This window comes from Typopeltis vanoorti, chromosome 21 (genome assembly GCF_054136105.1).
Source record: "Typopeltis vanoorti isolate ZY-2024b chromosome 21, IOZ_Tvanoo_1.0, whole genome shotgun sequence".
Lineage (NCBI taxonomy): Eukaryota > Metazoa > Arthropoda > Arachnida > Uropygi > Thelyphonidae > Typopeltis > Typopeltis vanoorti.
The window spans coordinates 54,745,200-54,889,378 of record NC_143569.1 but is presented as its reverse complement, the minus strand read 5'-3'; the positions used below and the strand labels follow the sequence as shown (position 1 = coordinate 54,889,378).

The window sequence follows — 144,179 nt, the reverse complement described above, 5'->3', positions numbered from 1 at the left end:
GAATGCTCGTAAAATGCTATCATGTATGTTACTCTTTTTTTTTCTCAGAGTGATTTCTTGAAGAGATCAGAGGCCTTCGTCTCTGATCTATGACAAATGTGAGATTTGAACTAAAAGCATCCAGTCTAAATATTTTCTCTCTTCTCTAAATGATACTTGTGCCAACGAAGTGCAAGTGAAGACATTTAGAGAAATAAAGAGAATTATAATCTTAGCCTACCTCTAAGATGATTCCAAAAGAATAGGACCAGTTATGTTCCTAGTCCTATATTTTATGTATGAACAAGTTGCATAAAAAAGCATGGATATGCATCGTACATTACCAAACAGAGAGAAATCTCGCTAACAAAATGTCTTGCATTAAAGCTTATGAGATCTTAGCTAATAAGTAGCACAGTAGGTTCTCGTGTGTGATGTGACCCGTTTATTGCAATAAAATGCGAAATTCCGAAACGAAATAAGGGATAAGACATAACTTATTTCCTCCGTAATGCGATCAATCCGTCGTTTATTATTATCATCGAAATTGTATTTTAACAACGCGATTCTGTATGATTATTCGTTTTTATATTGTAGCTAAAGATCACACTGCTTTTCAACAATTCATGGAAAGAAATTTCTACAAATATTAGAGAATGTTTTAAAACTCAAGGGTTGTAACAGTGCGACTATGCAATAGGAGTTTGAGATTTGGACTTTAATATTCCTGAAAAATTCCACGATGGGAAAATTCTAGAAGCACAAATAAAAGACTATTGGATTTAGAGTAAGGGTCCTTAATTTTTTAGATCCTATTTTATTCCAAAAAATATTTTATTTGTGCATGGAGGATTTATCCAACACTTGGTGAATGAAACTCTTCTAAACATTTTTTAAAAAAATATATATATATATAATATGATATTAATATACATATGACATTCATATACGTAACACATTACCGTCTAAAAATTACCGCATCAGAAGTACACCCTGTCTTGAGTATAGCTCATGAGAAGATTCAGTTTCCCTGAAGAGTGAGTTTATTTTATTTTGGTCAGCTTCCTTCTGAAGTTCTTTACGAACATCCCCGTGTAGTTCTGTAAGCATATTTGAATCTTTCCCCTACGCTTTCAGTTTCTTAGTAGCCTAAATACATATCTTGAATTTTATTTCCTTCCATCAAGTGGCTGCAATAAATAAAGAAATAAATAATCTAGCATTGTACTGCTTGAGTTGTGATCTGAGGCTGTACTTTGTCATTCTCACTTTCATTTGACTTTGCCAGGAGAGGCATAATTTTCTTCAGTCAACTCAGCAGAGTGCAATTCTGTCGAGTTTCGTGTCATACGAAATCATATTCTTATTTCAATCTATATTTCCAAACAAAAACTGAGCATGAAGTATCTCCATAATTCTATTTATATAAAGAAAGCGATTGACTTCACATAGAGTAATTTTTTGTATCACATAATGCACAGTACACCTTCTTCTCGGGGGTGTATATTATTCTCTAACATGTATATATTAGATACATTTACTATCGTGTATTATGTCGAAATGACTACCATGCATTATAGGAAGAATTACTACAAACACTGGTTACATTTGTCTGTAAATCTAGCGTATTATAATAATATGGTGATACATAATTATACTTCTTTCTGGGTAACATGATTTCAGTAACTCTACAACCAAGTTTCACAAATAGCTCTCAATTAAGGACTAAACCGCTCTGGGTAGTAACTCTCGCCAGCATGTGCACAAGAATAGGAAGTAAGTGTGCTGTACGTTATAGATAAGGTGATCATACGTCGCAGTTTAACCGGGACAATACCGGTTTGGGATCATTTGTTCCAGTGTCCCGAAAGATACCAGTTTAGTTCCAGATTGGAAATTTACAGTGCATATACAAATCTCGAATACATTTTAGAATAATGAAATCGCATTAAATACAATATATTAATAATAAACAGGAAAATAATAATATTTACATGTCACTCCCATACAAGTCACTGAAACGTCAATTTATTTACTTCTTTTTTATTTCAATTTATTTGCTAATTTATTTACTTCTTTTTTATTTCAATTTATTTGCTAATTCTAATACTTATTTCAAGACAATCAGACATTATCAAACATTTCTATGATGCATGATAATTTTTAAAAAATTTTCACCAGGTTCGAGATGGTTTCTAAAAGTAAATTTAACAAAGAACTTCCATTGTTTCGTTAAGAAAATAAAATCTGATAATGAACACGAAGTGATATCCGATATTTGCGGAATAAAGTACGCACAGTGGGCAATATCTGATCAGCAGTTCTATGATCGATCGTTTAAAAAACCGTTTTGTCGCAGCTTTGTCTTTCTAAAAATAACCGAGAATATAATTTATTATCAAATATAATATTCTTTTCAACCCACCAAAACAAAACTTGGTACAATAGCGTTAGCAATGTTACTGGGCGCATTTGAGATATCAACCAGGTGTGGCTACAGGGCCGACTCTACCAACGGTGCAAGACGTGCATGTGCACGGGGCGACAGTTTTTGAGAGCGGCAAAATTCGCATAAACTATAAAAAAAATAAGGGGGAAGGGGCGACAAAATATGCTATTGCACGGGGCAACAAAATTCCTAGGGGCAGCCCTGTGTGGCTACTAAATGAATCTCGGTGTAACCGTAAATTATATTTTCCCTTTTGACATTTCCAAGGCATGTGACCAAATCATGCATAGAATCATACTTAGTTTACCATCGTATGGCCCACCTTCCACTTTTTGTAATGGGGAGACCAGCCTTTTTTTCGAAAATTCCACGTACAAATTTTGAGGGGAGGTAGAGAACATCAAAATCAACCATATTCACATAGGAAAGTATGACCGGAAACGCCACCGGAAGGTACTTACAGGGACACAAAGATACAGAAATCACACAAGGCAGTAAGTAGTGTAAAAAACTTTATTAGGCGTAACTGAACAGTTCAATAGCAGTTGGATACATAATAAATAATAAAACGACGCATGTTCTTCGTACGACGTCGAAAGCTTGAATGAGAAAGCCCCAATTGCTCACCTGAAGCGCTGGCGAACAGCGCCACCTATCACTTTCGGGTGGCGTTCCCGGTCATGCTTTCCTACGTGAATATGGTTGATTTTGATGTTCTCTACCTCCCCTCAAAGTTTGTACGTGGAATTTTGAACCACCATATATATATATATATATATATATATATATATATATATATATATATATATATATATATATATATATATATATATATATATATATATTAGGCGTAACTATATATATAAATAAATATATATATATATATATATATTAGGCATATATGTGTATATATATATGTGAATCTTTATCTGGTCGATTTCAATCGAAGGTGAGTTAGCCGATCTCATACGGAGGTAGCAGGGTTTTTTCTCCCGGAAACTCGGGTTTTTCATCCCGCATACATACAAATCGGCCCTTCAGAACACACGCAATTTACAGACAAAAATTGCTAGTTGTGGTGGTGTTGGAGGTGGGCGGCGGATGGCGTTGATGGAGATGATTCGTGGTGGAGGTTAGGTGCAGAGACAGTTGTGGATGTCCTCCCGCGATGAGTCTTCGGACTCCTTGGGGGTGTCAGGAATAATAATAATAATAATAATAATAATAATATATATATATGTATGTGTATATACAATTTAAAAAAAGTTAGAAAAGATTAGCTGATTTAAAAAGTACTACTATTTATTTATTTAATTTTATTTTAATAAGTTAGGAAATTTAATGAACTTTTTTAGTTATCTTACATTAGCTACTTAGGTGGCGCCTTTTGGAATTGTCAGTTATTATTCTATCAGCCTTGTATTAAAGATACCTGTCAGGCAAAAATTATACTAATAAATAATAATTTACGCGAATTAATTCCAGTAATATAATTATTTAAATATGTTTATGTTCGTATTATTGAACGTATCGAGCTATGATAACATAACTGTTATGATAATGAAACTTGTAATCAACTCACTGTTTAGTCATGAATATCTCAACAAATAACAGTGTGTCTAGAACACTATAATTTGTAATTAAAACTCACGCGTTTTCGAAACTTAACATTAACTTCTGAATACAAGTAAATATAACTTTCTTCTTAGAATATGAAATAGTCTACTGCAACGAAATGAAACGTCATCAACTGATGACGTCAACGATTACCTTTTGCAATATAAATGAGGGACACCTTCCATAAAATGAGGACGCCAAATCAGGACATAAAATTCACATACACACACACAAAAATAAATATCGAGCTGCTAGAACTGCCATGTTATTTCAGTGTAATTTGTTTACAACTATTAAAACTGCATAATGTGGTCCCAAGTTGCTATTATTTCGAAGTGTTAAATTATTTTCATATATTTATGTTTAAATAAATATTTTAAAATACAAAACTATAAATAAAATGAATAATAAATAGAAACAGAAACGGAATTTTGCTCAAGAGTCGAATAGAAAACTGAAGAGGAAATTTGTCATTGAGAGAGAGGACCTAATTGTACTGAGCCTAATAATGAATCTAAGGTTAATTTACTCTGCAGTAAAAATTTTTGAAAAGAAAAAAAAAAAAACTTATTTTCTTTCTTTTCTTTTTTTATTTTTTTTGTAAAATATTTTACAAATGTAGAAAAATAAAATTACGTAACCCAAATTAAAGCAAAAAGCAAAAGAAGAAATATACATTCTGCTAGTGAACGGCAAATACACAAAACTGTCTTTCAAAAATGTTTAAAAAAAGATAGACAATATTCAAGAAGTTTCTTTCATTTTTTTATTTTATTTATTTATTTATTTATTATTATTTTTTTTTTTTTTTGTAAAATACATATTTCGAAAAGAGATCATGAAATAACTCCTTAACGGCTGTATAAAATTCAAAATATCCCAGTACTTCTGAATTTGTTTGTTCATGGCTTGTGGGCAATGACAAATAAATTCTTGTATCAACTAAGAAATTTCATGTAACGAATTTCACTTTCTTCTTCTTTTTTTTTCCGGTTCTAATGTTAAAATAATACTTATTCGTTTAAAGAACAATCTTCTAAAAATTCTCTAAGGCACATTTTTTTTTTCATTAAGACTATTCGAAAGCATTCCATAAAAATATTTTTTTGCGATGTACCTGAATGTATTTTCTACTTAAAAAAAAAAAAAAATGCTTTCACAATAAACCATTAGCCAGACGACTTTCGAAGAAAGACACTCCTTCAATCTGTAGCGCGTAAAAGACAGACGTCCGCCTCGAACGGTCAAGAAACTCGAATACCTTCGTGTTTCTCAACCCATGGGTGGATTTCAAAAACAAGATGGCGAAATAATTAGAAATTTTATTATTTCTCTCCTTTTTTTTTTTTTAAAGTAAATTGCTACATAACCTCCCTCTTCTAACTTGCGTTAGGTGGTCATAATCAAAGCAGAATGAAAGGCAGAGCGAACGGAAGCGGCGTCAAGGTCGTTGCGACTGACAGGATGCTCGTTTTGCATATATTTTCCAAAAATGAAATATAAACGAGTGCATTCAACTTCACGATAAGTAAAGAAACGAGGCTTTCCCCCCCCCCCTTCTTATAACTCCTTCTTTTATAACTTTGGTTAGTTAATTATAGATTTCCAAGTTTAGACTATTTCTTTTTTTCCCTCTCCCTCCTTTCTTTGACTCTGTGATTTCGTTTTTTCTTGAGATATTAAAAAAAAAAGTTTTCTACCTCGAGTGTCCTTGAGACGCATCTTACTTCCAAAATCAATACTGTTTGAGAAACCAGTGTTTCTCAAACTGTGATCCTCGGACCCTTGGAAACCAATAGTTATGTACGAAGACAGAGAAGTTTATTAATTTTGTATTTTCATTTTGAGTACAAAATTAAAAATATTAAATTAAATCAGTCCTTTTTTTTTTAATTATTTATTTTGAAATCTGTGTGATGCAAACAATCTAGAACCGTAACTTTTGACTTTGAGCTAACCGACAGTTCTTTCTCAAGTCAGAATTGTACCTCCCCCAAAGTTACAGAAAAATGTTTCTAATCCTCTTTTTTAGTGTTACATGGTGATGATGATCAGCATAGAGTGGGTAGCGAATCCGCTCTCCAGCCGAAAGGCTACGGGTTCGAATCCGTAGGCATGGATGTTTGTGGAAGTGGTCGTGGGCGGTAGATGACGTTGGTGCAGTTTAGGTTAGTTGTAGTTGGTGGATTGAGTGAGTTGTGGAGACAGAGAGTTGTAGAGTAGACGCCCTCCCTCGATGAGTCCTTGGACTGCCTGGAAGTGACATGTAATAATATAAGGTCATCATCTGGAATATACATATATCGATTCCCGTCGACGACGTGAGGAGCTAAGTTAGCCGGTCTTGGGCGTGGACAGCAGGGTTTTTCCCACCAGTTTATCTGGGGTTTTTCATCCCGCAAGCAAACCATCCCCGTGAACACACAGGATACAGCCATACAGCAAGGAAGGCAACGGGAAACCACCTTGCTCATTAGTTCATTTCCCTAGATGGTGGAGTATACATATATATTCCTCTAAACAGCCGAAAGGCTATAACAACAACAATGTAATTATATAGGGAAATTTCATGAAATACATTTTTTTTTAAATTTTGAATTAAAAAAAAATGCCAAAGTCTGTTAAAAAGGAAGACGGCTAAAATCCTACAGCTGATTCTGTATATGGGAAAGAAGAGACATAATTATTGTAACAGCAGAGGGGTAGGTACTAAATACATAAATTAAAAAAAAAAAGAAAGAAAGAAAGAAAAGAAAAGAAAATAGAGTACCGGCTCGAAACGAGGTTTTATTCACCTTCAGTCCTTGCTAACAACTTAAAAAAATGCATGAATAAATTTCATAGCACATGGAATTGCTTTAAATATTATTACAATATAATATTTAATACTTTATCATATTTTAGCAGTAATAATATTTTGAAATTTACCTATTATTTCAAAAGAAAATCTAAGCATTAATTAAGCAAGTTTGTGCGAGGGGGGGGGGGGTGGAACGAAGAAGTTCCAAAGAGTTGTCATGAACTTTCACAAAAGACTGAGACATCCTCTTCCACACAAAAAGCCGTTTCTAATTTATGGACGAATTCAAAGTTTCCCATCTATTATTTTATTCCTTTCATATTCTATTGACACCGACGGCTTCATTTTTTATATATTTTTATCTAGTCTTATTTATTTATTTATTTTTGCCAAATATTTTCCTTGAGACATTCATCTGATCTGCATCATTTGACACATTTTGTGACCTGTGGCGATACTACAGGACAGGAATATCATGGAGTAGTAAAAGAAAGATTTTTAGGGAGATCTGTCTCTTATGACTCCTCCATAAATGAAGTAACCGTCTTGAGAGATAGTGTCAGTGGGTTTTGTGATAGTGCATAATAGTAAGGAGTGAAGATGAATAAGAAAAGATTGTGTAACAGAAAATAATTTACTTTATGCCTAAACTGTTTAAACAACAAGTTAAACACAATCTTCTTCTTCTTCTGCACTTCTCCCACTTAAACGGGGTCACTGTTGATGATGAGTCTCCTCCACATCCTCCTGTCTTGGGCTGTCACCACATCCAAGTTCTTCATCCTCAAGTCCTCTTCTACCAGCTTCCTCCATCTCTTCTTTGGCCGCCCACGCTTCCTCCTTCCTTGCACATCCATCTGCATGACCCTTCTTCCCACATATTCGTCCTCCCTCCTCATCACATGACCAAACCATCTCAACCTTGCCTCCTGTATCTTCGCTCCTAAGATCGTAACTTTCACTGTTCCCCTGACATAGTCATTTCTCAGACGAGCCTTTCTGGTCACACCGCACATCCACCTAAGCATTCTCATCTCTGCTACTCCTCAGGGCCACAGTTTCTATAGCATACGTCATAGCTGGCCTCACTACTGTCCTATAGATTTTGCTTTTCAGATTGATCGGCACCCTCTTATCGCATAACACTCCAGCCATCTCCCTCCAGTTCCTCCAACCCGCTTGTATCGTGCATCCCACTTCCTTCTCAGCCCCTCCACCTTTTTCCACTGTTGAACTTAAGTATCTAAAGTCCCTCACCTTCCTGATGACATTTCCTTTCAGCTCCAGGTCTGTCTCCTGGCCGCTGCTCACTGTGCAACACATATACCCTGTCTTACTTCTTATTTATTGTGTTTAACAAGTTAAACACAATAAATAACATAAATAACCAAAATAAATATTCTCTTCCTTAAAGGTGGCAATTTTTAACCCTAATGTTTATTTATTTATTTATTTTTAAAAATCTGTTCGTGGCCACTTCCGGTTTTGTCATCACCGGAAGGGTAGTACGATCTTATAGATAGCATGGAGATAGGCAATGGCGACACGAGAATCAAACTGGCGCAACAACTAATTCGTATTCCTGATCCTAACGAGTATTTGCTTGTGGTTTTACTTGCATTCTGAAACTATTTTTCCTTACTTGTGGAGTTAAAAATCCAAGTTTCTCACCTGAGAAAAACTCCACTTTGGACCATAAATCGACGAAGATGAAACCGGTTTAAAATATCTGTTTCGGCAGACTATTTTAATGAAGAGTATGAAAAACGAAATATACTCGTATATTATTCCAAGAGATAAAACGGTTTTCGTCAATATTTAATTATTTCAATTTGCCACAAATTATTTGATATTCTGATATTTCCTCTCTGAATCCAGTTCAAAAACGCTGCAGTAGCTTCTTTACCTCTTGGTCACTCTCGTACCACAGAGTTTTGGGTGTGAAATCTCCGCTGGAAGAAGTGCTGTAGATACCCTTTTCATAAAGAATTAGTACGCAGTCATAAACATCCATGCTATGGCAGGATTTGAATCCACATCCTGGTTTGAGAGAGAGAGTGTAATTCAAGCTTTTTATAATATGGAATAGCCAAATAGTGAATGGGCAAACGAAATATAAACATTTAAAGTGTGCATTAGTTCGTTAGGCTATTTTAAATTAAATTGGAAAAAAGTAAAATTCTGCTTTCAGTATGATCAGTACTGATGAAAGAAAACGTCCTTTTTTTTTTTTTTTTGAATACGTGCGTTTTGTTTGTTTCACTAAGATAATACATCGTTTTATTGAATATATAATACGATTTTGACGTCATTCCATTCGAGATGCTGATATTTATTCAACATTTACAATTTTATAAGTCTGTTTTGAAATTTACAGTAAATAAATAAAAATGACCAATCAATTAAAAAATACATGAACTAATATGATATTAATTTAAAAAGAAAAAAAAATTAAAAAAAAAAGAAGAAGAAGAAAGGAATTACCTTTCTATTACGTAACATGAGTAAACGAACATGGATAACTCCATGGGTAAAGTAAAGTGGCGACCTCTTGGCGCCGCTTGTGGAAGGCGTCATCTTACGGACGAGTGTTATTTAACTCATAATTTTGCTACCTGAGGCGATAATCGCTTCACAGGACAAAATATCTAGCTCCACATATGTGGCATGTTGCTTTTTCACAGAAAAGTCAAAAAGAATATTAAAGTGCGAGATTACTTTCATCACGAGCAAATAAATTTAGCGCTGGTTTATTTTCCATTGCACACAGATATCCGGTCACGTGACGTGTAACTTTTACTCAGTGTTTTATCATGGAATGACGTCAGAGTATAGAAGTTCGGGTAATCAATGATGATGACTATGCTAGCTGAACGAAAATCCTGACGTTACACAGTCGTCCAAAATACTGTGAATTCTGTCGAAAAATGTTAAAAATAAACTTTTTCAATATTGCATACAAAACGTATTTGAACAACGAGACAACCTATTTGTTGTATTATAAGAATAACAGAACGTACACAGTCATCAGTATTTAGTCTGTCAAAGAGAAAGGTAATACGAAGTAGGGCGATACTTCATGTGTAGTGACTCAGCAAAGTTATGAGTCAACTTCAACTATTTTTATGAGAATTCCCTACCTGCAGGTATATCGTTTGGTTTATCATATTGATTTTTAATATTTTATTGACGTTTGCATTAATTCTAGGAGTTTTGTTATTATTATTATTATTATTATTATTATTATTATTATTATTATTATTATTATTATTATTATTCCTGTGCAGCTTCTCCCATCAACTTTCTTGTGGCAAAATTTTTCAATAATAGTTTCTCAGCAACCAGGGCAGGATTTGAGTAAAGGAGAAGCAATTTTTGAGAATGACTAGAATTAGCAGAAGCAACTTAGGTCATCCGGTCAGTATGCCATATCGGATAAATGCGCTTGCCACTGGTAAGTCTGTTTCGTTGCAATAAAGTCCGAGACTTCCAGAGGGAAGAAGAATACTAGCTTCTCCATATGAGATTTAACAAGAGATTTAAATTAATCACATTGGCTTTTCTACCTCTCCCTTGAATTTTACCATTAATACAACAACAGCACTTTGATAGTAGTCTTCATATAATAGGGTTACAACAAGGGGAATTGGCCTATACTTTATGGGTCGATTCCTTTTCCCAATTCCAAATGAGAGAGGAGAGGAGATAGTCATTCCACTGCTAATTGCAGCACTTTGTGACTGCACACTTCATTGCTTAGTTACGTAAAAAGTTCACAGATTTTGTAAACAGCATTCCTTATATGTTACTGGTTGATTGTGTTTAAATGTCTGCTGCTACTGACAAAATAGTGTTTAGATGAGGAGCAAGCATCCGCTTCATTTACGTTTTAGTGATGTCAACGTGAAAGTGGGTATTGAAAAATATCAATGACTTTTTCTCAGTTTTATTTGGTCATAAAAATGTTTTGTTAATATATACCAATATCTCATGGAAAGTAGATCGTTTGATATTGTGCTTGAACGTTATGTTAGTCGAAGTTCAAAATAACAGGCTTTGAGCAGTACAACGCAGTCCTAGATATTTAGCACTTCGAAGAGTGTGAAAACGATTGTTTAGATCAATCTAAAGAAAGAGGGTTTATACAGGAACTTCAGCATGTAAATTATGACCAAAGAGGGAATTTTTTCCCATTGGATGTTTGCAACAAACATCTTGATATGTGTGAACATTATTCTTTGATGAAGCGATGCTTATTCGAGGAGTGAATAATATTTGAAATGAGAATTTATGGGTAAAAATATAATGAAATAGTTGAAAAGAGGAAAAAAACGATTTTCAAAGCCAGCTTTAGGTGAATGTATGTTGAGAACCTGTTGGAAACCCATTTACAGTATTGGCACGACAGCGTATATTTTTCCGTCAAGGTACCTCTTCAATCTATTTTTTCCCCTCCGGTTTCCAATTATCTGAACAGTCACTGTCCCAACTGTGGGGGGTTAGATCTGCCATACCTCAATCCTTTAAATTAGCGTGAACAACTCGGGGTCCGCGGACCAGATCGTGTCGTGGATAGCTTTCTAAGTTACTTGCGAAGAGATTTGTAAAAAGAAATTCCACTGTTTCTATTTAAAAAAAAAAAAATGGAGGAAAGCAGTATTTATGTATAATCATGAATAGAAGTGTCAGAAAAGCAGGCAGGTTTTAGGAGAGGTACAAGAAGTATTGACCAGACAGTGAAGAAAATGAGATCGATTATCGAACGAACAAGACATTTCAAAAGGGAGTATTCGTATGTTTTATTGATTATAAGAAAGCTTTGGACTGTGTTGATCATAACAGGCTGTATAATGTGACGAGTGCAATGGGAATACCTGAGCATTTATGCAGATATACATAAACGTCACTCATGAAACATATATGCAAAATACTTGATCACGTGCGTCACCACGTGTTGCAAATATTTTAAGAATGCTGCCGGTCAGTTATCGTCAACAGTGTTGATCATAATGGAAAAAACGAAGGATCTTTCGGAATTCAATAAAGGGCGAGTGCCTCTAGCTGGAATCACAATTTTGAAGCCAGCAAAGCTGATTGGTTTCTCAAAAGGATATCCAGGTTGCTTGTCTAAGAGGCGTAATAACTGTCGTTCAAAGACAGTTTGCCAGGAACGAGATAGCCATTGTCTTGTGATAAGGCTTGCGAACAAAACAGAACTTGCTGTGTGCAGCAGTTCACGGAACTATGCTCAGGGAATTGAAGAGGATCGGTATTAACCGTCGTATGCCTACACGGAAACCATTGTATTAAATAAAAATATCTAATTCAGTGGCCTGTATGTGTAGTTGGCATGCAATTCTCTTAATCAGAGAATTGCATGCCAACGAAAAAATTTTAGTAAAAATAATCTTCAGAGAAACGGACAGTTCGAGTGTAAAAAAGTGCTGGAGGGTTGTTTACTGTTGCCCACCAATCTGAATTCCTGCTGGGACTTACACAAAGACATCAGAATTAAGAATGATTGCGGAAAACGAAATAATTTAACATAATTTAACATATGGAAACTAAGGAAATTCTGAAGCGGTTGATTAATAGGGACAGTGAAATCTAATGATTTACTGAGGTCATGAATAAGAAATAATAGTGTGAAAATGAAGTTAAAAGAAGCATAACTACAGGGAAAAACCCCTGCTAAATTTCACAAAAAAATGAAAGAAAGAGATGTTAGTAAGGCCACGAAAGTTAGAATTGCTAAAGCAATGGTATTTCCAGTACAGATTTATGAATGTGAAAGCTGAATTATTAAAAAGAAAGATAAAGAGTGTTGATACGCTTTCTTTCTTTCTTTTCCTTTTTTTTAAGTATGAACGTGGAGGAGACTATTAAGAATTTCATAGATCCCAAAAATGACATACAAGAAGGTTTTCAAGAATATAAATATAGATTGCTTCTTGGATCTCTAAACAGAAATTGTGTATTTTGAGCATATTATACGAACAGATAAATCATTAGAAAAGGCAATTATGTTAAGAAGCCTGAAGGAGGGCATAAGAATGAAAAGAAGGCCACAAAAGCATTGGGTGAGCAACAAAAAGGAACTTACCAACATGAATTTATAAATGCTGATTGAAGAGACAAGAGGAAGAGTTAGACAGGACATGTGTTTCCAGTATCACCAAGAATAGAAGTGGTATTAAAAAAAAAATCTTTATACTCATCAACTAAGCGATAGAAGCTGGTGGTGTGATGAGAAGTAGGTAGCATGAGCAGTACAGATGATGATCCGTCATTATCCATTGAGGTGCGTCTCTTACGACGGTCAATTCGGTGTACTTACATACAGTATTTACTCCATTTTTTAAATACATTTATTGTACTATAATATATCAAACTAGTGGGCAGTTCTATTAAAATTTATCGAATTGCTCTTTAGTTTGACAAACAGCTGTGGATCCGGTCCATGGACCAAAAATATTTGTCCATCGCTAATTTAGATCCTTCTTGTGTCTGTGGTGATATGTTGTAAAGATTAACAATATCGAGAAATTGGAGAATTGTGGATGCTGCGGACTCTATTCCAAATAATCAATTAGCTATATATGGAGAGAGGAATACAAGCATTATTACGATTAGGAATTACGTTCCTAGAAGGCAATCACTTGTGCAAGCTATTATTGGTTACTACTTTGTTGAGTAATTGATGTTCTAATTGAAGAGTAAGTTTTTTAGATGATTTAAAAACAATCTATAACTTCTAATTCTAAAATAACTGTTTAGAAGCTATTAAATGGATAAAAAATAACTATTTGTTCACATACCGTTTAGTATTAATCAAAACCAAAGAATAAATTTAATTAGTTATTCATTCATAAAATGCAGAAGAAAGACTCTAACATTGTGAACTTGCTTATGATACCATTTGGCCAGATCTGACATGCTTGGAGATATCAAAACTAACAACCTGGAATTTTCTGGAATAGTTCTTGTTCAAAGTTAATTGCCTATTGAGAGAACCCAAACTGGCATTCTGAGATTATGGGAAAGCTTCGTGGTGTTTGATCACAATATGGGAGAAGTTCATTCGCTGGATAAAGATTTCATCATTTTACCTATCCAGCAAATTCAGATAAGTGGGTTAACAATTAAATTGAATAGTTTTTCTCATATTTTTGAGGATAGACAACGATTGAATTCCCGGTTAGTAGATAAATGACAGACGAACTGTCATTTATCTACTAAATCTCATTAAAGACAAAGGTTTAGTTGGGAGTACAGGTTTAGAAATAGTAGGAGAAATCGCAAGATTAGAAGACATTTTGTTCTCTAGGTTGTTGGTCATGCTTTTTCTCATATGGGGATGATAGGACTTTTTCCTGTTAAAAAGATGAATGGAAACATTGAATGAAAGGTATTGGGCAACTGAAAATGTTTTCCTTTGTCATCCATGCAGGAATTTAAAGAAGAATGATGTCCCGTAGTCAGCTTTGCCTTTGGAGATTCTGCAAGAGAATATTATTGAACGTGTAAGGGAAAAACTAGAGCTGAATTAAATGTAGGGATACTGGATATGAGGTATATGTTTGAACGACGGGCTTTACGAAGTAAGAATTAGGTTTTCTGATTACTTCATTACAGTCGTTTATTTATTATTATTATTTAAAATAACTTTCTTGCACTTGTTGATTCCTGAAAGGCAAGAACATAACAGCCTCAGTACTGAGTACGTATAAAAATTATCAACATATTCTTTAGTTAAAAGGTCCGGGATGAGAAGAACTATTATATCCGATTTTTCATTTGAAGGCAAGTCAGCCGTTGTGCATGGGGGATAGTAGAACTTCCTCCCATTCTTCTTAAACTCATATTTTTCATCATGCAAAACAGGCCAACTTACCAGAGAAACATATGCAAATTCCCAACTCAGTGCACTGTCCTGACTGTCTTAGTTGCTTGTGTTGTGATTCCAGTCTCAACAGAATATAACGGAATGTGAAACGAAACTGTTTATGCTTAAAAAGAAGTTTGGTTTCATCTTAAAACACTTGTTATGATCAGTAACAAAGTCATCCATCAAAAGGATAAGAAAATGTTAGGGAGACATTTCCTGTTCGCCTTGTTAGAATATGAGATGAAGAGGCTGAAAGTTCAATGGGTGATAGGTTTGTGTATAGCAGCTGAAAACAGAAACTGAATTACGTTTAATTGATTTGTCTAATCGAAAGATGAAATTAACTGTATGAATGGAAGAGTTGAATAACGTGCAAAAGATGGAGAAATTTGCAAGAATCGTCTAATTACTAGAATGTTTTGTGGTCTCAAACTATTTCGATAAAGCTATTGCTAGTAGCAAATATTACTGCATCTCCATCTCTTCCAGCTAAAAAGTGCGGGTAGCCAGTTTTGGCGTGCATATGAAAGTATAGGGAAGGGGCAATAATTTCTCTCTAGTGGATAGAGTTCACAATTTAAGCAAACAGGAAGCTAAAATTCATAATACAGTTATCAGATATTAGTGGTAGAAAATGAATGATAGAGATAGAAAATGATCCAAGGAAATTTTGATTCAGAGATATCCTAAGATGAAAATTCCATGTTAAGCAATTTGTGACATGTGAAAACGAAGGGTGCATTAGTATGTTGTACACTGATAAAACAGAATTACACAACTTGCCATACTATATTAAGACGCCGTGTAATAGCTTGTACCCTGGGGCATTGATTCCATTACACGTGTAATAACATTGAGATGGATCCGCAGGGAAAACATTTGTAAGACATCTCACAGTCCCATGAAATGACAATGCTCAATAGTAGATTTGTTCCAGAACATCTAGCACTTATTCGATTGTGTTGGGATCCTGTGAATTCACAGACTACTCAATGTAAACCCTACTGAAATGAGTTATTACCATCTTGGAAGATTTTTGTATCCTTCTGCATAAAGATGAAACATGCTAGAGTCCACTCGGTATATTATGTATTAGCTGCTTGTAAGTCAATGGTCATGAGCTGATCAGAAGAACAGAGATCATTAATGATGATGCACTTTGTTTGAGAAAGACCCGAATTAGAATGCCGTCTAGGACACCAAAAACTTTTATTAGGTGCCTCACCGGAGGCGGAGAGTATTTTTCTTTTTGGAAACTCGCGTTAGATGAATACGAATAACATTAAGGCTAAAATTTGAACCAGGCATATAAATGAAATGGAGTTCCAGATTTGAAGGGATTTTTTCTTTTATTTGTTACATTTTGCTAACATCCAAAATGTATTCATTATTTTCAAATTCTGTTGGTTTTCTACTTAGTTTAGTTGAAGGAAAAACAAGAAAAAAATCTGTAGTTGATTGTATGGCATGCATTATAAATAGGTTAACTGCCTACATGTGGTGGAAATACCATGTATCTCCCAAATTTGGGATTCAGCATTCATACTACAATCTACTTTAATTCTCTTGAGACATACCTGGAAAAGCGATTGGAAGAATAGTTATTCAAGGACTCGTCCGGAATCCTAATACTTGATCATTAGCGTTTATGTAGTATATAGTTTGCATCTACTAAAGCAAATTGTTTCGCTGATGATCACAGAAATGTGGGTGAATGGTCGTTTTCACACCTTTCACATCTGTAAAGGGCATTGCTAATATTTAGGACTGGAAGAAGAGCCACAAAAGAAAGGAAGAAAAGAGAAAAGAACAAAAAGGAACAATAGCTCCACTTCTGTTCCTCAGTGAACGAAAGGGTGACTTGTATACTGGATAATGAAAATTTTCTTTCACAGTGACACTAGATGCCATTTTATTTCTTGGTGGAACTGCTTTTGAATATTTAAATAAGTATACCGTATACTTCTGATCCTTCATAGACAATGCATTTTGCAGCATTTGTAATAACGTTAACTAAACAAGATTTAACTACCTTTTAGCCTTTTTTTCCGGAAATTGTAAAATTACGTATTTCATCATCAAATTTAGGTTCCTCACCGGAGGCGGAGAGTATTTTTCAGCATTTGTGAATTCATTTTTTCAGAATTTTATGATAAGAAAATCGTTTCTTACAACTTGCATGGTTACAATAAAAGGAAATAAACGCAAGCGAGCTTGTAGTGTTCAGTGTAGTTTAGTCCAATAATTGTTATAGTTTAAAAAAAAAAGGGAAAAAATGGATCAACTCGAGAAGCAATATTAGCATGCTATATCAGGCTTCTAAAAACGTGTGTGCATTTCAGGATCAAATTCACAATCTTTTTAATGGTTTTGACCAACTGATCTACCGAAGCAAGCTTTGAGTTCACGTATCCGCGACTACATAGCCATTTACTCTGATCTCCTTACAGGAAACAGGATATGTAAATCGGATAATGGTTATACCTGATATATGCTTGAAGGTTTTCGGATGACCTAGCGCTGAGGAAGCAAACGTCGCTTACACTGAGACAGACTCCTTTAAATCATTCCATTTCTATCGTTATTATTTAAAAATGCTCTATGACTTTTATGAATGCTTCTGAATAAAACATTTGAATATTCGGTGACTATTTTAGAAACATGGAAGAAAGAGAATCACAAATGATACCAATGATCGGATTATTGTGAAAGTGTGGAAGGATATTATAAACAATAAGCATGATGTGTTTTAGCAAAGATGGCTGCACTCCTTTGGATACATCCAACAAACGGGGATACATCCAACCGACAGTGGACACCAAAAAAGCGGTGTTTATGGTTTTATCTTATCACGTTTACAACCTTCGTTATATATATATATATATATTTGTGTCTTACAAGTGATTGTATTGTAATCATGAAAAAAGATTATGCGATCGTTGTTTTAGATTTTTTTTTTTTTTTTTTTTGCATAATTTGCAATGTAGTTGAAATGACTATGGAATACAAACAGACAAAAAGAAATTTAATAATGCCTTTTATCTCGAAAGCGAGTAGGCAATGCCGCGTTAACTATGTACAGCTTTTGGAGACTGAGGGGAAGTCAATCTCTACCTTTGGCCAATCATAGCTAGCTGGCACAAACTGTTAATGCTTTTAAGCAGTATCTGGTAGGAGTGGACGACAGACAACAGCCGCCATATCGTGGTCCTTAATTCTACCCGAAATATATTTATTGAGTTTAGGAATTAAAAACCCGAGTATCAGGGAGAAAAAAAACAAACCCACCCTACTTGCGCCTGCCATTAATCGACCAACTGGGATATTTTTTGGAGAAAGACTTAGAAAAAGCTCCTCTAGTCGGCAACTGGAATCGAAGTTAGAATATTCTTTCTTCAGGTGACCTAGCGCCATGGTTCAAACTCCATTTCTAGAGGTTTGCAAAAGAGATGCGTTTACTTAAACATCCCTGTGAATTTGCATGATTGTTGGATATGAAACTAGCTAAGATGAACCACATTAAAATTAATAGAATTCTAATCCACAGAATAGGGAACGTGCTGTCGTGGTTTGCTTCATCATGACCTATGATATTTATAAGCAAATCTTATCGATAGATTATTATAATGAAGCGTTTATGATATCTTCTCCTAATTTCTGGTTCCGTTATTAGATTAACTGGTAACTGCTTTAGAGATAGTATTATAAATCACAAAATTATTATTAATTATTATTAATATATTAACAAAATTCTAGAGACACTTTTAATGCAATATCGTACTTTGCAGTCTTCCTGCAGAGTACACACATTGCTATCTGACAAAATGATAAGCTGAGGAATACTTTAAATAAATATATTAAATAAATATCTTTAATTATACTCCCTAATTAAATGCACATAAATAATTATGGCTATTGAATTTATATCCATTCTGAATAGATTATTTTTCGAGCTGATGCAAGAATATGTACTTTTTTATTTATTTTTTAACGGAGATACAATTTGTTTTACAACATGGAAATTTTATTGATTAAAGTTGGTGTTGTGTGAAAATAATCACACACAATTCTAGGTTTCTAATTATTTATAGAAATCAACAGTATAACATAATATATCAAGATTTGATCGGGTCTTCAGAATATCAGGTGAATAGAATATCAATCAGATATTCTATTAACATAGAATCTCATTGAATATCTCGTTTTCCGTAGATGAACAAGTTGTAACATTTTCTTCAATTAAAGAAAATTTAATTAATTTTCTTTAATTAATTTAGAACTACATTAAAATTTTCTTTAATGTAGTTCTAAATATATTCTGAAGATATATTTAAATTTAAAGGTTAGTAGACTGTTAGTCTTCACACTTAGTCATAACTAGAGTTTGTTCATTTCTGCTGACGATCTGTAGATATACGCGTGACAAGTAGCTGCTGCCATCTTGTGCCAAACTTTAGTTGCTATTATTAATGATATTACATTGAAATATATGATGGATACGAAGCGTATGAGGATGCGTATTTGATCCATAATGGCCGGTAAGGTGATTAATGAAACAATACCCTCTTTAACCATTTTTGTATGGTCAGCATTCATAAAAAAATACCTAAGTCAGTCCTCGGACAGAGTGAACGCGAACAACAGAACGTGACAACCTCCAGCACTGTTCAAACATAGCATGCATTAACGTATGTATAGATAGATAGATAGATAGATAGAGAGAGAGAGAGAGAGAGAGAGAGAGGGAGAGAGAGAGAGAGAGAGAGAGAGAGAGAGAGAGAGAGAGAGAGAGAGAGAGAGAGAGAGAGAGAGAGAGAGAGAGAGAGAGAAGATGAACTAATGAAGACATCAATGCCAGAAATATTAAAATAGTAGAATTATCTGAGAGTAGGAAGAAAGAAAAATAAATGTATAAATAAATAAATCTCGTAGTAGGCGTAGCAAAAAAAAAAAAAATCGTATACTTGTAGGAGTAGGTTTCTGTGGTTTAGTAGTTCAAAAGAAAGATTTCGGTATTGTGACCACATGTTTATTAAGATAAATAAAGATAAACAAACTCGACAAGTTTCGTATGTCGTTTGACTTACATCTTCAGGGGTTACAGGTAACTAAAAGTTTAAACACAAGAAATGAGAAATTACTCAAAATAGTCCATTAGATGTTGTTATGGCAGTCTAACTGTTCATCAATTAAAAAATCCGAATGCGGTATCTATACATACGTTAATGCATGCTATGTTTGAACAGTGCTGGATGTTGTCGCGTTCTGTTGTTCGCGTTCACTCTGTCCGAGGACTGACAGGTATTTTTTTTATGAATGCTGACCAAACTTGGTGTAGAATTAGGCCCTGGTTTTTGTTGCATTCCATTGGGATTCTAAGAATATTTGCAGCTTCCTTGAAACAGTTTTTTTTTTTTCAATATAAGACATGTTTGTTTTATGCCAAAGTACATCATGGCCAGTGGAAGTTGTGTGGGATGCTAGGGCTGATTTGTGTTCTCTCCTTTTTTGTACGTCTTTTTTGATGTTCGTTCATATGAATTTCCCCTGATCTTCCCGTCTGGCTTATGTAACAGATGACACAGGACCAGTAAATTTTATAGACACCTGATTTTTTTAAAGGGTGATGTGGAGGTTTTGGGGGATGTCGAAATCTTGATATTTTTTCTAGCGGCAGAAAAGCTACTTTAATGTTATGCTTGTATAGTAATTTGGCCAATTTGTTGTAACATTCTTGATGTATGGCAGCGTATTTGTGTTCTTGAAATCTTGCTTTTGTGAGATGCTTGTAGGAGGTGTATTGAGAATTTTATTGATTATCTTAGGTTCAAAACTATTTTATTTATTTATTTTATTTATTTTTTTGAGGATCTGTGTTAAATAATGTATTTCTTCATTTCGCTTTTCTTCTCTGCTGGAAATATTGTAAGCGCTATCCCTCAAGGTTTTTATTAAACCTATTTTTTGCATGGAGTGGTGGTGTGAGGCAGCATTAAGAAATCTTCCTGTGTTGGTGGGTTTTCTATAAATGGAGAAAGATAATCTATTTTCTTTTTCATTGATTTCTATTAGGATATCAAGGAAAGGTAGTTTTTTATGTTCTTCCTGTTCTAAAGGGAATTTTACGTTGTTGTGCAGATTATTAAGATAATCTTTAAAAGCAGTCAGTTCCTTTGTCGTTCCTGGCCATATGATGAAAATATCGTCTACATAGCGAAGTCAAATTTTTGGTTTTTTATGATAGTTGTTTAATGCATTATTTTCAAAATTTTCCATATATAGGTTTGCTAAAGCCAGGGAGAGGGGGGGGGAGAGCCCATTGCCAGTCTTTGTTCCCAAAATTTGTCTTGATACATGAAAAACGTATTTTTTATGCAATGTTTATAAAGTTCTACGATGTCCGGTGGAAAAAGATCTTCAAGGAGATTCACTGTTTAATTTCTGGGAACATTTGTAAAAAGGCTGACTACATCCAAACTTGCCAAGATGTCTGAAGGTTCTATGTATATATCCTTTACCTTCTCAATGAAATGTACACTGTTCTTAATGGATGATGTTGTTTTTCCTGTGTGTGGTAAAATCATGTTGGTGAGGTGTTTTGCCAGATTTCAGGTAAGAGAGTCTCTTCCATTTACTATCTGTCTTACAGGAGTATCTTTCTTATGTATTTTTGGTATTCCACATATTCTAGGAACTAATGGGTGTTTTGATTAGAGTTATTTTTAGTTCTTCAGTCCAATTGGATATATTTTTAATTACATCAATGGTTTTATTGTGAGCTCGCCAAGTGAGATCTCTGTCTAAGGGTGTATAGGTATTAGTATCTTCAAGAAGAGTTTTCATTTTTTTTTTTTTTTTTTTTTTGTTGTTGTAGTCCTCTGAGTTCATGACTACCGTTGCATTCTTATGCGCCTTATTATAACGATGTGTTTGTCAGATTTTAGTTCTTTGAGGGCTGTGGATTCCGTGTATGGTAAGTTCCTGAGTGATAATTTGCTTTGTAATAGTAATGCTGTGCTTTGTATGCGAATGAGATCCGATGCATCTCCAGGTAGATTTAGAATTCCTTTCTCGATTTGAGCTATGATATCAATTTTCGGGAGGTGGCGTGGCGTGAAAGCGAAGTTAAAACCTTTCAAAAGTAGATTTTTTTAGGTTCTTGATAGGACTCTTTAAGAAAGGTTAATTACTTTGGAGTGATCTAGATGTTTCTTTTTCTTGAAAAACTACATTATTTTTTTTAAATTAAATTGCGTTTCTTTTGGTCAGACATCGCTGTAGCTTTGTTGTATATAATATTGTCAAAGCTGTTCCAAAGATCGGACGGAAGCAGCGTGGCTAACTCATTGTGAAGAGTAAATGTATCTTGGATTATCTGTGCTAGTTCTGATCTAGCGGCCGCAATCATTTCTCCCAAAATAGCTAGTTCCGTTCGTCGGTAAATTCTGTTGAATGGAATGCGCGCTTGTTTTAATGAACTTTGGAACAATTTCATTATCTCTGCATTGGATTAAAAATATCAGGCGGTTGATAAAGTTCAGATGTTTAATGCGTAATTTCTCTAGTTGCGTAACTTTAGACCTAAGTCACTTACCGTGAGCTTCTAATTGTAGGCGTTGGTTTCTGCGGTTTAGCAGTTCAAAAGAAAGATTTCGGTATTGTGACCACATGTTTATTAAGGTAAAGTGATATTAGGAACCAAAGAAATGAATTATGTGAGCATGTAAACATACCCTTAATTGAACAAAAATGTTCTCAACATTTTTGATGTATGAAAATGAAGAAAAAGAAAATTTACTTGATACTTTGAAAGATGATGAAGACTTAGACATGACATCGCAACAGATAGAAATCATTTAAGAAAAATTAAAAATAGAAGAACAGCTGGAATATGCAAAATATAATTCGCAGCTATCAATAAATCAAAGCTTTTCAGGAAAAACAGTACGACAGACAGACAACTTTCGCCATCTCGTGGCCGAAAGTTGTTAAACCAAAACAACGATATTAAAAATGTTTCATAAAAAATAAATACCATATGAATGGAGAGAAAAAAAATATCGCAACGCCGCTTTTTTATTTTATTTTTTATAAAAGGCATTAAAACATACAAATAATTACAAATAATCAGTCTATTATCAACCACTTGATAATATATTCAAAACTTATTCAAGAAATTATAAATAAATATCTAATATGAAATAATGAACAACAGAGGTTTTAGATATGAAAGATTCTGCACAGACACAATATTTGGAGTGAAATAATAGAAAAGTCATCAGAATATAACACTCTCCCCAGATTCTATGTTTTATAAATCTACTTGAGCATTCGACAGGTATAAAATAACAAGATATTTTAAATATTATAATGAAAAGGAAAATAAAAACTCAAATAATAAAGCTTACCGAGATATTTCTACAGATAATAAATGTGGAATAAGATACTGTAACAATAATGCAAAAGAAAATGAATTTAAGAAGAGAAACAGGCAGGGTGATTTCATGAAATCCACTACTGTTCAATATTTTAATTAATGAAATAATAACTGAACTAAAAGAGAGAAGTTAAATTAAATAAAAATTGATAATAATACAGTAAATCCGGTATGCTATGCAGATGACATAGTAATGGCAAGAGAAATATTTCATTTTATTTAATTTCCAACAGATTTGTCAAAAATACAATATGGAAATATTGATAAGAAAAAACAAAACTCTCACGATTAGCACGCAACCAATCAGGTGTAAGTAAGAAATAAATAGAAAAATAATCGAACAAGTAATGAATTTTCAGCACTTAGAAATTCAGATTAACTCAGAAGGAATAACAGAAAATGAAGTCCAGGAACAAGCACTTAAGGCAAACAATATTTCTGGATGCTTTGCTTAACCAGGAAAATATGGGGGCGGAAAAATCTGATGTACTCATTGTCGCGATCGTGGTAGTTGGAGACTGTGCATCCTACCCATTTCTAAAACATATTATAACCTTTACTTCGGACAATGAAAACGTGTTTTTGTTCTGTTTTCAGGACAAAAATACTTTATTATCACTTTATTAAGGTAATAGACAAGTAATATCAAACACAAAAGTTCTAAATGGCCTGCTGTGCATTTGCAGTGGCAAATGCCTGTTAAAACAATAATCAGAAATCAAATTAAGGGAGGGGATAAAAATGCCTTATTATTTTACAGCCAGTATGCGAAACTCTAAGATCGAAAACTACGATCTACGAGTTTCGTGCCGAAGAACTATCGGCGAATCCAAGCGTAAGTGACCACTTGGTAGTACAACACCAAGGCAACTCGAAGCAAAGGTGGAGCAAGCTCCCTCACTATCCTTGCTATATTCTCATAATGTGAAAACACAGCTCCTAGGAGATGTAATACTGCTTTACATTATGAGGAGAGGTCACTACCCAGACCGATTTCAACCTTTTTAATAAGTAAAGCCATCTCTAAAAATTCGGACGATCCCTAAGCCACTCAATCGTGGGCGAAAGACCATCCATCACAGCGTTGGCTCCACTCAGTGATGGCCTTCCACCCACCACCGACCAGAACCACTCATATTCCGAAGAAAAGCATTCACCGACAAAGCCCCTCACCGGGCCGTGCCGGAAAACACTTTCCCCGAAGACTCAAATTGCTCCCTTAAGGCAAAAACCTTAAGCGAACTCATATTAGCAATCTCACCAGTTTCAACCTTTTTTTTGAGGTCTCCAGTGAGCAGGTAGAACTGGATGATATCAAAGTTTAAGTGAAAAGAACTTACATACCTTCACTATACGAATACCAGAGTGGTGTGCACATACATATTATATATTATATTATATTATATAATTAAGATGAAAAGCCAAAATGGTTATATTTTCTGGCGAAGTTAGTCTCCTCATAATGTAAATCAGTATTACATCTCCTAGAAGCTCTGTTTTCACATTATGAGAAAAAAAAAATATGAAGGATAGTGAGGGAGCTTGCTCCGCCTTTGCATCGAGTTGCCTTGGTGTTGTACTACCAAGTGGTCACTTACGCTTGGATTCGCCGATAGTTCTTCGGCATGAAACTCGTAGATCGCAGTTTTCTATCTTAAAGTTTCGCATACTGGCTGTAAAATAATAAGGGATTTCAGAAAATCAGAAAAAAATCAGCTAACGCCTTTTTGTTCCCGTATACGGGAGTGGGCGCCTTAATTTAACTAACTTCGCCAGAAAATATAGCCGTTTGGCTTTTCATCTTAATAATCAGAAATCATTTAAGACAAGGAAATGCGCGAAATAATTCAAAATAAATAACTTAACAGAGTGATGCTTAAGAAGGATTCTTCTTTCCTGCTGAAAATAAAAATGAATTCTCAACACTAAAATCACATAAAACTTTAAACAATTTGGTTGAAATTATTCTCTCAAGTCACATATACTGATTTAGCAGGAGCGAATTGAAGTTAATATCTTTAGCCTAGAATGTCTAATCCATTCATTATAAACTAACTATGAAAGACATCAATATCCTACCACAACTGAAGCACCCAAGTGCACGAATTGTTTTCTTTGGTGAAGGGAAAATTAACCAATACTACTACTACTGTTCACATATACTACTACACTGCAAAGTTCTTTATCCAATCACTTCTAGGTAACTTCTTTTGTTTTCTGCAAACCCTCCTAATAATACACGTGATTAATATACAAAGTAACCCGAGATCAGTTGTCTTAGCAGTAATTCCACTTGCTGTTGACTCTCAGTACTTTTAATTTTAACATATAAGCATCTATACAGTCCATTGTTATCCGTTTGCTATATCTATTTTCATTCATTTTATCGCTTTTTCTACCTACATTGAGAGCAAACTTTCCTGACTTATGAAACTGTATGGAGCTGAGACCTAGAAATGGAGTAAAAGATGATCATGTTTTATTTCATTGAAAACTAATATTATCTTTAAAATCCTAGTTTAAAAAATTACAAATATACAACCCCAAATTTCACTTGATATTTGTATTTTTCTAACAAGATATTAATAATTAAAAGTTTAATAACCTTGTGGAATTTTCATCCAAACTGCTAATCCAGCTAAATAACGACCATTTGACTTTGCTTCTAGTCACAAGAGGAATTTTTTTCTAAGTCTTTCTTTGACAGGTTCCTAAGTTATTGATACTAACATGGCAAGTAGGGTTTATTTGCCCGGAAACGGATTTTACATTCTGCGGATTCACAATATTTCATACAATAATATATTGCGTTAGGATTAGGGACCATGGTGTGACAGACGTGATCTGCCATGCTATCCCTTCATAATGCCAGTTAAATTACATTACTCTTGAGCCAGCTTTTTGTGATTAGTGATTTTGAGGAACAAAAAGAAGTTTATTTTTTGGAAATAAATATTTTAACACTTGCTGATTCCCCAAATGAATTAAACAACATTAATTTAGCCATAATATTTTGAAATCAGTTGCCAACTGGTCCCTGCCATCTCATGCTCTGTACGTAGTGCATTCATAATTGGCTTGGATAGACAGAAGATAACACACTATAACAGACAAAAATCACTTCCACCAACTAATTTTGAATCTTAACTTGGCATAATCCAAAATTTCGAGAATGGAACCCACATTCTTAAGTCGATTTCTCTAAGATGTAGGTTTAATAACTAGGTTTTCTTTCAGAGTGAGGAATGATTTATTTGCCCTACGATTAGTTTGGGAACCAGGGGAAAAGAGGATAAGAAAATAATGTTTAATTCATTCGTTGAGTTTTTAACTAAACTCTTCAACTATCTCCTATGAGTTAGCTCATGTCAGTTATAATGAGTCAGTAAGTATGATTGCAGTTATTTAATTACATGATTTAAGTAACTCAAGAATATGACGTTGTTATACATCCTTTGTCCAAAAAGAAACCGAACTTTTCGAAAATAGAAGAAACTAGTGAGGCCACCTGTTATATCTTTTTGTTGTCGAAAGCAGCAACACTTCATTAGCATTGTATGAACTGTTTATGACATTTCTTTCATTAGGAGCAGAGTTATAGTGCCAAGAGTGACGGTGTGTTTTGACGAATGGTCGGTCGTCACGATATTTATGCTGTATACGAAGAATTCTCGCTATTAATCGCTTCAAAACTTCGAGATAAAACTCACCATTGACTTTGGACAAGCGGAACGAATTCTTTGTGGATAATGCCCTTGGAAATCGTAGAAACAAATCAGTATTGTCTTTACTTTTCACTTCTCTAAGCGACTTTCTTTTCGGATGTCCCTCTTCTGGTGGTCTCCATTCAGCACTCTGGCGCTTTGTTTCGGGATCTTACTCAAAACACCACGTTTCGCCACCAGTAACGATCGTTTCAAGGAAGTTTGAGTCCTTACCAGTTTAAATGCGGTCATTGCAGTGTTTAATTCGATATATTTTTTGATCGTCGGTCAACTTGTGGGGAACAAATTGCGAATTCAACTTACGAAGGCCCAAACTCTCGGTCAAAATGTTGTGCACAGTTGATTTTGGAATCCCCAATTCATCTTCAATCACTCTCACGGACGATTTCGGGTTTTCTTTGATGAAATCACTCACTTTTGGATTTTAATTTCTCTCAGTCCAGTTTTTGGACAACCTGGCTTTTCTTCGTCCTCAAGCATTTCACGACCACTTTGAATTCTCTTAAACCACGCGTAAACTTTAGTACGGGATAAGCATTAATCGCCGTATACTTTTTGAAGCATTTGATGCGTTTCGGTAAAACTTTTGCCAAGTTTAACACAAAAGTCAATTCCAGCTCTCTGTTTGAAACTCATTTTCCAACCTTTTGTCAAAACATACTGTCACTTTTGGTACTATAACTGAGCTTCTAATGATGTCATAATCAGTTGACACAACACTAATAAATGTTGCCGCTTTTGACAACAAAAAGATACAACAGGTGGCCTCATTAGTTTCTTCTATTTTCGAAAAGTTCGGTTTCTTTTTGGACAGAGGGTGTATATTTGAATGCAATGATTGTCACTTTATTATTATTATTATTATTATTATTATTATTATTATTATTATTATTATTATTATGTGGTACCTCCAGGGAGTCCAAAGACTCATCGAGGGAGAGTGTAGCAACGGCATCGAACGATTAACCCCTTTCATCTACTAACCGATGACATCATCAGATCTACACAGTCAACAGACTCATCGCATATCCCACTCTTGCACGCGCGCACACGCACACGGCTCATTATAACGTGTTGTAAATGCACTTCAGTGTCTCTGCACTCTGCACTCTCTTTGTTGATCCAATCTCACACTACTGTCAACACAGAAAAAAAAACTTCTCACCATTTCATATATCCTCCTGATTCAGCTTGCACAGATAGCACTTTATTCTCTTCTTGTCTCTAGCTACACGTGGAATATTTTATTCACCTTAATCGGAGAGTTATCTCTCACTAACTTATATGTCTCGATCACGCCCTCCCCCCTTATGCTTCTATCCACTATTATCTGCAGTTTGTATTCTCACAATCTGTCTTCATTCTCGACATTCCAGAGATGCAAATTGTCTTTGATTCCTCTCCAACATCTCTTCATCCTTTTGAAAACCAGACGACCAATCTGATCAAAGCCTTATACAGTGGAATCATAACAGCCTTACTTCTTATATAAGTAATATCTGCATCATGGCCTTAATCCACTATGATGCCTTCACAGTTTTAGCAAAATGTCACCGAAATTTCAGAACTTCACGATCACTCCCAGAAAGAAGCATTAGATTCTGCAACCCATTTTTCCTTCTCAAATTATAAAACTTTAATGTTTGCTACATTGAAATGGTATCTCCATTCACTCGCTCATTCAACCAGTTTATTCAAGTCCTCTTGCAAGGGTACAACATCTGTTCTATTCTTCATGGCTCTCCCCAACTTCGCATCATCTGCAAATAACTGTATATCACTTTTTAAGCCCCCTTCTCATTGTTATTTACACACAAGTTCAACAACAACAACGTCCCCAAACAGATCCATGGGACACACCACACGTGACTTTCCTGAGAGCCAATCACCGATCAAACGCAGTAATCTACCACCCAAACCCATATTTTCATTACCAGCTTATCATGTGGCAGTCCATCAACGGCTTTGCAAAATCTAAATATACTATTGTGTATGCATCCCACTTGTCCAATGCATTCATCACCTTGTTATAAGTAAGCAGATAAGCAAATTGGCCTATAATTCGAAGCCTTCTTATCACCCTCTTTATGAAGTGAACAATGTTTGCCCTTTTTTCACACCTTTGGAATTTAGTTTAATTCTCGTATTAAAACCACGCTACCGGCCAAGACGTCTATAGACGTCAAGGTTATCATGGATGCGAAATGCATATTAAAATTGCAATGCCATTGATATTACATTGAAATATATGATGGATACGAAGCGCATGAGGATACGTATTTGACCCATAATGGCCAGTAAGGTGGTTAAAGAGGTAAGTTAAAGCTGTTGCTAAATCCCTGGATCATTTTATTATTATTATGATTTGACACCTCCATGGAGTCCAAAGACTCATCGAGGGAGAGTGTGCCAACAGCATCGAACGATTGGTCCCCTTCCAACTACTAACCGCGCTCAAACTTACTTAACTGAGCCATTAGTAGCAGAGGCTCTACCAATTGACCAACCTTTCAAGACTTATGGTGATATGCCATTAAGTCCTGCCTTATTGATATTAACTTTACTCAATTCCTCATATACCTACTACTTACACACCATTAGTTGCTCTTTCCCCCAAATGCTCTCATGTTTAGCATTACGTTACATTCGCAAGGATGATGTAATGAAATACCTTAATGAATTGCTCAATTAACATCTCTACACATCTATACTTCAGTGCAGTGGTGCACCCAGAGGGGTGGGGGGACATGGGACCCTGGTCCTCCAAAGAAAAGGAAAAAAAAACACTAGAAAAATTTCTAAAAATCTTTTCCTAATTAAAATTTTTTTTTTTATTTATGTTGTATCGTGTCTTCTATTTCTATACTACTTATGAATTAGCGATCATTGCAGATGATTAGTCATAGGTCGTATGCGATGCGCAGGGTGTATTCGCGAATCTTTTACTCCCCCCCCACCAAGATTAAATCCTGAGTGTGCTACTGCCTCAGTAGTTATCATTCTACCATTATGACTGACTGACATCGTCCGTGCATAATCATTCTCATTCTACTGTCTATATATCGAAAAAACACCTGGATTTCTTTTCCTCATTTGTTAGCTGCTGTTTATACTGCATTTTTGCTACCCTTATCAAGTGAGTCCATTTTTTCTTTCCTTGCTTGCTTGCACTTTGCCTTCCTCATGTAATCGATTATTGCTACTCATCTCGCGTGCTGCCTCCGTAATGCCTTCTTCCTCCAAATTGCACCGATTCATTCACTCTTCGTTCATTCATTTCACATCTACGTTATCTGATCTCTTGACCTTTGGAGTGCATTCAGACATTGCTCTGCAAGACAATTCCTGAACAAGTCCCAATTAGCACTGATCTCCTTTTCAACCAATTTCTCATTCAATGATATAGCTACAGGCTGTCTCCTGAGCGTGACCATATCACTTCATGATCACGTGCATCAATATTTGACACCTCATGTACAATAACATCCTTTAATGAGATGATGAAATCCAAGGCCTTCGATCCCCGTTACTCTCTGGTACGTACTGCCTAAGATATATGTCCCTCAAAAACTCAAGAAATTCATACTGAAACATCTCTGAAGGATCATGAAGCTCCTAAATTTATTTACATTTGGAGAGGAAAAAAAAAGCTAAGCAATTTTGGCAATGGAGAAGTCCGTTTTGTAACAACGAAGCCAAAAAAGATAAAATGAAATGAGATTTTAATTAAAGGATATTAATTTACTTACTCCTGTCAAAATTTTTTTGACCTAAATATGGTAAAAAACTTGGCTCAAGACATGACCAGAGCCGTTTTTAATTTGGACCTGTCATAGGGAATCAATGGTATATACTGTCTCTGGATCCAGAGATATTATATGCCACCGACTTATAACATGAGTGATAATGCGAATTACTATTCCGGCTTTATCTGTTTTAGTAGCTGCGTGATGATTTATTTCAATTGTGCATTAGGTTATTCTCTAGTGTTTTAGCATACACATTACGTGATTGATGTCAAGGTTAATTAGAATGCGTTGACCTTGCTTTAAATTCTGCATTATATGTAGCGCAGCCAATCTGCTGCAACATGTAGTAGTTGCGGCGTGCTATTCACGTGGATGGAATGGTCATCTTGCAGATAAAACAAAAAAGTTATATGAAAAATCCAAATTTTATACTGTCTTTGCTAGTTCGGAGAATATTCGGTGCAAAGGACTTCACAAGATAAATCACCGTATTGATGAACGTGTTCCATAAATTTCTAATAAACAAATACAGTTATTGGCTATGCTGTTATTAAACAACCAGGTATTTTTGAATATGTTGTCATGATTATTAGAATTCCCAAGATTTTTGAATGTCAGTTATTGGTACATAGGAAGTAAAGTTTGTCTTTTTCCCTTCTCGCAATTAGCTTGTGGAAATCTATTTACCACCCCCCTCCCCCTTTATTTATTATTATTTTTTTTTTTATTTTAAGGTACGTTTTCTAGCATATTTTTGACTTGAGCTGGTCCTTTTTCAGTAAGTTCACTATATCTGTGGATGCTAATAGGGTTAAACAATTATTTATTCGCTTAATGCATCAAACTTACAATTTTACAAAAATAGAAATGGCACTGATTTATCAGTATTTAATTAAAAATTTGCCAAATTATTTTAATTTTTGTATGGACCAAGGTACTGGTTGACCCAGCTGCAAATAGTCAGCAGTTTGTTTATTTATGTTAATATTTTTCATCAAGAATTTCAAACTTGGTTGAGTTTTAGCAATTGTGTGGATTTGGAAATCCAGAAAACTTTGGAAATCCTGTTTAATTTAATTGATAATGTTTATTGAAAGAGCATATCAGATAGATACTCAAAATATTTTTCACTGGACAGAGCATAACTATGATTTGAGAACCATTTTTCCTCCAAATTTTTTTTTTAAGTATGAGTTAGAAAAATTCCCTCCCCCCCAAGCAGTGTGATTGAGTGGAATTCATTAAGAGAGAGAGAGAGGGAGCCATGTGACATACAGCACCTTAAATGAGATTTAAGGTGCTGTATGACCAACATTGTGATGGACTACCTTCTCTCCCCCATAGTGACACAAACAGGTATAATGGCTTTTTAGATCTAGGTTGGGGAAGGAATTAGGTGATTTCATACAGATGGCAGGGTTTTTTCCATCCAGAAATATTTTTAATCCTTTAAAGCATCAGGCAGGAAATATACACTCATGTTCATAGAAACTGCATCACCTGCCTATTTGAAAAGGAATAATAACACACTAATTGGCACAAATAATGAAGAAGGTAATATAACATTTTTATTTTTGATTAATATTTAGCTCCTTTTAGTACAAGATGTGACATAATTAGGAAATGACAATAAACTTGACAAATTTGCAAATATTTCAAAATGGAATAGATAGTGATCTTTTTGTTGGAAAAACAAATAGTGGTATCAAAATTTAGTTCAACTATACAGTTTTACTAAAATTCAAAGCTAAAAATTCACTTTTGGCTGTTTAGTACTTTGTGAGTTCTCCTCCTGCCTTTATTACTGCTTGGCATTGGCGGGGCATTGACAAAAATCAATTTATAATAAATTTAGTTTAATCCTTTATCCAAGAATAAGCAAACAAAGTTTGTGCCTAAAGTATCTTCAGGACTGAGGCAACTCGTGGTAAAGTTGGACCAAGCTCTCATCACTACTTGTCTTAGTATCTCCCATAATGCAAAGCACATCTCCTTGCGGACATGTATAATGCTATGCATTAAGGGAAGGGCCACTACCCAGACTGGTTTTGACCTTCATTGAACATTCAAGTACAGGTCAAACTGAAAAAACTCACTGTTGTTCCCCTCAGTAACAGACTCACCCTGCCACTGAGAACTCTCAGCATTGGTTCTACCCTGTGTCAGGTTCACCCTACCACTGAGCAGAGCCGCTCATTTGTCATCTGAGGGATAACAACAACAGCCATGCCTCATTTAACTTCATGGGCTAGAGCACTGTCATTCATTACCCCCCGTCAAGACCTGAGTGACAGCAACAGCCGAGCCTCAGTTAAAACTTCATGGACTACAGCATTGCCATTCATCACCCAAGCTTTCAGCCTTTATCAAATGTTCAAGTACAGGTCAAACTATCAAAAACTTAGCGTTGTTCCCCTCAGTAACAGGCTCACCCCACCACCGAGCAGCGCCACTCATTTGCTCATTCGCTTATATGTCAATCTGAGGGGTAACGGCAACAGCCGTGCCTCAGTTAACTTCACGGGCTACAGCATTGCCATTCATTACCCCCCCCCCAGGACCTGGGTGACAGCAATAATCGAGACTCAGTTAAAACTTCATGGGCTACAGCATTGCCATTCATCACCCAAGCTTCCAACCGGTTTCGACCCTTACTGAGGTCTCGTCAGTGGGAGACAGACCCAGAGGTGGTGATAGTAAGGTGAAAGCCATGGAGAAGTCATATTTACCTATATGAATTGCCAAAAGGTGTCTTCCCTTATTATTAAATTACTCTGGATTTAGAGAAAGATGTTGGAAGTTTTTTCCCCCACTTGGTTAGACTATAATAAATTTACTTTAATCCTTTATCCAAGTGTACACAAACAAAGTTTGCACCTGAAGAATCTTCAGGACTGAGGCAACTCATGGTAAAGGTGGACCAAGCTCTCATCTCTACTTGTCTTAGTATCTCCCATAATGCAAAGCACATCTCTTTGCGGACATGTATAATGCTACGCATTAAGGAAAAGGCCACTTCCCAGACCAGTTTCGGCCTTTATTGAGATCTCATCAGTGGGAGCCTTATATATGTCCACAAGGGGATGTGCTTTGCATTATGGGAGATACTAAGATAAGTAGTGATGAGAGCTTGGTTCACCTTTACCATGAGTTGCCTAAGTCCTGACGATTCTTCAGGTGCAAGCTTTGCTTACACTTGGATAAAGGATTTAACTAAATTTATTATAGTCTAACCAAGTGGGAGAGAAACTTCCAAAAATCAATTTCCTGATGGATGCAACTGTCAGTTCATGATTCCATACCCTTATAATGGCTCCTTAAAGTTCCTAAAGTGTTTTTGGCTTTCTGTGTATTTCAGTCTCTCCATTTGTACCACAAAATCACAATGGGGTTGAGATCTGGGCTGTTTCCTGGCCATAGTAGTCACTGAATCAAGTATTCTTTGAACCACTTATTAACCTGCAACAAAAAACTAAAGTTTTTTTTTAAGTACTAAACTCAATTCATATGGTACATTTTAGAGTTATAATAGCAATTCTTTGTAAATTTTTCTGGTACACTTTTTCATTCACTGAACCTTTTGTAAAATGCAAGCAACCAACACCTTGATACGAGATGCAGTCCCAGATCATCTGAGAGCTGGCTGAGAATTTGACTGTTGACACCAGACAGTCAGGGTTGAATTTTACTCCTGATCGTCTTTGAGATGTCTGTCTGCTATCGGTGTCCTGCAGGTTAAATCTTTTCTAGTCAGAAAAAAAAATTACTCTTTACTACTGATCAGGGGTCCACTTGGCATGCTCTTTGCACCAGTTTAACCGAGCCAGTCTCATTTTTTTGGTTAACAAGTGTGCCTAGCTATCAGTCCCTGTCGAATGAGTCTTCTCTTGAACTTGCAGAGCTTGCCGCAACTTGTTCTTCTTAGTCTTGTTTCAGTTTTTCAGATGATGCACAATGATTTTTGAAGCAGAGCCACTTTAGAACTCAATCTTGGCATGGTGTAGACAGTGGCTTTCTTCCTATCCCCTTTTTTCCTTTCGGCGTGTTAGATCTGAAATAGGCGACTTCAAATTTTACATGACGTCGCCATTTCAGAATCTAACAATTAACAAAAATATATGTGCATACTTATCTTTTAGCACAGTGTAACTATGTTTTTTTTTGTAACAACATCTTGTATGATAAACTGTGAATTATGTGAATTTAAATTAATGTATCTATATGTCTAGCATGAATGTAAGTCAGCAAAAGGGACAGATATGAGAGAAATCATTAGTGAAATATTATAAATGAAAGAATGCATATTATTCAGCAACATAGGGCAAAGATCGCTCTAATACTATAAGAGCAGCGTAAGCACCCGTGGGCATCATCACATCTAAGAAGACATCATGACGCATACATTCCCGGAAACAAGAAGTCCCGTATATTGATCGGTGAAGTCACCCAGCCTGAGACCAATGGGTGAGACGATAAGAGAAATTTAAATTTGGAAAGATGGCGAATAAAACCCAGCTCTAGGGGAGCGAATAAAACCCGCGACACAGAAGTAAGTCACCCCATTTTTTCTTGTTCCTGCATTTCAAGAGTTCCTGCAAGAGTTCATCGCAGTTCAGCTCTCATTTTTGAGGGCTGACTTACAAAAAGTTCCGGCATGACACCTCAGCAGATTTCGGCAAGATCAACCGTAGGCCGTCAATGAGAAGGCAATCGACATAAAACCTTAGCAGGGAGATAGCGCCCAACTCAGGCGAGCACGTGTAACCTACGTGGCGATAAGATCGAGACAACCAGAATCGAAACAAAGAAGGAAGGACGGAAGAAAACCGATAAAGAATAGATAAGTACTCTCACGTGTTCTAGCCCCTTTTGAAAATTGACTAACAGTGTTAAGAGAATGCATCTTAAAATTTGTAATGGAAGAAAGAGTGAAGAACTAAGATTTATGTAAAGACTATGCTTTTAAAATGAACTTTAAGAACTTTCAGTTAGATAGAAATTCTGTCGTAATAAATCCGAGAGAGATTATAAAATGTGCTATAATGCCTTAATGTCCAATTGAGCTGTAATTAAGAATGTATTATATGTTGAGTTATTGAATTTGCTAACATTTTGAAGTCAATGCATAATTGTTTTAAGAGTGAGAGGGTGAGAGAAAGGTAGAAGATTAAATTAGAATTGATAACTACTTTAACTTGTATGGCATTTATATAATGAGTTTAATAAATATTTTGGTTCCTTACTTACATGTGTTTCTGATCATGATGACTGACCCTGACCCTTCATACAACTTCAAACCTGTGATCGTGTGTGTGTGTGCGGGGCTATTCCAATTGAAAATAGTAGGGCACGACTGCAAATAAAATAAGCCAGAGAACCCAAGACTTCTAAGAATTCAGTTAACATTATTAGTGGCACCTGATAATCTATGTTTATCCTAAAGGTTAAGTTTATCTCTAACTTTAAGACCAAGGCTGGTGCAGATAAAAAAATTATTTTACCTGAGTGACCAGGATAACTCATAGAATTCAGGGAACAGGTAATCTCTGGTGGCCCTTGAAAGGTTAAATTGCATAAGAAAAGGTATAAAGGAAGCGAGACATAATGATAAGACTAAAATTAATGAAGATCACATAACAATGATGCAACCGACTTAACAAAGAGGTACATGCAATAGAATTTGATATAGCGGCTGAAGCGGAAAGGATAAAGTTAATTATATTGCCTCGATATATCAGAGATAAATGACACAACAGGCACATCCGGTTTCCTCCACTTTTGACAGCAGCTGTATCACAATAGATTGACTACAAGACACCCTTTTAACTATTTCAAGAGAGAAATAGCCTTCTCTATTCAAAGCTTGAATCACACTTTTTTTGCGAAATGTTAACTGCACATAACTAGCTATCAGCACAAAAATGCAAAAAATAGCTCTTGGTGCTTATTTATAGCATAAAAAAAAATCACTTGTAGAACAAGGAAAATATTTTAACTATTTAAGTGAAGATGGCAAATTATATTTGGAAATGGACAACAGAATAAGCAAAGCTGGTATGGTTGAGAGCCAGTTGAATAAATTTTAATGGACTAAGACTGAAAAACAGCCAAAGCACTAAACTATTGTATAAGATATTAAGAAGGAACTTGACATTGTTAGTATTCAATAATATACATGTGTAAGCAGAGCTAACATAAGGTGGTATGCTCACTTAAATAGAATGGGAGAGGCTATGGTAGCGAAATAGGTGTTTAATGCCAAGATGGCAACAAAATGACCCAGAAAAAGATCAGTGTCTTAGTTGATCAATTCCATCAGAAGTGCATTAGAAAACCGAACTATTAGATGCAGCTATATTGGATGCTGACAAGTAATAGACTACTTTGGAGGAAAATTGTTGAGAGGAGATTAGTAATGTAAACTTTATCATGTAGTACTGTCATTTTAGCCTGTATGCCTCTTGAGGATACATATCAGGAAAATGATTCATTCATTCATTTCATATAGTGATTCAAAGTCCGTGAGCCCCTTTTACGGGGAGGCGGCACCACCTCATTCCCCCCCCCCTATTTTTATCCGGGCTCGGGACCAGCATAGCTGACAATTCAGACCTATGGCTGGAGGGATTGTCTTAAGTATTCATGACTGTATCCATGTGTGTTCACGGGACCGGTTTGCCTGCTTGCGGGATGAAAAACCCCAGATAAACTGGGGAGGGGAAAAACCCTGCTGTCCATGCCCAAGACCACTAACTTGGCTATGGCTGAAGAAGATCCTTAAGCTCCTCACTTCTTCAATGGTAATTGAACCTAGGACACTCCTTCCCCAGGCATATGGTTGCAAAGCACATAGCTACTAGGCTAGCCACGCAGACAGGAAAATGATGATATAACACCTTTGTCATAAAGGCATAAGAAAGAGTACAGTTAATACATATGCCATTTATATCCAAGATCCTAACAGTAGAATGAACAGTGATCGATTATAAAATCCTTGAGCCTTAGGTGGTTGCCATGTGAGATGGCTACACAGATTATCTTGGCTGCTGAGCTGAATGTCTAGTGAAGTCACAGGATTGTACCTGAAGTTGGGGAGGGAATTGTGTAATGATAAACATTATAATTAATTACAGGCAGAGAAAGGTCTGAGGATACATGTTGGCAAATCAAATCATTCAGTGCCTTCAATCTGCATTGCTGCAGATTCTAGAATATCTTTCAGACCTATCTTTATTTCTGTACAAAATAGGTATATACCTATATTGAATTCTGTATATAGAATTGAGTCTGCCAGTTTTGTGGAATTAAAAACCCCAAGTTTCTCTTTTGGGAAAAATCTTTCATCGCTTATGAACCTGGCTAACTCGCTTTCATGCATTTGAAAAAGCCTCATTAAAAGGGGCGCAGGGCAGAAAAATGATGTTAGGATATAGTTTGAGATCAATTGGTGGAAATGTAGCATTGTAGTTTTAAAGTTGTTCATCCATGGTATTAATATACTACAGTATAGTATATTAGCACAAAAGTTAAGGAAAAAATTTAGAAACTTGCTGACATCAGATTTGATGCCCTACATATCATACCCTCAGGAAATGCATAAGAAGAGAGGATGGTTCAATTACAGTAGTAGAGGAAATGAATAATTTCTATGAATTTCAGTTGAACTGCAAAGAGATTATAATTAGCTGTTGCACATATTTATATGCTTAGCGAAGAGCATGGAAATTAATGAAGTCTATTCTGATGAACAGAGAACCATAGAAAAACACTAGTAAAATTGTTTACAGCACAAATTGAATATCTGCATGAAAGAGGAGTGATTTGATAGAGACATTAATTATTCTAATTCCTTTTTGTATTGATTCAGTGATTTTAGGAAGATTCTTTATGAATCACTTTGTGACATCACTCCAAGTCTGAGAACAGTATTCTGTGGTTAGTGAATTTTTTTTATTTGTGTGGAGTTAATGTGTTCAAAGATTAACTCTTTGAACACATTAACTTAATCGTCTTTTATTCACCCTTTCGGGCACCCTCTATTCAATGTGTTTTTTACCCACGAACTCCACATCGTTCATGCCCCTTAGGTGATCCTACATCTAATCTGTTAAGTTACCCTATTCCAGGTAGTCGTTCTGACGTCATTTTTCGCCTCCATTGCTATGCTCGACTCGTACAGATTATACACGATTATTCCGGAGTATTACTTGTTATCTTTCTGGAAATTTCGTAATGTACTAGACAGCTTAATGGGATTTACAAATAATTTAACAATTCCCTTACATAATTCTTACTATTCTGACACAAAATTCTCTGCTTCTCATTTCAGTTCTAAAGAAATAAATTTCAATATATGGTACATATGGACTACACATTATCACATAACATAAAGAAATTTTTCATAATTATTAGCTGATGTGCAGGTATCTCCTTAAATAGTAATATTTATCATGTTAAATCCTGAATAAAGAATTTACTTGTAAAGTTCTCCATTCAGGATCTAACAGGGGTTAATGATGCATTTGGTGCCAGTATTTGGTTCAAAAGACTGAAAACAGTGATGAAGCATGGAAATTATGAAGATCATCCAGATTTTGCAGTTTTCATAATTTGGTAACACAATTATGAGATTGTTGTATTTTACCCCATGGGAGAAGATTGGAAAAAATTTATATTAGCTTGCGATCAGAAATCTGTAGGGGATAAATAACTAACGTGTAGAGTATATTTAGAAAGATCATTCGTGTGTGAAGGTCTGAGTGCTGGGAGGACATCATGTTGGAGGGTTTAATGGAGTATTAACAGCACTTAGAAAGGATCCTTTCTTAGTGGCAGCCAGTGGAAATTTTAAGTGGGGATGCTGCATATACAAAATAAAAAAAATAAAATAAAATAAAAAAATAAAAAAAATATTTTTTTCCTAATCAGTAACCAATTTATTAATAAATAAATTTACATATTAAAAAATTGCTTTATTAAAAATATTTCACCCTCACCACGAACAAACACCAATAATAAAAGTTTCGTATCTCACAGAAATAACGCCCGCAAGCATACGATACACTACCCAACTGGTGTTGGAATGACTTGTAATGTGCAATCACAAGCACAAATGAATATCGGCGAGTCTGGCTGCATTTGGCCAAATGCGATAATTCTGACACTCCATTAGATTGCAATGTATTTGTTTCGTGTAACGATAATTGAAAAAATATAATTATTTTCATTTTTAACAGTGACACTCGTCATTATTCAGCCTTGTATGTATAATAAATAAATAATTATATTTTATTTTAACAGAATAAAATAAGATTTGCAAAAAATAGCTCACCCTCACCATGAACATGCAGCAATAATAAAAGTTTTGTATTTCACAGAAATAACGTGTGCAAGCATACGATACACTGCCCAACTGAGCAGTGTCGGAATGACTTATAACGTGCAATCACAAACGCAAACGAATATCGGTGAGTCTGGCTGTGATTGGTCAAATGTGATAATTCCGACACTGTGTTAGATCGCAGTGTATTTGTTTCATAATCTAAAGCATTAATAGAACAATTCCAATTATTAACTGTTCAGTCACTGTCGAAAACATAAGCTGTAACCTTTAACATGTTGTATTGTATTTATATAATGTTGTAAGCATTGTTATTATTTATAAACGCAAACAAAATTTAAATTTTTCAGTTTTTCCTTCGGGGTGCTGCAGTGTTGCAGTGCTTATGTGGCTGCCACTGGTGCTGACTAATCCTTTCTTAATTAGATTAAAAAAAAAGAAAAGAAAATTAAATCATCAGGCCTGTTTTACAAAGATGTTGGAATACAAGAGTAATGCCTGATTTCATCAAACTACAAATCAAGTTCCATTCTAAAATATCTCTCTGTATATACAAATATGCCACCAGTCTTGCACTACTGCGAGAACAGATCACTGCAACAAGCACCAGCCTCCACTTCCAATGCTGACATCAGCTCATTACATTTGCAGCTCTCATGAGCTTTAAACTATTCTCTTGGACATTCAGATGCATCAACCCAAAAAGAATTCTTAAAAATAAGAAATAAACATTTCAAAAAAAATATTACGGCCTGTGCAATTCTAAATATCAGCCACAAATTCAACCTTCCATATTGGATTTGTTCTCAAAAAAAGTCTCAACAAAGATACTGTGATACTGGGCACAATTTTGTCTTAGCACTAAAGGAAGCACCTGTGCTAGACTCAGTGTACAATATAGAACACAGAATTTGTAACTTAGCACTGGAAATAGCCAACAACATCAGACTTGATGGATTACTCTGAAAAGTAATCATCTTCTGGCCAGTTTGCTGCTCTCAGAAAGCTATGAAATGATAAAAGTATTGTTATCACCATAGCATATGAGTTGTAATGCTACAGTTGTCCTGAACCTCAATGAATGCAATCATGAAATAGATATTGTTCTCTGAGACCGATTTACCTACATCCCACTAGATCACTATCCCACTAAAACAGTTAAAAAATTAAAAAGCTTCCTTAAAAAAAAGTATTTTCTTGGACTCCTAACATTACAAAAAACTCAACCCCTTCAGTGTAAGACAGCATTATACATGATCTTTGTTGCTCTTTATAATCTATATGAACTTACTATATGATCTATAATCTATATAGATAGAATAAATATGACTAAACTAAAATTGGAAATCACATTGAACAAATTTATAGAGAATAAGAGAGAAATCGGACAATTAGCAGTGTATATGACTAGTTCATGCTAATTTTAATAAGAGTTGGGTAAGAAATAAAGCAACTGATCAAACACTGGAGACCATTATGAGAGTGCTAAAGAAAATTATAGTAGTGAATATGGCACTTGCAGTACCATATTAAAAATATCAGAAAAGTACTTGACGTTATTAATATTCAGGAATGTATATGTGGAGCTAATCTAAAATGGTATGGTCACTTAAACAGATGGAAGATGAAGAATTGGCAAAACAAATTGTTGAAGAAAAAAACTGCAGGAACAAGACCTAGAGAAAGACCATGATTACATAAACAGGATTATATAAATAGGTGATGCAGGGTTTTTTTTAATTTTTTTTTTTTAATAAACGTGAATCCTATTCACAAAATTTGCATCCCTGTTATACATTAGTACTATGAGTAAGCTGAAAGTTCATCAATTTCCTGCCATGTACCCTCAAGGGGTGTACAGGATATGATAGTACTACATGAAAAAATTACATCATTACTAACTTCCTATCTACAATTTTCCTCCAAATCAGTCTGTTACGTGTCAAGACTCCAACATTATCAGATCTTATATTTCTGTCGTCTAAGGCACTTTGTACCATATCAATCCACCTATATCTTGGTCTTCCTCTGGGTCATTTTCCTGCTAACCTGGCAGAGAACACTTGTTTTGCTAATCTTTTCTCTCCCATTCTATTTAAGTGACAATACCACCTGAGATTCGCTCTGCTAATGCATTTCTGGATGCTGACAATGTCAAGTTCTTTCCTAATATCCTCGTTTTTAATATGATATTGCCATTGATGCCATTTGTTCACGCCTCTAATCTTTCTCAGGACTCTCATATCTGCGATCTCTAGTCTTTGGTCAAGTGTTTTACTTCTGACCCAGCTCTCAGATCCATAAGTTAAAACTGGTTTGAACACTGCCTTGTATACAGCTAATTTAGTGTTCCGACTAATTTCTCTCTTATTCCATATGAATTTATTCAATTGACTTCCCACCATACCAGCTTTGCTGATTCTGTTGTCTATTTCTATATTCAATTTACCATCTTCACTAAAAATCGTGCCTAAGTAGCTGAAATGTTTTACTTGTTCCACAGGTTCTCCATTCACAACACAGTTGACATTTTCAATGATTCTGCCTATTTTCATTGTCTTTGTCTTTTTATTGCTGACCTTCATACCATATCTATTACAACAGCTATTCAATTTAGTCAGAGAATTTTGCAGACTTGTAGCGGATTTATTTAGAAGTATAACATCATCCGCATAAAGCAAAGAGCTGACATTAACATCTCCAATTTTGATATCATGTTTAATACCACTTTCCTTCATAATGTGATCCATATAGATAATGAATAACAGAGGGGATAATGTACATCCTTGTCTGACACCAGATTTAACATTAAACCATCTTCCTGTACTTCCTTCAATTCTAACTGCTGACTTACAACTCAAATAAAGACTAAGTATTGCTTGATATAATGCCCCATTGACACCATATAACTTTAGTGTACTGAATAGCTTCTCTCTCTTGGCACCATGTCATATGCCTTTTCCAGATCGACAAAACTTAAATACAGATCTTTGTTATATTCCCATGCTTTCTCGACTATTTGTCGTAAAGTGAAGATCTGATCCTGACAGCCTCTATTTGGCCTGAATCCAGCTTGTTCTTCACCAAGCTTTTCTTCCACAATTCTCAACCGTTTCTCAAGTATACTTGCATAGATCTTGCCAGGAACACTTAGTAGGGATATACCTCTGTAATTCTCACATTCAGTTTTATTTCCCTTTTTATATATGGGTACTATGAGAGCTCTACTCCAATCATCGGGAATTCGTCCCTCTGTCCAGGCTTTCTGAACTATGCAGTGCAGCCACTGTAAGACTTTTATACCACCATACTTCAGCATTTCTGGTCGAATATCATCCACTCCTGCTGCCTTTCCACATTTTAAGCCTTTGATGGCTTTTTCTACCTCAAGTATGGATATGTATTCCTGACTGCATGCCTGGTAAGTGTTTTTTACCACTGTGCTGTCATCACTGCTTCTTTCATTTAGCAGTTTTTCAAAGTAATTACTCCGTACTTCAAGGATATCCTTTTTTTTCCGTTTTCATTTCACCTTTATCATCTCTAACTCCTTTTACAGCACTCTTTCCTCCATTCCTAAGCTTCTTCAACAACCTCCAGAATATTTTGTCACCTTCTTGATATTTATTTTCTATGTTCTTACCACAGTCTTCCCATGACTTTTGTTTAGCTAGTTTTACACAGTGTTTGGCTTTTTTACATTTGTCTCTGTATTCTCTAAGAGCACAAGCTGACTTATTTGACAGGAACTTTTGATATGCTTTCTTCTTTTCCTTCACTGCCTCTTTAAGTTCCTGTGTCCACCATGGAGTTCTAATTTTTCTATCCTTGCAGACAACTTCACCACATGCCTCTCTAGCTGAGTCAATCAGGGCTTTCTTCAAGGCTTGCCACTGAATCTTCAAGGTCTGATTCCTGTTCTCGAACTCTTTCATTTTTTCTTCAGTAATCTTTGTGTATTTTAGTCTACAGTTCACATCTGAGAGCTGCTCAACTTTTATTCGCTTTAACACTTTCTTACATGTTATTCTTTTCAACATGAAATTCAGTTTTATCCTGCTGAAGATTAAATAGTGATCACTTCCAATTTCAAATCCTCTGTACACTCTGGTGTCCTGCACCAGGGAGAAAACATCACTATCAACAGTAACATAGTCAATGAGACTTTTCTTATTCCTTGCCTCTTCTCTCCATGTGAATTTGTGCACATTTTTATGTTGGAACATGGTGTTAGTAATAACCAGTCCATGTCCTGAGCAGAAATCCAACAGATATTTGCCATCATTATTAGCTTTGCTCTTTTCTCCAAATTTTCCCAAAATATTTTTGTATGTCTCACAATCATTTCCTACTCTGCTATTTAGATCCCTAACAAGGACCAACTTTTCCTTTTTCATTATGTCAGTTGCTTTTTCTAAAGCTTCAAAAAATTCTTCCACTTGCCTTAGTAGAACCTTCTGTGCAACCATAGGCACAAATAAGTCTCATTGTCCAGTTCCCCATTCTCATATTTGCCCACATTACTCTACTTGAGACTGACTGCCATTCAAGAAGATTAGCCTCGTATTTTGTGTTAAATACTATGGCTACTCCTTCTTTTCCTAGATTGTCATTGCCTGAATATAACATTTTGTACTTATTGCTCAGAAAGATCTCACCAGTTTTTGTCTTTTTTGTTTCAGTCACCCCTATTATGTCGATCTGGTACTTATCTAATTCCTCAGCTAGCTTCATTTCTTTGCCATTGAGGCTTCTTATATTGATGGTACCGATCTTTAACTCTGGTGATGTTGAGTTGGGGTGTGTTTTCAGATTTGTTCCAGTAGCTGACTTTTCGCTGTTTTCCCTGGTTCCCTGGCGAAAACAACGGGGGCCTTGTTTAAGCGGGCGACACCCCAGCAGCCGGCATGAAATTTTGTAATGTTGTACCATCATTTTTTATTTTGGTTTAACCAATAAGAATACAATTTGGTCAGCTAAATCCCAAATTGCTAGCCTGTCCTTGTTCGTTCAGTATCAAAGTAGATACCCAACATGGTGCACCACGAGAAAGTGAGGATTGGACATTAGGTCAGAAGCCCTGGTCGGTTCTCCGCATTCCTTTAAAGGCTATGTGGAGGTCTCCTCTCAGTTATACAACTTTGACCCTTAAGCACCCCAAGCTGAAAGTTAGATAACAGAAATCCTCTTCTGGAGACAAAGCATGGACCTTTTAGCTGTGTTAGTCCCCTAGTAAGCATGCAGGATGATGGTTTTGCATGATTGATAAAATTCATCTACTACCCACTTAGGAGTGCTTTACAGTAGTGTTTAAACTCTATTCCACAGAACCCAAGGGATCTACAAAATATTACAGAAAATACTACTCTTTTTATTTATTTATTAAATTTATTTACTTATATGAGTAAACAGCTTATGTTAGATTTCCTTTTAAGACAACAGAAGTTTTTTGAATGTATGTGTTTTGATTAGAATATTTTGCATGCAACCGTTCATTGTCATAACTTTCTTTTCTGATTATTCTTTATGAAAATTTTCATAGGGGTTCCATGAAAAAGAAATAGTTTTATGTAGGTTCTGCAGTCTCAAAAAGAGCTGACCAAATCAGGGATGTGACAGTAGTAGACAGTTTGGAGAAATGTAGATCAGAAACTAGTCATGAACATTAATTATGTTGTGCTGTCATAATATCTGGTACACTCCATGAGGGTATGTACCAGAAAATAAAGATGAGTTACTGTTATTTGAATTCTCTTGATAAGTCACATCTAAAAATATTTATAAAGCTTCTAAGTATTTGTTTTCTTCATCTTTCTCTTCTTCACCTCTTCTGAGTATTTCTTTATTTTAAATAAAGTAATTATTTTTCTTTTATAACTGGCCTATTATTATTTATTTTTTGTGTTTTAATTTGAGCTCATATTTTATTCTACAGTAATGTAAATTAAACAGTTACTTCCATATCCTGTTTATGTATATTCTCATCACTGCAATAATTTATAAAGACTTAACATGATAACACATTCTGATTTGATAATTTTGCATCACATCTATTTGCCAAATAAAACTAAAAAAATTGACATATGTAAAAAAAGAATCAAATTTTTGTTTTTTCAAAAAATTCAAAACCTCAAAACAAGAAAAGAGATCATTTAAGTTTTTTCTTATGTGACTCCTGTTTTAATGTGGGCAGAATTCACATTAAAAAAAAAAGATGTCCTTGAGGATCAAACAGGTGGTAGTCAGGGGATGCTAGATCTATGCTATGGGTGAGATTGGGGGGGGGTGATCATTCTAGCAAAATGTTATAATTGTGTCCCTTGTGTAGCAGCAAGTCTAAGGTGAGGTGTTGTTATGGAGAGTGAGGACATCATTCATCTAGTGAACCAAACTCTACAGATGGATACCTATCCTTTTTTTTTTTCTCCCACTTTCTGCAACATCTCTTCATAGCATTCTGAAATGATTTTGGATTTGATTTTGCACTTCTCTCTCTCTCTCTCTCTCTCTCCCCCCCCTCTAAAAAAGTATACAAGCAAGACTTTTGGAATTGAGACAAAGCTGGGCCCTTTCTTGGTCCAACTTTGTCAAAACACAGTTGCCATGACTTTTCCATTTTGAACTACTTGTGTGCTGCATTCCTATGCCTGATTGCAGTGCCACTCACTATGGTGGAACTGGAGACTACTTCTGTCCACTCAGATGCTGTGCTTGAATTTAAAGTGATAAACAATAGCCATTACTTTTGTACTGCTCCTTATGCATTAGTGCCATGGACGAGTAAGCAATTTTAAAAATATATTTTTTGTTTTAATTTTTTTATTTATATCTTATACAATCTAGAAACCTTGCTTTGGAGACTAAACATGGAATTTTATCACGCCCCTTATGCCTCCAGTGATCAGAGTGGTAGTCTCACACTAGATGAAGAAATTTATTTCCCATCTAAAGATAATCACAAATATCTCTTCCCATGGCAGTATTTGAACCTTCAGCTTCTTGAATGGTGAATGGAAATGTTCCTTATCAGGCCCTTAAGTAGTTTTATTATTATTAATAATAGTATTATTATGGGCAACTCCAAGGAGTCCTTAGACTCATCGAGGGAGGCCCTAAACATCATGTCAAGAACAACTATTCAGCATTTGCACAGTATCTATCATATTTTGCTTTGAACTCATTTACAGTCATGGCACCACAACAAACTCTTGCTGCTAATTCTACTCATTCACCACTCTCCAAGTAAAAAACCTAGCTCTAACACTGTTGCTAACTACACTCTTGCTCAGTTTCCATGGATGGTTCCTAGTTCTCCCACCACCAGACCTGTTCTGAAAAATTTCCTCTGAATTAATCTTGTAAAAACCCTTCAGTAATTTGAATGTCTCAATCATATCACCCCTTTTCTCCTATCAACCAATTTCTGTAACCCACAGATCTTCAACCTGTTCTCATAAGGTTTATTCCATAGACCAGCTATCATCTTGGTCACTCGCCTCTTGATCTTCTCTACCTCCTCCTCCCCATCAAGAAGAAACGTGGCACCCAGATCTGGGCACAGTAGTCAAGATGGGGTCTTATCAAGGCTCGATAAAGAGGAACTATAACTTGCTTGTCTCTGCTCGTCAAAGTATTCTTCAGTAACCAAATGATCTGATGAGCTGATTTAGTCACTTTTGCTATGTGCCCCCTAAACTTCAACTCTCTATCCACGAACACCCCAAAATCTCTGGCCTCATCAATCTCCTGGAGTACAATTCCACCAATATGGTATACTGCTGCTAATCTTTGCACCCCAAAATGCATAACCTTATACTTTGCTACATTAAACTAACACCCAGTCTTTTTAGCCCAGTCTTCCAATCTGTCCAAATCATCCTGTAAAATTTTGACATCATCTGCATTCACTATTGCTCTACCCAACTTTGCATCATCAGCAAATAAACGAACAGTTCCTCTCAGGTTCTTTCCTATATTGTTAATGAACAAATTAAATAGCAGTGGTCCAAGAACAGAACCCCAGCATACCACTAGTCACAGGCCTTCTTTTGGACTCTACTCCTGAATAAACTACTCTCTGATATCTCTCCATCAACCACCCTCCTATCCATTTCACCAATCCTATATCCATCCCCATGTGCTGCAGTTTACTGATTAGAATTCCATGTGATATCCTGTAAAAGGCCTTAGCAAAGTCCAGCAGTATCACTATAAATCCATTACCCTTATCCAGTTCAGCTCTCACTGTATTATTTACAGGACAGCTGAACTGTCCTGTAAAAAAAAAAAAAAAAAAAAACCAGCATCAGCAGCATTGTCCTTGATGAACATGATATTTTTGAAAACTTTGATATAATTAATTTGTTTACCATTGTTCTGGCTTATATATCCTCTACCTCCTTAAACATTATATCTTCTCTGGATATTTTAAATACAATAACACAACATACAAACAGAACTCTAGTCTAGCCATGGGTAGTCCTCTTTCACCAGTTTTAGCTAATCTTTATATGGAAGCGTTCGAAAAGAATACCATCTAAACCAAAATTATGGAGGCAGTATGTTGACTGTATATTCTTAGTCTGGAAGCATGGGCTACCTTCACTTTTGCATTTTCATGAGTATCTCAGTTGCCAGCATCTTAACATTCACCTATGATTTTGAATTTAATGGTTTGTTCCCATTAGATTCAAATGGGAACTGAGTAACTAAGTTGTTCTCTGAGTAACTAAGAAATCTTGTAAATTAAAAATCTCAGTATTTCAAAAGCACACACACAGAGAGAGAGAGAGACAGACAGACAGACATCTGCATGCTTCTTCCCATCATTTTCCTATTCTATCCTTCTCATCCATCCCTTAGGATGGGTTGAGCCCCCCCCCCTAATGAGGGACTTGGGTTGAATTAATGCAGCTGGCTCGTCACTTCTCTGCTGCATCTCCTAAAGGCAATATTCATTACTGTAATCCGTGTGTGTGTGTGTTCACAGGGCTGGTTTGCCTGTTTTGGGGGATGAAAAACCCGAGTTTCCAGGTGAAAAAACTCCCTATCTCTGTATGAGACTGACTAACTCACCTTTCGTCGAAAGAGACCATATAAAGGTTCCTCAAGTCACTGATGGGATCTAACCCAGGTGAAGCTCTTTCTGACCAAAGAGCTTCATCTGTATCAACTGAGCTACAGAGGCTCTCTTCTCAATATTACAGACCTCAAAAATTGGTTATTATTTTTACACTAGGAGCAAGAGCCCACTGCTTCATTATGACAAGGATGAACTAGCTAAAGAACTCCAATATTTAATAACCATTTTTCTTCAAATGGCTGTAAGGAATGTATTGTCTCTAGACTAAACCAGCACATGATTAGAGATATTTCTAATGACAAGAAAAACAGAGGCTTTGTCACTCTTCCATATATTAGCCCTATTTCCATAAAACTTGCAAAAATACTTAGAGAGACAAAACCAAAAAACAGATTTGCCTCTTGAGCAAGATGAGATCACTACTCCAATCCACCAAACCTCAACATGGCCCACTTAAATATCCAGTTGTCCTACTGGTTACTGGCTATGGGGCAAATGCAGGTCATCTTAAAATGGACAGACATAAAAAAATCTATCGAGCAATGCATTGAAGAACATATCTGAGATAATGAATACCAAAGAAGTGAGGCCTGATTTTTGTCATCACATGTATTTTCTTCATCTTGATCCACAAGACACTTTGGCAACTTTTACATCATTATATATATATATATATATATATATATATATATATATATCAGGGGTGGTCACAACGTGGCTCGCAAGCCGCATGTGGCTCGTGTCCACACATCACGCGGCTCTTCAAGATCTATCAGGAAAAAATAAACAAAAAGAGAAGAGGAGACAATAAAAAAGAAAAAAAAAAAGAGAGAGGAGGGGGGGGGAAACAGGGTCAATAAGAATTACTGCAATGAAAAAAGTTTAATTCGAAACACATTAAATGATGTTTACTTTGAACGATTAGAATAATTTTAAAGTCTCAACACAATAATTTTAGTTACTTATTTACTAGTAGAGGCCTTCCTTGTATCCGTTTTCTTAGTGAGCTCCTTAAAATTAGGTATGTAATTAGTCAAAGCAGTTCTTGCAAGCTCGTTACAACCTCGTCATGCACACACTCACTTACTTCCTTATTGGTCAAAGGTTGCGGCTCTTCTAAGTCTTATCCAATTTATTTTGCCTCCAAAAGGACATGTAGTTGGCTACCCTTGATATATAAAATGATGTAAATACATAAAATGATATGAAAGATTTTATTTCTCTTAAGTATATATAAGCTCTGTTTCACCAAATTAGCCAAAATTCTCAAAAAATATAAAATCAACACTTCTTTTGCTCCTCTAACCAAACTCTGTTCCTTGCTTTGTACAGAAAAACCAAAACATAATAGCTTAAAATATCCAGTGTTTACTGTCACTGGTGTGTTATCTGCAACATTTTGGTCATTGAACTACATATAGAGGAATATGTGCGAGACATCACCTATAGCAGAACTAGAACTCTCTATCCAGTCACGTTCTTAATTCTGTTAATCCTGAAGATGAAGATTCTACTGTTCACCCAGTGAACTGGAATAAATCAGAAAACATTTTTAGATGCTGTGATGAGCTTGAAAGACAAATAGTTGAATCAACAAAGTGTCCTCATTCTGATCCATCTTCCTATTAATCTAAACTATAACCTCTCAGATTATTACTCCTTAGCTATCCGGCTGCGAATTACATGAGATCATATTCATATTAACATGCTCAACAGTCCAGAATTCTTTCCATTTTTAACTTAATTCATAGATGTTCTCTAGTAATGTATATTTTGTATCAATTTTTTTTTCCCCCACTTCCATGTTATATACCTGACGAAGTCTTCTAGGAAGATGAAACTAGTCATGCATTTAAAATAATATAGTTTCTATATACTCTTATCCCTTGGTTTTAGTCATTTAAGTTTCTTCTAATATGCCAGATAGATGAGTAAATCCATTGCATCAAATATTTTTGTATGTACACTCACTAGCTCTCTCTCTCTCTCTCTCTCTCCCTCACACACACACACACACACACACACACCCCTATACATGCCTCCATTGCTCAGGTATTTTTGATGATCTCTTTTGGTTAGAAAGACATGAGTTTGAATCCAGTCTACGATGTGAATGAATGTTATTAGAGTTTTTCAATTGAAAGTGAGTTAGTCAGTTGTGGAAATGTGGAAGCGGCAGGTTTTTTTCCCTCCCAGAAATTTGTGTTTTTGATCCTGAAATCAGGCAAACCAGCCAGCAGAACATTTGTGATTTATATATAAAGTATACTTATAGGCACAATGCTAATCACCTTATCTTAGAATTATGGTTATGAAATCCAAGAATACTTGGAAGGTTGTGGTTGCATAAGCATCTCTTAGAAATACTGGTGATGATGTGTGTGTGTGTGTGTGAGTGAATATATTCTGAATAATTCTTAATTATTATTATTTTTTTAATAGGTTTATGAACCCTCGTGCTACTGGAAATGAAGCATATATTCCAACAGAGGCAGAACACATAGCAAATGTGGTTACACATGGAGTAAGTGAATGTTAGTTTTGGATTAGTGTAGATAGTATGCTCACACACACATTGTTTTGTCATCAATTGTTTTATTTCGTGATATGTCCCCTAAGGTCAGGGAATACCAGATACTGTGATAGTCCTACATAATTAACTTTGCATCATTACTAGCATCCTATGAACAGCTTTCTTCCAAACTAATCAGATCAGTTATTTGTTAGGTCTCTCGTTTTTTCAGCTTTTACATTTCAGTCTTCTAGTGCTTCCCAAACTTCTGGGTGTCCGGGCCCCCTTTGGAAAAATTAAAATATTTCATGGCCCCCCTCAAAAAAAATCGAGATATAGTCATATATTATTATAATATTTATTGTATTTATATTAAAAAAACACAGCAAATATTGCAAAAATCAAATGCAAATATTACATTTTAAACATCTTACATACACATTTCACATGGCACATTCTCTCATATTTTTATATACATAGATATATTGTTGTTGTACATTTGCAGTACAAGCACATAAAACTTAAAACGATTAGTAATAAAGAAAGAATTAAAAACATAAAAGAAGTTTAATAACACTGGATTTAGAGAAAGATGTTGGAAGTTTATTTTTCACTTGGTTATACTATAATAAATTTAGTTTAATCCTTTATCCAAGACTTGGTTAGACTAATTAAACTAATCCTTGGATAAAGGATTATTTTAATCCTTTATCCAAGTGTAAGCAAACAAAGTTTGCACCTGAAAATATCTTCAGGACTGAGGTAAGGTAGTGCAACACCAGGCAACTCAGAGCAAAGATGGACCAAGCTCTCATCACTCCTTGTCTCAGTATCTTCCATAATGCAAAGCACATCTCCTTGCGGACATGTATACTGCTATGCATTACGGGAAGGGCCACTACCCAGATCGGTTTCAACCTTTATTGAGGTCTTGTCAGTGGGAGGCAGACCCAAACGTGGAGATACTAAGGCAGAAGCAATAGGAGAGGTCATATTTACCTATAGGAGTTGCCAGCAGGTGTACCACCTTAATATTGAATTACTCTGGATTTAGAAAAAGATGTTGGAAGTTTATTTTTCACTTGGTTAGACTATAATAAATTTAATTTAATCCTTGATCCAAGTGTAAGCAAACAAAGTTTGTGCCTGAAAATGTCTTCAGGACTAAGGTAAGGTAGTGCAACACCAGGCAACTCAGAGCAAAGGTGGACCAAGCTCTCGTCAGGCAGTAGTTTTGCTAATTTTTCCTCTCCCATTATGTTTAAGTGACCATACTGCTTTAGATTAGCTGTATTTAAATATTCTTGAATGTGAATTATGTCAACTCTTTTCTGCTATCTTAATTTTAATATGATTCTGGCATTGTTCTATATTGTTTTGTTTTGCCATCTGTTCACTAGTCTAATTTTAACCTCTAATTTATCTTTAATTTCATACATACTTATTTATCTGATCCTCTGCCACCCAGATTTGCTTTTTCTGTTATCTGTTTTCTTATTTAATGTGCCATCTTCATAAAAATAGTGTCTTAAGTAGCCAAAATATTTTATTTGTATTTGTCAGTTCTCCTTTGAGAATGCCATTCATATTTCAATGCTCTTGCTTATTTTCATATTTTTTTTTTTTATTGATGATTTTCATAATTGTAATGCTTTGATCATTTCATCCTAGAGAATTATTAATCTTTCTTGTTAATTTCTTAAGTATAAGAATTTAATTATGAATTTTGTTTACTTAAATCATTTAATAATTTTGTTGGAGTTTTCATTCCATAGTTTCTTATCCCTTTTTTAATTTAGCGGTCTGTTTGGTGGAAATATCTGTTTTAGCTGTAGTAGGCAGTGATCTGTAATCTCTATTCAGTTTCTTGTTTTCTAACTTTTAATGTATAAGAAGCAGTTTGTAGCTTCTCATTCATAATAAAATATAGTCTGCTATTGATTTCTCTTCTCTTTGACACCATATGTATTAGCAGCATTCTGAATTTTTCTATTTCTTTGCGACATATATTCCTAGAATTGTCATATTTACTCTACCAATTATATATTTGGTTTAATCCTTTATCCAAGTGTAAGCAAACAAAGTTTGCGCCTGAAGTATTTTCAGGACTGGGGTAACTTGTGGTAAAGGTGGTATAAGTTCTGATCACTTACCTTAGTATCCCATAATGCAAAGCACATACCCTTATGGGTATGTATAATGCTGTGCATTATGGAAAGGGTCACTACCCAGGCTGGTTACAGCCTTTATTGAGGTCTCGTCAGTGAGAGCTAGACCCAGAGGTGGTGATACTAAGGTGGAAGTAATACAGAAGTCATATCACCATATACCAGTTGCCAAAAGGTGTCAGAACCTTATTATTAAAATTCTCTGGATTAGAGATAGTTGATGGAAGTTTTTTCACTTGGCTATGCTACTTCAGGTACAAACTTTGCTTACACTTGGATAAAGGATTAAACCAAATATATAATTGGTAGCATAGCATTGCTTTCAAAACTTCACCTTTAGAGAAAGGGATATTTTCCTATTAAAATATTCACTTTGAAATACCCTAAATATAATTTATAATTGAGAGAAAAGTCATTAATTTCTTTTGAGAAGCCATGTCCTTTATAAAATTGTTGATAAGTTTGCACTATAAATGTGTATACTTAGCCATTTTTTCTTAGCTTTCACTTCATGAGTTTTGTAATGATGCTGCATAGTGTAAGATTTAATTTGATAAGTAATTATTTTATGAACTGTGCAAATTGCCTCAGCTACATCATCTTTTTTTTTTCTTTTTTCATTTAATGTAACTAAAATGCATTTCTCCCCACTCTTGACAAAAGTTCTTTTTTATTCTGGAAATTTCAGATTCATTTTGATCTGTGAAATATTTGTACTACTTTCAGTACTTATGCCTACTGTAGTTTCTGAAATTTCATCTTCTATTCTTTTTTTTTTTTACCAGAACTTTTCTTATATCTATACTAAAATTGAAATAGAATAATGGACTACTAGAATAGAAGTATAAAATAAAATCCACTAACACCTTTTATTTCCTTATAGGGAGTAGGTGAGACCATTTTAGCCCTATCTAGTTTTTGGAGACTGAGTGAGTTCAATCTCCACTGGTAGGCAATCAAAAATAGCTGGCCAAAGACTGTAACTAATTTTAAGCAGCATCTGGTGAAGAGATGGAAGACAACTGTCATCATCTTGTTTTTCCTAATATAATATGTTACTGTCTGAAACAGTATGGATTCTATAGTTGCTTTTCTTGAATTTACAGGACAAAAAAAATTGAGGTTCTAGGAGGCAAAAACCTGCTTCTGCATGCCAGAGATTGACTAACTTGGGAACCAGTTGAAGAGAGAGGCTTAGAAGAAGTTCCTCTTATTGGTGACTACAATTGAACTTAGGTTTTTCTTTGGTCACTCAAGCACTTTAGATGCATATGTCACTTCCACTTGAGCTACACAGGCCTGCCAAATAGAAATATATAATAAAATAAATATTTTTTTAATTTTAATATCTGATTCACACATGAAAAGTCAAAGAAATAAACAGTTCCACTAGACAAATGGTTTACATCAGTAGTTACCATTACTTTCCTATAAAATATGACAATTCATTCATATTCCCCCTGCGACATTGAATCATTAATGCAAAATCTTTTTTAATATTTGGTTTACTGACCATGATTGTCTTGTGAACCATTCATATTTACATCCAACTTTCATGTAGTCAGTTTTAGGGCTACATATCTTTCAGCTTAAGACCATGTATCAGCATCCTCTCTGGCTTAGAAAAAGAAGAACCAACAAATATTGGCAAATCTCTTTCGGTATTTAAAATAAATTGAATATTATCGAGGCTAGCTGGTGAACGGACGTGCTATCGGAGAGCTCCTGAGAGATTTGTGTTTTTTGTTGATTTATTGGTGTTTTGGATTCAATTTAATGGACTTAAGTGTTTAATTTTGGTATATTATTAGAGCTTTATTAACGTGGTTAGTGTACTAAAGTGTTTTATAACATAATCTATGTCGGGAAGTCACCGCTAGATGAATTCGTAATGAGTAGTGTTCGTGCAAGCTCCAGATAAGATAAGTATCATTTTCAGTTATCGATACAAATTACTTAATATTGTGTAGTTTTGTTTTGTTTGCCTTGCGTATTTTAGTGCGTCTATTTTTGGTGTGTTATAACGTTTAATTTGACAAAACACGTTACAGATAAATATGGCACCTGTGCGTAGGAAAATGGCAGCCAGTAATGAAGGTTCGCCATCGTTATCAAAGAACGGTAGCATAAAAGAAATGAGTCAGTGTACTAGCTGTGAAATGTACGCTTTGCGGAGTGCGGTCGGAGTGTGGTTAGATGATGATAAAGGATTGAATGTGTGTAGAAAATGTAGGGAGAATGCGGAATTGAAGTGTATTTCGGATCGTGAGTGTGATATTTTTATCAACCTTCAGAATGAAGGAAATAGGGATATGACAAGAAACGGCAAGGTTGTACATGAAAATTGTGAGAGTGTGAATGTAGAAAGTGTGAATGATAGTATAAATGGTTTCTCAGAGAACAAAAAAGATGAGATAGATGCATTGAGTGAGATCGCGTTGTTGAATAGTGCAATAGAAAGAGCAAAACAGCAGCTAGAGTGCATGAACAAAAGTAGACTGAATGAACCAACCAATAATAAAAGGTATGACAGGAAAAATAGACGTATGAATGTGAACATGAACAAAATGAAGGATAGAGTGCTGTATGGAGACTCGTTAGTACGAGGTGTGTTAGTAGAGGATTTGACAAAATCGTACCAACCTGGTGCGACCATAAAGGACGTAACTGCGTCTATTAGAGAGCAAAAGGAAAAGGTGAAAGAAATGATTGTTGTGGCAGGTACGAATGATTTGAAAGGAGATAAAATGAAAATGATAGAAGACCTGAATGAATTGTTTGAGGTAGCAAAAGAAAAGAGTGAGAGAGTTAGAATGATTAGTCTTTTGCCGCGGTATGACAGTGAAATGTTTAAAAGGAGGGCTATAATTGCAAATGACTTTATGCGTGGGTTATGTATGACGAGTGGTGTGGAATTTGTGGATGTGTGGAGTGAGTTTGATGGGCGAAAGGATCTATATAAGATGGATGGCTTGCATTTGAATGGTTACGGTGTAAGAAGACTTGAGAAAGTGTTGCTGAATGTAGTGGATGTGCAAATTCAGGGAAACTAGATTTCTTGGGGGGGTAGAGATACAGTCCTTATGGAGGCAGTTGAATGTAAGAATGAATATAATATGCCAGAGCAAATAAGGACAACAAATCAGAGTGGGATAGTTAATATAAGGCATCAAGGTAGGGTTGGGGCTAATGGGGGTCTTAAATTCATGTACACTAATACTAGGAGTATTAGGAACAAGAAGGAAGAGTTTTTGGCCATGGTTGGCACTTCCAGACCACAGGTTATAGGTATTAGTGAAACATGGCTGACTGTAGATGATATAACTAGTGGGATTGAATGTGATGGGTATAGTGTGTTCAGGAATGACAGAGAGAATAAAATGGGGGGAGGAGTATGGTTGATGATAGCTGATGAGCTCCAGCCAAGGAGAATAGAAGTTGAATTGCAGGATAGAGAAAAGAGCACATTTGAGGCCATTTGGTGTGAGATTGTGGCTAGCAGAACTAAATATACAATTGGGTGCTGCTATAGACCAGGTGATGGAAAAGATGGTGGTGACAGTATGCACAAGCAAATAGAAGAAATGGGTGGAAGGAGGGTGATTATTATGGGAGATTTCAACTATGGTCGCATCGATTGGAGTGAGGAGAGGACACACGGGAGGAAGGAACTGGATTTTATGCGGTTATTAAGGGATAACTATCTGCGACAGCATGTAATGGAAAATACTAGGGGTCAGAGAGTGCTTGACCTAGTAATTACATCTGAGGATTTGGCTGTAACAAATATGACCACATTGCCACCAATCGGTGAGAGTGATCATAGGGTCTTAACTTGGGAGGTGGCTAAAGGTGTAGAATTTTCAATTAAGACAGGGTACATGTGGAATTATCGGGCGGGAAAGTATGACAAGCTTAGGAGTTTGATTGGTTCAGTGCCATGGCATGTACAACTGCAAGGACTAGAAGTTGATAGTGCTTGGGAGGTAGTTAAGAAGTGCTTGCATGAAGCAATGGCTGACTGTATACCTAGAGTCCGAATAATAAATCAAGTAGGGGTTAAATGGATGAATAACACCATTAAGCTTGAGTTGCAAAAAAAGAAACAACTATGGAGGGAATTTAAGGAGAAGGGTGACCGGCAGGCACATGAACAGTATAAAGCGCAGGCCAGAAGGGTGACGAGTGTGGTAAGAAAAGCAAAAAAGGATTACGAAAGAACATTGGCCATGCAGGCTAAAGAGAATCCTAAACAGTTTTTTAGATATGTAGCAAGTAAAAGGAAAAATGTACATGGCAGATTGATTTTAAAGAATGCCGATGGTAGGGAGGTAACTGAATCAGTTGAGATAGTTGAGTTACTGAGTGAGCACTTTGCAAAAGTATATCATCCAGGTGGTGACATTGCAGAAACGAATAAACCAGTAGATTATACGGGAATTGTGGTTAATGAAGTGGAGGTGAGTAGTCTATTGCATAACCTCAATGTCAATACATCTGTGGGATTGGATGGTATACCAGCTCGTGTTGTACGAGAAGCAGCTAAAGAATTGTCACTACCCTTGACCATTTTGTTTAATTTGAGTCTCGGGTCTGGGTTATTCCCGAGCGGGTGGAAAGAGGGGAAAATAGTTCCACTGCATAAAGGTGGTTCCAAGACTGCTGTTGTAAATTACCGACCGATTAGCATATCAGGAATCATTGTTAAGGTCTTAGAGAAAATAGTCAAGAGGAAAATACAAGATTGGATAGAAGAAAATGGGATACTGTATCGGGGACAGCATGGTTTTGTGAAGGGTAGGTCATGCCTCAGTAACTTGCTCACGTATTATAACACAGTGACGGCTGAACTGGATAAGGGTAATGGGTTTACGGTGATTCTGCTGGACCTTGCCAAGGCCTTTGACAGGATTCCACATGGAATTCTAATCAGTAAATTGCAGCATATGGGAATGGACATGGGGTTGGTGAGATGGATAGGAGGGTGGTTGACGGAGAGATATCAGAGAGTGGTTTACTCGGGAGTGGAGTCCACAAGACGGCCTGTGACTAGTGGTGTGCCACAAGGATCTGTTCTTGGACCACTGCTGTTTAATTTGTTCATAAATGATATAGGAAATGATCTGAGAGGAACAGTTCATTTGTTTGCGGATGATGCGAAGTTGGGTAGGGCAATAGTGAATGCAGATGACGTCAAAATTTTGCAGGATGATTTGGATAGATTGGAGGTCTGGGCTAAGGAGAATGGATGTCAGTTTAATGTGGCAAAATGTAAGGTTATGCACTTTGGGGTGAAAAGATTGGCGGCAGATTACTGCATTGGTGGAACCCTGCTCCAGTTGATGAGGCACGAGATTTAGGAGTGTTGGTAGATAAGGAATTGAAATTTAGGGGACACATTGCAAAAGTGACCAAAACAGCTCATCAAATCACTTGGTTGCTGAGGAATACGTTGACAAGCAGAGACAAGCAGGTTATTGTTCCTCTCTATCGAGCCTTGATAAGACCCCATCTAGACTACTGTGCTCAGATTTGGTCACCTAGGTTTCTTCTTGATGGGGAGGAGGTGGAGAGGATCCAGAGGCGAGTGACCAAGATGATAGCAGGTCTGTGGAATGAACCGTATGAGAACAGGTTGAGGATTTGTGGGTTGCAAAAATTGGTTGATAGGCGGAGGAGGGGAGATATGATTGAGACATTCAAATTACTGAAGGGTTTCTATAAAATTAATTCAGAAGATATTTTTGAGAACAGGGCTGGTTGTGGGAGGACTAGGGGACATCCATGGAAACTGGGCAAAAGTGTGGTTAGTAAAGGTGTTAGAGCTGGGTTCTTTACTTTTAGAGTAGTGAATGAGTGGAATGCGCTCCCTGAGTCTGTAGTGGATGCTGTGACAGTGAATGAGTTTAAGGCGAGGTATGACAGATACTGTATGAATGTCAAATAGTTGTGATGAATATGATTTGGGGCCTCCCTCGATGAGTCTAATGACTCCCTGGAGTTGCCCGTAATAATAGTAATAGTAATAATAATAGTAATTATTACTTAACACCTCCAGGGAGTCCAAAGACTCGTTGATGGAAGACACCTACTCTACAACTCTCCATTTCTACCACTCCACCAACCGCAACTACCTTCATCCTCTACACCAATGCCATCTACCACTGACCACAACCACTATATTTTCACAGACAATCACAAACATCCATGCCCATGATGGGATTTGAACCTGCAACCTTTTGGCTGGAGAACGGATATGCTAACTACTCGGCCAACCAGGCCGGCTGAATATGTTTATTAAAATGCCAGTACTCTGAACAGTCATGTCTCATACTGTTGAATAACACCTTTTTTTTTTTTTTTTTTTAAGTAAATGTATTTTATTGCATGTAAATGAATTTTTGTAATATTGAAATTTAATAAAAAAAAAAAAAAAATTGATAGTTATGTGTCTGGTAGCTGCATTTGAGAACCACTGGTCTAGAGTACCTAAAGCCAGACTGAGTTGATTTTCCATAAAGACACTTACGATGAGTTTAAATATAATGCCCAAAAAGTGTCAGAGAATTTTACAATAGTACTACCAGCACTTGATGGAATTCTTCGAATGACATAGATCTCTCACAAACATTGCAATGTGTTTTGAGTGAACAACAGAAATATTAATAATCAAAGCAACTCTGAATGAATAATCATCATCAGATTCCTGATATGTACTTTCAATGGATGTACAGAGGAGGATGTGATAGTCCTACTTGAATAAGTTTACCTTATTATTAGCTTTCTATCAGCAATTTTCCACAAAATATTATTAATATGCATCTTTTGGATTTTTAAAGCACTTCTAGCTGCATCAGTCCACTTAAATTTTGTACTTCCTCTAGGGCTCTGTTCCGCCATCTTGAGCATTAAACACTTGTTTGGCTAAATCTTTCTCTTCCATTCTGGTGAAGCAACCATACCACCTCATATTAGCTCTTCTCGTATTTTCGAATTTGTGCCAGATTGTAATATCTTCATAGGATTCTAATCTGTGCCACTTAAACAGGAGAAGGAGGATTAGCAAGACAAATTGATGCCAAGAAGGCAGGAAAATCCTAGGTGAAGATCAACACAGAAGTGTCTTGGAAGAAAAATGAAACAGTATTGGAGTCTGACAAGTGATGAACTAATTTGGAAGAAAATTGTTGACAGGAGATTAATAATAATGTTAACTTAATTATATAGTTATTGTCATAGTATCCTGTATTACCCCCCCCTGCCCCCTTCTTTGAGGGTGCATACCAGAAAATTTATTTTTTTCTTATGGCAAAAGGAATACCGAACAGCTACAGGTCAATGTCCAGTCTGGAAAGCCAACCCAAGGCCTCATCCGTCACCTTGTGGATGTCCTGTAAGCCACTCCCACCAGTGAAACTGGTGCCTTGGGCAGTTGTTCACAATATGAATGATCTTCTGAGCCACTGGAGAACAATCACAATAAGGGCGGTCTAACAGCCTCCATTTTTGCAGTAGGTAATAATATGTATGTAGAATAGTATGTAGGGGGTAGCCACATCTGCCCTGGTTAGTTCTGATCCTGTTGATTGATGACCAAATCTTCCAAGGAAGAGCAAAACCCTGCAGAGCACAGGGATCTTCTACCAGGAAGCCATTTGTTGTGAGATTGTTGGACCAATATTCTCTCCACATGTCAGATGTTGATGGCAGGGCAGCTGAAGAGAGTTTGTCCATGGACCAGAAAGGCTTTCTATATTTTAGGCAAAGACTAGGTGGGTTTATGAGAGTCTGGTGTAGGGGCAGGAGTGGGTTGCTCATTGCTTTATTAAATTCTTTAGGTGGAGCAATGTTAGATAGGACAGGCAGCCAGGAGAGAGGGGTGCTTCTCACTATCCCACTAATTATGCTCATGGTAGAGTTTAGCTAGGTGTCTATAATGTCAGTGTGTGGACTTCTTTTCCAGACAGGGGCACAATATTCTGCTGCAGAGAATGCAAGGGCTAGTGAGATGACCTTAGGACTTCTGCAGCACAACCCCAGGTTATTTCACCTTGTAATGATATTGTTTCTCGTTTTAATTTAGTTGGACAGGTTGATGTGGCTTTTATAGGTTAGGCTTCTGTCCAGGCTCACTCTAAGATATTTTGGGTGAGCCTGGACAGGTTCACCCGAAAATATTTCTGATGATGATAGTTGATGAATTGCATCCTGAAAGAGGAGGAAATCTATATGGCAGTTCATTTTAAGCAAAATTTGGTGTGAAATAGAAGCCAGTTGGACAAAATATACAGTTGATTGCTGTAATAGGCCAACTGGCTTCTATTTCGCACCAAAAAAAAAAAAAAAGAAAGAAAGAAAGAAAAGAATACAAATAAATAAAATAAATATTATGGAGGGTATATAAGGAAAAAAGGTAACCAGCAAGATCACATGCAACAGAAGGGTGAAACAAGAAAGGTGACAACATGGTAAGGGGAAGGCAAAATCAGATTATGAGTAATTTAGCCAAGCAGGCCAAAGAAAATCCCAAAGAGTTATTTTATTATGTGGCAAGAAAAAGGAAGAATGATTATGGAAGGATAAACTTAACCAGTGCTGATGGTAGTTTGATAGGAGTATACAAAATGGTTCTGCCAGCCTTGGTTGACTGAGCAGTTAGCATATTTGTTCTCCAACCAACAGGCTGTAGGTTTAGATCTCACCATGTGCATGGATATTTGTGTTCATCTTTAGGTAAGAGATAAATTTCATCAGTTTGAGATTGTTGTCGTGCTTATTGGAGTGCTGAAATAGCTTGGAAATGTGTTATGTTTGGTCTCTGGACCAAGGTTTCTGGATTGTGCAAAAAAATAGAGTAATAAATTCCAAAAATATTTCTTATTAATTTAAAAAATATAAGAAAAATGTTTTAGCCACCCACAGTACAAATGTGCTATTGATTTACAACCTTTCATGGGTAGGAGTTACCGAAAAAAAAAAAAAAAAAAAAAAGAAAAAAAAAAGTTAATGAATGACCATTTTATAAGAGTCTGTCATCCAATAAGGACGTTGTTATAACAGGAATCGATATGGAAATGGAAGACAATAAGTTGGAACTACCTTGGACATTTCAGAACGTCAGTGCAAATACTGCTATGGTATTTATTGGTTGGGATATTATTATTATTACTCTAAGGGGTGCTTAAGGGTCAAAGCTGTATAACTGAGAGGAGGCCTCCACATAGCCTTTAAAGGAATGCGGAGAACCGACCAGGGCTTCTGACTTAATGTCCAATCCTCACCTTCTCGTGGTGCACCCTGTTGGGTATCTACTTTGATACTGAACGAACGCGGATGGGCTGGCAATTTGGGATTTAGCCGACCAAATTGTATTCTTATTGGTTAAACCAAAATAAAAAAATGATGGTACAACATGACAAAATTTCATGCCGGCTGGGGCGTCACCCGGTTAAACAAGGCCCCCGTTGTTTTCACCAGGGAACCAGGGCGAACAGCGAAAAGTCAGCTACTGGAACAAATCTGAAAACAAACGCCAACTCAACATCATCAGAGTTAAAGATCGGTACTATCAACGTAAGAAGCCTGAATGGCAAAGAAATGGAGCTAGCTGAGGAATTAGATAAGTACCAGATCGACATAATAGGGGTAACTGAAACAAAAAAGACCAAAACTGGTGAGATCTTTCTGAGCAATAAATACAAAATGTTATATTCAGGCAATGACAATCAAGGAAAAGAAGGAGTAGCCATAGTATTCAACACAAAATACGAGGCTAATCTTCTTGAATGGCAGTCAGTTTCAAGTAGAGTAATGTGGGCAAATATGAGAATGGGGAACTGGACAATGAGACTTATTTGTGCCTATGGTCCCACAGAAGGTTCTACTAAGGTAGAAGTGGAGGAATTTTTTGAGGCTTTAGAAAAAGCAACTGACACAATGAAAAAGGAAAAGTTGGTCCTTGTTGGGGATCTAAATAGCAGAGTAGGAAATGATTGTGAGACATACAAAAATATTTTGGGAAAATTAGGAGAAAAGAGCAAAGCTAATAATAATGGCAAATATCTGTTGGATTTCTGCTCAGGACATGGACTGGTTATTACTAACACCATGTTCGAACATAAAAATGTGCACAAATTCACATGGCGAGAAGAGGCTAGGAATAAGAAAAGTCTCATTGACTATGTTATTGTTGATAGTGATGTTTTCTCCCTGGTGCAGGACACCAGAGTGTACAGAGGATTTGAAATTGGAAGTGATCACTATTTAGTCTTGAGCAGGATAAAATTGAATTTCATATTGAAAAGAATAACATGCAAGAAAGTTTTAAAGCGAATAAAAGTTGAGCAGCTCTCAGATGTGAACTGTAGACTAAACTACAGAAAGATTATTGAAAAGAAAATGAAAGAGTTTGAGAACAGGAATCAAACCTTGGACACTCGGTGGCAAACTCTGAAGAAAACATTGATTGATTCTGCCAGAGAGGCATGTGGTGAGGTTGTGTGCAAGGATAAAAAAATCAGAACTCCCTGGTGGACACAGGAAGTTAAAGAGGCAGTGAAGGAAAAGAAGAAAGCATATCAAAAGTTCCTGGCAAATAAGTCGGCTTTTACTCTTACAGAATACAGAGACAAATGTAAGAAAGCTAAACAGTGTGTAAAAGTAGCTAAACAAAAGTCATGGGAGGACTTTGGCAAGAATATAGGAAATAAATATCAAGAAGGTGGCAAAATATTCTGGAGGTTGTTGAAGAAGCTTAGGAATGGAGGAAAGAGTGCTGTAAAAGGAGTTAGAGATGATAAAGGTGACATGAAAACAGGAGAAAAAGAAATCCTTGAAGTATGGAGTAATTACTTTGAAAAACTGCTAAATGAAACAAGCAGTGATGACAGCACAGTGATAAAAAACACTGACCAGGCATGCAATCAGGAATACATATCCATGCTTGAAGTAGAAAAAGCCATCAAAGGCTTGAAATGTGGAAAGGCAGCAGGAGTAGATGATATTCGACCAGAAATACTGAAGTATGATGGTATAAAAGTCTTACAGTGGCTGCACTGCATAGTTCAGAAAGCCTGGATAGAGGGACGAATTACCGATGATTGGAGTAGAGCTCTCATAGTACCCATATATAAAAAGGGAAATAAAACTGAATGTGAGAATTACAGATGTATTTCCTTTCTGAGTGTTCCTGGCAAGATCTATGCAAGTATACTTGAGAAACGGTTGAGAAGAATTGTTGAAGAAAAGCTTGGTGAAGAACAAGCTGGATTCAGGCCAAATAGAGGCTGTCAGGATCAGATCTTCACTTTACGACAAATAGTCGAGAAAGCATGGGAATATAACAAAGATCTGTATTTAATTTTTGTCGATTTAGAAAAGGCATATGACAAGGTGCCAAGAGAGAAGCTATTCAAAACGCTGTAGTTATATGGTGTCAATGGGGCATTATATCTTAGTCTTTATTTGAGTTGTGTGTCAGCAGTTAGAATTGAAAGAAGTACAGGAAGATGGTTTAATGTTAAATCTGGTGTGAGACAAGGATGTACATTATCCCCTCTGTTATTCATTATCTATATGGATCACATTATGAAGGAAAGTGGTATTAAACCTGATATCAAAATTGGAGATGTTAATGTCAGCTCTTTGCTTTATGCGGATGATGTTATACTTATAAATAAATCCACTACAAGTCTGCACGATTCTCTGACTGAATTGAATAGCTGTTGTAATAGATATGGTATGAAGGTCAGCAGTAAAAAGACAAAGACAATGAAAATAGGCAGAATCATTGAAAATGTCAATTGTGTTGTGAATGGAGAACCTGTGGAGCAAGTAAAACATTTCAGCTACTTAGGTACGATTTTTACTGAAGATGGTAAATTAAATATAGAAATAGACAACAGAATCAGCAAAGCTGGTATGGTGGGAAGTCAATTGAATAAATTCATATGGAATAAGAGAGAAATTAGTTGGAACACTAAATTAGCTGTATACAAGATAGTGTTCAAACCAGTTTTAACTTATGGATTTGAGAGCTGGGTCAGAAGTAAAACACTTGACCAAAGACTGGAGACCGCAGATATGAGAGTCCTGAGAAAGATTATAGGCGTGAACAGATGGCATCAACGGCGATATCATATTAAAAATGAGGATATTAGGAAAGAACTTGACATTGTCAGCATCCAGGAATGCGTTAGCAGAGCTAATCTCAGGTGTTATGGTCACTTAAATAGAATGGTAGAGGAAAGATTAGCAAAACAAGTGTTCTCTGCCAGGTTGGCAGGAAAACGACCCAGAGGAAGACTAAGATATAGGTGGATTGATACGGTACAAAGTACCTTAGACAATAGAAATATAAGATCTGATAATGTTGGAGTCTTGACAAGCAGCAGACTGATTTGGAGGAAATTGTAGATAGGAAGTTAGTAACGATGTAAATTTTTCATGTAGTACTGTCATATCCTGTACACCTCTTGAGGGTACATTGCAGGAATTTGATGATGATGATGATTACTCTAAGACCCCCATGGAGTTAAAGACTCATCTAGGAGGTCTACATCTCATCATACAGTGCCTTAAACACATTCAAATTCTCTGTAGATACCACACTTTCATTCTAGGCATTCCAATCATTCACAACTCTGCATGCACAAAACTTGCTTCTCACTACCCTGTTCACACCCCTCCTTATACAGCTTCTGGGGATGACCTCTAGTTCTCCCCTAATCTCCCACCATTTTATGTAAAACCTCTTCAACATTGATCCTATAACAACTCCTTTCCAACTTGTATGTCTCTATCATATCACCCCTCTTCCTCTTTATCCACTAGACTGTAAATCGCATCTTCTCAATCTTTCCTCATATTCAACATTCCAGAGATCAGTAATTACCTTAGTCTTATGTTAAGATACCAAGAAATTATATACTGGTTTTGATCTTTTTCCTCAAGGAAGCAAAACAATGTTTTGTGCGTGAAATATATTCACATCTAAGCTACTTGTATGTAGAGGCTAATGACTTCATATCACTTGCCTTAGTATGTATCCCATAATGCAAAGCACATTCCCTTTCAGACATGTATAATGCTATGCATAATGGGAAGGTCACTACCCAGACCAGTTTCAACCTTTATTTAGGTCTCATCAGTGGGTGCCAGACCTGGGAGAGATACCAAGATTGAAGAAATGCAGAAGTGATATATATCTCATATATAATTTCCAAAAGGTGCTCGACCTTATTAATAAAAATCTCTGGAAGAGAGAAAGATTGGTCCCACGGATAAGACATCAGTAAAGGTCAAAACTGGTCTGGGTAGTGGCCCCTCCCATAATGCATAGCATTATACACGTCCGAAAAGGGGGAGGGTGCTTTGTGTTATGGGATACATACTAAGGCAAGTGATATGAAGTCATTAGCCTCTATATACAAGTAGATTAGATGTAAATATATTTCACATGCAAAATTTTGCTTCCTTGGGAAAAAGATTAAAATCAAGTATATAATTTCTTGATATATTTAATGTATAATAAATCCAAGGTAAAAAAAAACTTTCTACATCTACAGTCAGTCACCTCTGGATCCTTTCCAACATCTCTTCATCCGTTTTGAAAACCAAGTGATGAAATCTGTGCACAGATTTCATCACTCCGATTAGGCCCATATGTGGCCTAATCGGAGCCTTATGCAATGGAACAAGAATCTCCTTACTTCTACAAGTGAGTGTTCTCCACGTCGTTTCCAAAATTCGTTGTATTATCATCACAATTTTGGGAATGTGTCCTCTAAATTTATGATCCTTGTCCACCATCGCCCCAAGATCTCTTATTTCCTTATCTTCCAACAATATATCTCCACCAAGCATAAATTTTATATCCTATCCTTGTTTACCAAATTTTAAAAGCCTTACATTTCACAAATTGAACTGCATTCCCCACTCCTGTGCCCACTCACTCAGTCTATTCAGGTCTTGTAAGGCCACATTTGTTCTACTCTTCATAGTTTGCCTCAACTTTGTCCCAACCATCATTTGCAAACTGCTGTATATCCCCATTCAAATCTTGCCTAATATCATTAACATACAGGTTAAACAGCAATGGCTTTATAACAGGCCCCTGAGGTGCATGACTAGTGTAATCAACCCCATCTGCTCTGTTTGACTATCAACTTATCATGCAGTAATCTATCAAAAGCCTTTGCAAAATCTATGTATGCTACTGTGTATCCATCTCTTTTGTCCAATGAAGCCATCACCTTATTGTAATAAGTAAGTAGACTACTAAAACATGACCTCCCTTTAGCAAATCCATGCTATCCATCAAAGATAATACCATTGTCGTCAACCTCATTCTGGATCCTGGTTCTTACTAGCCTCTCCAACACTTTAACCACAACAACTGACACACACATGCACGCGCGCACACACACACACACATGGTTTATACATGCCTATAATTTGATGATTGAGTTCTGTTACCTCCCTTATGAAGTGGCATCTGCCTTAGCACATTCTTTCAAAATGCAGGGTGATATATTATCAAGTCCCATAGCCTTATTAACATCAAGTTTGCTCATTTCCCCATGTACCTCTTACTTACTTACAGTGTCTCTCCTCATCATCAGCTACTCTCAAACTCTCCATGATGTTGCAGTCACAAGAATGAAAGACCTTTATGAACTACTCAATCTTAAACTATATCCTCTGCAGCAGTTGTTCTTATACCATTTTCTCCAATCAGTGTAATCTTTCCATAATCATTCTTTTTTTGCTGGCTCCATAGGATTCTTTTTGGCTTCATTAGCTAACTGCTGCTCATATTTCACTTTTGCTACCCTTACCAACCAAGTTACCCTCCTTGCATGTTTTTTTTTGTAATCCTCTCAGAATTGATTATTACTACTCCTTTTATGCTGCCTCCATAATTTCTTTTTCCTTTGTATCGCATGCTTGATCTTTTCATTCATCCATTTCACACGTACGTTATTTAACCCTCAGACTCATGGAATACATTTAAGCATTGCTTCTACTAAACTGCTCTTGAATATCACACAGAGGTCTCCTCACACTGCTGACAGCCACTGAGATAATCACTTTATAGTCACTCACCAGCTGGAGAGTAATTTGACACCTCATTTCTAATTACATCATCAGATGAGATGATCAAATCCAAGACCCTGAATCCTCATGTGCCCTCTGTTACATACTGCCTGAGGTGGTTGTCCCTTAAAAACCTGCTGACCTGGTTGGCCGAGTGGCTAGCATATCTGCCCTCCTGCTCTCCAGCCTCTTGGCTGGAGAGCAGATATGCTAACATGGATGTTTGTGATTGTACTACTAACCAATTAACATATGTATGCTGTGACCTGCATCCTGGCACAGTATGACCTTTGATGTCTTTGCACCATAAAATATCAAATCAAATCAAAAAACCCTCAAAAACTCATGAAACTAATTTTCTTTACTTCCATTGCTATCATCATCCCAGTCTATATTGCCATAATTAAATTTGCCCATAATGATCACTCTGCTTGGCTATTTGATTATACATTTCATGGTCACTGTCATCCACATTACCAGGTCTATAACAACATCCAACCAAGTATTTCATTCAATTCATCTCTATCCTACACCATACTGCCTGAAAACCACTGGCACTATCAATAGCACTTCATCTTCTTTTTTACCCTTTATATCTTCACCAAGCAGATTTGCCTTGTTTCTTACACTTCTAGCATTTGTATACAAATGCTAGAAGTGTGTAATATTGTTGAAAGTTTATTTTTCACTTGGTTAGACTATAATACATTTAGTTTAATCCTTTATCCAAGTGTGAGCAAACAAAGTTTGTGCCTGAAAATATCTTCAGGACTAGGGTAAGGTAGTACAACACTGGGCAACTCGTAGCAAAGGTGGACCAAGCTAACATCGCTCCTATCTCAGTATCTCCCATAATGCAAAACACATCTCCTTGTTGATATGTATAATGTTATGCATTAAGGGAAGGGCCACTATCCAAACTAGTTTCGACCTTTATTGAGGTCTCTACAGTGGGAGCCAGGCCCAGAAGTGGAGATACCAGGCAGAAGCAATAGCGAGGTCATCTTTACCTATAGGAGTTGCCAAAAGGTGTGCCATCTTTTTATTAAATTACTCTGGATTTAGAGAAAGATGTTGAAAGTTTATTTTTCACTTGGTTAGACTATAATAAATTTAGTTTAATCCTTTATCCAAGTATGAGCAAACAAAGTTTGCGCCTGAAAATATCTTCAGGACTTTACTACCTTACCCCAGTCCTGAAGATATTTTCAGGCGCAAACTTTGTTTTCTCACACTTGGATAAAGGATTAAACTAAATTTATTATTGTATAATATTGTATTATATAATAATATGTTAATATAATATTATTATCAAAATATTAACATAATAGCTCATTCCTGGATCTACAGCAAGTTTCATTGATACTACTTATTAGATGTGACTTCTCCATACTTAATTCAAGCCATTTCTTTTTCTTCTTATTCATCTTAGAACCTTCTTCAATTCCAACTGTTTTCCCTTGCAGGTTATCCCCTTCCTATTGTTTATACATGCATTCACATCCTCTTGGAGCATTATCCTTTCTCACGCTGTGTTCCCCTGTCCATTCTGAGCCTCTCCATTTCCCTGCTTGCCTTGCACACTTGTTCTATTATTCTCTATACTCATGCTACTATTATATTATTACATCTATTATTCTCTATACTTATCTTTATTGATAACCACCACTTTAGTCTCTCCTTTCTTACTCTTCCGCTCTATTATATTATAATATTATATTATCCCATTCTATTATATTAGCTCTCATATTACAAGCGTGTGCAAAAGAATTTGCATTGCCTGTAACTAGGCTGCTTAACTTAAGTCTCAGCTCTGGTTAAGTCCTAAGGGAGTGGAAGGAGAACAAAATAGTTCCATTGCATGAAGACGACTCCTTAACTGCAGTAGAAAATTATGAACTAATTTGCTCTTGGAAATCTTGGAAATGGTGGTAAATGTATTAAAAAGGTTAGTGCCAGAGAAAGAGTTTAAGAATGGGTAGATAAGAATGTGATATTCTATTGGGGGGGGCAGTCTGACTTTGTGAAGGGTAAGTCAATAGAGTAATTACTCAGATAAATGGTGGATTAGCTATATGATGATATTGCTGGATTTTACAAAGGTGTTATATAGGATATCACATGGAACTCTCCTAGGCAAATTGGAATGAATGGGGATGTATAGAAAACTAGGGATATGGATATGAGGGTGACTGATGGACAGATATCAAAGAGTAATATATGGAGGAGCAGACTTCAGGAGAAAGGAGGTGACTAATGGTGTGCCACAGGGCTCTGTGCTTAGACTGCTGTTTAATTTGTCATAAATGATATAGGAAATGATATGAAGGAAATTTTTCAGTTATTTGTTGTTGTTGTTGATGATGATGATGCAAAATTGGGTTGCTTAATAGTTAATAAAGGCTATGTAGAGACTTTGCAGCTTGATTTAAATAAGCTGCAGTAAAAGTTAATAGATGCCAGTTTAATGCAGAAAAGTGTGAAGTATGCATTTTGGGATTAAATGATTACCACCTCTGTATCACAGTGATGGAATTCTACTCCAGGAAATTGATGAAGCTAGATGTTCAGGAGTGATGGTAGATAGGGAATTGAAGTTCTGAAGACATGTTGCTGAAATGGCCAAGGTAGCTCATAGAATTACTAGCAGAGATAAGAAAGTTATCATTCCTCTTTATAAGGCCTTGATACAGCCAGATCTGGATTACTGTGTTCATGGGCAGCTGGGTTTCTTGAGGATATGGAAGTGGTGGAAGAGGATCCATTGTTGAGTGACCAAGATAGTGAGTGGTCTGTGTGATTCTCCATGTGATATGTTATGGCAGACTTGGGGTTTGTGGGTTGAAAAAGTTGATTTACAGGCAAAAAAGAGGGGGATGTGATAGACATATTTAAGTTACTAAAATGGTTTTATTGGATTGATGCAGAGAAAATATTTCAGCACTTGGCTTGAACAAAGGATTATCCCTCGAATTTGAATAAGTGTGTGTGTGTGTGTGTGAGACTAAGTTTTTTGTTTAGCGAGTTGGTTGCCAGAGTCTGTTATGTGTGCTTTATCTGTAAATGAGTTTTCAAGGAGATATATGATAGATATTGTGTGGATAATTTTGATCTCCTGCAGTGAATCTTTAGATGCTATGGATGTATTTGTGCATTAATAATAATATACATTTGCTATATAGTTATATGTTCTTCAAATCAGTAAATGTTTTATTTCAACAAATGATCTATCCAGTTAAATATTTGAAAGAATTTTTATTTTATTTATTTATTATTTAAAAAAAAATTTTTTTTTTAAAGATATGGATAGTTCCTAGCCTTGTTGGAATGATGAGCATGCTACGACAGTGTTCCAGTAGATTCCAGTACTTGATTGCTCTCATATATTGTGCTTCCCTTGTAGTGCTCTTTCTTGTTTCTACTATGTTTCATTTGATTTTTTACATGGGTCGTTATAGGTGAGTGTTTCTCAATTTAATTCTGAAAATGAATAAATTCTTTAGACAATGATGATTTGGGTATTTTCTTAACTTTTTTAGCTATTTTATTATTGACTGCTTTAATCGCATAATAAAAATTTAATGATAAACTATTAGCATATTCCATACAAATTGTCTTACTTTTAATAATGGCTTCTTTTTAATAATTTGTTAGTTTTGAATTTTAAATTGCTGAACTCCCACTCTTAATGTTTATCATGTACATAAGTAAATTTAATGTAATTTATTCACTAGGATTTGTTTAAAACATGAAGAATACTAGATTCCAAACTTTATTTACATTCTTATCGTGGGTGTTCTAGCTGTTATATAATCTCTAAAATCTAGAATATCAATCTCCACCCCACGTCTTCATAATACAATAGTTCCATGCACTGTTGTGTTACACTGAGACAAGGATTTCTGCTTATTTATTTCTTGAATAACCTGGGATTTGTGGTCTTTGGGGAAAATGATATGGAGAAGGCTGTTTCAAACTTAGGAAAAAGTTTTGTTCACTGAGAGTTCAGAAGTGTGAAGTCAAGGAAGTTTGAGATTTTAGAGGAGGATGCATATTATTATTAACATCTATCTTCCATGGAGTCAAAGGACTCATTGTGGAAGGTCCATTACCCTCTCATGCAAAAAGACCATCAAACTGTATATTAAATTCATGCAGTGTCTTCACTCACACAATTTCAGGCAATGCAGTGTGCATTCTATTCATCATTCACTCTCCATGCAAAGAACCTTTTTCTCACCCCTCTGCTCATACCCTCCTAATACAGCTTACAGGGATGGCTTCTAGTTCTACCCTTGCCTCCCTACGAAAAAATCTCTTCCACGTTAATCTGGTAAAAAAAACCCTCATCAACTTGAATGTCTTAATCATATCCCCTCTTCTGTTCAGAAGGCTCTGCATGCTGCATTCCCTCAATCTTCTATATACTGACCATCATAGTCCTTGCTAACTTCTCTTGCACCCTAACTACTCAGAGCCTCCATAACTCAGTTGGTATAGATGAAGCCCTTTGGTCAGAAAGACCTGGGTTCGATTCCCGTTTATGACATGAGGAACCTTTATCTGGTCTCTTTCAACTAAAGGTGAGTTAGCTGGTCTTATATGGAGGTAGAGGGTTTTTTCTCCCAGAAACTCGGGTTTTTCGTCCCTTAGAACAGGCAAACCACCCCATGAACACACACAGATCTACAGTCAGAAATACTTAGAAATCCCTCATTGGAGGGCACAACCTCAACTGGTCCTAAGGGGATGGATGGGAAAAATTGAGGGAACTCCACGTGAACAACACACAAACCTTAACCACTCCAGACACACACAGATTGATCTATAATTCATGACCTCGTCAAACCCCTCTCCCCTTTGTGAAGTGGAAGAACAATTTTTCCCACCTTCATTCCTTTGGGTCTTGCTCTGTTGCAAGACTCATGTTAAATATATGTGCCAAAGGTGCCATTAATTAACTCTAGCATTCCTTCAAGACATGCAGCGATACAAGTCCCTGCTGCTTTAATAACATTAAGTTTACTTACTTCCTCATATACCTCATGCTCATTCACCATTAGTCTCTCCTTTACCATATCCTCTACACTCTAGCTTCACATGTTTTTGCCTTCACAAGGACTTGAAGCCAAAATGAACAGGAGGACAGGAATGTGAGATGCAGTTCATTTGAGGTTATCTATTCAGATAACTTCAAATGATAACCCCAACAGAATGAAATATGTAGTTGGCTGCTGCTGCTGTGGGATGGGAATGGCAAAGAAGGTTGTGGACACCATGCATCGACAAATTAACACGAGTGCAGAGTGAGTAATTATTATATAGTCTTCAGCTATAGAGACATAGCTTGGAAGAAGAATGTGTCACAGGAAGAGAAGGAAATGAAATTTGTACACGTGCTAAGAGATAATTATTTGAAACAGCATGTTGATTAGAGATTCAAGAGTACTGAATCTAGTGTATCAGTGATAAGTTAATTAGGTATATTGCATCCAAGTGGAAAGTGATCATTCAGTCTTGACCCTGGAGATTATCTGACTTTTTTTTTTTTAAGGACTATATGTGATAAGCTGAGAAGCCAGCTTAGAATAATGCCATGGCATTAATGTAATGTATGGGAGATGGTCAAGAGATATTTGAAGAAAGCAATATCAGCATGTATACCAAGAGTGAGGTTTGAGTTAAATGGATGAGTATCAACATTAAATAGAAATTGCAGAAGCTATATAGAGAACTGTGATCAGCAAGCTTGTGAGCAGTACAAAGCACAGGAGAGAAGGATAGTGACCAGTATGGTAAGGAAGGCAAAAGTAGAATATGAGAGGAAGTTAGCCAAGCAGATCAAAGAAAAATCTCAAAGAGTTCTTTTACTCTTTACTGACTAAAAAGAATCTACTTTTCCTTCTTTATTCCATCCATCTCTGTCTTCTCTCATGAAGTATCTCCAAACAACTATAACTTGCAACCCCTCGAGAAAAATCTCAGAAAAATTCGTTTTCAACCTGTACTTGTAATCAACACATGACATTGATATACTTATAGGTTCTTTGACTTGTCATTTATGGGATTGGTATTAACAAAAAAAAAAAAAAAGAGTTAAATGGATGAATACTGAAACATTAAGTAGAAGTTGCAGAAAAACAAACAATTGCAGAGGCTGGCTGTATAAAGAGAAATATGATCAGCAAGCTCATGAGCAATAAAAAAAAAAGTTTAGCCCCAGTTGGTTTGCTATATTTCTTACAGGCAGTGTGGAGTCTCCTTCTAGCTATCTGGCTGTGATCCTTAAGTGACTGAAAAAAAAATTATTTAATTGTGAAATAAATATTGAGTATTTCACGATTACAAGAACTGTAGTACTTAATTTAAAAAATTAATATTATTATTACTGCTGCATGGGAATCTCCATGGATCTGAAGACATTGGAAGTTTCAGACTTTCTGCACAATACCTATCATATCATGACAGGAAGGAAATAGGATTTATATTAAGATAATTACTCAAGTCAGCATCTGATGGAGGAGACTAGAGGTATGAGAGTATTGGATGATCATAGGATCAAAACAGCTATCCATAACCAAGATGAACACATTGATTGGTGAAAGTGACCATATGGTCTTGACTTGGGAGATTGTAAAACATGGGGAATATTCTGTCAAAAAGGGCTATATGTGGAACTACAGGGCAAGTGATTATGACAAGCCTAGGAAGAAGCTTAAATCTGTGCCATGCATAAAACACTGCAAGGTAAGGATGTTAGTAGTACATGGGGATAGCTAAGGATCATTTAGAGGAAGCAGTATTAAATTGTATACATAGGGTAAGGAGGATTAATCAGAATTATATGGATGAGCATTAAGCACGAGTTGCAGAAGTAGAAAATGCTGTGGAGGGTATATAAAGAGAAAAGTGACCAGCAAACTCATGAACAGTACAAGGTTCAGGCAAGGAAGGTGACCGGCATGGCAAGGAAGGCAAAATCAGATTATGAGAAGAATCCAGCAAAGCAGGCCAAAGGAAATCCCAAGGAGTTCTTTCATTACATGGTAAGTAAGAGGAAGAATGCTATGAAGATTAACCTTAATGAGTGATGATAGTCACAAGGTGACAGAAGCAGATGAAATAGTTGAGTTACTGAGTGACCACTTTGTGAGTATATCATCAGAGTGAGGTTATTGCTTTTATGCAGGAAGAACAGTAGTGGAGGTTTTTAGGATATTGCAGAGCAGGGCGGTTCGTGCATAGGCACTGCAGAACTGCAGCACCCCCAATTTTTCTCGATATATAAATATATTAATTAATTTATTTATATTTGCTTGTAATATTTAATTTTGTCATCAACAATCCTATACAATTCTCTTATTTTGTATAAAAAATAATAAAAATCCATCTTGTTGCACTTAGGAGGGCAAAGGATGCTAGCAGCACTGTTTTTACCACAGTGTCATATTGCTATGCATGCAAGCATATGCATGTCATAGTGAGATGCGCGCTATTAGCATAATGCGGCACTGTCCGTTATGCAGTTCCACTGTTATTTATATGCAGTTTGCAGCAGTAGTAGAGTGCTCTTAGTGCTTATCGTGTTTACTCCGTCTCTTTAAATATTTGAACATTACAATTACCTTTAATTACAATTAAAGGAATGGATTTTATTTTTAAGTAATTTTGAATTATATTAAAGTGTATAATTTTATCGATAATAAACAATATTTTTTCATGTTTAATTTTTTAAAAATTTTTACCATAATTTTGATATTTTATCCAAACACATATACACTGTGTTTGGATAAAACACAGTGTTTATGTATATTTCAAAAGTTGCAGCATCCCCACGATTTCAAGCCATGAGCTGCCACTGTTGCAGAGTCTCAAAGTGAATACAGCTGTAGGTTTAGATAGGATATCATCTTGGGTTTTGTGCAAGAGAACTGGCAATGCCTCTGACTAGGCTCTTTAATTAAAGTCTCAGCTCTGGTAGCATTTTCCAAGGGAGTGGAAAGAGGGCAAAATAATTCCTTGCATCAGGAAAGTTCTAAGACTGCAGTAGCAAATTATAGACCAATCAGTATCTCAGGCATGGTGATAAATGTACTTGAAAAATTGCTCAAAAACAGAATTCAAGAATGGGTGGATAAAAATATAATACTGTATGAGTGGCAACATGACTTTCTGAAGGATCAGTCATGCCTTAGAAATTTACTGACATTTTATAATAGAGTAACAGCTAAGTTGGATAAAGGAGATGTTTGCATGATGATTCTGCTGGATTTTGCAAAGGGATTTGACAGAATGCCACATGGAACTCTGTTATGCAAGTTAGAACAAATGGGTACAGATATGACACTGGTTTAAGTGGATAAGAGGATGGCTGCTGGATAGATATCAAAAAGTGGTGTATGGAGGGACAGAATCGAGGCAAAAAAACAGGTGACTAGTGGTGTGCCGCAATATTTGGTGCTGGGACTATTGCTGTTTAATTTGTACATGAATGATATAGGAAATAACCTGTAAGGAAATATTCAGTTGTTTGCTGATGATGTGAAATTAGGTAGAGTAATAGTTAATCAAGGTGATGCAGACGGCTTGCAAGATGATTTAAATAGGCTTTCAGTATTGGTAAAAGATAGTGAGAATCAGTTTAATGTGGAAAAATGTAAAGCTATGCATTTTGGGAAAAATAGATTACAAACCGTGTAACACATTGATGGCACTGTACTCCAGGAAATAGATAAAACTAGAGATTTAGGGATGTGGTAGACAGAAAGTTAAAGGTTAGAGGACATATTGCTAAGGTTGCTAATGTAGCCCTTAAGATTACTTGGCTATTGAAGAACACATTAACATATAGAGATAAGGAAGTTGTTATTATAAGGTTGAAAACTAATTCCAATTGCGCTACGGTGGTTACAAAGCCTTATAAAGGCTTTGTAACCACCGTAGCGCAATTGGAAGAATGGCGGAATATTATGCCCTTCGATTGGGAAAAGACCTGGGTTCGATTCTCATTGTGACGAGGGGAATCCTTATATGGGCTTTTTCAGTTGAAGGTGAGTTAGCTGATCTCATACGGTGGCAGCAGGGTTTTTTCTCCCGGAAACTTGGATTTTTCATCCTGCATACAGACAAATTGGCCTCAGAACACACACAATTTACAGACAAAAAAACTGTTGTTGGTGATGATGGGCAGTAGATGGTGTTGATGGTAGTATTGTCGTAGAAGGAGAATTAAGTGGTAGTGGAGAGGATGAGATGTATTTAGCAAAGTAGAGTAGTGTGCCCTCCCATGATGAGTCCTTGAACTCCTTGGAGGTGTCACATAATAGTAATAATAATAATAATACACCAACATCTGGATTACTGTGCTCAACTGTTGTCCCCCGAGTTTCTTGGGATGAGGAAGTTCCCGATTTGGATAGATTGAGAGTGTGTGATTGCAGAAGTTGATTGATAGGAGAGAAAGAGGGGATATGATAGAAACATTTAAGTTGCTGAAAGGGTTTGATAGACTTAATGCAGGGGAAATGTTTTAACACTTGGCAAGAGGGCCAGAACAAGGCCTCATCCTTGGAAGTTGAATAAAGGTGTGGTTAGTAGGGGTGTGTGAAGACTAGATTTTTTGCTTGATGAGAGTTTATTTTTCACTTGGTTAGACTATAATAAGTTTAGTTTAATCCTTTATCCAAGTGTGAGCAAACAAAGTTTGCACCTGAAAGTATCTTCAGGACTGAGTTAAGGTGGTGCAACACCAAGGCGACTCGTTGCAAAGGTGGAGAAAGATCTCATCACTCCTATCTCAGTTTCTCCCATAATGCAAAGCACATCTCCTTGCGGATATGTGTAATGCTATGCATTAAGGCAAGGGTCACTACCCATACCGGTTTCAACCTTTATTGAAGTCGCGTCAGTGGGAGCCAGGCCCAGTAGTGGAGACACCAAGGCAGAAGCAATGAGAGGTCTCACACTTGGATAAAAGATAAAGGATTACCTTCTAATAAGTTATGCTTTTATAATATTCCCTGTTTTTCACCTACTAACTAGTCTTGTCCAAAGACCTTCAATCTATCATCATAAGGAGCATTCCACACACCAGCCATAATCAATTTTATTTGGAGAATTTGAATGAGCAGAATGAGTTACAAGTGTCTATTTTGAGTGCTCTGTTTGTGAATGCGTTCAAGGAAAGATATTATTATTATATGACACCTCCAGGGAGTCTGAAGACTCCTTGAGGGAGATTCAAACTATCTACACAATCTATCATACCTCTCCTTGAGCCCATTAACAGACAAAGCATTCACAACTGACTCTGGCAACTCATTCTACTCATTCACAACACTTCAAGCAAAAAATAATAAATTTAGTTTAATCCTTTATCCAAGTGTGTGCAAACAAAGTTTGCACCTGAAAGTATCTTCAGGACTGGGATAAAGTGGTACAACACTGGGCAACTCCTTGCAAAGGTGGAGCAAGATACCAACACTCCTATCTCAGTATCTCCCATAATGCAAAACACATCTCCTTGCAGATATGTATAATGTTATGCATTAAGGAATGGGCCACTACCCAGACTAGTTTCGTTACATGGCAGGATGGGAACAAGGGTGTGTGTGTGGGGGGGAGACATCCCCAGAAATTTCTTGAGAGTGGTTATCAAGGGTGTTAGGACTAGGTCCTTTTTTGCTTCTTAAGTGGTGGAATCTGTTCCAGAGTTGGTTGTGAGTGCTTTATCTGCGAATGAGTTCGAGAGAAGGTATGATAAGTGTTGTGTGAAAATAGTTAGCGTAGGCCTCTTCCTTGGACTCCATGGAGGTGCCTGAGAAAATAATTATACTCGAGTATAATATTACATCATTCCACATTATGTTTTATGATGATGTTCATCTTTAAACATTAAAAGTTATTGAATTTAAATCAGAATTTCATATGAGAATGGATATATGATCAAAGTGATATTATTATGTATCATTGTTGGCTCAGCAATTTTTGTCTAGGCCCTAGTCTTCTTAAGAAGCATCTGCTAATTTTCCATTTTCATTGTAAAATTCCTCTAGTTTTTTTACTGAATGGTCTTAATATCTTGGATCACTCCACCTTCTGATCTCAGTTTAAGTCTTCCAGTTTTTTCTTTTTCTTTCTGGTCTGGTATTGAACACCATCTTAACTGCTGTTATTACCCATGTCCAACTCAGTCTAATCTTCCAGTATGGTTGGCTGAGTGGTAAGCATTCTCTACTCTCCAGCCAAAAGGCTGCGTGTGGCTTGTTGTAGTTGGTGGAGATGGAGAATTGTAGAGTAGGTGCCCTCCCCCGATGAGTCTTTGGACTCCTTGGAGGTGTCATGTAATCATAATAATAATAATCTGTTGATCTTAATGTACCTGGTAATATCTGCTCATTAAATAATTGATGTAGTTCATGGTTATTTTTTCACGCATCAATTATTCTGTATTGTGCCAGAAATGCTTCTGAGAACCTTTCTTTCAAATAAATCCAAGTCTGTGGAAACATTTGTTTGCAGAAGGATTTGTATATAATAAAACTCATGTCATTTGTGCAGCTTCTAGGTATAATGTGAAACTGTTCCAATTTTAAACTTATGGGAACAAGTTTCTTTTGAGGACTATTAGTGCAAACTTCTTTCTTACTGTATTACTGTATACATTTCAGTTTTTCTTAATTAATTTGCAAATGCATGTTTGTTGCTGCCTTTTCCAGGCTGATATAAAGGATTTTTTTCCCTTATCACTTCTCTATCATTATCACCTTATGTCAGAATTTGCAGCGCATAAGTGCTTAGGTATTGTAATATCTAAGCACTTATGCACTGTTGCAAAACTCATAGAAAGAAGAGGAAAGATACTGTATGCCCACAGTTCATAGAACCGGGGCTGGCAGATTGCCAAGAATAGCCAATTCATGCTGAAGGGGAGAAAGAAATAAAGGATGTACGAATTGGTCACCAACATGCAAATCACGTTTTATACATAAAATTTTCCAACTGTTATACAAGCAAAATAGTTACCACTTTAAAAACTACAATGTTCATAAAAGAAAAGTTAATTTTCTGACGTAATAATAAGCAACTCTTCCCTCAAGATTGATTGATTATTCTATTATCGGAATGGGGTCATCTTCTTCTGACATTGCGAGAACCTTCAACACTTCAACAGAAGTGTTGAAGGTTCTCGCAACTGTGGGTGTACAGTATCATAATGTTTTTATTTTATTTTCTGAAAGACTGTTAATCTTTATGAGGTATTCTAAACTTTTCATCATAAATAAATATTTTTTATAGGTTCCTGAAAGAAATTTTACATCGTTGTGACAGAGCAAGTATCTACATATTTATTGCTGCCTCCTATACACCATGGTAAGTATGTTGTGAATATCATGAATTTTTTTATTTTTCCATTCACTTAATTGCACTTTATGTCATTATTTGAATCTGAATTACAGAATACAAGTAAAATGAAACTTTTATATTGAAAGTTTATTTTTCACTTGGTTAGACTATAATAAATTTAGTTTACTCCTTTATCCAAGTATGAGCAAACAAAGTTTGCACCTGAAAATATCTTCAGGACTTAGGTAAGGCAGTACAACACCGGGCAACTAGTAGCAAAGGTGGACCAAGCTAACATCACTCCTATCTCAGTATCTCTCATAATGCAAAACACATCTCCTTGCGGATATGTATAATAATATGCATTAAGGGAAGGGCCTCTACCGAGACCAGTTTCGACCTTTATCGAGGTGTATTTAAGTAAAGACCTCTTTAAAAATTAGATGATCCTGAAAGATTGCCCAACTCAGCTTTGTTCCACTCAGTGACAGGCTCACCCTGTCACCAAGAAGAACATCTCAGCGTTGGCTCTACCCAGTGGCAGGCTCACCCCACCACAAGACAGAGCCATAATCTCAGCGATGGCTCTACTGAGAGATAGGCAAAGTGGGAGCCACGTCCAGAAGTGAAGATACCAAGGCAGAAGCGATGGAGAGGTTATCTTTACCTATAGGAGTTGCCAAAAGGTGTTCCACCTTATTATTAAATTACTCTGGATTTGGAGAAAGATGTTGAAAGTTTGGTTTTCACTTGGTTAGACCATAATAAATTTAGTTTAATCCTTTAACCAAGTGTGAGCGAACAAAGCTTGCGCCTGAAAATATCTTCAGGACTGAGGTAAGGTAGTACAACACCGGGCAACTCGTAGCAAAGGTGGACCAAGCTAACATCACTCCTATCTCAGTATCTCCAATAATGCAAAACACATCTCCTTGCGGATATGTATAATGTTATGCATTAAGGGAAGAGCCACTACCCAGACCGGTTTCGACCTTTATTGTGGTCCCGTCAGTGGGAGCCAGGCCCAGAAGTGAATATGTATAATTTTATGCATTAAGGGAAGAGCCACTACCCAGACCGGTTTTGACCTTTATTGAAGTCTCGTCAGTGGGAGCCAGGCCCAGAAGTGAAGATACCAAGGCAGAAGCAATGGAGAGGTAATCTTTACCTATAGGAGTTTCCGAAAGGTGGTAAATTACTCTGGATTTGGAGAAAGATATTGAAAGTTTATTTTTACTACCTTACCTCAGTTCTGAAGATATTTTCAGGCGCAAACTTTGTTTGCTCACACTTGGATAAAGGATAAAACTAAATTTATTATAGTCTAAGTGAAAAATAAACTTTCAACATCTTTCTTCAAATCCAGAGTAATTTAAGGTGGCACACGTTAAATTACTTAAATAGGAGTGATGTTAATAAGGTGGCACACCTTTTGGCAACTCCTATAGGTAAAGATGACCTCTCCATTGCTTCTATCTTGGTATCTTCACTTCTGGGCCTGGCTTCTACTGATGAGACCTCAATAAAGGTCGAAACCAGTCTGGGTAGTGGCCTTCCCTTAATGCATAACATTATACATATCCGCAAAGAGATGTGTTTTGCATTATGGGAGATACTGAGATAGGAGTGATGTTAGCTTAGTCCATCTTTGCTACGAGTTACCAGGTGTTGTACTACCTTACCTCAGTCCTGAAGATATTTTCAGCCCCAAAAACTTTGTTTGCTCATACTTGGATGAAGGATTAAACTATATTTATTATGAAACTTTTATATGTATACTGTTACTAAAAACCCTTGAAATGACTCTCAAAGATAACAAAATTATATGAAATTTACATAGTAGGAGTAGTAATGAAAATTATGAAACACACTATCAGTGTATATTTCATAACTTTGAGACAGTAATATGCTTTTCTAATTTTGTACAACATAAGTAATATCTTTTATCTTGCACTATTAAAATATGTAAACTTTTAGTTTTCCTTTTTGTCAACATCATCACATATCCTCTGTGGAGGGTTATAATTCATTCAAGGAAGTTACATGTCAACTGCTATGCTTATCATATAATCTCTTAAATTCTTTTTTTCAATGCATCTGGAAATATATATTTCCACGAATCATTTGCATCCTAATTTTTCATACTATTCCAACTTTTTCACTTTTAAAAATTATTATTCCTAATGTTTTTGTTATAATGTTTATGAACTTTTAGTTGTAGTAAAAAAAAATCATATAATTGTCAATTTCAGTAAAATTAATGGTTTAAAGAATGAAAAGAAAATGTTTATTTTAGGACTTATCGACATATCAAATGATTCTATACTATATTTTATTGTTCTCAGAAGTGATTTTTGAACTTTCACTGATTAACTTGTAAAATATATTCATTACATTAAAAGAAACATTGATTTTTTTAAAGGTATATATACTAATAAATTCTTAATCTAAATTAGCATTCGAAGAATTTTGTGATATACCGCAACGCAAAATCTTTGTAATAATAATATCAGTACCATATGTAATGAAGTAATTCTTCTGTTTGCTCATTACTGCCTATCAATGCTCATCATCCTGTGGTATAACTGAATTTACCATGTATACAAGAAAATTATTTCAGTGCATGTAATATTATGTATTCATGAGTCTAAAAAAAAATTTCACTTTTTTTTTTTTTTTTGCTTTGATATTAATTATCAGACTACAAGAGCATTTAAGTATCAGACTAAAAATAGAACACAGTTGTACTATCTTATCCTATTCCCTCAGCCATACAGCTGGTGGGGGTTGCTATATGCTACCATACTAGGGAGATGATTATGAGCAAGGTGGTTTCCTGTTGCCTTTCTTGCCATAGTACTATATTTTGTGACTCTAGCCATGTATGTTCACTGGACTGGTTTGCCTGTTTTGAGGGATGAAAAACCCGAGTTACTGGGGGAGGGAATCCTCCACCTCTCTATGAGACTGGTTAACTCGCCTTTAGTCGAAAGAGACCAGATAAAGGTTCCTCATGTCACTGATGGGAATCAAACCCAGGTCTTTCCAACCAAAGGGCTTTGTCTATGGAACATTTATGCAACATTGAGATCTTTTTGTTTTTGTTGTTATTTTAAATACACTAGTATCCAAAAGCTAAGAAAGAACTGCATTTTACCTGTATATGAAAACATTTTCATTACTATAGCTAAATGTGGACATAAATTTATTCCCAGCATACTAATAAATTATATTACACAAAAAATATGTTATAAATTTTGTACAAATTAAATTGTGATACATTTTTGACAAAAGTTACAAATTTCATAAGAACATAGTCAAGGAATTAATGCAGTGTTTATAGAAAACTATGCGGAGAGACATTTCAGTATGGAATATATCTTCCCCAAACTGTGATGCAGCTCTCACAATGTCGTACCATGCTTAGTACCAAGTGATTCAGGTGTTCTTGAGGCAAACTGGCTCACTCCTCCTTCAGAGCAAGGATAAGACCTTGTTTGTTTTCTGGATGGGAATGTGTCTCCCTATTGCGTCCCAAACATGTTCTCTGGGGTTGATATCTGGGGAGCATGCTGGCCACTTGATTCAGTTAATATCCTTAATCTCCAGAAGTATCTCTGCTGCTTATGTATGATGTGGTGTGGCATTGTCGTCCATAAAAATGAATGCTACAGCACCACAGAACAATCGATCATGGCATTGAAGAACTCTGTTGCAATATCATTCACCATAGTCCCTTTTCTCCAGCACTTGTAAGTGCATCCAGTAAGCACAATGCCTCACCACACCATGTTCTTATTCAGTTTATTTCAACAACTCTAGCATCTCATCCTCCTGCACTTGTTTTTTCATTCATTGTAGAGGACAACTTCCAGATCTCTGTTTGTGTCTAATGCTATATCCTTTCAATTACTAAATGTGATAATTAAGCTCTTAATATTTCAAAGGATTTCAAGCCAGTGCATCCTCGAATCCAAAAGACAAGATCTCTCATCTTGTTTTTGGCTTTGAGGATGCTTCCCTCATCTGGTTGGCTTAGAAACAAAAGGTGTTAACAGTGAAGTAACTATGGAAATGAAAATTGTAATGGAGCAGTCTATAGCTTCTGGGCTAAAGGTGGTCTTAAAATTATCATCTTCAAATTTCTAATAAAGTGATTAAGCTGTACTTACTTGCCATAATGATGATGATGTATGTATTTCTTAGGAGGGGGATCTGGAAAGTTCTGATAAACACCTAGAACAAAGATGATATTAAAGCAACTGATATAACCACAAGAAAGAACATATGAGGATATAAGAACATAAGTTACCTTCATGGCTATGCTACTAGTATGTTCTTTTTTGTGGTTATATCAGTTGCTTTAATATCATTTTGTTCTAGGTGTTTATCAGAACTTTCCAGATCCCTCCCCCCTGTATATTCTTGAAAGTGAATTAATGTGAACCAAGTTGCATGCACAAGGAACTTTATACTCTAGAATGTATCTAAGGATGGAGTCTATCCTTAGAGAAAGGATAAGGGTTGCTGGTTTGATGTATGGTTTAAAAATGGTTATGATTATATTTATTTACCACTTTGGCTATCTTCTGACACTGATATGGAGGATAGCACTAGTTTTGCTTTGGTCTGGTATGTTTATACAAGTTGGAGCACAACATGATTTTTGCAGAATTTATATCTATTGCAATAAAAATGCAGCATAGATAATTCAATTCTTTGGCTAGATGATGTCATTGGAACAAACAACCTATAGTTTTTTTTTCCAGTTTATCAATTTTGCCACTAGATTTCATGAGTTATGTATCTTGGAATCACTGTATGTATGTGTGCATGCATGGGAATCTGTTTATGTGTATTGGCTTTCTGTAAACAGAAAAATGTAATGAACTATTTGAAAGACATATTACTGATATGTATAGGAGAGTTAGACATCAATCTAGTAGCCTTATAACACATAGGGCCAGAGTAGTGTGTTTCAGTGACATTGCTTTGGCCACAGAACTTGGTTATCTATACCAGTGGTCTCCAAAGTGAGGTATACATACCCCAGGGGGTACGCGAGTCGATACGTGGGGTACGTCAAAAAAAGTTTTATATTGATAGGGAAAAAAGTAAGTAATTAATTAAAGATAAAGAATATTACTTTCTTTCATCAATTAAACATATATCTAATATAGACAAAGACATTATAAAGATCCTGTAAACTTAAATTTGCGCATGCGCACATTGGGCGACTTTGCACACATAATCGTCTGTGGCAAAGCTGTCATGTTTTTTAAAACTTGGGAGTAAATCTCTTACTTCTTATCATTGCCATTGTTTGTAGAGCATCCTTGTGTTGACAAGCCCAACTAGAGAAGGAAAATTGCTTAGTTATCCTGCTATCTACAGATGACACCACAGTTGTATTAATTATTTGACTATTAGTAGTAAGTTTAACGATTTTTTAGTATATATTGTTTCTGTGCAATTCCAATGCCTTTTTGTGCTTACTTTTACGTTTATACTAGAAATAATGAATTAATATTAATATTATAATAAATTAATTGACATTAGATACAACACAACTTTGAAAAACGAATTTCAACAGAAATCTCTTCACAATTGGTGGATGGGACAGAAGTCCGAGTATAGCAATTTAGTAAACACAGCAAATGATGCACTCCTACCTGGTTTTACTTATTTATGTGAGGTATCATTTTCTGCAACGACGGGTATTAAAACCAAATATCGAATAAATTAAACTTGGAACCAGACTTTGTATCGCAGTATCAGAAGCCATCAAACCAGAATTTCAAAGAAATTATGAAAGAAATGCAAGGCCATTGTTCACGTTAAATATTGTAATAAATATGTTTGTAAGCTGTTAATAATACAAATAATATGTAAAAATATCTAGCTTTTTTAATTATTATATGATGATACAAGGCATATTTCCTCTTTATAATACTTATTACAATAGATTTTTGCTCAATGAATTAGGGGTACGTGCTATTTATTTTTTCTGTCTTGGGGGTACGCTATCAAAAAAGTTTGGAGACCACTGATCTATACTACACATTTTTAAAAGCGTGTTTACAAAACATAAAATAGATGAAATATTCTTTCCTCTCCACCTTTGACATACACGATCAATGACAATTTTCATTAGAAAGATTGCATAACAAAAGCTGTAAAGCAAACATTCTTCATCCGAACCTAATCAGAACTGAATATCTTTCTGTACTTTTCTGTACTGTTTCTGTACTTTCCTGATTTTAGGAAATTCTCCTGTTAGTCCTGAATTCTTGCATTTTATATTGTTTTTTAACATGCTGTAGTTTTCAGTTGTTATTATTTGTAGTTTGTCTTTTTAACTGTATATGCAGAAAATGGTCTTGAAATGAAATCAAAATTTCTGTTCATATTAAATAATTTATTTTCAATTCAATGTAAGTATATTTCATATCTTAAATACTACCATATCTGTATTTCACAATATGTCTCAGTTCTCTACCCACTGCTTCTTTCTCCCCCCCCCCCAGACTTACAGAGAGAGAGAGAGAGAGAGAAAGAAAGAAACTTCGAAGTCAATCCAATGGTGAGAACCAAATTGCTGAAAAATGGTGTTAAAATGCTGTGGAGAATTTGTCATTGTGCATACATACTACATAAGTGTTCTGAGATGCTTTAACTGCAATAAGCTTCACCATCATACATGAGACTGTAAGGGAAAAACCACCTTTCTGTTCTGCTCTAAGGAATACAAGTTCAGCGAGTGCCCAAGAAATGAGTCCGAGATGAACTGTATGAATTGCAAAAATCATAACAAGCATGCCAAAACCAAAAACAACTGCAAATTGGTACTAAGTAAAGACTGTTGGCATACAACTACTTTAGACAGCTCAAAATTCAAAACATAAATTATGGAAAGCAATAATAAAGTTAGCCAAAACAGCACTACTTCCCTGGCATGCCTTCAAATAAATCTTCAATGCTATATCAAGGCTGTAAATAACTTAACAGAACTCATATATAGAAAAAATATAGGACTAGCATTAACACAAGAACCTTACGACATCAACAACAAAAATATGTGGCTTTCCAACTAATTATAAAATATTTTCCAAAGGATCAGAAAGAAAGACAGCAGCAGTTCTTGTGGTCAACCCTGAAGTTGAGGCAGTATTAATTTCTCAGTACAGCAGTGAGGATGTGGTACTTGTTAAAATTATGTACAGCGGAATTAAAACTTTTGCTGTGAGTGTGTATCATGCTGACATAAAATATGACTTAGAAAAAATGGGCAGTGAGGATTTTACCATCAATCATACACAAATTAAGGGTCAAGGGGTGCTTAAGGGTCAAAGCTGTATAACTGAGAGGAGACCTCCACATAGCCTTTAAAGGAATGCGGATAACCGACCAGGGCTTCTGACCTAATGTCCAATCCTCACCTTCTTGTGGTGCACCGTGTTGGGTATCTACTTTGATACTGAACAAACGAGGATGGGCTGGCAATTTGGGATTTAGCCGACCAAATTGTATTCTTATTGGCTAAACCAAAATGAAAAAATGATGGTACAACATGACAAAATTTCATGCCGGCTGGGGCATCGCCCAGTTTAACAAGGCCCCCGTTGTTTTCGCCAGGGAACCAGGGCGAACAGCGAAAAGTCAGCTACTGGAACAAATCTGAAAACAAACCCCAACTCAATATCACCAGAGTTAAAGATTGGTACTATCAACGTAAGAAGCCTGAATGGCAAAGAAATGGAGCTAGCTGAGGAATTAGATAAGTACCAGATCGACATAATAGGGGTGACTGAAACAAAAAAGACCAAAACTGGTGAGATCTTTCTGAGCAATAAATACAAAATGTTATATTCAGGCAATGACAATCAAGGAAAAGAAGGAGTAGCCATAATATTCAACACAAATTACGAGGCTAATCTTCTTGAATGGCAGTCAGTCTCAAGTAGAGTAATGTGGGCAAATATGAGAATGGGGAACTGGACAATGAGACTTATTTGTGCCTATGGACCCACAGAAGGTTCTACTAAGGTAGAAGTGGAGGAATTTTTTGAGGCTTTAGAAAAAGCAACTGACACAATGAAAAAGGAAAAGTTGGTCCTTGTTGGGGATCTAAATAGCAGAGTAGGAAATGATTGTGAGACATACAAAAATATTTTGGGAAAATTTGGAGAAAAGAGCAAAGCTAATAATAATGACAAATATCTGTTGGATTTCTGCTCAGGACATGGACTGGTTATTACTAACACCATGTTCCAACCTAAAAATGTGCACAAATTCACATGGAGAGAAGAGGCAAGGAATAAGAAAAGTCTGATTGACTATGTTATTGTTGATAGTGATGTTTTCTCCCTGGTGCAGGACACCAGAGTGTACAGAGGATTTGAAATTGGAAGTGATCACTATTTAGTCTTGAGCAGGATAAAATTGAATTTCATATTGAAAAGAATAACATGTAAGAAAGTGTTAAAGCGAATAAAAGTTGAGCAACTCTCAGATGTGAACTGTAGACTAAACTACAGAAAGATTATTGAAAAGAAAATGAAAGAGTTTGAGAACAGGAATCAAACCTTGGACATTCGGTGGCAAACTCTGAAGAAAACATTGATTGATTCTGCCAGAGAGGCATGTGGTGAGGTTGTGTGCAAGGATAAAAAAATCAGAACTCCCTAGTGAACACAGGAAGTTAAAGAGGTAGTGAAGGAAAAGAAGAAAGCATATCAAAAGTTCCTGGCAAATAAGTCAGCTTTTACTCTTACAGAATACAGAGACAAATGTAAGAAAGCTAAACAGTGTGTAAAACTAGCTAAACAAAAGTCATGGGAGGACTTTGGCAAGAATTTAGAATATAAATATCAAGAAGGTGGCAAAATATTCTGGAGGTTGTTGAAGAAACTTAGGAATGGAGGAAAGAGTGCTGTAAAAGGAGTTAGAGATGATAAAGGTGACATGAAAACAGGAGAAAAAGATATCTTTGAAGTATGGAGTAATTACTTTGAAAAACTGCTAAATGAAATAAGCAGTGATGACAGCACAGTGATAAAAAAACACTGACCAGGAATGCAGTCAGGAATACATATCCATACTTGAAGTAAAAAAAGCCATCAAAGGCTTGAAATGTGGAAAGGCAGCAGGAGTAGATGATATTCGACCAGAAATGCTGAAGTATGGTTGTATAAAAGTCTTACAGTGGCTGCACTGCATAGTTCAGAAAGCCTGGACAGAGGGACGAATTCCCGATGATTGGAGTAGAGCTCTCATAGTACCCATATATAAAAAGGGAAATAAAACTGAATGTGAGAATTACAGAGGTATTTCCCTACTGAGTGTTCCTGGCAAGATCTATGCAAGTATACTTGAGAAACGGTTGAGAAGAATTGTGGAAGAAAAGCTTGGTGAAGAACAAGCTGGATTCAGGCCAAATAGAGGCTGTCAGGATCAGATCTTCACTTTACGACAAATAGTCGAGAAAGCATGGGAATATAATAAAGATCTGTATTTAAGTTTTGTCGATTTGGAAAAGGCATATGACAAGGTCATATGCCTTTTCCAAATCGTATTGAATAACGTATTGAATAACTACTGCCAAGAGAGAAGTTATTCAATACGTTGCAGTTATATGGTGTCAATGGGGCATTATATTAAGCAATACTCAGTCTTTATTTGAGTTGTAAGTCAGCAGTTAGAATTGAAGGAAGTACAGGAAGATGGTTTAATGTTAAATCTGGTGTCAGACAAGGATGTACATTATCCCCTCTGTTATTCATTATCTATATGGATCACATTATGAAGGAAAGTGGTATTAAACCTGATATCAAAATTGGAGATGTTAATGTCAGCTCTTTGCTTTATGTGGATGATGTTATACTTCTAAATAAATCCGCTACAAGTCTGCAAGATTCTCTGACTAAATTGAATTGTTGTTGTAATAGATATGGTATGAAGATCAACAATAAAAAGACAAAGACAATGAAAATAGGCAGGATCATTGAAAATGTCAACTGTGTTGTGAATGGAGAACCTGTGGAACAAATAAAACATTTCAGCTACTTAGGCACGATTTTTAGTGAAGATGGTAAATTGAATATAGAAATAGACAACAGAATCAGCAAAGCTGGTATGGTGGGAAGTCAATTGAATAAATTCATATGGAATAAGAGAGAAATTAGTCGGAACACTAAATTAGCTGTATACAAGACAGTGTTCAAACCAGTTTTAACTTATGGATCTGAGAGTTGGGTCAGAAGTAAAACACTTGACCAAAGACTAGAGACCACAGATATGAGAGTCCTGAGAAAGCAAAACCACCCAGTGGAAGACGAAGATATAGGTGGATTGATACGGTACAAAGTGCCTTAGACGATAGAAATATAAGATCTGATAATGTTTGAGTCTTGACAAGTAACAGACTGATGTGGAAGAAAATTGTAGATAGGAAGTTAGTAGTGATGTAATTTTTTCATGTAGTACTGTCATATCCTGTAGACCCCTTGAGGGTACATGGCAGGAATTTGATGATGATGATGATCATACACAAAACAAACTATCACATTAACATAAAGTACTTCACCTTCAATACCAATCTAGACATATTTGTAAAAGCATTAAAGAGAGAATTTGCATGCCTAATCTCAGACATCACTTTAATGGGATCAGCAAACAACAGCTCAGCTTAGACAAGAACATAGCCATCTTCAGCACAAGCCGATATAGACTTCCTTGCTTCTGTGCTTTCATCAGGTCTGAAAAATCCAGTGACCAAACACTCAGAACAACCAAGAAGCTAAACATCAGTGGAAGAAAATCAGTACCTTAGTGGAATGATGAACTAACAGTCCTAAGAAAGTTGTTAATGCACTCAAGCGTGCGTTAACAATAGAACTTAAGACAGAGTAGAAGACAGAACTACTATGAAGCCAATTACAGCTATCAATCCAAAATTACAAATGCCAAATCAAAGTCATGGGGAAAAATTCTGTACTGTTTCAAACATATCTAATCCTTGGAACTGTATACATAAATTAACAGTAAGCAAGAATAAGGCAACATCTATATTATTGACTATTAAGATAACAGATGACTCCTACACTAAAAACTTAGCAGTAACTGCAGCTATATGATAAACAGGCTTATCTGATGATGAAAAATCAACAGATGAAGAAATCCACAAAACTTACAGATAAAGAATGGAAAGAAACATAGACGCTCCTAATGATGATTTATTTATAGCTAATGAAATTGAGTCAATATTAAGATTAATGGATCCAAGAAAAACTCCTGAAGAGGATGGAATAACCAGCGATATACTCCTAAGATCATTTGTTGATTTCCCTAAATTCATAACAATTTATAGGGTGGCCCAAAATGTACCTACCAAGTTTAAATCAATTTTCTCTGCAATTAGCTGATATAATTAGAAAAAACTTTACTAGTACATTATAGCTATCAAGGCATTTGTGTTTGATGGCTATAATGTGTAGGTAAATTTTTTTTTGATATAAACCCATCAACCAAATTCATAACCTTCTGCCTTCTCCAAAAGACAAACTATCACCACTGATGCTACCTGCCGTAGTATTCCGAGTACCATGTTCATGCAACTTGTCTTACTATGGACAAACAGGAAAATTATAAATAAACTTATATCTCTGAACATCAATTGAAAACACTAACCACAGGATCCAAATGGTAAAACACTAAGCTGCTACATAGATCCATATATAAACATCGTTTATATAAAGAAAGTTCTGAAGCCCTACTTCATTGACTAACTCAATCATAACAACTGCGTCACATTTATATAAAGAAAGTGCTGAAGCCCTACTTTATTGACTAATCTCAATCATAACAACTGCATCACTATTCCAAAAGTGTGGGAAATTGTTATCCTCAGTTGTATTAATGCTAAAAGAAAGGACTCAATTGTATAAATTGTTAAATAAATTTATAAATCAATCAATAAATATATATCTTATATTTTTTAGCTGATTTCATTTTCAGCCTTATGATTTTAATCCATTAACATGCAACTATATACCTTAAGGGATTCCAATTTAATGCATGTGTTCTACTGTTTTCTTATTCAATTCCTTATTGTTGTTTGCTGTTTGTACTAATGATGTCTTATGCTATGTAAGACGAAATATTTAAATAATAAATTTATTTTACCGTGGCATACATGTTATTTTATAGTTATTGATAATATTAAAGACTTGACAAATTCTAATTGTAATATATGTATATATATATAGATGTGTGTGTATGTGCACATGTGTGTACGCACACACACACAACATGCCAAGAAATGATGTTCCCTGTTTTTTCTCATTTAAAAAAAAAATTCTTTTTGACTCTGGATTCTGTCCTTTTCCTTGCAGTTCTACTGCATTATTGTTGAACATTTTGATCATCAGTTACACAATGCATATGAATTCTTGATATTCTAGTGAGTCAAAATCCTGTTAATTGAGTTTTGCTCCTCTCATACCATAGGCTTTGTTTATTTATCATCTGTAATATATAATATTGTATTGTTTTGAAAATGATTTTCACTAATTTGTGACTATAAATGTTTTAATTTAAGAAATTTCAATTATTAAAAAGAAAAAAAATTGAAGATTTTGAATACCCAATTTTCCTGATAGCAGAGTCGTTACATACAGTGCAGAAAAAAAAAAAAAAGTGAATATTGCTCAGAATTGTGTGTGTGGGGGGGGGGTACTGGAGATGCATACAGGTGTGACCTTGGCAGTTATGTCATCCCAGATCATTTGCCTTAAGTTGCTGCTTTCTGCATCATGTCCAACCTTGCTTTTCTGAACTAAGAATGTAACAATGTATGAAATTTTGTATAATGGTGGGAAAAGTCTCCTATTTAAACAAACAGTAAAGAGCATATAGCAATGAAGCTCTGTCTCTCTCTCTCATATAAGGGACAGATAATGTGCTGATAATGCTAGTGAGTTAAATATGAATAAGGAATCAATAACGTCTATAATTACCACAGACTTGAGGAAAAGAAAAATGTGCATGAGACATAACTCAGATGATTGGATTCTTACAAAACAAAAGTTTTGTAAGAATCCAACTTGAATAGCTGATAATTAAAACCTAAAACAGCATTTATTACTGGGCAGAAGAATTTTATACTTTATCCAAAAAAAAAAAAAAAAATTCTTATAGAAATTATGTAATCAAACTATGCTCACTGCATTCTCCCATTCAAAAAAGAAAGAACTGTTATCAACAATTACTATTTACAAGTTACTGAAATGTTTGTTGGTAGCCAGATTTGGAATAAACTAGTTGGTATCTGTTGCAGGACCATGCCTACTTATGCAGCAACTGGTATGCACATGTTTCTGGCCAGTCAGTAGGTTGCAATGCTTAGCCACTCTCTTTCTTCCTTGATTTGGCTTCAGCAGATTTTTTTTCCATGTTTCCTAAGTTGAAATCGAGATTGAAAAGATGCTGATTTGGTAGTGTTTATGATATTCAGAAGAATTTAATGTAACAGCTAAACTAAATACATCTCATTTGACAAGTTTCTTTCCAAGCTTATATGAATGCTGTGACAAGTATATTTGCAAAACATACATTTTGCTCAAACATATATTTTGTTTAAACATATTTCTGAGAGCTCTCATAGTCTAATAATATACAGCTTACAATGAGCCTGACAGCTTATTTATTAAAATTTGCAAATAAAATAAAAATTAATGATCCGAACATTATTTAAATACAGACCTGTCTGTTATTCTGATTTTTGAATGTTTTTGATAAAAAGTTTGGAATGTTGTAGAATGCTAGGTATTTATTGGTAATTTAAGAAATTAGAATCAGATTAATTAATTATTCAGCTTAGAGAATCATTTGCACTTCTTCATATTGTTATATGATGATATTTTTGTGCACTTTACAACCACAGGTTACTGTTAAAGGAAACTACTCCAAATATATGGGGATATCCTCTTTGTTGGGTTGTATGGCTTGGAGCATTTCTTGGTATATTTTATCAACATTATTTCCATGAAAAGTATGATTATTTATTAATTAATATCTTTATGCTATTAATTTATATAAAGTCATTGGAAGAAATTAGCATTAGACATGCATGATCTAACAATTAAGTAAAGAACTGATCTTATAAATAAGTGCAAATGAAAAATTATAATTATCTGTTACTGTCAAACTAATCTTCCTTCCACAGCTTGGCATGAATTCTGGTGTCGCTTTTGTAGCTCTGTAAATGAGCGTGATAATCATATTCTGTTAAGCCATTTAAAAGCAGGTGTAAATTGTCTGAATCTTCTTTGGACTGAAATTATACCTTGATTAATCTCACAGTGTCTCTCTCTCTCTTGACATTTCATTTTTTGTGCTTTTCTGAATTTACTGTTGACATGCAGTCATCTTTGCACCAACTTTTAATAAGCATTAATCTCACAGTCTCTTTCTTTCTTTCTCTCTCTCTCTCTCTCTCTCTCGACATTTCATTTTTTGTGCTACAGTTTGATTGACAGTTTAAACACAAATTGTTTCATATAAACATCTTATTGGTTTCAACATCTTTATTACAGTGCAAGATGTTTGGATATTCAGATCACTTTCATCATTAACAATCTGATTTCAGAAATGTTTTGTCCAATCAGGTTAGGTCTTGGTATCATGTCATCTGCATAAGCACAATTGCACATTCAATAATTACAGAACTTTTTTGTTATCATCATCACTATCATAATCGAATTCTTGATATGTATCCTCGAGGAATCTGCAGGATACTATAATATGCATAAAAGGTTACATTATTACTAACTTCATATCAGAAATTTTTCTCCAAATTAATCTGTTATCTTTCAGGACTCTGGGTTGTCAGATCTTAAGTTTTGTTCTTCTAAGGCACTTCTAACCATATCAGTCCATCCAGATCTTGATCTTCCTCTGGTTCTTTTTTCGACAATCATGGTATTAAATACCTGTTTGCTAATATTTCTTCTTTCATTGTATCCTTCTGAATTTCTTCATTTTTAATTTGATTCTCTCATTGATAATACCTATTTACTCCCCTCGTTTGTCTCAGAACTCTGATTTCTATGGTCATTTGTCTTTGATCAAATGTTTTACTTCTAACCCAGCTCTCAGATCCAAAAGTTAAAATTAGTTATTGGTTTGACATCATTGTCTTGTCTCATATACAACTAATTTAGTGTTTTGACTAATTTATCTCTTTTTTTCATATAAATTTATTTGACTTCCCACCATACCAACTTTATGTTCTGTTGTTCTATTTCCATAATTAATTTGCCATCTTCACTAAAAATTGTGCCTGAATAGTTGAAATGTTTACAATGTTCCTGCTAATTTTTATAGTCATGGTCTGTTTATTGCTGCTTTTCATGCAAAATTTGTTACAACAATTATTCAGTTTAGTCAAGGAATCCTGCAGACTTGTACTGGATTTATGTAGGGGTATAACATTATTTGTGTAAAGTAGCTGAGATGAACATCTTCAATTTTGATGTCAGGTTTAATGCCATTCTTTCCTCCATGGCACATGAGCCTTATAGATGATGAATAACAGTGGAGATAGGTGCACCTCTTATGTTGGCTTTTACATCAGGCTATCTTCCCATATCTGCTCTAGTTCTAACTCTGCTGACTTACAACTTAAATACAGAGTGGCCATAAAATAACTTTCCCTCTTTGGAGGTATCTGTAGCTAAAACCAATAAATGGAATGAGACCAAATTTTATATTGAGACTTTTGAAGGCATGGGGAGATGATTTCCATGAAAAAAAGATTTGGTACCAAAAGTCACTGATGGGGGAAATTTTGGCACTGGCAGAGCCGAAAACAAGCGGATAATTACATTAAAGGCAGATAAAATGGAATAATAATATTTCGACGGTGTAAGCGACAGCCGCGTCACTCATTCCAGCTGGATGTGTGGCACGTTACAATGATAATAAGAATAATAATAATTAAACTAAAACAACAACTTGCGAGAGACACAGAAATTAATGTAGTGATTGAACTCACACGAAATAATGTTTTATTCATCTGCTTTCCGTCCTCTGCCAGGTCTAACTCCTAATGATCCAGTTTCTTCAAACTTCTTAATCATAGCTCTCAGTGTTACAACTGACATAGGATCTGTACGCAGGTTATGAAGCCTTCTAAATTCCTGAAGGGCTGCTACAGCGTTGCACTTTTTAAGGTGAAACAACTTATCAAGCAAAGCATACTGAGACAAGGTAGGATGTATATTGAGCACAATTCATCAGTCATTCGAATAACTGCCTGAATGTTCCCAATCCCTTTTTAAGTAGAATTGGTGGTGCTGCTGTCACGTACGCACAGTAAAATTTGCATAATCCTTTTTACCTGTTTACTGCAAATATCTGACTGCTTCCCACTTTGCCAGCACCAAAATTTCCCCTATCGGCAACTTTTGGCACTTAATATTTTTTTCGTGGAAATCATCTCCCCATGCCTTCAAAAGTCTCAGTATAAAATTTGGTCTCATTCCATTTATTGGTTTTAGCTACAGATGCCTCCAAAGAGGGGAAAGTTATTTTATGGCTACCCTGTATAAACTTATTGTAAAAATGTACTTATTGCTTGATATAACATCCCATTTACACCACATATTTGTAGCATTTTGAGCAACAGCTTTTCTCTTGGTATCTTGTAATATGCCTGTTCCACATCTATAAAACTTAAATACAGATTCTTGTTATATTCTCCTGATTTCCGAGCTATTTGAAAATGAATGAAAATCTGTCTGACAAACTCCTGTTTCTCCTAAATCCAGTTTTTTCTTCACAAAGTTTTTCTCCCACAATTTTCTTAGCTTTTTTCAAGTATTCTTGTATAAATCTTGCCAACGAGAGGTTAAATTCGTCTGTAATTCTTGCATTATTTTATTTCCCTTTTAGTTCTATTTCCTTTACTTCTGTGACTTTGTTGAAATGTATAGAAATTAAATATATACTTAATTGCTAATTATTTATATATTTAATTGCATATTTTATGTAGAAGGCATGAAGTTTGACCCCTCCATGTCAGATAGACACTTCAGAGTGGTAAGGAGGCAAAGGACAAAGCTGTCTATGTTGTCTGGAGAATTGCAAGTTTTCTTGTAGCATGGCAAGCAGGCAGATAGTGATCCCTAAGATCAGTGTGCATTACAAACACAGAAGAAGAAGGCATTGAAAATCATTTCTATGTATATTTAGCTAAGAAAATCTTATGAACCGAAGTTATTGAGATATGCGAGATATGATGCTGGAAGATGAGACTTCCAAGTTAGGAGACATCAGAATAGTTACTAGTGAAGAGCAGAGGGAAACTTTGAATGAAGTCAACAAGAATGATGAGCTGGATTAAAGCCCTCAGGAAATTCTTTTTTTTTGATTGCATTAATTTTAGAAGTAGATTCCTCCATTTTACTGATTTATATAAAATAGGAGACTGGAATGTTAGAATTCTATATCAAGGAAAACTGGAATTAGTAAAGAAAGAAATTAAAAGAATTCAGGTTAAGATTTTAGGAATTGGTGAACTTAGGCAGACAGGAATGAGTCATTATCATACTGAAGACGATGAATTATTACTCTGGACACAAAAGTTTTAGAAATGGAGTGGCATTCATAGAAAAGAGTATAAGAGATACATTTTGGGATACAATCTAGTGTTGGACAGAGTAATTCAAATCAGAATAATGACATATTAAGTGAATGTCACACATAATATGTCTTTATTGTGATTTGGATTATTCTGTCCAACACTAAATCGTATCCCAAAATGTATCTTTCATACTCTGTTCTATGAATGCTACTCCATTTCTAAACCTTTCATGTGTCCGGAGTAATAATTTATAGTCTTCAGTATAAAGTCTATGAATTATTAAGTTAATTAATGTCTACCTAAGTTCACTAATTCCTAAAATCTTAACTTGAGTTACTGAGTGTATGTACCCAATACAGATGCAAGTGAAGAGGTAATGAGAGAAAAGGAAGTAAAGAATTTTATGGTAGATTGCAGGTAGTGGTATATTGATATAGCATATTTTCTACACTACATGGACAATTTGTTTAGGATTGACTGACATAAAATAAGATTGTACACACTTATTACACCAAATGTGTATTATTTCCATGTATGACAATTCCTGGCATTCTTCACTATTTTTATAATTAGACTTACTGATTTAACATGAGTTTATCGTTATGTGATGACATCACGAGCCACATTATTTTAACAAAAGTTCATTACAAGATTATTACAAAAATTAACATTTCTCTAAGTACATTCTCCTAAAAAAAAACATGTAAAAACGAACATGATAAGTTACGAAGTCACATATGAGAGATTTACAGTATATCCTACAGGTGGAGATATTGCAGTAACAAGTGAGGCAAAGGTTTATATGGACACTGAGATAAATGAACTGGAGGTGCACATCATATTACAGAACCTTGATGTGAATACACCTATGGAATTAGATGGCATACCAGGTTAAGTTTTCCAAAAAGGTGTTAGGGAATTGGCAGTGCCTTTGACCATATCATTTAATGTAAGTTTTGGCTCTGGATTAGTCCCAAGGGAGGAGGAAGTGCGGTGAGTGCTTCAGGCTTTAAAAATTCCCAACTGTGTCAAATTGAAGCACCGTTTCACTTCCGAGAAAGCTCTACGCATTTATAACCGCACTAGCTTCGCCCTGTTAAGAGAACAAATTACCGCGACGCGCGTTCTCCTTGCCGACGAAAACAAAAACGTACGGGCGCTAGAGGAAGAGCTTTCTAACACACTCGGCCTTGATCTATGGTCGATACTCCATGACATATCATGCACATCGGCAAGAAAGGAATTCGAAAAAATACGTAGTCGGCAAGTAAAAAAATACGAAAACCTGACCAAGACTTCTACTTCTGTACCCCAGCCACCACTTAACACAGTAGTCAACCTCTCGTCGGCAGTTTTAAAGCCTGAAGCACTCACCGCACTTTCACGTGGTCACAATTTCGCCCTAGCTCCAAAAAGGATTTCTGCTGAAGAAATCATGATTCAAATAGAGCGTGGAATTCGCAACCTGCCTATCCATATCGCCAACAACGTGAGACTGGATGTAGTCGGTGTTCTCACTAAAGCCAAACCTCCAAAATCCAACTTATCCAAAAACGAATATACAGCCCTACAAGAATTAAAAAACAACAAAAAAATAGTAATCACCAAAGCTGATAAGGGAAGCGCCACTGTGGTACTCAATCAAAAAGACTACAAAGGTAAGCTAAATTCTTTAATACGAGACCGTACTACTTACCTCTCCATTGATTATAATCCGACCAGCTCTCAGATTAGAACTATCCACAGACTCCTTAAGAAAGTCACTTCTTGGCCTGTGGAAGTCACCAACAAGCTTAAACCTTATAACTCTAGACCCCCCCGATTATATGGACTCCCAAAAATACATAAACAAAATGTGCCATTACGTCCCATAGTGGATGGCATTGATTCCCCCACATATAAATTAGCCAAACATTTAGCCAAAACGCTCACACACTACACTGGCAACACACCATCACACATAAAAAACTCGGCCCACTTTAAAGCCAGTATAGAAAACCTCACACTCCAACACACTGACATAATGGTCAGTTTTGACGTCTCCTGCCTATTCACTAATGTCCCACTCAAAGAAACCCTTGAGCTCATCCAAGCCAAGTTTCCTCCCGATATCTCAGCCCTATTTCAGTTCACAATGAACTCAGGCTATTTCGTTTGGCAAGGAAAGTTCTACAAACAGATAGAGGGGACAGCCATGGGTTCACCACTTTCCCCACCCTTGGCCAATTTCTTTATGGAGACATTTGAAGAAAAAGCCTTAAACTCCGCCCCACAAAAACCCACTATTTGGCTTCGTTATGTGGATGATGTGTTTGCTATTTGGCCACATGGCTCAGACTCTCTCCACTCCTTCCTAACACACTTAAACAACCAACATCCCAGAGTCCAGTTCACCTTAGAAAAAGAGGAAAACAACACCCTCCCCTTCCTAGACACTTTAATCACCCGCCAGCTTGATGGATCTTTGGTTTTCTCTGTTTACAGAAAACCCACCCACACTGGCAGATACATTCACCAGCAATCCCCCCCCCCCCTCACAACAATATGGGGTGATAAAAACACTATATAACAGGGCAAAATTAATCTGCTCAGATGACAAGGCCCTGACTATGGAACTAAACCACATCCTCAACACTTTCTTAGCCAATGGCTATAACCCCAAAAAAATCCAAAAAATACTAAAACCTGAAAACCACAACCCCCCCCTCCCCCCCTCAACAATAAAGACTACACCAAGTCTATCACTATCCCCTACATCCAGGGCACCTCTGAAAAAATAACTAATATCCTCAAGAAATATGACCTTACTTCCTGTTACAGACCATATAAAAAGTTGGCATCCCTTATCCGCTCTACCAAAGACCAACCACTTCCCCTAGACCTACCTGGTGTATACCAGGTCCCTTGCAGCTGCAAATTGTCCTACTTTGGCCAAACAGGCAGAACAACAAATATCAGGATTTCAGAACACCAAGACTACATCCGGTTTCACCAATACAGCCGCTCTGGGCTGGCAGACCACGCCTTAGATACCCACCATAAAATTCGTTGGAAGAAGACAAAAATAATCCATCGCAGCAAGTTTAAATACGAAAGATTATTCAAAGAATCTTCAGCAGCTCTAAAAAACGTTCCTAACCTCAACAAATTTGGGTGCATGAAACTGCCCCAAATTTGGGAGACTTTCATTATGAGAACTTCAGCCCAACGGCCAAGACTACCAAATTAGCCCGCAAGAGGGCACCATTAGGACTTTAGGAACAAAGTTAGTGTCTTAATTTCTTCCTCATTTGCTTTGTTAGTTCCTTTAGTGCACATACCATATCTTTATGTTCCTGAAGATGACAATGTGACATGGTCGAAATATAGAAGTGATTCATTAAAGTTATCTTTAATTAATTTACTTTACATGCGTTGTTAATTCTGTAAATTAATTACCAGTTATCAGAAAAGTGTGAAATGGCTTGAAAAAGTCCATGTTTGTTCTTTAAAACTACAGAATAACACTTATGCCACAGTAAATAACTTTTTTATTATGTAAATATTTTGTCTTATGTATCATAAGACATCATCAGCACAACTAACAAACAACAATAGGAATTTAATTAAAAAAAACAGTAGTGTGCATGCTTAAATTGGAATCCCTCTATGTATACAATCACATATTCATGGATTAAAAACTACTGGGATGAAATTAAAATTACTTAAACTAAATTAAAATATAGTAGATAAATTGTTGACTACAATTGAGGATAACAATTTCCCAAACTTTTGGAATAGTGAAAGAGTCATTTCGATTAAGATTAGGTCTATGAAGAAAGGCTTCAGCACTTTCTTAATAAAATGTTCATGTTGTGGATCTGTGTAGTGACTTGGCGTTTTGCCACGGGATCCTGTGATTAGTATTTTTGATTCCATTTTGTTCCAGGCAAGATTTGTGAGGTTTGATAAGGCAGATGTGGTCTTGATGTTCATAGATATGTTTATTTATAATTCTTCCTGTTTGTCCATAGTAAGACAAGTTACACAAACATTGCATTTGATATATGCCAGGTAGCATTGTTGGTGAGAGTTTGTCTTTTGGAGAAAGTAGCAAATTGCGAATTTTGTTGATGAGTTTGTAGGTTGCAATGAGTTGATATTTTTTTCATAATTTTTGCTGCATTTTCAGAGATGCCTTGAATATATGATACATGGGCTTCTTCTTATCTGGGTTGCTTTATAGGAGAGTTGTTAATTATTCTTTGTGTTGTTATTAGATTATATCCATTTAGTAAGGCAGTTTCTTTGATCATTTTAAATTCTTGTTTTAAGGATTCTTCAGAAGAACAATTCTTGTGTGCGCTGGATACTAGAGATTTTATGATGCCATATTTTTGAGATGGATGGATGGTGAACTAATAATATAGTTCACCATTATTGATATAGTGACCTGAAAAAGTTGGTTTTTGGTAGACAGAAACAGAAATGGATCCATCTTGTTTGTGCTGGATGTGTACATCAAGAAAGGAAATTCCTTTTGATGATTCCTTTTCTAGTGTGAACTTGATACAAGAATGCAGGGTGTTGATTTTTTTTGTAGAAATGAGTAGAGTAGAGTTCAGGTTCTGTGCGACTCCAAACTGCAAAGATGTCATCGATGTAGCATAGCCACATTGTTGGTTTTGGGTCAAGAGCAAAAATTCTATCATCTAGGTGTTCAAGAAAAGAGTTGGCTAAGTTAGTGATCAGGGTGAGCCCATTGCTGTTCCTTCCTGTTGTTTATATATTTTATCTTTCCATGCGAAGTAGCCTGATGTGATTGCAAATTTGAATAATTCCGCTATGTCCAATGAAAGTTTTTGAGCTAAAAATTCTATTGTCTCATTGTGAGGGATATTAGCGAAGAGAGAGAGAGACAATGTCAAAGTATACTAACATGTCTGTATCTGCTAGTTTAATGTCTTTTATTCTTGTATGAAATTCTATGGAATTTTTTATTGAAGAAGCTGAGGGGCAGAGAAGGGCAGAAATCCTGATATTTTATATGTGGGACTGCCTATGGAATCCACAACAGGTCTGAGTGGACAGTTACTTGTATGTAATTTTGCCGAACCATATACTCTAGGAACCATATTTTCAAAATATTATGGAGATATTTTATCAATATCTCCTCAGATATTGCAAATTTTGCAAAGGATGTTGTTAGATTACTACAGGAAGAGTTGGTAATTAAATTGGAATGCATTAGTGCATTGTGTATTAGATTGTATAAGAGATTGGCCATGTGATAGGTGTGAGCAAGTTGTGTGTGTGTGGAGTAGTAACACAAATGGTAATACCACTAAATTGTGTGGCTCATTATCTGTTCATCTGAACACTGGTATATGGAGACCACATAATTTGAATAGTAAAACTGCTTTATTTAGGAGAACAAAAAAAAAAGTAATAGATCTTTGGGAGAAAGGTGTTACATGAACTGATTAAAAAAAAATTAGAAAATATGATTATACAACATTATGAACTTAAAAAGTATAACAGAATTAAAACTGCTTAAGTCAAATAATGTGCACGAAAAGGAAAGTGATGTTGCAAAGAGGTAAGAACGTAGATTACAATTAGCCTTTCAAGCAAGTAGTACTAGCTACCAGGTACTACAGCAGAAAACAGAAATGCCTAATATTGATCACAGTTGTTTTGTAAGAAATTTCAAGAAAGTTTTAGAAATGCTCTGCTCCCTACTGATGCAACAAAAACCAAGGTTTGATACTGAACCAAATTTGGTCTTTATTTATAAAACATTTGAGATCCTCAGACTTTAGCTATAACATGCACTACACCATAGAATGTGACAGCATTAACTACTTCTCTTTTTCTGTGTGCATTATTTCATTTTCTTGTTATGTTACAATTTTGAGGTCTGTAATGTTGTGTAATTATATTTTCTAGTTTTTTTAATCGGTTAATGTGATTCCTTTCTTCTGAAGTTTTAAGTCATTTGAGTTACAGTACTAGTCACTGGCTTTATTTAGAAAAAAAAAAATTCAAATAATTGTCTCATCATCATCATCATCTCATTCCTGACATATATCCTCAGGGGGGGGGTGTACAGGATCTTATAATAGTACTACATTAAAAGTTACATCATTACTAATTTCCTATCAGCAATTTTCCCCCAGATTAGCCTGTTATCTGTCAATATTCCAATATTATCAGATCTCATATTTCTGTATTCTAAGGCACTTTTTATTGTATCAATTCATCTGCATTGCTAATTTCTCCTTTCCCATTCTGTTTACGTGACCATACCAGAGATTAGCTCTTCTGACACATTCCTGAATGCTAACAGTGTCATGTTCTTTCCTAATACCCTAATTTTTAATATGATGCTGCCATTGAAGCCACTCTTCAGTCCCCTAAAGTCTTAAATCTGATTCCACATACTCAACATAGACCTATAATGCTTCAATTCAACCCAGCAGTTATGCCTAACACAGCCCCTTACAGACGACGATTTAATTTTCAAAAAGCTAATTGGAAGGGTTTCATGGAAGATCTTGACTGCTCTCCATAGAACAGGCTCCTCCAAATCCTCAAGAGTATCCTGAATTCATAAAAATACTGAGGAAAATCTCCACCAAACACATCCCCCGAGGGTGCTGCTAAAACTACATTGCAGGCCTTTCCAGTATGCTGATTACGTACAACTTTACAATACCAACCCCTTCTCAGAAGAGACTATCCAAGCAGGAGAAAAATTATGCTCCAAGATGGCAGAAGAAAGGCGTTCCTCATATCAATAGAAGCTCTTGATATGACCCATAGTAGCAGAAAGGCATCTAACTTTATCAACAGAATTAGGAAGGATTTCACTAAGCCATATGAGCATCTACAGGTAACAGCTAATCAAATTGCTCACCAGCTGCTGCTGAATGGAAAATTCCCTGAAAAGCACACAAAAAAGAAGTTACTTAGAACACTAAGTGAGGAACAAAATATGATGAACTCAGATTTCACCATCACTGAACTCAACGCTGCCATAAACCTATTAAAACCTAGAAAATCTGCAGGCCCTTGATGATATCTGTAATGAACAGATTAAACATTTTGGAAACAGGACTAAAGAGTGGTTACTAAACCTATACAACACTTGCCTCAAAACCCTAAGAATACCAACTATCTGGAGGCATGCCAAAGTGGTGGCCTTTCTGAAACCAGGAAACTCCAACAGAAGCAAAAAATTACAGACCTATATCACTACTCAGCAATCTCTTTAAAGTCTATGAACGATTAATTTTGAATAGGCTACAACCCCCTAATCGAACTCCATCTTATTGCTGATCAGGCTAGCTTTAGACCAGGCAAATCCTGCACATCACAAATTCTCAACCTCACTCAATATATTGAAAATGGTTATGAGCAAAAACTAGCCACAGGAGCAATCTTTGTAGACCTAACTGCAGCATATGATACCATAAACCATCTCACACTCAGAAATAAAATATACAGAATACTAGAGACTATCACCTTGTCCTCCTCCTGATCCAATCACTCTTAGAAAACAGACTCTTTTATGTCGAAATGGGGGGTAGCAAGGGCCGCTGGCACCTCCAGAAAATGACCTCCCCTAGGGAAGTGTGTTATCACCATTACTTTTCAACATCTACATCAATGATCTCCCCATCTTTCCAGGAACTAGAAATTTTATCTATGCTGATGACCTTGCCATAGCTACTCAATCAAAAAATTTCAAGTCCATTGAAACTACTGTATCATTTGCCTTAAATAGTCTAACCACATACTATACTAGCAATCAACTAAAACCAAACCCCTTGAAAACCCAGACTGGCCTTTTCCACCTTAACAAACAGGAAGCTACAGATTTCTTGGGAAGACTCTAAAATAGAACATTCCTGGAACCCAGTCTACCTTGGTGTGACTCTCGATCGCACCTTCTCATATAAAACCCACATAGAAATAACAAAGGCAAAAGTTTGCAAGAAACAATATACTAAGAAAACTTACCTCCTACAAATGGGGTGAAGACCCTAGCACACTGAGATCTTCTGCCTTGGCCCTTTGCTATTCTTTTGCTGAATATGCCTGCCCAGTATGGTCCAGATCCTGCCATGCTGAAAAACTTGATTCAGCATTGAATGAAAGTTGCCACTTAATTACAGGATGCCTGAAACCAATACCACTAAAAGACCCTGTATACTTTGGCTGGTATTGCACCCCCTCCAATTCAAAGATCTGCATTCTCAGCTGATGAAAGAAGCAGACAAATGAATGATGAATGCCACTCACTATTCGGCCAGACTTCAGTGTCCCAAAGACTAAGATCCCGACATAGCTTCCTGGCAACTGTTGAACCACCTAAAAACCTCCCAGAGACAAGACTTCAACAATGGCTTGCACTATATCCTTAAAACAATACCGGTATTCCAACAGCCAAACATCTTCCACGTGGTGCCCACTCGGACTGGAATACTTGGAAAAGCCTCAACAGACTTCGAACGACAGGACACTGCTGGGGCTACCTCACTGGCCCAGACAATTGTGAGTGTGGGACAACCCAGTCCATGTAACACCTTCTTTCTTATCCCTCTCTTCCATCACCTTGCACAAAAGAGGACCTTATAGCCTGCACAGAAAGAGCAGTTGATTGTGCAAGATACTGGAAGAACATCTGACCATATTCATTGTATATAAGTCATGTATAGTTTCCTTTTTTTCATATTTAATTATTATTTCCCTGTATAATTCATATACCAAATCTGAGCTAATCTCATTGTAATGTATCCTAATTTGTTGTAATTTATTTCGTATCCAAACACAAGTGGTACAACATGATTTACAACAAATTAGGATACATTACAATGAGATTAGCTCAGATTTGAGCTAATCTCATTGTAATGTATCCTAATTTGTTTTAACTGATATCTGTGGTCTCTAGTCTTTGGTCAAGACTAGAGACCACAGATATCAGTTAAAATTGGTTAGAGCACTGTCTTGTATACAACTAGTTTAGTGTTTTGACCCAACTCTCAGATATCAGTTAAAATTGGTTAGAATACTGTCTTATATATAACTAGTTTAGTGTTTTGACCCAACTCTCAGATCTATCAGTTAAAATTGGTTAGAATACTGTCTTATATACAACTAGTTTAGTGTTTTGACTAATCTCTCTTTTATTCCATATAAAATTATTCAGTTGACTTCCTGCCATACCAGCTTTGCTAATTCTGCTGTCTGTTTCCAAATTTAATTTGCTGTCTTCACTAAATATTGTGACTAAATTGCTGAAATGTTTTACTTGTTCTACAGGTCCTCCATTCAGGATGCAATTGATTTCTCAATGTTTCTGCCTATTTTCATTGTCTTTGTCTTTTAATGCTGATTTTTATACCAAATTTATTACAGCAGTTATTCAATTGGGTCATGCCGGCCTGGTTAGCCAAGTGGTTAGCGTATCCTCTCTCCAGCCAAGAGGTTGCGGGTTCAAATCCCGCGTAGACATGGATGTTTATGATTGTCTTTCACTTTCATGCATTCATTCACCCAAGTATAGCACTCTCCCAATATGGACTGGGTCACTATGGGAGTAATAGACCCAAAACCTCCTGCAATGGGAGAGGCCTTCACCCTGCAGTGGGTAGAAAAATAGGCTGTTCATCATCATTCAATTGGTTTAGAGAATCTTGCAGACTTTTTCTGGATTTATTTAGGAGTTTAACATCATGTGCATAAAGTAAAGAGATTAACAGTGAGATTAACATCTCCAATTTTTAATATCAGGTTTCATACCATTTTCCTTCGTTATGTGAGCCATATAGATGATGAATAACAGTGGAGATAATGTGCTCCCTTTGTCACACACCTGATTTTACTTCAAACTATCTTCCTGTACCTCCTTCAATCCTAACTGCTGATTTACACAACTCAAATAGAAACTATGTATTGCATAATATAATGTCCTGTTAACACCATATAACTGGAGTGTTTTGAACAGCTTTCCTCTTGCCACCTTGTCATATGCCTTTTCCAGATCTACAAAACTTAAATACAGATCCTTTTTATATTCTCATGATTTCTCAACCATTTGTCGTAAAGTGAAAATCTGATCCTAACAACTTCTATTTGGCCGGAATCCAGCTTGTTCTTCACCAAGCTTCCCTTTCATAATTTTTCTTAGCTGTTTTTCAAGTATACTTGCATAAACCTTACCAGGAACACATAGGGAAATAGCTCTGTAATTGTCACATTCAGTTTTATTTCCATTTTTATAGATGGGTATTATAAGAGCACTTTGTCTATACTGACTGAGCTGTGCAGATGCTCAATCAATATAGACCAAGCCCAATGGTTGGAAAGATCTGGGTTCGATTCCCATCTATGATGTGAGGAACCTTTATCTGGTTCTTTTGACTAAAGCTGAGTTATCTGGTCTCATACAGAGGTAGAGGATTTTTTCCCACCTGAAACTTGGGTATTTCATCCCTCAGAACAGGCTAACCAGCCCTGTGAACACAAACAAATCTACAGTCATGAATACTTGTCCTTAGGGGATGCAGCAGAAGAATGATGAATTGCTGCATTAATTCATCATAAATCCCTCATTACAGGACTCTACCCATCCTAAGGGATGGATGAGAAGCGAAGAATTATGAAACTTTGCTTTAATCATGTGGAATTCAACCCCCTGACCAGGCCTTCTGAATTATGCAGTGCAGCCATGTAAGAACATATTTGAGCATTTCTGGCCAAATTTCATCTACTCCAGCTGCCTTTTCACGTTTCAGGTTTGTGATAGCTTTTTCTACTTGGAGTACAGATTATATATTCAGATGGCATTCCAGTTGAGTGCCTTCTACCACCATGCTGTCACTGCTTGTTTCATTTAACAATCTTTCAAAGTAATTACTGCATATATCAAGAATATATTTAAAAACATTAATTAAATTAAGGGGATATTACATCCCACATTGTTTTAAAACCGAATAAGAAACTCAAAGATTGGAATCAGAGAGTTTCATGCCGAATATAGTATAAAAAACTAAAAGTATCAGCGAATACTTGCGTGAGCTGAATGCAAGTGGTCCTAGAACGTAGTACAAACATGGGCAACGTGTTGCAAAGGTGGGGAAAGTTCCGATCACTATTCTTTGGTATTTATCATAATGTAAAAACACATTTCCTACGAAATGTATGCTGTTATTACATTATGGTAGGGAGGTCACTACCCAGACCGGTTTCAGCCTTTATTGAGGCTTCATCAGTGAGTAGCTAGACCAAATTATTAATACCAAAGGGTATAACGAAAAGAACTTATATACCTGCTATACGAGTTGTCCAAAAAGGTGCACCAATTAAGTTACTTAAATATAAAGAGCCAACAGACTTCATTTTGGCGATATAAACATTAATTAAATTGAATGGAGCCTGTTGGCTCTTTATATTTAAGTAACTTAATGGGTGCACCTTTTTGGACAACTCATATAGCAGAGTATATAAGTTCTTTTCACTATACCCTTTGGTATTAATAATTTGGTCTAGCTACTCACTGATGAAGCCTCGATAAAGGCTGAAACCGGTCTGGGTAGTGACCTCCTTACCATAGTGTAATAACAGCATACATTTCCTAGGAAATGTGTTTTTACATTATGGTAAATACCAAAGAATAGTGATCAGAACTTTCCCCACCTTTGCAACGAGTTGCCCGTGTTTGTACTACGTTCTAGGACTACTTGCATTCAGCTCACGCTAGTATTCGCAGATACTTTTATAGTTTTTTATACTATATTCGGCATGAAACTCTCTGATTCCAATCTTTGAGTTTCTTATTCGGTTTTAAAACAATCTGGGATCTAATATCCCCTTAATTTAATTAATGTTTATAGCATTTTCTTAATTTTCTTGACCATAAAAGCTCTGTAAGAAAATTAAACGTTTTTTAACATGAATAGAATCCATGAGGAAACCAAACAAAAGAATATCTTTATCTTCAGTTTTATGTTCTATTTATCATCTGTAATTCCTTTCACAGTACTCTTTCCTCCATTTCTAAGCTTTTTCAATAGCCTCCAGAATATTTCGCCACTTTCCTGGTATTTATTTTCTCTGTTGTGAACTCAAGAAGTTAAAGAGGCAGTCAAGGAAAAGAAGAAAGCACATAGAAAGTTCCTGGCAAGTACGTCAGCTTCTGCTCTTAGGGAATACAGAGAAAACTGTAAGAAAGCAAAGCCGACTTACTTGCCAGGAACTTTCTATGTGCTTTCTTCTTTTCCTTGACTGCCTCTTTAACTTCTTGAGTTCACCATGGAGTTCTGATTTTTCTATGCTTGCAGATTACCTCACCACATTCTTCTTGACAGTTAAAGTTTTCTTTAGGGTTTGCCACTCAATCTCTGAGATTTGGTTCTTCTTTTTAAACTCTTTCAGTTTTTCTTGAAAATAATAAATTTAGTTTAATCCTTTATCCAAGTATCTTCAGGAAGTATCTTCAGGACTGAGGCAACTTGTGGTAAAGATGGACCAAGCTCTCATTACTCCTTGTCTTAGTATCTAAAATACTTCAGGAGCAAACTGTTTGCTTACACTTGGATAAAGGATTAAACTAAATTTATTATAGTCTAACCAAGTGGGAAAAAAAAAACTTCCAACGTCTCTCTCTAAATCCCAAGTAATTTAATAATAAGGTGGTACACCTTTTGGCAACTCATATAGGTAAATATGACTTCTCCATTGCTTCTGCTTAGTATCACTGGTTCTGGCTCCCACTGACGAGACCTCAATAAAGTTCGAAACTGGTTGGAAGCTTGGGTGAGGAATGGCAATGCTGTAGCCCATGAAATTTTAACTGAGGCTCATCTGTTGCTGTCACCCAGGTACTATGTGGTGGTGTGTCGGGGGGTAATGAATGGCAATGCTGAGGCAAATTAACCAAGGCACAGTTGCTGTTACCCCCTCAGATGACATGTGCAAATGAGCAGCTCTGCTCGGTGGTGGGGTGAGCCTGCCACGGGGAGAGCAGTTGCTGAATGTTCTCAGTGGCAGGATGAGCCTGTTACTGAGGGGGAACAATGCTGAGTTTTTGGAGTTTGACCTGTACTTGAACATTCAATAAAGGTCAAAACCAGTCTGGATAGTGGCCCTTCCCTTAATGCATAGCATTATACATGTCTGCAAGGAGATGTGCTTTGCATTATGGGAGATACTAAGACAAGGAGTGATGAGAGCTTGGTCTATCTTTACCACGAGTTGCCTCAGTCCTGAAGATACCTCAGGTGCAAACTTTGTTTGCTTACACTTGGATAAGGATTAAACTAAATTTATTATAGTCTAATGAAGTGGGGGAAAAAAAAAACTTCCAATTTTCTTGAAAGTGTTTGTGTATTTGAGTCTACATTTCACATCTGATAGCTGTTCAACTTTGATTCATTTCAAAACTTTCTTGCACACCCTTCTTTTCAGTATGAAGTTCAATATTTATCCAGCTTAACGCTAAATGGTGATCACTTCCTATTTCAAATCCTCTTTATATTCTTGTATTCTGAACCAGTAGGAAAACATCACTGTCAGCAATAACATAGTGAATGAGACTTTTCTTATTCTTTGCATCTTCTCTCCATGTGAATTTGTGCACATTTTTATGTTGGAACATGGTGTTAGTAATAACTATTCCATGTCCTGAGTGAGCAGAAATCTAGCAGGTTCTTACCATTATTATTAGCTTTGCTTTTTTTTTTCCCCTCTCCAAATTTTCCCCAAACATTCTTATGTGTCTGGTACTCATGTAACAGAGGCCAACTTGTGTTCTTTGGGATAATAAGTGCAAATAAATCACAGTTTCTAGTTCCCCATTCTGATATTAGCCCACATCACTTGACTTGATATTGTCTACCATTCAAGAAGATTATCCTTGTATTTAGTGTTCAATATTATAGCTTATCCTTCTTTCACCTTGATTGTTATTACCTGAATATAACATCTTATATTCAGGTAATTTCTTGTTTAGAAAGATTTCACCAGTTTTTGACTTTTTTGTTTCAGTAACATCTAGTATGGCAATCTGGTACTTATCCAATTCTTCTTCTAGTTCCATTTCTTTTCCATTGATGTTTCTTATGTTGATGGTGCCAATCTTGATCTCTGTACAGTCTCTAAGGTCTTAAATTATAAGAGATGCATTGCTAAAATTGTGAGGATGTCATAATGGATTATGGCAGTAAAGCAGAGAGTATTAGAGTGTAGAAGTGAGGAGATTATTGTTCTTTGTATAAGGCTTTGATCAATCTGCATGTGGATTACTGTGCAAATACTTGATTACTCTGGTTTTGGAGGAGGATATATTGGGAAAAAGTCAGAAATGATTGACTAAGGTAGTTTTTTATTGACTCCATACACTTGAGGTTTGAAGGGCATATTATGCACATCAGTGTCATGTCTGGGGTTCAGGTAAAAAGTCAGGAAGAAGTTTGTGGTCTTTGGGGAATGTTAAATATGAAGAAAGATTCATGAAATATGATTGCACAGCCTCCAGGTTATAATTGAAACAGACAGGTAGGGAGTTGTTACTGAATTAATGTGAAAGAGAATTTTCATAGAATGGAGGTTAACAGAGGTCATCTTGGAAGCAATATAAATAAGGGAGAGCAGGAGAGTAAGAAGCGTGATTGGAAATTGAGAATGCATTGTTTGCGAGTGATGCAAGTGTGAACAGTGAATGAATTTTAAAGCACAGTTTGATGAGCTGTATGTGGCAGTGGATTGCCCATAATTGGCTCCATGGAGGAGGGCTGATGATGATAATTTACAACAGTACACAGACCGAAGGGCATGCAAAACACATGAACAACATACTATTCATTTGTTCTTACTTGAAGTATATGTAAAGATTTTTTAATACAATGTGTCAGTTTATTTAATTTAAATAAGATTTTAAAGATAATCATAGCACTTATAATTCTTCTCAATTATGATAATAATATGAACACCTTAAAACTCAAGTTCATATTGACTTTCAGTATGATGCTTCAGTAAATATTTTATAAAAGTTTTATAACAGGGTGACGGCTGAATTGGATAAGGGAAATGGGTTTACAGTGGGTTTGCTGGACCTGGCAAAGGCGTTTGACAGGATACCACATGGAATTCTAATCCGTAAACTACAACATATGGGAATGGATATAGGGTTGGTGAGATGGATAGCTGGGTGGTTGATGGAGAGATATCAAAGAGTAGTTTATTCAGGAGTAGAGTCCAAAAAACGGCCTGTGACTAGTGGTGTGCCACAGGGTTCTGTTCTTGGACCACTGCTGTTTAATCTGTTCATTAACGATATAGGGAATGGTCTAAGTGGGACAGTTCATTTGTTTGCTGATGATGCAAAGTTGGGTAGGGCGATAGTGAATGCAGAAGATGTCAAAGTCTTGCAAGATGACTCAGATAGATTGGAGTTCTGGACTATGGAGAATGGATGTCAATTTAATGTGACAAAATGTAAGGTTATGCATTTCGGAGTGAAAAGATTAGCAGCAGTATACCACATTGGTGGAACTGTACTCCAAGAGATTGATGAGGCCAGGGACTTGGGAGTGTTGGTGGATAGGGAGATGAAGTTTAGGGGGCACATTGCGAAAGTAGCTAAATCAGCTCATCAACTCACTTGGTTGTTGAAAAATACCTTGACGAGCAGAGAAAAACAAGTTATTGTACCTCTGTACCGAGCCCTGATAAGACCTCATCTCGACTACTGTGCCCAGATTTGGTCACCTCGGTTCCTTCTTGATGGGGAGGAGGTTGAGAGGATCCAGAGGCGAGTGACTAAGATGATAGCAGATCTATGGAATGCACCATATGAGAACAGATTGAAGATTTGTGGGTTGCAGAAACTAGCTGATAGGCGAAAAAGGGGAGATATGATTGAGACATTCAAATTGCTAAAAGGATTCTATAGGATTAATTCAGATGATATTTTTGAGATCAGGACTGGTGGTGGGAGAACTAGGGGACACCCATGGAAGCTGGGCAAGAGCGTGGTTAGCAGGGGTGTTAGAGCTGGGTTCTTTACTTTTAGAGTGGTAAATGAGTGGAATAAGCTGCCAGAGTCTGTTGTGGGTGCTATGACAGTGAGCGAGTTCAAGGCAAGGTATGATAGATATTGTGAGAATGTTGAACAGCTGTGTGAACATGATGTTTAGGGCCTCCCTCGATGAGTCTAAGGACTCCTGGAGTAGCCCGTGGTAATAATAATAATAATAATAATAAAAATATATAAAATTTCCAGTATGAATCTTAGCTTTGACAGAATAATATTTGTATTTAAAAAAAAGTTTTAACAGAATGTTGTTTTCAATAAAAGTGTTACTGTGTTATTGTAGGGTATTTATTAACATGATATTATTTGAAAGATAATGTTTACATATGAAGTAAAATTTCTATGCTGCTGTGAATCTCTATATATTTTTGTTGTTTTATCAATATCTGTTATATTTTAGCTGATTTTTAAAACATTGAATATGATTTCAGATACAAAACATTGGAGATCATATTGTACCTTATAATTGGTGTTCTTCCTGGTGTAGCTGTTTATTACATAGTAAGTATTCTGAATAAGTCTTCTAAATTTTATTTGGGATTCTGTAGACTTTTCACAAATTGTGAAGTAAAGAAACGCATTTGCCATAGTCACAGACAACACTATGATTTGACAACTTATCCCCCCTCAGCAACAAATGGGATAAGCTGTCAAATCAAATCACTAATAGTGGAATTATTCAATGAACACTTTATTGGAGTATTTCATCCTGGAGGAGTCAGTTTTAATGCTACAGGGATTGGGCAGGTTCGAGGTTTAGAGGTACAGGAGGAGAGTGTGTTTCAAATACTGAGTACTCTGGACGTCAGTAAAGCTGTGGGTGGGACTGGATGGTATTTCACCACGAGTTTTGAGAGAATGTGCTAGGGAACTGACAGTGCATTTGACCTGGCTTTTCAATGAAAGTCTGGCTGCGGGAAAGGTGTCCATGGAATAGATAAGTGCCATTGCGGAAGTTTAGCAATATGCTAGTCTTTTATGATAAAGTTACAAGAGCATTAGATGAGGGAAAGGCATATACTGCCATTTTCTTAGACGAAGGCTTTTGACAGGGTGCCACATGATAAGCTGATATTTAAGTTGCAGCACATGTGCCGGGATGTCAGATTGGTCAACTGGATTCAGGATTGGCTGTCCAATAGGTATCAGAGAGTTGTGTATGGTGAGGCAGTTTCAAGGAAGCAGAGGGTTACAAGTGGGGTCCCACAGGGCTTAGTACTGGGACCGATATTGTTTAACATTTATATCAATGACATTGTCAGTGGATTGCAAGGAGATATTCAGTTGTTTGCGGATGATGTGAAGCTGGGAAGGATTATTAGTAATAGTGCAGATATGGCAGCCCTGCAAGAGGATTTGAATAAGCTAGATAGACGGGCAAATGAATGGGGGTATCAGTTTAATGCAGCAAAATGTAAGGTCTTGAGGTTTGGGAAACATCAATGGGACACTGCATACTCTATGGGAGGAGTTATACTGGAGAATGTAGGGGAGACAAGAGATCTGGGGTTGATGATTGATAGAAACCTGAAATTTAGGGGATATATTGCAAAGGTGGTGAAGATAACACAGAGGATTGCTGCAATAATGAGAAGGACGCTGACCTGCAGAGATAAAACAGTTATCATTCCGTTGTATAAGACCCTGATCAGACCACACTTGGACTATTGTTCTCAGATTCGGTTCCCAGGATTTGAAGGGGATAAATTAACTGTGGAAAGGGTACAGAGGCGGATAACAAAGATGGTTTCAGGACTGTACAATGATAGTTATGAGGATCGGCTGAGGGAATGTGGACTGCAGAGTTTGGTGGATAGAAGAAGGAGAGGCGATATGATTGAGACTTTTAAACTGTTGAGATGTGGTTGGTTACAGGGTTGACACTGGGGAGTACTTTCGCTTGGTTGAACAGCGGAAAGGAGTGATGACAAGAGGCCATCCCTGGAAGTTATGAAAGGTAACTTCCAGGGATGGCCTCAAGTTTGCAGGAGGGTGAGGAGTGGTTTCTTTGCATGGAGGGTGGTTGAACCATGGAATGCATTGCCTGATGGAGTGGTGAGTGCGAGAACAGTCAATGAGTTTAAGGAGTGGTATGATAGACTGTGTTTCTCAAGTCGGGACCTCCCCTCGATGTATCTTGATAGACTTTGTGTTTCTTAGGAAGGACCTCCCACGATGAGTCTTTTGACTCCATGGAGGCCTGGATAATAATAATCACGTAACAAACACTTGAATTTTCCCACTTGCCTTCATTTAATCAACCTTCTTAGTTTGGTGAACAGATTATAGCTAAAGTAAATTTATAATTGAAACATTCTTAAGTTAGATATCAAGTGATAGTAGCATTTGTTGGCACAGACTTTTTTATCAATTGAGGTTTATGAGAATTTTTTTGAAAACGCTGTTATTTTATTTTAGTAATTATGTACCAAAAGTTCCTTGGCTAATCTTGACTTATTATTTAAATAAATCATCTGGAGTTTTTAATAAAAGAGACAGGAAGTGTATAGTTTATTTTTAAAGAAGCCAGTGGTTTAAAAAAAAAAAAAATTGCCAATTAAAAAGACAACTTATGGATAGGGAGTTCCCCTGTTCATGCAGGATGTCAAAAAGAACATATATAGATGTGATTATTTTCTGTGATGTGCACTATATCCTCACATGAACCATGCCTGGATGCCTATGTGGTAAATTGACTAGGCTGACTGGAATACTTTCCCATCTTGCAAAATTTAGTGTTGAAGCAGTCAGCTGAACACCTATCAATGAAGCAGTGATGTAAGTTGCAGACTGTATTATCAGGCAGAAACAAGTGTAGCTAAAAAAAAATCTTAACTTTTAAAATATGCAAATCCATGTTGAACCCTGAAGACTAAGCAGCAAAAAAAATTCACAACAGACTATGGGTTATATTCTGGAGATTCCCAATGACGTCAAAGTGTTAAATGTTCTCTGGTCACAGCATGTTATATGTCAAAAACTCAGCTCTGGGTTAGTCCTGAGGGAGCGGAAAGAGAAGAAAATAGTTCCATTGCATAAAGGAGGTCCAAGACTGACATAGCAGCAGCAAATTTCAATTTATCTTGTTAAGAGATATGTTTAGATTTTTTGTTTTGTTTTCTATATGGTTGTATTTATTTTATTTCAGGATTTTTTTAGGACTTTTAAACAAAATTATGAGGGGGGGGGGCTGAGAAGGTCTGATAAACACCTAGAACAAAAATGTGATATTAAAGTTATTGATATAACCATAAGAAAGAAACATATCTTAAAACTCTTTAATCCTTATGTTTCATCAGATTGTAATAATTTGTTCTTTTTCCTTTACTTTTCTTTTTGCTTGGTTATACTATAAATTAAAGATTCCAAGAAATTATATTCTTGGTTTCATCCTTTGTCCAAGTGTAAGCAAACATAGTTTGCATATGAAGTAACTTCACAACTGGGCTACTTGTCTATAGAGGATAAAGGATGAAACCAGGAATATAATTTCTTGGCATCTTTAATTTATAGTATAACCAAGTGAAAAAAAAAACTTTAAACATCTATCTGTAATCTGGAATATTTTAGTAATAACATGTGACATCTTTTGACTACTTGTATATTGAAATATGACTTCTTCATTACTTCAACCTTGGTATAACTTCTGGGTCTGGCTCCCACTGATGAGACCTCAATAAAGGTCAAAACTGGTCTGGGTAGTTGCCCTTCCCATGATGCATAGCATTATACATGTCCATAAGGATGTGTATGTGTTGCATGATGGAATACTAAGGCAATTGATGTGAAGTCATTAGCCTCTATATAAGTAGCCCACTCAGTGCAAACTGTATTTGCTTACACTTGAATAAAGGATGAAACCAAGAATATAATTTCTTGGCATTTTTAATTTATAGTATAACCTAGTGAAAAAACTTTCACCAGGAAGTGACCATAATTTAGCAACATATATGTTGAAATTTGTATTTAGAACCACAAGAAAAATTAACAACAAAAAATTAACAAGAAAGTATAATTATTTGAACAGACAGATTAAGAAGTAGGTAAAGTTTGCAAAAAAGAAATGGTTATTCAAAGAATGCAAAGAAATTGAGGACAATCTTCATAAGAATAACCATACAACAGCATACCATATAATTAAGAAATTAACAAAGCCTTTTGTTCATAAGAACTGGATAATTGACAATGAGGATGGTACAAATATTATTGATCGGGAAAAATACGGGAAAGATGGTATGATTATTCAAGTAAACTATTCAATTGGATAACTTGGATAGTTATCCAAGTTATCCACAAGTATTTCCCATAATGTAAAACACATTTCCTAGCGGACATGTATGATGTTATACATTATGGGGGGGGGGGATAGTCACTACCCAGACCAGTTTTGACCTTTATCGAGGTCTCATCAGTGTTAGCTAGACCCAAATGTAAATAAATGCTGATGAGATCTCAATAAAGGTCGAAACCGGTCTGAGTATTGACTCCCCCCCCCCCCCCCCCCGTCATAATGTATAACATCATACATGTCCTCTAGGAGATGTGTCTTACATTATGGGAAATACTAAGGATTGTGATCAGAGCTTACTCCACCTTTATTAAGAGTTGACCCTGCCATGAAAGGCTTGCTTATGCTTGGGTCCGCTGAAACTTTTATAGTTTCTATGTTCAGCATGAAACTCTTGTAGTTTCTCTATTCGACTTTGAAATAATGTTATATTCAATATCCACTTAATTTGAATAATTTTGCATTGCATAAGTGAAGCCTTTTGGCTCTCTTTTTCAGTAATTCTTGGTGCCTTTTGTGATGTGATACCTTGTTTTTAGCAACTCGTATGGTAAAGTATAAGTTCTGCATCACTTCAACCCGAGTATTTATTTACATTTGGATCTGACTCCCACTGATAAGACCTCAATAAAGGTCAAAACCAGTGAGTAGTGACCCCCCCCATAATGTATAACATCATACATGTCTGCTAGGAGATGTGTTTTACATTATGGGAAATACTAAAGATTGTGATTAGAGCTTGCTCCATCTTTACTACAAGTTGCCCCTGTCATGAAAGGGTTGCTTATGCTTGGATCCACTGAAATTTTTTTTAGTTTCTATATTTGGCATGAAACTTTTGCAGTTTCTCTATTCGACTTTGAAATAATGTTGGATTCAATATCCACTTAATTTGAACGATAACTCTTTTATCTCTGCAGGTCAGCGTCCTTCTCATTATTGCAGCTGCAACTTAAATAGCAATCCTCTGTGTTACCTTCACCACCTTTGCAATATGTCCCCTAAATTTCAGGTTTCTATCAATCATCAAACCCAGATCTCTTGTCTTCCCCTACTTCCTCCAGGATAGCTCCTTCTAGCGCATCCTAGCTATTATGTTATTCAATATTACTACTCTTCTGCTCAGCTCGTCACTATCATACCTAGGCAACATGCACACTATCTTTCCTCCAATAGAGTCGCAGTGTCCCATTGATGTTTCCCAAACCTCAAGTCCTTACGTTTTGCTGCATTAAACCGATACCCCCCATTCATTTGCCCATCTATCTAGCTTATTCAAATCCTCTTGCAGGGCTACCACATCTGCACTATTACTAATAACCCTTCCCAGCATCACATCATCTGCAAACAACTGAATATCCCCCTGCAATCCACTGACAATGTCACTGATATGAAGGTTAAAGAATATAGGTCCCAGTACTGGGCCCTGTGGGACCCCACTTGTAACCCTCTGCTTCCTTGAAATTGCCTCACCATACACAACTCTCTGATACCTATCAGACAGCCAATTCTGAATCCAGTTGACCAATCTGACATCCAGACCCATGTGCTGCAACTTAAATATCATCTTATCATGTGGCACCCTGTCAAAAGTCTTCATCTAAGAAAATAGCAGTATATGCCTTTCCCTCATCTAAGGCTCTTGTAACTTTATTATAAAAGGCTAGCATATTATTAGTGCCCCTTCACAAATCCATGTTGACTCTCACAGATAACGTTACCCTCATCTGCCCAATGCTGTATACAGTCCCTCACTAATTTCTCCAAGATCTTAAATACTGATGACACACAAACTGGCCTATAATTAGGCACTTCCAGTCTGCTACCGCCCTTATGCGATGGCACTATCTTTCCTTCCTTCCATTCCCTGGGCACCTTTCCCATAGCCAGACTTTCATTGAAAAGCCATGTCAAAGGAGCTGTCAGTTCTTTAGCACATTCTCTCAAAACTCGTGGTGAGTTACCATCCAGTCCCACAGCTTTATTGACATCCAGAGTACTCAGTATTTGGAACACACTCTCATCCTCCACCTTTGAACCTCGAACCTGCCCTATCCCTCTAGTATTAAAATTTACTCCTCCAGAAAAATACTCCAATAAAGTGTTCATTGAATAATTCCACTATGTCCTCTGCATCAGTCACCATATTCCCATTTTTATCCCACTCCTCCTACTGGCCACATAGCTAAAAAAATTCCCTAGGATTTTCTTTGGATCTTAGAGCCAATCTCTTCTCATATTCCAGTTTCACCTTCTTTACCATACTAGTCACTCTTCTGGCCTGTGTCTTATATTCTTCAGCATCAGCTCTTCACCTGTCTCCTTATATATCTTCCATTGCCTCTTTTTCACATGCAGTTCCTGTTTAATATTGTTTGTCATCCACTTTACTCCAAATTGTGTCCTCTTCTTCACTTGTGGAATACAGCTTACTATTGCTGCTAACAAATATTCCTTCACAATTTCCCAAGTACTAATGATATCCAGGCCTTCCAATTCCTCCCTCCATGAAACTTCCCCAAGTTGACGTCTATGACTATTATAATCACCTGCCTTATAATTCCACATACGTTCCCAACTCTTTGATACTCCTGCATGTCTATTCATCTTCCAAGTCAAAACCACATGGTCACTCTCTCAAACTGGTGGGAGAGATGTCATCTCAGTTATTATCAACTCTTCTGATGCTATCACCAAATCCAAAACTCTTGAACATCTTGTTCCCTCTGTTACATGTTGCCTAAGACATTTGTCCCTCAAGAATTCTAGAAATTCCATTCCATTATTGCTACATGCATCTTCCTCTCCCCAATTTATACTGCTGTAGTTAAAATCTCCCATAACAATCATTCTTCTTGCACTTGCCAAGCTCAACTGTCTAAACATCTCCTGGTCCCCACCCTCTGTGCTCCTTGGTTTGTTGCAACACCCCACTAAATATCCTGTCTTACCCACCTCTACCTCACACCATATGCTTTCAAAATCATTAGTGTCACTGCCTTCCAAAGCCTCCACTTTTAGAGGAGATAAGTCGTCACTTATCATAAGCAGTACTCCACCACCGTGCTTTCCCTTCCTATCCTGCCGAAAAATGCTGTACCCTGCTACTTCTATTCCTGTTATTATATCCTCATCTGTCAACCACGTCTCAGTGATCCCAATAATCTTTGGCCAGGCCGATGCTATCAGCGCCACCAATTCCTCTCCTTTATTCCTCATACTCCTGGCATTAATATAAAGCATCAAAATTCCACTGTTTCTATACCCAGCATTATCTCCTCTACACTCACTAGGCTCAGCATTACCTGATGTCCCCCTTCTCACAAGAAACCATCCCTGCTACCATCCACCCTGGCATTCTAGTTTCCCTGCATTGACACACAGACTCATTCAGCACAGCAATCTCTCCAGATGCCTACGTCCTTCCTCATTCAAATGCAAGCAGTCTCTCGCATACAATTCCTTTCTGTCCTCAAATGCCCTCCAAGCATCCATATATTCCAATCCTCTCTTCTGACACATTCTAGCTATTATGTTATTCAATACTACTACTCTTCTGCTCAGCTCGTCACTATCATACCTAGGCAACATGCACACTATCTTTCCTCTCTGCGTCTTCTTTCGTACAACCTCAAACAAGAATCTCGTATCTCTTGCTGCCCAATTTACATTACCTCTCAAGTCATTTGTTCCTACCATCACAATCATCTCATTCACCCCTTTCACCCCTCTTAATTGCCATAGCCACACTTTCTATCTTTCCTCCAGGCAAACACGCCTCACGCATCCTATCTTGAACACCACAGATCATTGAGTCCCTATACATTACACCTCTTACCACCCTGTTCCTCGATTGCTCACATGCATCCCTCACTCTCTCTCCTCTAACACTTTCTCTCTGTGTTCCCCTACTTACCTGCCTTCCTGACATCACTCTATCCCTGGTTCCAGTGCTCCCTTGCATTCTTCTCATTCCTTTTCTCCTACTGTTTCCATTCTCTCCTCTTCTATCATTCCCATAACTCTCTCTCTCTCTCATTCCCTCTCTTCCACTGTTCCTATTCTCTCCTCTTCTATCATTCCCTCTCTTCTACTGTTCCTATTCTCTCCCTCTTCTACAATTCTCATAACTCTCTCTCTCTTCTGTTGTTCCTATTCTCTCCTCTTCTATCATTCCCATAACTCTCTCTCTCTCTCTCTCTCTCCTTCCATCTCTTCTACTGTTCCTATTCTCTCCTCCTCTATTATTCCCATAACTCTCTCTCACTCCTGCTCTGATTCACCTTGCATTCGTTTCTTCCATTCACTTAATCTCATCTTTCACACTTCTCATCTCATTCCCCCCAGACATTTCACCTGCTCTTTCAGCTCATCTGTCTCTCTCTCTGCAAGTCAGCCAAGTGGCCAAGGGTGAGGAGAGTGGTTTATGGAATCTGCCTCAGCCCTAAGAAACTCTCCAAACCTCAACAAATTTGGTTGTATGCGACTGCTCCAAATTTGGGAGGCTTACATCAGCCGAATGGCCAAGAACCTTAACCCACTAGAGGGCACCATCAGGACTTTTAGGAGAACAATAGCTTCATCTCTTCATTCTCAGTTACTGTGTTGTAGTGCCTACGTGCACGTGCCTTTTTTTGTAAGTTCCTTTTGAAGATGGCAACGTGATGTTGCCGAAACATCAGAAATATTTATTAAAGTGTAATTTAATTTATATTCTTATCTACGTTGTTCAATTCCTTAAGTGCTTTAATAATATTAAAGGAATAAAGCAAATAAAATAAATGACACTTCAATACAGAGGCTTTTCATGTCTATGATATACCCTAAAATTACATAAATAAAATTAACTAACGTTGAAAGTTTATTTTTCACTTGGTCAGACTATAATAAATTTAGTTTAATCCTTTATCCAAGTGTGTGCAAACAAAGTTTGCACCTAAAAGTATCTTCAGGACTGGGGTAAAGTGGTACAACACCAGGCGACTCCTTGCAAAGGTGGAGGAAGCTACCAACACTACTATCTCAGTATCTCCCATAATGCAAAACACATCTCCTTGCAGATATGTATAATGTTTAACTAGCAAAATTCAAAAGGAATTACATGAATAACATTTTATAAGCAAGAGACCAACAAAATAAACTTAAATAAGTTCTGCTTATGATATGGTATATCATGTTAATTATGAATGAAGTATTATTAATTATAAATATCTTCATTCACAATTTAACAAGGAGAAGTATGATAAATATTGTGTGAATAATGGTTAATGTGTCAATGTAGGGTCTCTCACAATGAGTCTTCTGACTCTATAGAGACACTGTTATAATAATAATAATAATAATGTGGCAAGAAAAACTTGTGTCAAAGGTGTTTTTAATGCCTGCTGCAACACAAAAGTCAGTTTCAGATAAGTTTTAAATATGTGGTAGAACACGTCATATCTGGGTCTCTGACATCATAAGCTCCCACATTACAAACTAATAAATAAATTGAAACAGATGGGATTGTATATAAGGCCTTGATCAGGACTTCTATGGATTATTGTGCTCAGATCTGGTCACTGGGTTTTCATGGTGACAAGGATATGGTTTCACAAAGGTTGTCAGTGGTCTTTGGAATTTGGAGGACAAGGACAGATTAAGAGAATGTAAATTACAAAGCCTCGTGAATATGAGAAAACGGGAGATATGATTGAGACATATAAGCTAGTCAGGGGTTGTTATCAGGTTGACATGGAAGAGATTTTTGATAGAATGAGAGAGGAGGGAGGGGGGGGGGATAGAACAAGAGGCCATTGCTGGAAACTGTATGAAGAGGGCATGAGCAGAGGAGTGAGGAACAGGTTCTTTGCATGGGGAATGGTTGGTGAGTGGAATGCATTGCCTGAGTGTATTATGAATGTTGACACATTGAATCATTTTAAGGCACAGTTGGATGAGCATTGTGTGCAATAGTGTGTACCTCCCATGATGAGTCTCTGACTCCATGAAAGGTGGATGTCAATAATAATAATAATATACTTGGTACAGAATTTTTTAAAAGAGAATGATCAAATAAGTACTATATATCTTTTGTAATTTTCATTTTCATGTCTAGATCAGTTGTTGTGTTTTCACATTGGTTCACTTTTTTTTTTCTTCCACTTTTATTCCTTTTTCTGATCACTCCAGTGCATGCAAAAACGCTAAAAATTATGAAAGTATATGAATGCAAAAATACAGCATATCCATTTTCAGTAGTAAAGAAAGTGAATGCATGCACCATATAGGTTGTGTCTGCTTTGCAGATGATTGCTGTTAAGATGGCATGCCAGCAATGTATGTGGTGAGTTAAACTTTTATAACTCAAAATTTTTATAGCCCTTTTAGGATAATTTGCATAAGTCTGAGTTAATGTAAGAGGGACTACCTGTATATATAAAAGTAATAGAAATTGACTATCATTGACTATGTTATTGTTGATAGTGATGTTTTCTCCCTTGTGCAGGAAACCAGAATGTACAGAGGATTTGAAATTGGAAGTGATCACCATTCAGTCTTGAGCAGGATAAAATTGAATTTCATATTTGAAAAGAAGAACATGTTAGAAAGTTTTTAAGTGAATAAAGTTGAGCAGCTCTCAGATGTGAACTGTAGACTAAAATACTCAAATATTATTCAAAAACAAAAAAAAAAAAATGAAAGAATTTGAGAACAGGAACCAAACCTTGGAGATTCAGTGGCAAACCCTGAAGAAAACACTGATTGATTCAGCATGTGGTGGGGTTGTCTGTAAGGATAGAAAAATCAGAACTCCATGGTGAACACAGGAAGTTAAAGAAGCAGTGAAGGAAAAGAAGAAAGCATATCAAATGTTCCTGGCAAATAAGTTAGATTGTGCTCTTAGAGCAGGGGTGGCCAACCTTTTATAGTTCATGCATTAATTTTTTCATTTTTTAGTTAAGATGCACCATACAAACTTATACCACTTTTCAGCCCTTTTAAAATATGGTAATATGGATATATTTAACAGTTACGCATAAAATGATTTATTATATATATAGTTATATAAACACTTTTAGCAGTTTTAAATAAAAGGATTTCATATAAAGACAAGATAAACATTAATTATTTTATTAAGACTTGAAATTGCTTTGCTTTTGCTAAGCTTGTAATGTTTGAAATTAAATCAGTTACAGAAAGCATCAAACAGTTTTTCAAATTAGAATCCGCGACTGTAGTTTGTTCTTAATAATTTTCATTAATGAAAATGCTTGTTCGCATCTGTATGTAGTTCCAAAACGGCAGATATAACTCTGAGCAAATTTTCTCAGTTCTGGAAAATGTTCACAGGGCAACAATCGCCAGAAATTAATTATATCAGAAGCATCCGGGAGTGATGGACGTTCATTAAATTTCATTTTCAATACAGAATTGGTTTTGAGATCAATAAGTTCCATTTGTATGTTACTAGGCATTGTCAAGATTTTTTGTTCAGTAAGTGAAAAGGGATTTATAAATGCAAGTATACAGTCTTGTTCTTCGGCAAAATCACTAAAACGACTGTTAAAGGACTCTTGCAATAATCTGAGTTTCTCAGTATATTCTGCAAAGTTGCCATTATCTTCAACAGATTCACTATGTTCTTTTAAATGTGGAAATTGACTTAAATCCCTGTTTTCTAACTGGGAGATGAACAGTTTTAATTTCAATTTGAATGCACTGATGTCATTTACTAAGCTAGGAAACAATTTGTTCTTTCCCTGCAGTTTCAAATTTAGATCATTGAGGTGGCTGGTAACATCAAATAAAAATGCTAAATGAAATAGCAATTTCTCATTACACAACAGGGCTTTTTTCTCATGCAGCTCATCCTTCTCTTCCAGAAAATTACGAACACTTTCTTTCAGCTTCCAATATCTACTGAGAACTTGTCCTTTAAAAAGCCAGCGCACCTCACAATGAAGGATGAGATCACCGTATTCCATATCTAGCAGTACACAATATTCTCTGAATTCTCTTCTGTTTAACCCTCTTGCTGTAATTTTATTCATGCACTTTACAACTGGTATCATACCATGCTTCAAATTTAGTTTTTCCACATAGAGATTCTTCATGTATAATACAGTGATATTTTAGTAGAGAACAACCTTAAAACCTTTCAAGTAAAGTTACAGTCCCAGAAACTCTACCTACCATTGATGGTGCTCCATCAGTGCAAACACTGATGAGCTTACTAGAATCTAGTTGTTGATTTTCTAGACATGACTTTACTTTGTCAAAACCCTCTGGTTTTTCCATAAAGTGACTCAAGACCAATAAGTTCCTCAAAGATGTTAAAATTACCATCAATTCCTCTTATAAAAATGCTTAATTGGGCTACATCACATATGTTGCGGATTTGTCCAAGGCTAAAGAAAAGAAAGAACAAGCATGCACATGGTCTTTCAATTGCTCAGTAACATCATGGGAAAGTTCTTCGATGCGTCTTGTAATTGTTTGCTTGGACAGAGCAATTTGGTTTATTTTTCTTTCAACATTCTTATCACCAAGATATTTTGCAAATTTTTCGAGACAGGGCTTAACAACTTCCTCTCCATCAGAGAAATGCTTGTGTTTTTTAGCCAACACAAAGGCAATTTCATAAGACGCCTCCAGCATTGCCACACTTTCACAACTTCGTTTCACAAATATATTTTGTCTCTTTTTTATTTCTTCCTATTTCTTAACCACATATTCTTTCTGCAACTCAGTCCCAGGAACTAACTTCAGTTTTTCTTCTAATTCAGCTTGATGTTTTCTATAGTGTCTGTTAAGATCATGTCTTCTATTACCTGAGAGAGAGTGCTTTCACAGACAATGCGCAACGGTTTTCCTGAAGGACCCGCAATAAATAAGAACTAATTTTCCCACAGTTCATTAAACAGGTGCTTGCTATCACCTTCTGCTTTTCTTCTGTCATTTTCTTTTGCAAAGTAATGGGTAACTGAATGTAAAAAAAAATTATTTCAAAAGTAAAGCTTATTATTAAATAATTTATTTAATCAATTATTTTATCGTTTTAAACATTATGAACATTCAAAAAGAGTTCTACAAGTTTTAGATAAGATTCCTGTTTTCACGAAGGCCTAATACAGTTCTGTAAGTTTAAAAATCACATATTTTTTTTCATAGAGAGTTTTCGCCTCTCTCTCTCTCTCTCATAATATATTATGTCCAATGAAATTCAAGATCGCTTCTTGCCATAAAACAGTCGATCAGCTGGCAATCACACACACACAACTCAAACATCCTCATTACGAAAGCTTTGCTGATGATCAATTAAATTTTAGCAATAAATCTACGTAAATAAAAAGTAAAGATATTGTATAAAAAACATAAAAACACACACATACAAATACACCGAATAATTGCAGGTTTCAGTAATCAGCAAATTAGAGGAGCAGGCAAGAACTTGACATACACATTCAAGATGAAAAAAATTAATTTTTAAATTTACAGAACTATATTAAGCCTTCACGAAAACTGAAATCTTATCTTAAACTTAAAGACTGTTAATAAAAACACATAAGTTCGAAAACACAGAATTGTTCACTCACATTGAATCAGAAGTTCATCGAACGTTATGACACGAAAGTCAGCTGTAAATTGATTAACTGGTGATGCATGTCAGCATTTGCTGGTGCCTGTTGCTTCAAGATCAAACAAGTATAATAAGTGCGCACTCTAGAATTCAGTGGTAGATTAATTGTGCGTTTATATATGTATATATATATTTATATATGTATATATATATTTATATATGTGTATATATATATATATATATGTATATATATATGTAGAAAGTATTTTTACCTTGGGTATAATTATGTTAAAGATACCAAGCAATTTTAAACCTGGTTTTACTCCATTTTTCCCAAGTAAGCAAACAGACAAAAATGTCAAGTTTGCGCCTGCAAGTGATGCAAGACTAGCTGATCCTACAGGTAGTGCAAGACCAAGGCAACTCGTGGTAGAGGTGGAACAAGCTCCGATCACTAATCTTAATATTTACCCTTAATGCCAAAACACATCTCCAAGAAGGGGATGTATGATGTTTTGTATTAAAGGCAAGGGGCCACTACCCAGACCAGTTTCGACCTTTTTTGAGGTCTCATCAGTGGGAGCTAGGCTAGAAATACCAAGATTTAGTAATACAGAGCTTGTAAGTATTTTACCAAAACAAGTTGCCATAAGGTGTTTTCGAAACCGGTCTGGGTAGTGGCCCCTTGCCTTTAATACAAAACATCATACATCCCCTTCTTGGAGATGTTTTGGCATTAAGGGTAAATATTAAGATTAGTGATCGGAGCTTGTTCCACCTCTACCACGAGTTGCCTTGGTCTTGCACTACCTGTAGGATCAGCTAGTCTTGCATCACTTGCAGGCGCAAACTTGACATTTTTGTCTGTTTGCTTACTTGGGAAAAATGGAGTAAAACCATTTAAAATTGCTTGGTATCTTTAACACACACACACACATATATATATATATATAAATCATATACAAATTTTTAAAAAATTTTTCTCTGGGGTTCAGTGCGCCACTTTTAATCATGCAATGCACCACTTTTGGTGTATGCGCCATAGATTGGCCACCCTTGTCTTAGAGAATACAGAGACAAATGTAAGAAAGATAAACACTGTGTAAAACTGGCTAAAAAAGTCATGGGAGGACTTTGGTAAGAACATAGAAAATAAATATCAAGGTGGAAAGATATTCTGGAGGTTGTAGAAGAAGCTCAGAAATGGAGGAAAGAGTGCTGTAAAAGGAATTAGAGATGATAAAGGGGACATGAAAACAGGAGAAAAAGATATCCTTGAAGTATGCAGTAATTACTTCGAAAAATTGCCAAACGAAACAAGCAGTGAATACAGCACAGTGATAAAAAACACTGACCAGGCATGCAGTCAGGAATACATATCCACTTGAGGTAGAAAAAGCCTGAAATGTGGAAAGACAGCAAGAGTAGTTGATATTCAATGAAAAATGTTCAAGTATGGAGGTATAAAAGTCTTACAGTAGCTGCGCTGCATAGGTCAGAAGGCCTGGACAGAGAGATGGATTCCAGATGATTGGAGTAGAGCCCTCATAGTACCCATATATAAAAAGAGAAATAAAACTGAATGTGAGAACTACAGAGACATTTCTCTACTGAATGTTCCTGGTAAGATTTATGCCAGTATAATTGAGAAACAGTGGAGAAGGATTGTGGAAGGGAAGCTTGGTAAAAAACAAGCTGAATTCAGGCTATATAGGGGCTGGCAGGATATCAGATTTTCACTTTACAACAAATAGTTGAGAAGTCATGGGAATATAACAGAGAGCTGTATTTAAGTTTTGTAGATCTGGAAAAGGCATATGACAATGTGCCAAGAGAAAAGCTATTCAAAACTCTACAGTTGTACGGTCAATGGGGCATTATATCAAGCAATACTTACTCTTTATTTGAGTTGTAAGTTAGCAGTTAGAATTGAAGGAAGTACAGGAAGATGGTTTAATGTTAAATCTGGTGTCAGACAAGGATGTACCTTATCCCCTCTTTTATTCATTATTTATATGGATCACATTATGAAGGAAAGTGGTATTAAACCTGATATCAAAATTGGAGATGTTAATCTTTGCTTTATGCAGATGATGTTATACTTCTAAATAAATCCGCTACAAGTCTGCAAGATTCCCTGACTAAATTGAAAAACTGTTGTAATAGATATGGTATGACAGTCAGCATTAAAAAGGCAAAGAATGAAAATAGGCAGAAACATTGAAAATATCAACTGCATTGTGAATGGAGAACGTTTAGAACAAATAAAACATTTCAGCTGAAGATTTGAAGATGGTAAATTAAATATAGAAATAGACAACAGAATCAACAAAGCTGTATGGTAGGAAGTCAACTGAATAAATGTGCATGGAATAAGAGAGAAATAGAAGCCGCTTGGTGTCGCACTGATTTGATCGTCGGCTTGTCGAGAGCTTCTGAAAAGATTAGTAGTATTTTGTGTTAACATTGGCAATTTTACTAGAATTTTAAGTAGTATTGTTTGCTTTTTGTTTCTTGGTGTGTCTGTGCAATTTTTGTGTGTTTTCTGTTATTTTAAGTATTATTTTTAAGATAAGATAACGTACATATGGCACCGATAAAGAAAAAAATGGCGGCCAGGTGACCATGTTTGTTTAAGAGTTTTGATGTAAATGAATTTAAGCAATGTGCTGTCTGTGAGATGTATGCTTTGCGAAGAGTGGTGGGAGTCTGGTTAGAGGGCGATAGTGGAGTTAATAAGTGCAAATAGTGTAAGGAGAATGAGGATCTCAAGCGTGTTTCGGGTGGCGAGAGTGATATCGTTAACGATAGTCAGAATGTAGAAAATGGCGGTGTGATAGAGAATTGCATAATAGTGCCAGATAGGTGTGAGAGCGTCGTTGAAAGTGTAAATGAAGGTAGAAACACAGAACGAATGGATGATTTGATTGATAACGAAAATGGTGAGATAAATGCGAGTAGTGAAATTGCGCGTTTGAACAGAGCGATACACAGAGCAAAAAGGCAACTAGAGCGTATGGAAAAATGTGTGCGGAACGTACCGACTAATAACCGGCGAAAGTCTGTGATGACGACAAATAATAGAATGTTCGTAAACGTCAATAAAATGAAGGAGCGAGTGCTGTATGGGGATTTGCTATTAAGAGGTGTGATAGTCGAGAGTTTGACGAAGTCGTACCAGCCGGGTGCGAACATAACGGACGTCAGCGAATTTATTCAAGTGCAAAAACAGAGGGTGAAAGAGATGATAATCGTGGCAGTAACAAATGATTTGAAAGAGGACAAAATGGAAATGATAGAGGATGTGAGGGAATTACTTGAGGTAGCAAACAAGAAGAGTGAGAGAGTTAGGATGGTGAGTATTTTACTGCGGCATGACAGTGAAGTGTTTAGAAGGAGGGCCATAATTGCCAATGACTTTATTCGTGGTTTATGCATGGAGAGTGATGTGGAATTTGTGGATGTGTGGAATGAGCTCGATGGGCGAAAGGTACTTATATAAGATGGATGGGTTACATTTGAATGGAGTTGGTGTACGGAGGCTTGAAAAAGTGTTGATGAATGATGTGGAAGTGGATGTACAGGGAAACTAGATTTATTAAGGGGGGGGGGGAGTAGATATGCAGACTTTAAGGAGACAGTTGAGTGTACGAATGAGTATATTATGCCCGAGCGAGTACGAAGGACAACAAATCAGAATGGGATAGTTAGTATAAGGCATCAAAGTAGTGATGGGACAAATGGGCTTCTGCAATTCATGTACACTAATGCCAGGAGTATTAGGAACAAGAATGTTCCTAATACTTCTAGGCCACAGGTTGTTGGTATTAGTGAAACATGGCTGACAGAAGATGATAAAGCTAGTGGAATTGAATGCGACGGGTATAGCATGTTCAGGAGTGACATGATGAATAAAAAGGTGGGAGGAGTGTGTGTTATTGATGATAGCTGATGAGTTGCAGCCAAGGAGTATAGCAGTTGAACTGCAGGATAGAGAAAAGAGCACATTTGAGGCTGTTTGGTGTGAGATAGAATCTAGTAGAACAAAATATACAATTGGGTGCTGCTATAGACCAGGTGATGGAATAGATGGTGGAGATAGTGTGCATAAGCAAATAGAAGAAATGAGTGGAAGGAGGGTAATTATTATAGGAGATTTCAACTATGGTAACATTGATTGGAAGGAGGAGAGGACATATGGGAGGAAGGAATTGGATTTTATGCGATTATTAAGGAATAACTATCTGCAACAGCATGTAATGGAAAATACTAGGGGTCAGAGAGTGCTTGACTTAGTAATTGCATCTGAGAATTTGGCTGTAATGAATATGACCACGTTACCACCAATTGGTGAGAGTGATTACGGGGTCTTGACTTGGGAGGTGACTAAAGGAGTGGAATTTACAATTAAGACAGGGTACATGTGGAATTACTGGACTGGTAAGTATGACAAGCTTAGGAGTGTGCTTGGCTCAGTGCCATGGCATGTAAAACTGCAAGGGCTAAATGTCGATAGTGCATGGGAGGTGGTTAAGAAGTGTTTGCAGGAGGCAATGGTTGACTGTATACCAAGAGTCTGAATAATAAATCAAGTAGGGGTTAAATGGATGAATAACACTATTAAGCTTGAGCTGCAAAAAAAGAAACAATTGTGGAGGGAAGTTAAGGAGAAAGGTGGCCAGTAGACGCAGGAACAGTATAAAGCTCAGGCCAGGATGGTAACAAGGGTGGTAAGAAAAGCAAAAGCGGATTACGAGAGAAAATTGGCCATGCAGGCTAAAGAGAATCCCAAACAGTTTTTTCAATCTGTTGCAAGTAAAAGGAAAAATGTTCATGGTAGAATGATCTTAAAAAATGCTGAGGGTAGGGAGGTAACCAAATCAGTCGATATAGTGGAATTACTGAGCGAGCACTTTGCAAGAGTATATCATCCAGGTGGTGACATTGCAGGAATGGAAGAACCAACAGCTTATACTGGAATTGTGATGAATGAAGTAGAGGTAACTAGTCTATTACAGAACCTCAATGTCAATACATCTGTGGGATTGGATGGTATACCAGCTCGTGTCGTACGTGAAGCGGCTAAAGAATTGTCAGTGCCCTTGACCATTTTGTTTAATTTGAGCCTCGGGTCTGGGTCAGTCCCAAGGGGGTGGAAAGAGGGGGAAATAGTTCCACTGCATAAAGGTGGTTCCAAGGCTGCTGTTGAAAATTACCGGCCGATCAGCATAACAGGAATTATTATCAAGGTCTTGGAGAAAATAGTCAAGAGGAAAATACAAGATTGGATAGAAGAAAATGGGATACTGTATCGGGGACAGCATGGTTTTGTGAAGGGTAGGTCATGCCTCAGTAACTTGCTCACGTATTATAACACGGTGACGGCTGAACTGGATAAGGGTAATGGGTTTACAGTGATTCTACTGGACCTTGCTAAGGCCTTTGACAGGATACCGTATGGAATTCTAATCAGTAAATTGCAGCATATGGGGATGGATATAGGGTTGATGAGATGGATAGGAGGGTGGTTGATGGAGAGATATCAGAGAGTGGTTTATTCAGGAGTACAGTCCACAAGACAGCCTGTGACTAGTGGTGTGCCACAAGGATCTGTTCTCGGACCACTTCTGTTTAATTTGTTCATTAATGATATAGGAAAGGATCTGAGAGGAACAGTTCATTTGTTTGCGGATGATGCAAAGTTGGGTAGGGCAATAGTGAATGCAGATGACGTCAAAATTTTGCAAGATGATTTGGATAGATTGGAGGTCTGGGCTAAGGAGAATGGATGTCAATTTAATGTGGCAAAATGTAAGGTTATACATTTTGGGGTGAAAAGATTAGCAGCAGTTTACTACATTGGTGGAACTGTACTCCAGGAAATTGATGGGGCACGAGATTTAGGATTGTTGGTGGATAAGGAGTTGAAGTTTAGGGGGGCACATTGCAAAAGTGGCCAAATCAGCTCATCAAATCACTTGGTTGCTGAAGAATGCGTTGACAAGCAGAGACAAGCAGGTTATTGTTCCTCTGTATCGAGCCTTGATAAGACCCCATCTCGACTACTGTGCCCAGATTTGGTCACCTAGGTTTCTTCTTGATGGGGAGGAGGTGTAGAGCAGCTCTTCCCAAACTGTGGGCTGCGACTCCCTTGGGGCCATAGGTTTTGTTGAGGGGGGGCCATGAAATAATGAAAACAAATTTAAAATGTTTTAAGACTAAGTATATTTTTGTTATTTTAAAAGAAACGTATTTAACTTTTATTATTTCTTTTTTGTTATTTTTTATATTTTAATGGAAAAATTCACACATTGGTGTTGGTTCACAAACTTTGCTTCCTGCGTATTTCGGCGCTTAACAAATATTAGTAAATATTGCTTATTCATATGTTTCATTTCAAAGCAGTGGTTAATTGTATTTTCAAATGCTCTCCAGGGAAGCTCCAAATCTTCCTGTCCCTTTCATCACGCGTTCGTAATCAGGGACTGTTGGTATTGACTTTATATACATATCGAAACTCGTTGTATATTATCACTGTCATCCAAGCTAGTTTTCTGTTACCAATAAAAGTTTCGCATATACCTTCCACATGAAAAAAAGTTTAAACAAGTTCATGTGGGGAGATAGTAACTTGCTCGCAGTGGTAAACAACACGCCCTCCCTAAGAGCCACTATACTGCAGAGGCAATAAAAATAAGTACTTTTATTATGCCAGTGAATAAGGTATGAGGAGTCTGTGTAATATATTTCTCAACAAATAGTGCAATTAGAGACAACTGGGATAAAAACACACTAATTAATGAATCACATGTCCCCTTATACAGAAACTATGCTGTATAGACTGAAACAAAACCATATGTTGCATGGGCAAACACAGTATCTAACTAAAAACTATTGTTATTAATTAGATGTATGTGAGTTCGATTTACCAAGGCAGCAATAAAATTCAACCGAACTTGTTAAAATTCGTAAAAGTGTTAAAACCAAGTAATATATATATAATGAATGTTATGGCAGTTTCACATATGGAATTCGGTTGAAGAGAGTTAGCATTTCAACTCAATTGTCAGCTATGCTTTTATCTTTCGGTTGCGCGATCTTTTGCTAATACCGCACCAATCATATGCACGTTTTAATAACCTGCCTTTGCTGTCTGTTTCGCGTTAGGCTTAATTACCCTAAAGTGAGAAAAGTCACAAAAGTGAAAAATGTTCCTGGTCCGGGGGATTCCCTTATTCAGGTAATATTCACTAATTTCATGTTATCAGTCTGTGGTGTGCCAGTATTGGTAAGTGGTGATATTATTTGATCTATTCTACGTTAAGAAATTTAACCCTGAGATGGATAAGTGGTTGATAAAAAAAAAAATAAAAAATCCCGCGAACAATCAGAAGAAGCAGAAACAGACTAAAAAAGAAAAAGGACAGTATTTCATATTTTACCAGAACAGCCCGCATCGTCTTCGGAACCAAATGGTAAGAGGCAAAAAATGTAATATATGCATTTGATTTTTGCAATATTCGCTGTGTATGTTTTATATTGGATAAAAAAACAATAAATATTATAATAATATATCTCTATTCGATTTTTTTTTCGAGGGGGGCTGTGAAATATTTTAATTTTTGCAAAGGGGGCCCTCACATCCAGAAGTTTGGGAAGCACCGGTGTAGAGGATCTAGAGGCGAGTGACCAAGATGATAGCAGGTCTGTGGAATGAACCTTATTAGAACAGGTTGAGGATTTGTGGGTTGCAAAAATTGGTTGATAGGTGGAGGAGGGGAGATATGATTGAGACATTCAAATTACTGAAGGGTTTCTATAAAATTAATTCAGAAGATATTTTTGAGAACAGGGCTGGTTGTGGGAGGACTAGGGGACATCCATGAAAACTGGGCAAAAGTGTGGTTAGTAAAGGTGTTAGAGCTGGGTTCTTTTCTTTTAGAGTGGTGAATGAGTGGAATGTGCTCCCAGAGTCTGTGGTGGATGCTGTGACAGTGAATGAGTTTAAGGCGAGGTATGATAGATACTGTATGAATGTCAAATAGTTGTGATGAATGTGATTTGGGGCCTCCCTCGATGAGTCTACTGACTCCCTGGAGTTGCCCGTAATAATAATAATAATAAAAAATAATCCAAAATATTAAATTAGCTGTATACAAGACAGTGTTCAAACCAGTTTTAACTAATGGATCTGAGAGCTGGGTAAGAAGTAAAACACTTTACCAAAGACTAGAGACTGCAGATATGAGTCCTGAGAAAGATTAGGGGCCTGAACAGATGGCATCAATGGCAATATCATATTAAAAACAAGGATATTAGGAAAGAACTTGACATTGTCAGCATCCAGGAATGCATTAGCAGAGCTAATCTCAGGTGGTATGGTCATTTAAAAGAATGGGAGAGGAAAGATTAGCAAAACAAGTGTTCTTTGCAAGGTTGGCAGGAAAAAGACCCAGAGGAAGACCAAGATATAGGTGGATTGATGCAGTAAAAAAGTGCCTTAGAAGACAGAAATATAAGATCTGATAATATTGGAGTCTTGACAGGTAACAGACTGATTTGTAGGAAAATTGTAGATAGGAAATTAGCAATGATGTAAATTTTTCATGTAGTACTATCATATCATGTATACCCCTTGAAAGTATATATCAGGAATTTGATGATGATGATTATGGAAGGATGTTTGATTTTTTTTTATTTAATTTTTTATGATACAAAGACATCAAGGGTCATATGGCACCAGGACACAGGTCACAGAAGTAAATATGGTAATTAGTTAGTAGGACAGTCGCAAACATCTATGCCCTTGGTGGAATTTGAATCCTCAGCCTCTTGGCTGGAGAGTGGATACGCTAACCACTCGGCCAACCAGGCCAGTATTATGGAAGGATGATACTGATTGATCAAAATGATAGAATGATAATGAGGATGTAGGAAAATTAAGGAGGATGCAGTTGAGATAGGAAATGAGCAATTCGTATGAGTATTATATCCTCATGAATGTGACATCATGCAGAATTTGGGTGCACTGAGAAGGGAAGAGGAGATAGTGAGTGAATGGGGGGAGGGATATAAGAGGATTTAAATAAATTAGATGTCAGTAAGGCTATAGGACTTGATGATATATCATCATGTATTTTGAGGTAATGTTCCAGGTAGTTAAGAGCATTGACATTCCTTTTTAATATGAGTCTTAGATTGGGACAAATTCTAAAGGAATGGAAAGATGGCATAATTGTTTCCCTTCATAAAGGAGGTAAGATTAAGACTTTGAATCATAGTCCTGTCTTGAGTTTGGTTAAAGCATTAAAGAGGACATAGATTCAGAATTGTGTTGATAATTACAGCATTCTCTGATTATCAGTATTTCTTCTAAGTTTTTCAGATAAAAGTTTGCAAGTACTGTAGAGAGTAGGCTTTCCTTAGAAGTGCCTTCTATCTGTTTGTAAAATTTGTTTTGGCAGATGAAATAACCAGAATGGATAACTAAGTGGAATAATTTCACTTTATGTGGGAGCAGATTAAGGGAATCCTGAAGTGGAACAGGACATTGTTGAATAAAAAATCAGCATTGAAGCTTATCATGAAGTCAGTGGATTTAAGGGATAAATTTCTCACTTTAAGATCTAAAGAGTTATTATTATTATTATTACCACCCCAAGACCTCATGGAGTCAAAGACTCATCTGGAAGGTCCTTTTATCACACACACACACACAGCTCAACATACCGTGTTTTAAACACATTCAAACTCTTTGCAGACACCACATTCTCAGACAAGGCATTCCAATCATTCACAACTCTCCACGAAAAAACCTGCCTCTCACACCCTCTTTATACAGTTTCCAGGGATAACCTCTGGTTCTCCCCTGATCTCCCACTATTCTCTGTAAAACTTCTCCAGCGTTGATCCTATAACAACCCCTTACCAACTTGTAGGTTTCTATCATATCTCCCCTCTTCCTCCTGTCCACCAGACTCTGCAAATTACATCTTCTCAATCTTTTCTCATACTCGACATTCCAGAGGTCAGAAGAGTTTTTTATGAAAGAGCAGGAATTTGCAACTTGAAAGTTTAACAGTCAGGATAAAAGCTTAGCTATGTGATAAAATGCGATAGCTGTTGGAGAATTGATTCAATCCATGATTTGAGTGGAGAAGCACACCTTTTTTATGTATCTTACGTAGACCATAAAAATGGAGAGAGGAAGAAAAGTGGATTTTTAGTTTGTTATTGGATCTCCATCAAGACTGTAACTTCATGAGTTTTTTATTTGGCTATTGACACCAACCAGAGAATCTTTTCATCTAGAATATACCTACTCCACCAATACTAGTTCAAGTTTGAATGTTTATTTAAGGAGAGCTCTGAAGCCCTGCTACATTGGCCTAATTTGAGTTGGAATGACTACCTCTCTATACCAAAAATCTGGGAGTTTTGTTCTCATCAAACATCAATAGATTTTTTTTTCTTCCCTCAATTACTACAGCTCTACCATGTAGTGTTAGTGTTGTACTTTATACTTTCATGCAGCTTGTACTGTTTTTTAAATAATCAGTTGTTAACATTCTACCTTATACTCACCAGCCTGTCTGCCACTGATGATGACCTCTAAATTTCAGGTTAAAATATTTGGCCATAAAAGTTTTTTACTTTTGTATTGCATTTTAATCATTTCATTTATCCTTGTTTCTACATAGAATCTCTTCTCATTATTATAGCATAAGTATCTGTTAAACATTGTAGTTATGGAACTGTAGGAGTTTGTTATAGTAAGTTTGTTCTGGTGATATTTGCAATAGCAACAATCTACCATACTTTCACTGTATAAGGGTGATGTGTTAAAAAGATTCTACTAATCTGTGTATTTGGGATTATAGTTAAAAAAAAGTTCGCCATAGCAAACCATTCCATTATTTTTTTTTTTTTTTAAATATTCTTGTGGTCACTATGAGTGTCCTAGTAAGATACTTCTTACTGCAGATGTTTTGATTCACTAATTTGCTCATCTTTTATAATAAAAATGAATGCAGACATTATATGAATGATGCCACTGGAAGACTTGAGCATAAAGTGAAGGATATGCAATTAAATAGAAGATTTGATACAATTTTAACTTTATATATTTTGCTAATTTTTCATTTTATACAGCAGATTAACCAATTATACAGTACCAGTTCAATGTAATAGATAGAATGAATAGTGGAACCTGAATTTTACAGATGGGTGCATTTTCTGCCACTCTTCTTTGGGTTTGTGTAGATTACCTCTAGCTTGCTTTGATTTGGATTCTGAAACTGATAGTTGAGCTCACACTGATCTATGATCAGTGTGAGCTCAACTATCAGTTAGCTTATTTTACTAGTTTAAGATAATCAGAGAAGAAATTCTTAAAAAGACCGTTGAAAACTAAATTGTAGATTTACTTTGTTTCCTTTCCTGTCCACTCTCCTAATTTCTGTGCTTGGGAATTAGATCTTTCGAGGAATGTCCACCTCGGCTGTTAAATGCGATTTAACATATAACTGCAATTAGTTCATCCTGGAATACAGAGTTGCCATATTATTTAGCTTTTGCTATTTTTGTATGAAAATAATTGATAAAACTTATCCACTCAATTGATATATTAATGAAGTAAATATATTATTTGGCTGGCAAATATGATTTAATGTCTAACTGTAATTAGTTCATCCTGGGATACAGAGTTGCCATATTATTTAGCTTTTGCTTTTTGTGTGAAAATAATTTATAAAACCTATTCACTCAATTCATATATTAATGGAGTAAATATATTATTTGGCTAATTTATACTTTTTTCAAAATATAAAATCTTGAAATTTTGCTATAATTTTATTTTATAGCAAGAATATTTGGGAGAACTTTTTCTTGGAGCAGTGGTCTATATTAGTGGAGTGCTGTTCTTCAAATCAGATGGAAGAATTCCTTTTGCTCATGCTATTTGGCATTTATGTGTTGATATTGGTGCAACTTTACACTTTTATGCAGTGTATAAGCACCTAATTTTAGATGAAAATCGCTTTCGTGTCAAAAGTTCTTGACATAATATTCATTGAAATAATTATATTGAGGTCAGTTTTTATATGTACAGTCAGTATTTTGATAAATGTATAGTATTTTGCTTTACTCAAAGCTTATTAAAAATGAAATCGGTGTCATTAATCATTATTTAAACATGTTGCTCTGAATGCTTATTATTTTCAAAATACTATAATTTCGATCATTTACAGCGTTTTCATTTGTTATTATCAGGTGAAATATATGTTATATTCAGTTGTAGTTGGGATATGCATAAATGATTATTAATAGTGGGGAAAAAAGAGGGGGAGAGATAAGTCTGTTACTAGTCAAAAGCATTTACAAATGTCATATGAAATCACTTAGCAGAGTTAGAGAAAAATATAATAGATAAATGATTAATGTCACCTTTAGTTACATAAGCACTACTGGTACTTATAACCTCATAATTGGCAGTATAATAGATTAGTAGATGATATTAAACACACAAAAGTAAAGAAAATGACTCAAGGATAATGATTTACTATTTGCTATCATTTAGTTCAAATCTTAAAATTTTGACTCTGACTATAGTTACTAAATAACATGATTCTAATAACATTTAAAAATGTGCTACAAGTATTGGTAGCCTAAAGAAATTCTAAGAGTAGCATTGGGAAGAAGAGGTTTTATAAATTTTATTGTGTTGAATATTCATATCATGAGAAAAGACATTAAATGATTGAATCTTGGCTTCTCTCATGTATTAGGTCTCTAGAATAAGATTTGTATGTTTTTTTTTGAGTTTTGATCTCACAGATAGCTTTGTTAGGTATGTGTGTACATGCATGCATATACATTTCTCTCCTCCCCTGCACATGCAGTTAGACAAATTTTGTCATAATTTCTAATTTGTTGAATCAATGCAGTCTTGTGCTGAAGTTATATCCATATATTCATGTAAGAAAATTAATACTTATCTGTTTGATATCTTGTGTTCATCACAGTTTGTTTCATAGGTGATTCTGTAACTAATATTCTTATTCGATAATGTTTTTTCATGTTCGTGCTATTGTATATTTATATTTTAAGTTACTTCAAAATTTGAGCGCGGTTAGTAGTTGGAAGGGGGCCAATCGTTCGATGCTGTCGGCACACTCTCCCTCGATGAGTCCTTGGACTCCCTGGAGGTGTCAAAATAATAATAATAATAATAATAATAAAAAAATTCATATCATTTGGCCTACACTATTATCAGATTATTACATCTGAATTTTATTTGCTACAACTGCTAATGTATGAAATCTTGAAATACATTAACAGTATATAATGACTTACTTTTATCAAGGGAGTGGGTAGTTCCTTCATTTATTATATTCATTTACATTTAATATTATTCAGTTTATATGCATTTGTTATTTTTAGAATGGTTAGAAATATAGATTCTTAGAATACTGTGGATATTTAAGTGAATATTACTTAATATGGCCCTTTTTTTTTTTTAAATATTTGTTACATGTATTCTACCAAATAGTGAATAGCTAGATCCACTTTCTGTTCACTCAACTCACTGTCCATACTTCACTCTCAAATCTCTAGTCTCATCAATTTCCTGCAATGCAGTGCCATCAGTATAATACCTAGTATGTATTCTTTTTCATCAAAAAGTGCATACATAACCTTACATTTTGCCATATGAAACTGCTAACATTCTTTGCTTATACTACCACTTCATTTAAATCATCCTGTAGAATATCGCTATATCATCTTTATTAAACTATTTATTGCCCTTCCTATTTTTGCATCATCAGCAAACAAAATACTTCCCTCAAAACATTCCCTATATCATTGTATAATTTATATTATTATTATTATTAACATCTGACCTCCATGGAGTCAGAGAATCATCATAGGAGTTGCACACAGTGCTCATCATAATTTCTAATGCTTTAAACTGATTCAATGTGTGTCTACATTCACAACACACCCAGGCAATGCATTCTACTCATGAAACTGATTCTAAATTTCTTCGAGTTGCATAATTTGTGACTAAACTTAATGTGTTGTGCATGGAACATAAAATATATGTGGATTACCTTTAATTATGTCTTCGTACTTTATTATTTTTTGCATATTTGTAGCATCGTCATAGCTCTAAGTTTGCATATCATCTAAATTTCAATTATAAGATTGCCCAGTTTTTTAATTTTTAGTTGAATCATTTAGGACTAAACTTAAATAATGTGATATACATGGTACATAAAATATATGTGGATTAGTTTTAATAGATGTTTTGTACTGCATTTTTTTTTCTTTCTTTCTTTATTATTATTTTACATATTTGCAGCAGTTGTTATAGCTGTAAGTTTGCATATCATCTAAATTTATACCACGATTTCCCAATTCTGTAATTATTCTGTTACTGAGTCCTAATTTTTCAAATATTTTAGTAAAACCCAAAATGTTCATCTATTAATCCTGAAGTTTTAGAAAGAAACATATCAGATAACAATGGACATTCATTTATTCCCAGTGACTAAAATCAGAAGTACAGTCTATACTATTGAATAATATTTCACTTTCAATTTATTTACTATTTGACATCTAGTTTTTTGTGAGATTAATGTCATTAATTTATTTTGAATTTCTATGAGGTAGTGTATTGTATTTCCTGGTTATTCTTAATTTTATTTAAAGGCAATTCAAGACATTTTCAAACAAACTGAACAGTTCAATAATTTTTTAAGAAATTTGTTTGATTTGTACAATTCTGATGATCCTCTGGAGGTTAAATTCTGAGATGCTATGATTTAAATTATGGCACATAAATTGACAAGCACAATATTAAGGTTGGCACATAAATAAATTGGCATTTATTTATGTGCCATAATTTGAATAATAGCATCATTTCTTGCCACGTAGAAAAACTAGATAGGTGTAATTCAGATTTTTATGACATTTCATTGAAGTATTGGAAAGATTTTTTTAAATTTCTCTAACCATTTTTCAATGAATCAAATCAACTACTTCTCTATTTTTCAAAATGTGTTTGTAATAAGCACAAACTTGAATTGTTGTAATGTTAATGGGAAAAATAATGTATTTTAAATGAATTGTCCATCTTTTTTAAATCAATCACAAAAATATATATAATTAATGGCCAGAAATATAGATCTAAAATATTTTTATCTTCTAATAGTTGTGAATGTTCATGTTGAGAAAAATTTTCCAGTTCCTAAAGAACCACTTCTGCACAAGAAGATTTCTCCTCACATCTAGCTTCTCTAGGTGCAGCTGATATAGATGTATTTTGATGCTGATGTATTTTCTTCATGTTCCACTCCCTTTAGAAGTACTTCTGTGCTAGTTCTTTGCTGCTGTGTTTGATTCAGTAGATTCTGCCAA

The 144,179-nt window shown here is 36.0% G+C and overlaps 1 protein-coding gene and 1 long non-coding RNA gene across 2 annotated transcripts in view; one reads left to right on the top strand and one right to left on the bottom strand.

Annotated features, from left to right (window-relative positions):
* The window catches only part of LOC150094862 (uncharacterized), a 13,607-nt gene extending 12,442 nt beyond the window's left edge, over positions 1-1,165 (bottom strand). Inside the window, exon 1 of the long non-coding RNA XR_016550188.1 lies at positions 942-1,165. This is a non-coding gene — a long non-coding RNA (uncharacterized LOC150094862). The remainder of the gene's footprint in view (positions 1-941) is intronic.
* Positions 1,166-31,139: 29,974 nt separating this feature from the next.
* Positions 31,140-140,818, top strand: LOC150094861 (monocyte to macrophage differentiation factor 2-like). The gene is made up of 7 exons (XM_090411684.1): positions 31,140-31,206; positions 51,509-51,590; positions 72,143-72,300; positions 81,140-81,214; positions 95,130-95,237; positions 115,341-115,410; positions 140,621-140,818. Exons 2-7 carry the CDS (start codon positions 51,513-51,515, stop codon positions 140,816-140,818), a joined length of 687 nt encoding a protein of 228 aa, XP_090267810.1. The 5' UTR covers positions 31,140-31,206; positions 51,509-51,512.
* Positions 140,819-144,179: the final 3,361 nt, after the last annotated feature.

Bases quoted from the DNA above. Each gene is read 5' to 3' on its own strand.
- LOC150094861 (XM_090411684.1), top strand. From the start codon at position 51,513: ATGAACCCTCGTGCTACTGGAAATGAAGCATATATTCCAACAGAGGCA. The intron at 81,215-95,129 runs GTAAGTATGTTG...TTACAACCACAG, and splicing joins GCTGCCTCCTATACACCATG to GTTACTGTTAAAGGAAACTA. The intron at 95,238-115,340 runs GTATGATTATTT...ATATGATTTCAG, and splicing joins CAACATTATTTCCATGAAAA to ATACAAAACATTGGAGATCA.